This window comes from Ascaphus truei, chromosome 6, assembly GCF_040206685.1.
Source record: "Ascaphus truei isolate aAscTru1 chromosome 6, aAscTru1.hap1, whole genome shotgun sequence".
Taxonomy (NCBI): domain Eukaryota; kingdom Metazoa; phylum Chordata; class Amphibia; order Anura; family Ascaphidae; genus Ascaphus; species Ascaphus truei.
Window position 1 is genome coordinate 106,002,103 of NC_134488.1, and position 128,086 is coordinate 106,130,188.

General features: G+C 44.0%; 1 protein-coding gene, 2 long non-coding RNA genes and 29 other non-coding genes across 39 annotated transcripts; 19 read left to right on the forward strand and 13 right to left on the reverse strand.

Annotated features, from left to right (window-relative positions):
- Positions 1-65,643: 65,643 nt before the first annotated feature.
- Positions 65,644-73,933, reverse strand: LOC142497579 (uncharacterized). Of its 4 annotated transcripts, XR_012802277.1 has the most exons (14): positions 73,782-73,933; positions 72,478-72,550; positions 72,083-72,285; positions 71,023-71,150; positions 70,608-70,751; positions 69,601-69,652; positions 69,017-69,142; positions 68,661-68,757; positions 67,931-67,982; positions 67,372-67,452; positions 66,997-67,079; positions 66,237-66,290; positions 66,006-66,054; positions 65,644-65,719 (listed from the first exon to the last, which is right to left on the reverse strand). It is a non-coding gene; the product is annotated as an uncharacterized LOC142497579 (long non-coding RNA). The 4 variants fall into 4 exon arrangements; XR_012802278.1 differs by lacking the exon at positions 72,083-72,285 and having other exon boundaries at positions 70,626-70,751; XR_012802276.1 differs by lacking the exon at positions 72,083-72,285 and having other exon boundaries at positions 70,663-70,751; positions 73,782-73,932.
- Positions 65,891-65,959, reverse strand: LOC142498253 (small nucleolar RNA SNORD50). Its single transcript, XR_012802425.1, has one exon. It is a non-coding gene; the product is annotated as a small nucleolar RNA SNORD50 (small nucleolar RNA).
- LOC142498232 (small nucleolar RNA SNORD34) lies at positions 66,123-66,200 on the reverse strand. The gene has a single exon (XR_012802406.1). It is a non-coding gene; the product is annotated as a small nucleolar RNA SNORD34 (small nucleolar RNA).
- LOC142498193 (small nucleolar RNA SNORD50) lies at positions 66,400-66,468 on the reverse strand. The gene has a single exon (XR_012802377.1). It is a non-coding gene; the product is annotated as a small nucleolar RNA SNORD50 (small nucleolar RNA).
- Positions 67,145-67,229, reverse strand: LOC142498248 (small nucleolar RNA SNORD35). Its single transcript, XR_012802421.1, has one exon. It is a non-coding gene; the product is annotated as a small nucleolar RNA SNORD35 (small nucleolar RNA).
- On the reverse strand, positions 67,584-67,653 carry LOC142498186 (small nucleolar RNA SNORD50). Its single transcript, XR_012802371.1, has one exon. It is a non-coding gene; the product is annotated as a small nucleolar RNA SNORD50 (small nucleolar RNA).
- LOC142498195 (small nucleolar RNA SNORD50) lies at positions 68,090-68,158 on the reverse strand. Its single transcript, XR_012802379.1, has one exon. It is a non-coding gene; the product is annotated as a small nucleolar RNA SNORD50 (small nucleolar RNA).
- LOC142498245 (small nucleolar RNA SNORD35) lies at positions 68,820-68,906 on the reverse strand. The gene has a single exon (XR_012802418.1). It is a non-coding gene; the product is annotated as a small nucleolar RNA SNORD35 (small nucleolar RNA).
- On the reverse strand, positions 69,274-69,343 carry LOC142498254 (small nucleolar RNA SNORD50). Its single transcript, XR_012802426.1, has one exon. It is a non-coding gene; the product is annotated as a small nucleolar RNA SNORD50 (small nucleolar RNA).
- On the reverse strand, positions 69,763-69,831 carry LOC142498190 (small nucleolar RNA SNORD50). Its single transcript, XR_012802375.1, has one exon. It is a non-coding gene; the product is annotated as a small nucleolar RNA SNORD50 (small nucleolar RNA).
- Positions 70,824-70,910, reverse strand: LOC142498244 (small nucleolar RNA SNORD35). The gene has a single exon (XR_012802417.1). It is a non-coding gene; the product is annotated as a small nucleolar RNA SNORD35 (small nucleolar RNA).
- Positions 72,352-72,433, reverse strand: LOC142498226 (small nucleolar RNA Z195/SNORD33/SNORD32 family). The gene has a single exon (XR_012802402.1). It is a non-coding gene; the product is annotated as a small nucleolar RNA Z195/SNORD33/SNORD32 family (small nucleolar RNA).
- LOC142498231 (small nucleolar RNA Z195/SNORD33/SNORD32 family) lies at positions 72,629-72,710 on the reverse strand. The gene has a single exon (XR_012802405.1). It is a non-coding gene; the product is annotated as a small nucleolar RNA Z195/SNORD33/SNORD32 family (small nucleolar RNA).
- A 9,257-nt stretch (positions 73,934-83,190) lies between the features above and the next one.
- Positions 83,191-95,635, forward strand: LOC142497580 (uncharacterized). Of its 5 annotated transcripts, none has more exons than XR_012802279.1 (16): positions 83,191-83,288; positions 86,129-86,257; positions 86,526-86,676; positions 87,643-87,694; positions 88,149-88,274; positions 88,537-88,633; positions 89,311-89,362; positions 89,836-89,916; positions 90,214-90,312; positions 91,199-91,250; positions 91,431-91,479; positions 93,216-93,340; positions 93,598-93,698; positions 94,981-95,027; positions 95,213-95,261; positions 95,560-95,635. It is a non-coding gene; the product is annotated as an uncharacterized LOC142497580 (long non-coding RNA). The 5 variants fall into 5 exon arrangements; XR_012802280.1 differs by having other exon boundaries at positions 86,526-86,621; XR_012802283.1 differs by lacking the exon at positions 91,431-91,479.
- Positions 86,367-86,453, forward strand: LOC142498246 (small nucleolar RNA SNORD35). The gene has a single exon (XR_012802419.1). It is a non-coding gene; the product is annotated as a small nucleolar RNA SNORD35 (small nucleolar RNA).
- Positions 87,466-87,534, forward strand: LOC142498192 (small nucleolar RNA SNORD50). Its single transcript, XR_012802376.1, has one exon. It is a non-coding gene; the product is annotated as a small nucleolar RNA SNORD50 (small nucleolar RNA).
- LOC142498255 (small nucleolar RNA SNORD50) lies at positions 87,949-88,018 on the forward strand. Its single transcript, XR_012802427.1, has one exon. It is a non-coding gene; the product is annotated as a small nucleolar RNA SNORD50 (small nucleolar RNA).
- On the forward strand, positions 88,385-88,471 carry LOC142498243 (small nucleolar RNA SNORD35). Its single transcript, XR_012802416.1, has one exon. It is a non-coding gene; the product is annotated as a small nucleolar RNA SNORD35 (small nucleolar RNA).
- On the forward strand, positions 89,135-89,203 carry LOC142498196 (small nucleolar RNA SNORD50). Its single transcript, XR_012802380.1, has one exon. It is a non-coding gene; the product is annotated as a small nucleolar RNA SNORD50 (small nucleolar RNA).
- LOC142498187 (small nucleolar RNA SNORD50) lies at positions 89,635-89,704 on the forward strand. Its single transcript, XR_012802372.1, has one exon. It is a non-coding gene; the product is annotated as a small nucleolar RNA SNORD50 (small nucleolar RNA).
- On the forward strand, positions 90,059-90,145 carry LOC142498242 (small nucleolar RNA SNORD35). The gene has a single exon (XR_012802415.1). It is a non-coding gene; the product is annotated as a small nucleolar RNA SNORD35 (small nucleolar RNA).
- Positions 91,021-91,089, forward strand: LOC142498194 (small nucleolar RNA SNORD50). The gene has a single exon (XR_012802378.1). It is a non-coding gene; the product is annotated as a small nucleolar RNA SNORD50 (small nucleolar RNA).
- LOC142498233 (small nucleolar RNA SNORD34) lies at positions 91,287-91,365 on the forward strand. Its single transcript, XR_012802407.1, has one exon. It is a non-coding gene; the product is annotated as a small nucleolar RNA SNORD34 (small nucleolar RNA).
- LOC142498252 (small nucleolar RNA SNORD50) lies at positions 91,527-91,596 on the forward strand. The gene has a single exon (XR_012802424.1). It is a non-coding gene; the product is annotated as a small nucleolar RNA SNORD50 (small nucleolar RNA).
- On the forward strand, positions 93,443-93,529 carry LOC142498247 (small nucleolar RNA SNORD35). The gene has a single exon (XR_012802420.1). It is a non-coding gene; the product is annotated as a small nucleolar RNA SNORD35 (small nucleolar RNA).
- LOC142498197 (small nucleolar RNA SNORD50) lies at positions 94,794-94,862 on the forward strand. Its single transcript, XR_012802381.1, has one exon. It is a non-coding gene; the product is annotated as a small nucleolar RNA SNORD50 (small nucleolar RNA).
- Positions 95,064-95,141, forward strand: LOC142498234 (small nucleolar RNA SNORD34). The gene has a single exon (XR_012802408.1). It is a non-coding gene; the product is annotated as a small nucleolar RNA SNORD34 (small nucleolar RNA).
- LOC142498188 (small nucleolar RNA SNORD50) lies at positions 95,309-95,378 on the forward strand. The gene has a single exon (XR_012802373.1). It is a non-coding gene; the product is annotated as a small nucleolar RNA SNORD50 (small nucleolar RNA).
- A 9,671-nt stretch (positions 95,636-105,306) lies between the features above and the next one.
- RPL13A (ribosomal protein L13a) lies at positions 105,307-111,474 on the forward strand. Its single transcript, XM_075605584.1, has 9 exons — positions 105,307-105,462; positions 107,149-107,235; positions 108,679-108,751; positions 109,081-109,146; positions 109,445-109,546; positions 109,867-109,952; positions 110,095-110,154; positions 110,601-110,723; positions 111,347-111,474. The coding sequence occupies exons 1-9, from the start codon at positions 105,448-105,450 to the stop codon at positions 111,431-111,433; spliced, it is 699 nt and encodes a 232-aa protein (XP_075461699.1). The 5' UTR covers positions 105,307-105,447; the 3' UTR covers positions 111,434-111,474.
- On the forward strand, positions 108,516-108,596 carry LOC142498230 (small nucleolar RNA Z195/SNORD33/SNORD32 family). Its single transcript, XR_012802404.1, has one exon. It is a non-coding gene; the product is annotated as a small nucleolar RNA Z195/SNORD33/SNORD32 family (small nucleolar RNA).
- LOC142498228 (small nucleolar RNA Z195/SNORD33/SNORD32 family) lies at positions 108,796-108,877 on the forward strand. The gene has a single exon (XR_012802403.1). It is a non-coding gene; the product is annotated as a small nucleolar RNA Z195/SNORD33/SNORD32 family (small nucleolar RNA).
- On the forward strand, positions 110,215-110,285 carry LOC142498189 (small nucleolar RNA SNORD50). Its single transcript, XR_012802374.1, has one exon. It is a non-coding gene; the product is annotated as a small nucleolar RNA SNORD50 (small nucleolar RNA).
- Positions 111,475-128,086: the final 16,612 nt, after the last annotated feature.

The following is a 128,086-nucleotide window of genomic DNA, read 5'->3' on the forward strand; positions in this document are numbered from 1 at the left end:
GATTAGGTCACCTAGAGCAGGCCCGCGGGTTATTTGAGGTACATGGGGGGGGGGGTATTTGAGGTACAGGGGGGGGGGTTATTTGAGGTACATGGGGGGCTTGATGTGTGGTACAGGGGGCTTGATGTGTGGTGCAGGGGGCTTGATGTGAGGTGCAGGGGGGTTGATGTGAGGTGCAGGGGGGGTTGATGTGAGGTGCAGGGGGGGTTGATGTGAGGTGCAGGGGGGGTTGATGTGAGGTGCAGGGGGGGTTGATGTGAGGTGCAGGGGGGTTGATGTGAGGTACGGGGGGGTTTATGTGAGGTGCGGGGGGGTTGATGTGAGGTGCGGGGGGGAGAGGGATGTGTGGTGTGCAGGGGGGTATTGTGTGTTGTTTGTGGAGGGAGAGTATTGTGTGTGGGTGAGGGGGAGAGATGGGGGTATGAAATAGATGGGGAGTCTCGCAAAGGCTAATGATGAGCGGTGCTGGGGGAGATATATGAAGATGATGAGGGGTGCTGGGGGAGATATATGAAGATGATGATGAGGAGGGGTGCTGGGGAGATATATGAAGATGATGAGGGGTGCTGGAGGAGAGATGATGATGATGATGATGATGATGATGATGATGATGATGATGATGATGATGATGATGATGATGATGATTTTACCCATGCGGCCCAAATCTGTTTTCCTTTGAGCAATTCGGCCGTTCTCACTTAACGAGTTGTGCAGGCCTGACCTCGAGAGAGTGCGTACAGAGAAAAGAGGAGAGGTCCCTGGACAGAAGCCTGGGGTACCCCCACAGAGAGATCAATAGAGGAGGAGGTGTTAGCAGAAGAGACACTGAAAGTACGATGGGAGAGGTAAGAGGAGACCGAGGATAGAGCTTTGTTTATAATACCAAGAGTATGGAGAATGTAACGGAGGGGAGGGTGGTCCACAGTATCAAATGCTGAAGAGAGATCGAATAATATGAGCAGAGTGTAATAATCTCTGTCTTTGGCAGCATGGAGGTCATTAATTATTTTAGTGATGGCTGTTTTAGTGGAGCAGTGCGGAAGCCAGATTGTAGAGGGTCTAGGAGAGAATAGGTGGTGATAAAATATTGCAGGCGAGTAAATACAAGATGTTCAAAGAGTTTAGAGGCAAAAGGCAGCAGGGAGACAGACTGATAGTTAGAAAGACAGGTAGGGTCAAGCTGGCTGTTTTTGAGTAATGGTATGAATGTTGCATGTTTGAAGGAGGGAAAGATACCAGAGTAGAGGGAGGAGTTAAAAATCTGTGTGAGCATAGGGATTATAGCAGGAGCAAGAGGTTTTAGGAGATGGGAGGGAATCGGGTCAAGAGGGCAAGTGGTAGAGGGAGAACAGGAGATCAACAGTGACACATCCTCCTCTGTGATAGCGGAAAAAGAGTCAAGGAAGGCAGGAGGAGAGTTAGGAAGCGGTGTAGCGTGGGAGGTGGAAACATAGGGGATGTTCTGACGTATGGATTCCACCTTTTCCTTTAAATAGTCAGCAAAGTCCTGAGGTGAGATGGAGGAAGAAGAAGAGGCAGCTGAGGATGGTCTCTGAGTATGGAGTCAAAGACAGAGAAGAGTCGGCGTGGATTAGACTTGTGCATGTTGATTAGTGAAGAAAAGTATGTTTGTTTAGCCTGAGAGAGGGCATAATTGAAACAGGATAGCATAAATGTGTAGTGAAGGAAGTCTGCGGGAGTGTGACATTTCCTCCAGAGACGTTCAGAGGAACGAGTGCAGGAATGCAGAATGCGCGTGTGGGAATTTAGCCAGGGTTTGGGGTTATAAGGGCGAGAATGACAGAGAGAAAGAGGGGCATTTAGATCAAGAGATGAGGACAGGGCAGAATTGTAGTTCTTAACCAGGTTGTCAGGGTCTGGAGCAGAGCTGAGAGAGGAGAGGGAGGAGCGTAAAGTGGAATCAAAAGCTGGTAGGTTAATAGAGCACAGGTCTGTGCAGAAACGAGGTGTCAACACATTCAGTGCTATATAAGAATAAAGAATAACAACAACTAACCGCTGTAAAGCAAATATGAGAAAATGAACTAGAAAATAACATTAACACAAAGAAATATTGCACATCCAGTCTCAAATCTTTAAAACAACCACCAAGCCAAACAGACCTACTTTGAAGTTGAGCAAAGAAAAGGTTAATAACAGGACATGCCAATGTGAAATCATCTGTCTAAGAGATAAATCCTTTCCTGGAATAAAGTCAGCATGACAGGTGCCTATTGTTTCTTGTGTTATCTAGGGTCCAGGAAAGAAACAAGTTATGTTAATCCCTTTGCTGCCAGAGAGCACAGCAACACATTTCTCGTTGCTGTGCCCGGTGACGCCAAAACTGTCAAAAAACCATGAGGATTCTGTGAGCAGGGGTGCAAACATTTTTGTCTGTGCCCCCCTGCTCTCACCCCTGATCGCACCCCCCCCCCCCCCCCCATACCTTTTCTCCGGCGTCTGACGTAGCGGCTTTATGTGATGTCGCCAGAAGCCGCCAGAGACAATGTAAGGGATATACAGAGGCATTTAATTTAAGTGTTGTGGGGAAGAGCGTGAGGCCTCTGTAAGCGCCGCACACCCACGCGCCCCCCAGAAAAGGTTGCGCCCCCAAGTTTGCGCACCCCTGTTGTAGAGATTCATATAGTTCTTCATTTTTAAACTGAGATAATGACGGTATTCAATGATAAGGTATATGAGTGAATAAGGTAGCTGTAAGAGATGTGTGCAGAGGTACTTGGCTTTATTGAGCCTGTTCCTTTATCCAGGCAAAACATACAAAAACAACAAAATAACAAACCCCTATCCCTTTGTAATGGCTAGCTTACTTCCCCAAACCCTATCTGCAGGGCTGAAGGGATAGTCCTACTACCAGCTTATCACCACAAAGTCTCAGGAGGTACCTTAAGCAGGTGGCCCTCCATGTTAGTCTCTGGCAGGTTTCTGGGTGCTCTGTCTCCAGGAAATATAGGTCTCTGGGTGTCTTGATCTCAGCACAGCCTTTGTGCTCAAGACAGTGTCTATGTGCAGGCTTCTCTACTCTCCTTCTGTCAGCCCAAATGTGAGCTAATGAATCTCTCTTGTGTCTCACATGAGGCTTTTTAGAGAGCTCTCATTAGTCCAGGTGGAGACTAGTTAATTGAGTGGCTGCAATTAACTCTCTCTCTGCTGGATTCTCAGAGCTCTACGGCTGCTTTATTTAAACAGGGATATGTCCCTGTTACAGTAGAACAATGAGCTTATTGGGGTTGTGCATGTTTTGCAATTCTGTTCAGCTGGTCCTAGCTGATTTGGAGGGTGGCTCCTCCTTCCCAGGTTTGAAGCTCACTCCCTCCCACTTTTAAATGGTTAAAAGCTCACTCCTTTTCACCTCCACACTCATGGGAACCTGCATACAGTTTGATTGCGACAAATATAATACAGAGTGCTTTTCCTGGTATTATACAGGTTAATAAGAGCTTCAATCAGACTTAGAACTATGCAACTAATTTTGACAGATTTATTTTAAATCATTCTTCCTGGTAATGTACTGGTTATTAAGAATTTATTTAAGTGTTAGGACCCTTGAGATGTGGTCTGCCTTGGAGGGGCTCAAGGGCTTACGACACTTTGGCCAAAGAGTTAAACTAAAAGACCATTTTATTCAAACTATATCTGTATATATATATATATATATATATCTCTATATATCTATCTCTCTATCTATCTATATCTCTATATCTATCTATCTATATCTATCTATCTATATCTATCTATATCTATCTATATCTATCTATCTATATCTATCTATCTATATCTATCTATATCTATCTATATCTATCTATCTATATCTATCTATCTATATCTATCTATCTATATCTATCTATCTATATCTATCTATATCTATCTATATCTATCTATATCTATCTATCTATATCTATCTATATCTATCTATATCTATCTATATCTATATCTATCTATCTATCTATATCTATATCTATCTATCTATATCTATCTATCTATATCTATCTATCTATCTATCTATCTCTATCTATCTCTATCTATCTCTATCTATCTCTATCTATCTCTATCTATCTCTATCTATCCCTATCTATCTCTATCTATCTCTATCTATCTCTATCTATATCTATCTATCTCTATCTATCTATCTCTATCTATCTCTATCTATCTATCTCTATCTATCTCTATCTCTATCTATCTCTATCTATCTCTATCTATCTCTATCTATCTCTATCTATCTCTATCTATCTCTCTATCTCTCTATCTCTCTATCTATCTATCTCTCTATCTATCTATCTATCTATCTATATATCTATCTATATATCCATAGGCACTGTACCGTGTATCTGTGTTAATGGATGTAGCACTGAGCTCTGTCTGTGTTTCATGTTCTGTCTCTGGTTTTAAATACCTGTTACAGTAGGATATCATTTCCCCCTGCTTTGTGCATTACAGCCACAACATTTTGTTTCCTCAACTTTAGAAAACATATTTACGTTCTTGTCCTTCTGTCAGATGATGGTCCCTTTGAGCACCGAAACGTTGATGCGTTTAGTGATATTGCAATACATATTTTTCTAATTGTATGATTGTGGGCATTTGTTATTTTATTATGCTCTACTGCAGGGGTGGCCAACTCCAGTCCTCAAGGGCCACCAACAGGTCAGGGTTTAAGGATATCCCTGCTTCAGCACAGGTGGCTCAATCAGTGGCACAGTCAGTGACTCACCTGCCTTCTTTACTTCCTAACTATTTTTTTAATCTGGTCTGTAACTGTTAAATATGCCTATAACATATTATCTCTTACTGTGCATGGAATGTCTTGTATATAATGTATAACCCTGCTCACTTAATGTAAATATGTATTTGTAACCATGTATCTGTCATCATAACTCTGTGCCAAGGACATACAGTAGGGCCCCGCTTCTCGGCGATTCGCCAATACGGCGGTACTGCTTCCCGACTTCAGTCATTTTTTTCACACATGCACAGAAGGGAACACAGAGTCCACGCATGCGCAAAAGGGTCTTTCGAGTCCGCACATGCTCAGAACGCTGCATTCTGGGATGGCGCAGGAGGGAAGAGAGAAGGGAAATCGCCGGTGGACATAGCATTTGTGCGCTCTGCACACAAAAAAGCTATGTTCCGCTTTTTGGCGATTTCCGCTTTTCTGCGAGGGCCTGGAACCGAACCTGCCGAATGTGTGGTGCCCTACTGTACATGAAAACGAGAGGAAACTCTCAATGTATTACTTCCTGGTAAAACATTTTATAAATAAATAAAATGTCCTGTTCTCTTGTCAGACTTAGACCTTTTTCACAATGCCATGACATTGACATACTTACATTTTAATAGGATGGAAGGAGGCAACGCTTACTTCTTAAAGATGCATTATACCTGGAGAGGCTAAAATTCCATTCCCAACCGCAGAACACCATAGAAACAGACAAATCGTTCCAAACACTCCACATTAAGTAATCTTTAAACCTTCTTGAGCTGTATCTTGGCATAACATTAAAGCTCAGCTACTTCAATAATACACATGATAATATATTGGGCTGACATTTATTATGTAAGTGTCAACACTATAAAGTTCATTCACGAGGTAAAACTCAAATTGTGAATTGAAAGTAACCTTTAAAGATTGTGTAACCCTGTTTCCCCCACCCAATCTCACATAGGGTCTCCTGGGGGAAATGCTACTCCGGTTACATGGCTCTGTGTGGTGCATACCTGCTGGTAACAGGGGGCCCTGGGTCTTCCGCATGATGTTAAAGGGGAATAACAGGACAGGCTTCTGGGGTCTTGCCCAAATTCTACTCACAGGTGCAGCACCTCCCACTTGTGCAGCCCCCAGGTGTATGAGGTGAAGTCTCTGCAAAAGAACTCTCGTCCCCCTCCTCCCAATAGACTTCAGTCTCAGGCCAGGAAGGTATAAATAAAAGCACAGGATACTTTATTTGATCTCATTAATTCAGCAGCAGTCTCAGATCACAGCAGTTGAAGGTCTCCACCCTCAGGATGTCCCTGAACACACTCCCAGCCAAGGGCACCAAGAGTGGTTCTTGCTCTTCCCTTATCCCCTGGTGGGATAGGAGGTATGGTTAACCCATGCTCCCCGGAGGGAGGGCCTCAAGCCTGCCAGAGCCCTGACAGCTTGCTACGGGTAACATTGCCCCACTCACTGTAGAGGCGGACTGACTAAATCAGGAAGTGCCATGCATTAAGTACAGCTCCAGTAAGCACCACCCCTGTGTCTCAAATTGGACACAAGGCCTGATGACACTACCTTCACTGACTCACTGCACGTGTGGGGAAAACCCATGATTGCTCCTGGCAACCTGCCCTTAACAGGTATCACTGCCAGGAGGAGGGCAGAACTATAGCCTTAAAACTACCCAGGGCTACAATTGGATGTTTGAACATGGAGTTCTGGGATGCACTCATATTTTTGTGTGAGTACTAATATGTGCCGTCTACTTAACAAGAATATAGTATAAAAAATAAAAATAAAAACAGGGATAAAAGGGGTGGGTGAGAAAAGAGGGCTGTTGTTACAGTCTGGTATAATGTTGGTAAGGTGAGAAAGAAAATTGTGCGCGCTGTCCCTTGATATTCCTCCCTTTAATAACGGGTCCTCCCTGCTGCTCCCAGTCTACCGTGATCAGCGGGGCACACTCAGTCACAAAAAAAACACAAAAATAGGAGCGCATGGAAAGAGACAAAACCGAAATTAGTACACAAAATCTTTATATGTAAAAAAGACAGAACATACTGTATAACACCACATACAGGTAAAGATCACATAGATCTATTGGTCCGTGACATCCACAGAGGATAAGGAACTGCTAAACAGAACCTCACAATTAGAAATTCTAAGCTACCCCTAAGTATAGTAGCAGGGAAGGAGTCTGGGGCTAGATGATAGAAAGCACACCGACCTCAAGCTAATAGAGCTCCTGTCAGCGTCCTCGTGGAGACTCAGGACTGAAGCCTGGATGTCCGTCGTCACAGTAAGGTGCAGAAAAGAGCGTAATGAAAATAGAGATTGGATACTTGCAAAGACAAGAAATGAGCTCCTTTAAGGCAGCACGCAAATCAGATGATGGGTTGATTATGTGATTAAAACTTAACTTTTACTAACAAATCCCCTAATAGGAAGTGTGATGGACACGCAATGACATCGATACAACACACAACATAGAAGAATCATTCCACACACTAGTGCAGGGAGTGGGATGGTTCACTGTTCTGAACATGACACAGGTAACGTTTGGTTGGTTTAGAGCTGGTGTGTGGATAGATTCAGAAAGGGAATAATCCCTGATTGCTCTGATCTATATAATTTAAAACTGGGAGTAATGGAGATCATACATATCAAATATGAAAGGGATATTAGTGTCTCATAATATTAGTTTCTTTCCTCAGGTACTTAGAAGAGACATGGTTTGAGGCAGAGCTTATAGTGTGTGCAATGGTCCTTGCGCGCAGGGCCGCAGACAGATTTCCCGGGTCCCCCCCGAAAAAAAACTTCCCACCCCCAATGCAAAAAACTTCCAACCACCAAATACATACAAAAAAATCTCCAGCCCCGCAAATATATACAACATCCCCCCCCCCCAAATACTTACAAAAAACACACCTACCCAATACATATTTAAAAAAAAATACATATAACACCCCCATACATACATACATACATACATACATACATACATACATACATACATACATGATTTGGATAGTTGAGGCCACACAAGCAGTGTGTAGCTATACCATGACTAGAACTTATCTCCTATGTTGTATCTCTCAATATTACTTGGACCTCCGTTTTAAACCAGTCTGAATTTGGAACTCATTCCAGTCTTACTGGAAATTATATTTAACAGGTCATGTCAATAGCTGTTTCATGCAAAGGGCAAATTCTAAAAACAGCCTCAGTTCAGGATTGACAGATCGTGTTAGTGTCATTTAAGTGTAAATGGCACATTTTTCGCAGCCTCTCATTTAAAGAAGTGGCGAATCAGAGTTCAACTAATAGTTAGGAACAACAGATATTATCTGTGTTTACCCTTGTACTGTATCTGGCTAAATACAGAGTAGAGCTGCCAGGTGGCCATAGGAAGTAGATAAAATGCCATAAAATTTAGTCATTAATATACCAACCCCTGTACATAACCCTTAGCTGAACACATTGTTACAGTACCAGTCAATAAATAAATATATAGTTGTGTGAAAAAGAAAGTACACACTCTTTGAATTATATGGTTTTACATATCAGGACATAATAACAATCATCTGTCTTAAAATTAGGCAAATACAACCTCAGATAAACAACAACACATGACATATTACACTGTGTCATGATTTATTTAACAAAAATAAAGCCAAAATGGAGAAGCTGTGTGTGAAAAACAAAGTACACCCTTGATTAATGCCCTTGATTAATTGATCATCATCAAGTGTGACCACCTCTATAAAAGCCGAAGTTTTAGCAGTTTGCTGGTCTGGAGCATTCAGGTGTGTGTTAACACAATGCCAAGGAGGAAAGACATCAGCAATAATCTTAGAGAAGCAATTGTTGCTGCCCATCAATCTGGGAAGGGTTATAAGGCCATTCCCAAACAGTTTAAAGTCCATCAATCTACAGTGAGAAAGATTATTCAAAAGTGGAAAACATTCAAGACAATTGTCAATCTTCCCAGGAGTGGACGTCCCAGCAAATTCCCCCCCAAGGTCAGACCGTGCAATGCTCAGAGAAATTGCAAAGAACCCAAGAGTTACATCTCAGACTCTACAGGCCTCAGTTAGCATGTTAAATGTTAAAGTTCATGACAGTACAATTAGAAAAAGACTGAACAAGTATGGTTTGTTTGGAAGGGTTGCCAGGAGAAAGTCTCTTCTCTCTAAAAAGAACATGGCAGCACGGCTTAGGTTTGCAAAGTTGCATCTGAACAAACCACAAGACTACTTGAACAATGTCTTTGGACAGACAAGACCAAAGTGGAGATGTTTGGCCATAATGCACAGCGCCACGTTTGGCGAAAACCAAACACAGCATTTCAGCACAAACACCTCATACCAACTGTCAAGCACGGTGGTGGAGGGGTGATGATTTGGGCTTGTTTTGCAGCCAGAGGACCTGGGAATCTTGCAGTCATTGAGTCGACCATGAACTCCTCTGTATACCAAAGTATTCTAGAGTTAAATGTGAGTCCATCTGTCCGACGGCTAAAGCTTGGCCGAAATTGGGTCATGCAACAGGACAATGATCCCAAACACACCAGAAAATTTACAACAGAATGGCTGAAAAAGAAAAGAATCAAGGTGTTGCAATGGCCCAGTCAGTCCAGACCTCAACCCGATTGAAATGCTGTGGCGGGACCTTAAGAGAGCTGTGCATAAACAAATGCCCACAAACCTCAATGAACTGAAGCAACGTTGTAAAGAAGAGTGGGCCAAAATTCCTCTACAATGATGTGAGAGACTGATAGTCATACAGAAAACGATTGCTTCAAGTTATTGCTGCTAAAGGTGGTTCTACAAGCTATTGAATCATAAGGTATACTTAGTTTTTCACATATGGCTTCTCCATTTTCGCTTTATATTTGTTAAATAAATCATGACACGTGTAATATGTCATGTGTTGTTGTTCGTCTGAGGTTGTATTTACCTAATTTTAAAACCTGCTAATGAACAGATGATTTTTAATTATGTCCTGATATGTAAAACCATAGAATTCAAAGAGGGTGTACTTTCTTTTTCACACCACTGTGTGTGTATGTATATGTATATGTGTGTGTATGTATATGTGTGTGTATGTATGTATATGTGTGTGTATGTATATGTGTGTGTATGTATGTATATGTGTGTGTATGTATATGTATATATGTGTATATGTGTGTGTATATGTATATATGTGTATATGTGTGTGTATATGTATATATGTCTATATGTGTGTGTGGATATGTATATATGTGTGTATGTGTGTGTATATGTATATATGTGTGTATGTGTGTATATATAGATATATATATATATATACCCCCTTGAGAAAGGTCCTATTCCAGGACCGAAACGTCGGATTGGGTGACATATCTTTTCTATTCAGATGCCCAATACAGTTTTTCATGATTACTGAACCGAGTGCAGTCTTTCTTTACCGGACGAGAGAATGGTAATGTTGTTTTTCTATTATTTGAGACTAGCACCTGTCTATATGAACCAGTACATTGAGTGCAAGCTGTGATGTTTGTTTTTATATATATATATATATATACAGGTAAATCCCGTTATAACGTGACCCGTTATAACGCGATTCGGTTATAACGCGGTTTTCCCGTGGCTCCCGTTTTTTTTAAACTGCACACACTCTCACTGCACACACTGCACACACAGCACACACACTGCACACTGCTCACACTGCACACACTGCACACTGCACACACTCTCACTGCTCACACTGCACACAGCACACACTCTCACTGCTCACACTGCTCACACTGCTCACACTGCACACCGCACACACTCTCACTGCACAGACGGCTCACTGCTCACACTGCACACACTGCTCACTGCACACAGCACACACTCTCACTGCTCACACTGCACACTGCACACAGCACACACTCTCACTGCTCACACTGCTCACACTGCACACAGCACACACTCTCACTGCACACACTGCACACACTCACTGCACACACTGCTCACTGTACACACTCTCACTGCACACACTGCTCACACTGCTCACACTGCACACAGCACACACTGCACACACTCTCACTGCACACACTGCACACACTGCACACTGCACACACTCACTGCACACCCTGCTCACACTGCACACTGCACACAGCACACACTCTTACTGCACACACTGCACACTGCACACACTCTCACTACACAGCTCACAGCACACAGCTTTCACAGCACTCAGATGTCAGCAGCCCACGCCCCCCCCCCTCACATGTCAGCAGCCCACCCCCCCCCCCACATGTCAGCAGCCCACCCACCCCCTTCACATGTCAGCAGCCCACCCCCCTAACATGTCAGCAGCCCAACCCCCCCCTCACATGTCAGCAGCCCCCCCCCCCCGCACATGTCAGCAGCCCACCCCCCCCTCGCCATGGGAAGGCAGCATGAATATAATAGGATTATCTCACTTGTCATGCACAGCCCTGCCTGAGGCATCCCTTTAAACCCTTCTCCTGCCCAAGGGTACCTGCAGCTTACTGCCTGGCCTATTGCTGGTTAACCCTTTTGTTGCTGGATTTAACATCTTTTGTCCTTCAGCCGCCATTTTAACACCACACACACACACACACACACACACACACAGACACACAGACACACACACACACACACACCTACCTTTTAGATCAGCTCAGCACATCCTCTCTAAGCCCCGCCCCCTGCGTGCTCTGACCTCTCCGGCAGTCTGCTACCGCGCACCGCAAAACCTGGGGGCTGGGAGGGAGAGGGAGGGGGCTGGGAGGGAGAAGGATGAATCGCCGCCATTTTTTAAAACTTTTTTTTTATTTATTTATTTAATTAACTGGCGCCCGGCCAGAGTCATCGCGGGCCGCACAGTTAGGCCAGACCGGCCGCATGCGGCCCGCATGTTGTGCAGACCTCTTCCTTCCTTCCCTCCTCACTCCCTCCCGATCAGGCGCACGGCGGCCATTTTTTTTTTAAATTAGCGCGACCCCGTTACTAACGCGGTGGTCTCGGAGTGGATCCCGAGGACCGCGCTATAACGGGGTTTACCTGTATATATATATTACTTGTGAGCACATTCACATGTCTTAGACAGGTCTGCAACCCTGCTTTTCACCATTATCACCTAGCATACAGTGTTTCCACTGCAGCAAGGGATTCTGGGAAATGACATGCAAATGAGCACACAGTGCCACCTTTTGTCTCAAGTCCACATTACATGGAAAACCCTTAAGCCAATGCATGCTGCTTTAAACATAGCCTGGGATGAGAGAGATATTCCAATCGGGCAAACTAATCCACCAGTAATGGAATTGATATTAAAGAAGATGATTTTACAGTACCGACCACTTCCTTGCAGCTTGTGTTTCAAGTGGGTGCTCCGATCACACACTGAATATTCCAGAAGAATCTTCAAAAATTGATAAGCGCAAAGACACAGTGCACCAAAAGTGAATAGTAATATATGTATTGATAAACACACACAACATATACATGAACTTACATATAAAAAGGTAAAAATGAGTTATACTGGTCCAGGTGAGAGCTGAGAGTCCAAAAGTTATTATGCAATAGTAACTTGGTGAGCCAAGTCCTGGACTACCTGCTCGCAACACGCGCGGACCTCGGAGAACCCCACGAAAACACAGCTGATTCAGCTGTTCCTCTAAGGCAGGCCTGCACAACTCCAGTCCTCGAGGGCCGCAAACAGGCCAGGTTTTCAGGATATCCCTACTTCAGCACAGCTGGCTCAATTAGTGGCTCATTCATACTGAGCCACTAATTGAGTCAGCTGTGCTGAAGTAGGGATATCCTGGAAACCTGGCCTGTTTGTGGCTCTCGAGGACTGGAGTTGTGCAGGCCTGCTCTAAGGCAACCTCCCAGTCTTGCAATCGCACTGAGCTGCCAGCCCGGCGAGAAAAGAAACAAAGTATCCGCCTCGCTGCTTTCCTTCCTGCTGCCGCGTGTGGATGGATCCAATCGCAGCTGCGCATGCGCTAGCGCTCTGCTGCTCGCGAGCAGGGGAAAAATAGCTGATCAGCACTACAGCTGAGGGGAGCATCGCGTGATGATGTGTATGGACAACAGTGTTGACCTCTACGCGTTTCGCACTCCTGTATTTATACCCATCATATAATCAAGGATCAAAAGCTGTGACTAATAAAAGAAATAAAACACAAGCCTAAAACTAATCAGGCTTGACAGAAACATCATGATCGCATCTGTTTATAAATGGTATAGTATAACCATGTGGAAATAAATCAATTTAGCCATATAATATATATATATATATATATATATATATATATATATACATACACAGTATATACATACACAGTATATATATATATATATATATATATATATATATATATATATATATATATATATATATATACCCAGAAAATAGATATCCTCTGAACATGTTAATTTATAAAAATAAAATACTAATAAACAGATAAGATCAGGAAAAGAGATCCTTTATAATGGCCTAGGATTAACCAAGTGTGCATAATTAAGCAAAAAAGGAACAAAACATGTATTAAAATGCTACCACAATGCCATGCTAAAGCCACTATCTTAATCTCAAAAGTGTGTGAGCAATTCAAATCCTTATAACATATATATCAATAGGATCATTGCAACTATATATAATGCTAGAAATACACATATATCCATTCTTATACATATGCACATATAAAGGCATATGTATTAAACATACTGGTAACAATGTGTTGGGCTATGGGCCCTGTCCGGGGGCTGGTATATTAATTACTTAGGTTCTATGATATTATATGTACTTCCTATGCCACCTGGCAGCTCTACTCTGTGAACAGAATTGGCAGCGCGCCGGACCACGAACTTAGACAGTGCAAGAGGGTGAATAGAAAGTGATTTATTGCCAAAATAGGAAGAAGGAAACGCTCTTTCTACTCTGTGTTTAGCCACATACAAAGGTAAACACAGATAATATCTGTTGTTCCTAACTTTTAGTTAAACTCTGATTCGCCACTTCTTTAAATGAGAGGCTGCGAAAAATGTGTCATTTACACTTAAATGACACTAACACGATCTGTCAATCCTGAACTGAGGCTGTTTTTAGAATTTGCCCTTTGCATGAAACAGCTATTGACATGACCTGTTAAATATCATTTCCATAGAAGAAAAAAATGTGTGATGCTCTCAAGACAATTGTGTAGTTTAAAAAAATATATAATGAATTGGAAGACAACCTGTTGATATGTATATGTCCTATTGGATCAGGTAATCAGCTATCCCACAAGGCAATGAGGTAAGGATAGTTACCAGTTTATGATCCCTGGATATTGATTGAGGCAAAGCTGGAACGGACTCACTTGGGAAAGCAGATTCCACGATGAAAAGAAAGTCCTTGTAGATATCCAGCACCTCCAGGTTGAATGTGCCTCCGTTGTAGAAATCTTCACAGAAAGGGAGAGGGAAAAGAACGGAGCACTATCTCCAATGCTGTAAAAAACAGCTAATAAACCACAGGGTATGCGTTCCCAAAATAAAGCTATTTAATGGGTCAAAAATCAGTTACAAAGCACACCAACGCGTTTCAGACCTTAGTGGTCCTTTATCAAGGTGAATACACAATTTCTAAAAAGAGTGTGATTTATACTTACCCCAAAGCCGCGCGGACCAGTCGCGAAGACTTCCGGGTGCGTCACGTGTCTCGGGTGCTGACCCCGCGACCTGCGACGTCATCCCGTCGGTTGCTGCAGTGGGGGTGCATAGCCGCACCAGGCGCGCGACGTCACTACGCATAGGCTCGTGTGGGGGGAGCATGGCATCTGTGTAACTGTCCACAAGAACTGCCAGTGCTCCTCCTCCCTCCGCCTAGATGTTACAGTGCGTGTGACGTCACCACGTCGCGCGCGTGACGTAAGCACGTCACAATGCCTCCCATTGCTAGGCAACTAGGTCAACTCGGCTCTGGGGAGGCACAATTCAATAGAAACAACTTTATTAACATAGACAGTAACACTCTCCAATCAACAGTGAAAATAAAAACAAGAAAAGACAATAAAAAAATGATTAAAACATAATGGTAATTTTTTAAAAAACAACATATCATGAAGGCAATTGATCAATATATGATCAGTCCATGATTGAGTGACAACCTTGGAGAAAATAATTTCAATTCGATCTTAATGAATTTGTGTAATGTTTGTAGTGTAGGTGTCAGAAACTTTTATGGATAATAGTATGTCTTAGCATAAACAACTTAACATTACCATAATACAGGTAAGTTCTGAACCTATGAGAGAATGAGACTGAATTTAGGATTGCAAACCAGTTACATAGCGAATGATTATTTAAATACACATATAGAGATGAAATCTTTTACGGCTATATATTCTATATTGTATATGTAATTACGCTATCCAGGGTTTGTAACTAACTGAACTACATAATCTGTGCACGTGCTGCTGACAAAATTTCTAACACAAAATATGTTTGAAAGAGGGGTACTCCTCCAGTGGGCAAACAGAACTTAAGTATCGAATAGAAGAGAACCTATATCCCAGTCTGAATTTAGACCATACGGGATACGGGTTTGAAGGGTGAATATCCAGTAAAGCTCTCTTCTATTCAAAATACTTAATCTGTTGCCCCCTCTAATTGGGTTCGGCACATGCTCAATGCCCATGAAGGACATGTTGGTAGAATCGCCCATGCTACAATTACTAAAATGTTGGGATACAGGATGGTTAATATCTTTTTTTCATAATCAACCTTAAGTGTTCAAGGATACGAACTTTGAGATTTCTTATAGTCCTTCCTATATATTGTTTGCCGCACCCGCAGCTTAACAAATACACTACATAAGTGGTATCGCAATTAATAAATGAATTTATATGATATCTTTTACCTGTTTGTTTAGAACAAAAATCTGTCTTGCTATTCATATGTTTACATATCTTACATTTAGAGCAAACATAACTGCCCTTAGGTAATTTAACCGTTGGATTCGTGGTGGATACAAATAGGCTGCTAGAGACATGGTTGGCAATAGTTTTGGCCTTCCTGAACACTATTCGTGGTCCTTCCTCGTAAATGGATTGTAACATCGGATCTGCTGCTAAGACCCCCCAATGTTTCTTAACTATAGCTTTGATATTATTGGCTTGGTTATTGTGTTGTAGTACAAGAAACGGGGAGTTTGGATATATTTTTGATTTCTTGTGGACCCTGTCCAATAGATTGGACCTTTCCATGTTAACAACCTCTGTAAAGGCTTTGTTTAAATCCTTTAACTGGTAGCCCCTGGCTTCAAACCTCTGCATCAGATCCTGGGATTGTTTGATAAAATCATCGTGATTGGTACAAATTCTTCTCAGTCTAATAAGTTGACTTTTTGGTATGCTTTTAATCAACGTTTTTGGGTGGCAGCTGTCAGCACGCAAAAATGTGTTACGTGAATTTAATTTGCGATAAACCGTAGTGATAATATTTTTGTGCATATCAACAGAAAGTAATAAATCTAAAAAGTGAATGTGATAAAGATTGTGATTAGAGGTGAAATTTAAATTAAATTCATTTTTGTTGAGATAATCAATGAATAAAGTGAGAGAGTGCTCATCCCCATTCCAAATAAAAATCAGGTCGTCAATATAACGCCTGTAAAAAGTGATAAAGTGTCTAAAGGGATTTCTATCTCCAAACACATGGATCGCCTCCCACCAACCTAAAAATAGGTTCGCGTAGGAGGGGGCAAAACTTGTACCCATAGCGGTACCACGTGTTTGGAGATAGAAATCCCCATCAAACATAAAATAATTATGAGTGAGTAAAAATTGAATAGCATTAAGAATAAATGTGCTCTGTGCTGGTGAAAGATCTGATTGTTGTAAATAAAACCTGACAGCTGCCAACCCATGATCGTGTGCTATAACTGTGTAAAGGGACGTAATGTCCAAACTTACCCAGATGAAATTTGTTTCCCATCTGATGGAGTTGAGTTGAACCATGAGGTTCAAAGATATCATATAAATTCATTTATTAATTGCGATACCACTTATGTAGTGTATTTGTTAAGCTGCGGGTGCGGCAAACAATATATTAAGAAATCTCAAAGTTCGTATCCTTGAACACTTAAGGTTGATTATAAAAAAAGATATTAACCATCCTGTATCCCAACATTTTAGTAATTGTAGCATGGGCGATTCTACCAACATGTCCTTCATGGGCATTGAGCATGTGCCGAACCCAATTAGAGGGGGCAACAGATTAAGTATTTTGAATAGAAGAGAGCTTTACTGGATATTCACCCTTCAAACCCGTATCCCGTATGGTCTAAATTCAGACTGGGATATAGGTTCTCTTCTATTCGATACTTAAGTTCTGTTTGCCCACTGGAGGAGTACCCCTCTTTCAAACATATTTTGTGTTAGAAATTTTGTCAGCAGCACGTGCACAGATTATGTAGTTCAGTTAGTTACAAACCCTGGATAGCGTAATTACATATACAATATAGAATATATAGCCGTAAAAGATTTCATCTCTATATGTGTATTTAAATAATCATTCGCTATGTAACTGGTTTGCAATCCTAAATTCAGTCTCATTCTCTCATAGGTTCAGAACTTACCTGTATTATGGTAATGTTAAGTTGTTTATGCTAAGACATACTATTATCCATAAAAGTTTCTGACACCTACACTACAAACATTACACAAATTCATTAAGATCGAATTGAAATTATTTTCTCCAAGGTTGTCACTCAATCATGGACTGATCATATATTGATCAATTGCCTTCATGATATGTTGTTTTTTAAAAAATTACCATTATGTTTTAATCATTTTTTTATTGTCTTTTCTTGTTTTTATTTTCACTGTTGATTGGAGAGTGTTACTGTCTATGTTAATAAAGTTGTTTCTATTGAATTGTGCCTCCCCAGAGCCGAGTTGACCTAGTTGCCTAGCAATGGGAGGCATTGTGACGTGCTTACGTCACGCGCGCGACGTGGTGACGTCACACGCACTGTAACATCTAGGCGGAGGGAGGAGGAGCACTGGCAGTTCTTGTGGACAGTTACACAGACGCCATGCTCCCCCCACACGAGCCTATGCGTAGTGACGTCGCGCGCCTGGTGCGGCTATGCACCCCCACTGCAGCAACCGACGGGATGACGTCGCAGGTCGCGGGGTCAGCACCCGAGACACGTGACGCACCCGGAAGTCTTCGCGACTGGTCCGCGCGGCTTTGGGGTAAGTATAAATCACACTCTTTTTAGAAATTGTGTATTCACCTTGATAAAGGACCACTAAGGTCTGAAACGCGTTGGTGTGCTTTGTAACTGATTTTTGACCCATTAAATAGCTTTATTTTGGGAACGCATACCCTGTGGTTTATTGGCTGTTTTTTACAGCATTGGAGATAGTGCTCCGTTCTTTTCCCTCTCCCTTTCTGTGAAAATATCATTTCCAGTAAGACTGGAATGAGTTCCAAATTCAGACTGGTTTAAAACGGAGGTCCAAGTAATATTGAGAGATACAACATAGGAGATAAGTTCTAGTCATGGTATAGCTACACACTGCTTGTGTGGCCTCAACTATCCAAATCATGAAATTAGACAGCTAAAACCTGTCCTGTCTTTTCAATTACCTTAGGGAAGGCATGGATATGTTGAGACCCCAGTATCCCCTCTATACCTTGCGGATCTAAGTAACACTGGGAGATACAAAATAGGAGACAAGTTCTTCATATGGAATAGCTATAAACCGCTCCTGTTGTTTAAATAATTAAAATCATTAACCTAGGCATCTAAAACCTGTCATGTCTCTTCTAAGTACCTGAGGGAAGAAACTAATATTATGAGACACTAATATCCCTTTCATATTTGATATGTATGATCTCCATTACTCCCAGTTTTAAATTACATTGATCAGAGCTATCAGGGATTATTCCCTTTCTGAATCTATCCACACACCAGCTCTAAACCAACCAAACGTTACCTGTGTCAGGTGTTCAGAAGAGTGAACCATCCCACTCCCTGCACTAGTGTGTGGAACGATTCTTCTCTGTTGTGTGTTGTATAGATGTCATTGCGTGTCCATCACACTTCCTATTAGGGGATTTTTAGTACAAGTTAAGTTTTAGTCACGTAATCAACCCATCATCTGATTTGAGTGCTGCCTTAAAGGAGCTCATTTCTTGTCTTTGCAAGTATCCATTCTCTATTCAACAAGAAACCATTTTGCCATTGAATTGATGCCAAGAGCAGTATTTGGCATCCCTTTGCTGAGCAATTCTAGGAGTTAGCGAGGAGTTTTGTCACAAACACATAGGGCCTCATGCAGAGAGCATAGAATTTTCAAATTGGCGAATTTCATAAAAAGTAGCTTTTTTGGAGAGTTTTATTCTCCATATGCAGAAAGATGTGCAGAAAATGTGGAGAGTTTGAATGGGAAAGATGCGCGCTTCAGAAATGTGTAAAAAAAAAATCGCGGCTTTTTTTCCCCCTTTGCTATAGGCGGCGAGCGCCATCTTATTGCCAACTTTTCCTGGCGCGGCAGCCGCTACATGCCGTTCGTACCTCTCTGCATTCGGAGAGTTTTAAAAATGGCGAGATGGAAGTTCTCGCCAGCTGCGAGGCGAGTTTTAACAATAGAAAAAACCAAATGGCTGGTTTTTCGTAACTCGCCATTTTCTGCCGGTTTCTGCGCGAAATTGTACAAAAAATGGCGAATTTTGAAATAACGATGCTCTCTGCATGAGGCCCTAAATCTAATCAGAAAATATCATTATCAGTGTTGTAGACTTTTCTTAATTTTTGTTAGCAACAAAAAATTGGCCCGTCTTAGGCTGCGCTTATAGTGCCCGCGACGGCGAGGTGCGTCGTTCCGAAACAAATACATTGACTCCGTAGTAAGTGCTTATAGTAAGCGCGATGGCGACGTTGCAACCAAAAATTTTGAAGCCGGGGAAATTTGATTTTTTAGATACAGTCGCCACATGTGACTGTCTCTCAACCAATCAGATTGCGCTGCCCACCCCCTCAGTGACGTCACTGGCCTTGTCGCCAGCGAAGTCGCTAAAAACCTCATTACAACTTTCACTAATGGCGACGGCGACAGGTGACGTCATCGACCACATTGCCGTCGCCAGCACTATAGCCGGGGCATAAGGCAGTGGAAACCTCTAGATGTGTCAAATGAAGGAAAGTTATCAGTTTTCTGAAATGTTGATGCTGCAGCAGAAATAAAGAAGGGGAGATGTATGAAGGCAAATTTGGAGCAAAATGTACGCAAATCGCATCATTTCCATCTTGCATTTCTGTGTATTAACATCTTTCCCCATGTGCCTCCGCTTGCGATTTGGTGAGTGTCAGTAGGAGGAGTTAGGGAGCAGGTGCATGATAAACACATTATAATGAGATGTCTCACATTCTGCTTCTTCGTGCCCATTCTTTTATTTTGTATTTGCGTTAAAAAAAAAAATTCACCAGACTCGAGGTGATGTAAACTATTGTGGCTAATAAATTGCATCATATGTAAGAAACATTTTCTTACAGTACATGTTACAAGTGGAGCTAAGATAACTGTCTCCGGTGATGCTGCCATCCTGCGGTGGTCACGGCAAAAGAGGATTAACACTGCAGGGTGTCCCCGTAGGAAGCATGAACACCCCTGTAGGGCGATCGCAGCAGACACTGGTCCTTATTCTGTAAGTTGTGATAAGCGCAGGGATATACATAAACCCTTGCCTGTTTTTAACCATGGAGGACCAAGTTTGAGCACCGCTAACCTGACCTGTTGGTAGTGTAAGCCAGGGGTGCACACTTTTTCCCCTGCACCCCCCCCCCCTGCCTGCACTCTCCACCACCTAATCGCACCCCCCACTCCATACCTTGTCTCCGGCTTTCTGAGGTCACGAAGTCTCAATGCCATGACAGCGTGACGTCCTGTGACCCCGCGGCCTAATTTGATGCCACGTTACCATGGCGATGCATCACCAAAAGCCACCGGAGACACGGTAAGTGACCTTACAGATGAGGTCTTGCGTGCGATCCCCGGCTTTTAATTTAAATGCTTTGAGGAAGAGCGCAGGGCCTCTGTAAACGATGCTCCCTCCCCCCCCCCCCCAGAAAATTGTGCGCCCCCCAGTTTGCACACCCCTGCTGTAAGCCCTTGTGGACTGAGTTTCAGAAACAGTGATTTATCTATAAAACGGAATGTGGCAATCATGGTTTTTTTTTTTTTAAAGAAGCAAGAACCTGCCGCTAAAAAAAAGAGTTCCAAAGAAACGTCATTTTTATTTAATAACTTTGTGTCATCACTATCAGGTTGCTAAAATTGTTGCCTTTGCCCTGAGGGAGACGGGGAGGGGGTGCTGAACAGGGTGCCTTTGCCCTGAGGGGGACAGGGGAGGGGGTGTTTCCTTAATATGTCATTTTTCTCTGGAATTCAATCTTACGCAATTCTGCTCCGGAAACGCCTGCTTCCCTCCTGCAGCATTAAAAAGTACATTAAATGAAAGACACAGGAACGCAGAATGTTGGTAAACCAGATGCAGCAATACTGAACTTAGTCTTCTCCCTCCGCCTTCAATCACACACTCACTCGCCAGGCACTGCAGCTTCAGGTAGCGTGAGAATGCTCCTCCTCTGCCTGTGTAATAGAAGGTTTCAGTACTTTCTTGCAATACACTGAATACATGCATTGTACAGCATCATTATCACTCCGTCTTACCTCTGCGTGCTGATTGAGTTTAATAGTAACATGGCTGAGTACTGGACCATTTACACCATAGTCTCTCTGCCTGTCGTTTCTTACAAACATTGCAAATCTGAATATGCCATTCACACCCCATCAGTAGTACACCCTGGTCAGTTGTTCCTGAAGAGAATGGAAAACAGTAAATTTTTATGACAATTATAACTGACACTGTAATAATTTTCTATCCATTGAATTACTACTATTATTTCCCTGATGCCACCCGTTTCTTTTTATAACCGCTGGCAACACATTTTGTATATGGTTGATTGTAGTTGTTGCATGTTTCCCAGACCAAGGGAGCGCAAACTTTTGCTGCTGCGCCCCCCTGTCTTGGCTGCCCTAGTGCTCGCACCCCCCCCCCCCCTTTGTCTTGGAGCTTCGTCAAATAACGCTGAAGGGTCATGTCACATGACCCGCTGTGTCATTTGATACCGCGGTGCCATGGCGACGCGTCACAGAGCGTCTGAATCACGGTAAGTTCAGAGTTGCAGAGGCCTCGCGGCATTTAACAAACGCTGTGCCTCCCCCCCAGAAAAATCTCCCGCCCCTCTCCCCCCCCAGTTTCCGCACCCCTGTCTTAGACAGTCATTCCAGTATTTTTTTTTATACCCTTCACTAGTTCATCTTTGTTAGCAGGCCTCACGTACTTGGGAAGATGAAGCTTTAATGCATGCCAGACACAGTAGGAAAAAATTCTTGGCGCTCCATAACCCTTAAACTCTCAGTTGGGGTACTCACATAAGTCCAAAATCCCAAACATTAGGGGGTTCCACCATATGGCTCATGGCGTTCGCACTGGTCCTGGTGTCTGAGGCTTCCCACAGCCCATGAATCAAAAGATAAAAACGTGATGATGTAACACAGGGAGGCAAACTTGAAAATCGACACACATGAAATCCCATAGCGAAAGTTTAAATATTTAAACTTTATTGATGACCATCTATTAAAATAGTGTAAATGGATCCCACACTAGAGAGAGCCTGACGCATTTCACGCTGCTCAGTGCCCTTTTTTCCATTGTCTTCCTCTAACTTTCATTATTACATCTTTCTAAACAATCATTGTCTTTGCAAAGAAAGTGTTTTCCTCGGAATTGAATATTAGAATATCCAGGAGTCTCCAATAATAGGCAGTAATCAATTATTTATTAAGGTTTTTCAATGTCTTTAAACAGAGTTCAGATAATAAATGTACTTGTCCTATTATTTTGCCCTAATATATTTAGTTATATTCCTCTAGCTATATACATTCATTTTGTCTAATATTCTGTGATTTTCAATATGGATATTATTTTCATTTTATAAATATTATACTTCAAGTGGAGTTTCTTTTACGAATGACCCCCCTCCTTTTTTCTAATTCCAATTGTATTGAATAGGTACAACCTATCATGTCTTCAATGTATTATATGTATATCATGTCCTTAGATTTAAAGTATTCGATACCGAGTATTAGGTCTGTATGGGATGTAGTTAGTATATGCAATGGGGATGTTTAGTATTTCATTGACGTCATGTTAATCACTGTCCCAGATATGTTCTGATCTAATGTCTTTATCATAGTCATTGTTCTCATCATATGTATCATGTGTTTTTCTCTGTTCATTTGCACTTTTTGGATTATTGTCTATTACGTGACACTGTCACTTTAATGATCGAGAGTATTTAAACTTTGTTTTCCCCTCCACCATTATGGAGCCTCTGATGAAGCGTTGTGGGCTACGTGAAATGTTTTAGGCTATCTATCTGTAGTGTGGGATCCATGTACTGTACACTATTTTAATAGATGTTCGTCAAAAAAAGTTTCACTATTTCAACTTTCGCTCTGCGACTTCATATATGGTAAATTTCAAGTTTGCCTCCCTGCATGGAGTGCTACATCATCACGTTTGTGTCTTGTAATGCATCCCAGACCAATTCAATGGGGTGCAAATCAGTTGATCTATATGTATAGAGACAAATACAATACAATTATTGCCATGAATAATACAAACACACAGCACATAAAGTACAGTTTTATACAATAAATACTGTCCTACTGTACAATACAGTAACTTACTTTGGAGGTGCTTTGGCCCAATTGATTTCACTGTTCTTAATGAATGTCGCAGCTGCAATGTGTTTTGGGTCATTACCTTGGAAGAACTGGTGACCAGACGAGAAGTATTCAGAGATGTAAGATCCTGTCGCCTGAGCTATAATGATCTCCTGGTAGTAGGCTTTATCCATGATACCGGGTGATACAATAAAAAATGGTTCACTGTTACAGTAGCTGGGAAAAGGGAAAAAGGTCACAATAAGATACAATCACTGGTCACAACACTGAAGCGGGAGTGGTTTTACCTTCAAATATAACTATACAGTATGCCCTGGGCAGAGTCTAGAGATTGTTCCCCACACATGAACCTTAAGTGGATGCTTTGATCTAGGTTTTAGCGATGAACAATTTTTATTTCTGAATGCCATAGCGGAAATCCATTCCAGGGCGACAGATGTTTCATCAGCATATATGACGTCCTCAAACTTTTCTCCCTTGTCAATCCATGCATGTGCTTGGTCAACTCTTTTAAGTTTGTCAGCATCCTTTATGGGATGTGCTCTGCAATAATAAACAAAAAAGTGGTTAGGTTGGAACTATGGTGCAATGCTCATGCATACAGTATCACTTGGCATGTGCAGAAACAAACTGTACAGCACAGCACGTTACCTCACACGTCCAAAGTTCCAGCTCAAACCGCGTCTCATCAGTCTGATACTGGACTCAAACACTGGAATATCATGCTGGTGATGCAGGATTTTCTTAACCTCTGCAGCAGAATGTTTACCATTTACCATGCTGATCTCATCCACCAGCTGAATAGCTTCACTGTGAAAAGTCAAAATTAGGAAGATGAATAAGAGTACCGCGGCATATGGTAAACTACACACTGTATGAAAAGCACCTGAGAGGAGCAACAGTGCTCTGTATACAGTAGTGTACTTACTCGGTTCTGACCCTGTAGACCACCCTATGAACGTTTGTCTTCCCTAGAGCATGACACCTAATGCACCTGGATGCCCCTTACTGAAGCTACTGTTGTATTCTCGTCGTTGTGAATCCCCTGTTGTGCATTATTTTAATATTGTTTTCTTTGTTCATTTTTTTGGTCATAGTTGCTATTTCGAATGTACTATTTAGTGTTTAATGTGGCTTCGTAATATAGGTTTTATACCATTGTAAGAGTGCTGTAGCAGTGAAGTTCTACTTTTGACACCTTGTCACAATAAACATCCAATCACCAGCTCAGCCCCACCCAACATTGACACCTTGTTACATAGTTACATAGTAGATATGGTTGAAAAAGACATACGTCCATCAAATTCAACCTATGCTAGATTTAGAAGACATATACTATATCCGTACTTACAGTATATAGATCCAGGAAAAGGAAAACATAAAAAAAAACAGTGAAACATCATCTAATGATATCTGATAAGGGGAAAAATAAATTCCTTCGTGACTCCAAGAATTGACAATCAGATTACTCCCTGGATCAATATTCTTCCCATGTTTACTTATTTGGTATATCCCTGTAAACCTTTCCCATCTAAAAAGATGTCCAACCTTTTTTTGAACAAATCTATTGTATCTGCCATCACAGTCTCCATGGGTAATGAATTCCACATTTTAACTGCACTTACTGAACATAATCCTTCCTTTGTTCCTGGTGAAATTTGCTTTCCTCCAACCTTAAGGTATAACCCCATGTCGTTTGTACTGCCCTTGGGATGAATAGCTCTTTTGATAGCTCCTTGTACTGTCCCTGAATATATTTGTACATAGTTATCATATCCCTTCTTAGACGCCTCTTTTCTAATGTAAACAAATCTAATTCAGCTAGCCTCTCCTCACAAACTAGATTATCCATCCCCTTTATTCATTTTGTGGCTCTTCTCTACATTTTCTCTAGTTCCATAATGTCTTTTTTATGGAATGGTTCCCAAAATTATACTTCATATTCAAGGTGTGGTCTTACTAATGCTTTATAAAGGGGCATAATTATGTTTACTTCCCTTCCATCCATTGCCCGTTTATTGCAAGATAACATTTTTGCCTTTGCGGCGACCAACTTTTACACCTTAACACAATAGACTTCCGATCAGTGGTGTCATTTCAGTCAGATTGGTTGTTGTAGACCATGTGACTCCTTTTGTATGATGTCACATCCTTTCCCAAAAAACTCTGTCACATGGTCTACTACAACCAATCAGATTGGTGATATAGTTCCCACAATCTTATTGTCTGAAGTACCATGTGATGGCAGCCATGTTGCTTTTGGTGACGTCCTGTTAAAGAGAAAGGAAACACAGGCATTCTGATTGGCTGGCTTCATTTCCTTTACATGATGTCACCAAAAAAATGTAAAAAATAAAAGACACATGGTTTTCACAGCCAATCAGAGGCGTGTGAATAATTTGCACTCAAATGTGACATCACAGGCCTATAAAAACCTGTGCAGCCTCATTTGCCGGCAAGAAGACGAGGAGGAAGGACCTCCTCCTCCAATAGGATTACAAAGGCGTGCCTGCTGAAGATAGATGAAGAAGAAGATACAGAAGATACAGAAGATACAGAAGAAAAAGATAAAAGACCCCGAAAGAGCCAAAATTGGATTACAATTTACAGATGAAGAAAAAGAAAGAAGAAAAGGACTTTGTATTTTTTTTTACCTGTGGCCCGTTGCGGTTTGGGATCCTGGATTGGTTCGAGAGCTTGCGGTGACCACGAGAATCGGAGGGTGAAGACATATAAAAGGTAAGGAAAATTATTGAAAGTATATTATTTTTCTTTAACAGATTTTTTAAATCTTATTTTTAATGTGGTTGCATTTGTTTTTTTTTTACACATTAATTGCAAATGTAGTTGTGTATGGCCCTTTAGGGCTATACATACATACAGTAAGAAACAATGGTTGTTTTGGTAAATGCTTGCTTATATGTATTAAATGTATGTTGGTTCTTTGTTTTTAAATTTGTATGCCATTTATATTGCATATTCATGTAGTGTTCTGGAATTTTTGGCGGTGTTTTAAATTGTTTTTTTCTGGCTTTTGATTGGTGTTTGCTTTTTAATGTTGGATTATTTTTTGACTTTTGATTTTGAATGATGCAATTTATTTGGATATTTAATTTATTAATTCGTGGTTTTGTTTTGGTGTTTTTAACTGTTTATTCTGGTCTTTATTTTGGATTTGATTAATTGATTGGTGGTAATTTTGTTCTGCTTACTTCTTTATTTACTGTTTTTATTTTGAGATTGTTTTGAATGCATTGGATCTTGTTTGTGATTGTTTTGTTTAGGTTGACCATTGACTGGCATAGTGTTAAATCATGCCCATATTATATGAGAATGATGTACCCACTGTGCCATTCAATTGTTTTCTTGCCATTAGTAATGTGTTGATTTTGCAATGTAATGTGTTTTTTTGGGGCCTGTTTTTTTATTCCTACAACATTTCTTGCTATAGTGGTAAATCATGCCCATATTATATAAACATGATGTACCCACGGTACCAATGAATGGGTGAAGGGTGGTGTGGTGGTAGTTGCCTGGGGAGGGCGGTTAGGTTTCCTGGGTGAGCAGTGGGAGACGGTCGGTTAACCCCTTAATTAATATAGCAGTTAATAACTGCTAAGGTAATTAAGGGGTTAGGGGACATTGGATTGTATTTTTGATTGTACTGTATTGTTTGTGACAACAGATGACATGTACGGTGATGAGGATGAGGACGGCCTTCATCGTGGCAGCCGGGCAGGGGTGAGTGCAAGTTTTATTTAATTTATTTCTGCAGCTTAATGTTTTATTTTAAATGGGCAAATGCACTATTATCCATATCTGAATAATAGTAATAATAGTAATAGTAGTAATTTTGCCCATTACTGTACTGTATCTGTTATGGGGAAGGAGGATGGATTTATTTCATGTTTTTTTTTTAAAGCATAGAATTGGTACTGCAGGCCAGAGGGGACCCCCGGACACCTCTGGGGACCACCCAAGGTCCCCCGGACACCTGTGGGGGACCACCCGCGGACACCCACTGTCCTATAGTAACATTCCTATGCTTTAAAAATAAAAAATAAATGTAATGTCAGTTAGGGGGGCATAAGGGTTGTTGGGGGCACAGGGGGTGGGTGGGTAGCACATAGTGCAAGGTTTATTGGGGGCAATTGGCACCAATAAAGCTGCTATTGGGCCTTAACCCCTTCATTGCCTTAGCGGCTAGCCGCTAAGGTAATGAAGCTGCTTTAATGTATTTTTTTTATAGTGTCTCAGGGGGTCTCCTGAGCTGAACCGCTTTGATTTCTGGTTCAGGGACCCCTGCTTCCTGAGTTACAGGCCCTGGTTTGAGGCATCGAATGCCAGTGTCGCTGCCATTTTTAAATCGTCTGCTTCACATGACGCGGGACATTTAAATAATGGAGGAGATACCAGCACCCCATATCTGGGCCTGTAACTCGGGAAGGTAATGGGATACTGGGGAGAGCAGGTGTATATAGAAGAGAACAAACACAAGCATATAGTGCAAATATGTCTGTTCAGGTGGTGAATTATTTAGATCAATGTAGCCCAATGAGATTTGTACTTACAAATTTCTCAGAGGACACGTGTATGTAAAGGTATCTTTGTTAATTCGTAGTTAACATCCAAATCACACATAGATATATGTGGTGGGACCTTAGCAGGATGAAACAAAAACACAGAACATAACGCAGACTGTTCAGACTTTATCTATTAAAATCAATGTAAAAAATGCACTCACATTTTGCAAATACAATCAAGCAGATTAAGATAATGTTATCCCCGCCAACTGTGTGTCCACTTCCGCAACTCGAATGGTGTGCGACGCCCGTCTTAGTGCGGCTGAAATTGGATCCCTCTGAGTAGCTGGAAAAGACGACGTCAGTCACCTGATGGCTTAATGTGTGTCCTCCACTTGCATCTCTCGGGGCCCTTGCGTCTCGCGTCTCTCATCTATCGTCTCTACCAACTCTGTGGCAGTAACGGAAGCGGAAAGGTGGTCAGGCTGGAGTCCTCCAGTATATCCCTCTGCTGACTGTAGTGAACTGACACTCTACGCGTTTCACCACGAGGGTTTCATCAGGAGTCCTTGTGAGCTGGGGTGGGGGGAGATTGGCGGCTTGTGTGCTGGGGAGATGGGGAGATCGGTGGCTTGTGAGCTAGAATGGGGGGGAGGAACTATGGCGGCTTGTGAGCTGGCTCGTGGGGAGATCCGTGGTGGCGGCGGCGGCTTGTGAGCTGGGGCGGGGGTGATGTGAGATGCAGGGGGGATGATGTGAGATGCAGGGGGGTGATATATGATAATGATGGGTGCTGGGGGAGATACATGAGGATGATGATGATGAGGGGTGCTCGGGGGAGATATGAGGATGATGAGGGGTGCTGGGGGGAGATTTATGAGGATATGGGGTGCTGGGGGAGATATGAGGATGATGAGGGGTGCTGGGCGAGATGTATGAGGATGATGATGAGGGGTGCTGGGGGTATATATGAGGATGATGAGGGGTGCTGTTCGAGATATATGAGGATGATGATGAGGGGTGCTGGGAGGAGGTATATGAGGATGATGAGGGGTGCTGGGGGAGATATATGAGGATGATGATGAGGGGTGCAGGGGGGAGATATGAGCATGATGAGGGGTGCTGGGGGAGATATATGAGGATGATGAGGGGTGCTGGGGGGAGATATATGAGGATGATGAGGGGTGCTGGGGAAGAATGAGGATGATGATCAGGGGTACTGGGGGAGATATGAGGATGATGAGGGGTGCTGGGGGAGATATGAGGATGATGAGGAGTACTGGGGGAGATGATGATGAGGAGGTGTGCTGGGGGAGATATATGAGGATAATGATGATGATGATGATGAGGGGTGCTGGGGGAGATACATTACCTTACAAAATATATACACAGTGTTTATTCAAAAGTATGAGTTAATTATTATTTATTAACCCTACTGCTTTACACGTCTATTTTGTAATTTACCCCTGTCGAACATGTGTCATCCAAATAGGGGTTCCTCGAAATTTTACGAAATACTTCAAGGGTTCCTCCAAACAAAAAAGGTTGGGAATCACTGCTCTAGGAGGTGATGAGAGTGGATTAGCAGCCATAGTAATTTAGGTTTTGGGCTCATGTGTTAGGTTTAAAATGTTTTAGTATTATGAAAAAAATCTTTAAAAAAAGGGAACTGCTCTTTAACCCTTTTAGTGCCGGGGGGGGTCACGGCACCTGAGTGCCACGACCCCTCTGGCATGGTGCGGTCATGTGACCACTTTCAATAGGCATTTTGCAGGACGGAAAAGGAGGAGACCCGATCTAAGTGACAAAGAAAAACCTTCCATTGGACATGATGTAGTCACTGTCTCATGGGACCTCCGGAGAGGCAATACCCATGATGTACTGATTGCGTCCTTGGGCTCCCAAAGGGTTCAATAAATAACTCCCCGGGGTGTGAGTAAGATACACATGTAACAGCAGGTGAGTCACAATGTCCCATTTCCAAGTGACAAAGGCGCTTCAGCACTGAATCCATAAGATGTATATATCCATAACACAGGACTGGATAAAGATATAGATAACTGCTTGAAGATAGTAAAGTCCCCAGATAGGCCAAAATACCCTGAAGAGTAAGGTGTGAGGCTAAAAAAACCCCATCAAACCCTCATTGGGATGGTCCCTGGACTCACATTGAGCAATCATGAATAAGAAAGTACTCACAGAAATCTCTGAATCCTGAAGTCCTGGTAGGCATGCAGCCAGGAGTGGAGAGGTAAACATGAAGAACAAGATGATTCTGGCGCAGCAGCCAAAGAGTGGGTCCCAAACAATTGATGTTAAAAATAATTCTATATTGATCCATCTAAAAAAATGGAGGCACTAACCCTCCTATGCGTTTCGTGTTCCAAAAAAACACTTTATCAAGAAGTACTCCTTGATAAAGTGTTTTTTTGGAAGACGAAACGCGTAGGAGGGTTAGTGCCTCCACTTTTTTAGATGGATCAATAAAGAATTATTTTTAACATTCATTGTTTGGGACCCACTCTTTGGCTGCTGCGCCAGAATCATCTTGTTCTTCGAGTCACAATGTCCAGTTCTCTGCCCCACGGCTGGGCTACAGAAAGAATCCTACTGGACATGTTTATCTTGTTATAGGTCAGAAAGATAACGATGAGGAATGTGTTAAGTAAGAGTGACATTGGGGCAGCATTGTCAATGCAACTCCACATCATTTAGGGATTGTAATTCACTCTGGGTGCTCTGATTCTCAGTTAGAAGTAATTCCGAGTTACTATCTCACAGGTCATTTATTTCACATCATTATCTATGTTGCTCTTATGCAGCACGTTTGGCAAATCATCTGATGGAAATTCATTACTTAAACCTATCACTTTAATCAGATGTAAATTAGTTACAGTACATAGATAAACACAGAGCAATGAAAAAAACATAGAAGCAAATTACATGTTTTTTATACCCTACAAAATAATCAGCGGTGCGCAAACTGTGGGGCGCGACCCCCAGGGGGGGCGCGACACTGCCAACGGGGGGCGCGGGGTTTACAGAGGCCCCGCGCGCTTCCCGAAGGCACTTAAATTAAGTGCCGGGGGAGCTGCAGGGCCTCTGTAAACCTAACTTACCATGGCTCCGGCGGCTTCCTCCCTGCGTCGCCATGGCAACGCGGCGTCAAAATGACGCTGCGAGGTCATGTGACGTCACGTTGCTATGGCAACGTGACGTCATTACGCCGGAGCGCGGGTAAGTTGGGGTTGGGGGGGGCGCGGGAGTGAGGGGACAGCCGGCAGGGGGGCACAGGGAAAAAAGTTTGCGCCCCCCTGCCCTACATTATGGTATGTCTGTGATGGTCATTTATCACTAACTCATAAAAAGCTAATTTATTGCAGATATGAAAGATAAATATGGCTTTGTAAAAATAGCTCCAAATTAAAACTAAAATACTACTACGCATGTTGAACACACTTTGATCAAATTAGTAGGTAATACACATCAAGCATGAGGATAAAAAGAGGTTTCCCGTCAGTTCCTATCTTGCCCCTTTTTGAATAGTATGTAAATACTTCATTTGGTGAGATTTCCTCAATATCAGGGGCGAAGCAGGGGGGTTTATGCGCCCGGAGCGGGCCAGCTACGCTCCCCCACCCCCCAATTTATGGAGCCAGGTAAAAACAATTCCCATGTCTTGTGACTGGGGGCGTGGGGATCCTTCAGGCACCCACTTGCCTCTTGCGGGGTATTTGAATAGGGTTGGGAACAATTGTGCGGCAGCAGGTTTCTTCTGGGTTCCAGCCAAGCACTGGGCATGCAGGATTGTAGCGCTGTCCATTGTGGTGCTGGCGTTCTTGGGCAGTGCCACATTGGCGAGTTCATGCGGAGGTTGAGAGTTTCTCTGATCTGCGCCCTGGGCGGCTGCTCGGCTCACCCAGCCTCAGTTCTGCCTCTGCTCACTAGCATACAATATATACATCTCGCATAGACTGTGTTGAATGTCAGACAAAATCGCTACATAAAATGACACTTTGTGGATGGGTTGAAAATGTAACAACCGTTTAGTTAATATGGCGAGATGTGTTTCCGTGCAATCGGATCCGTTTTGCACGGAAATGCCATTCTCGCACTTTATTGCATAGGCCACATAACTTCTGATTGACTACAAACGTAGATTAACATTACTACTAAGTGCAATCCTTCTCCAACGTTATATTTCCTGACATTGTCAGAGAGCACCGGGTTCTATACGTACAATACAATACAAATATAGGGTTTGTCAAGGGAAACCAACTCATAAGGTCTTATTTACTTAGTAACAATGACATTACATGTATTCTTTAAGTGCTGTGCACAGCAATTTCACCTGTAGCATGTACAGTATTTGGTAAATGCAGGTAATTGCTTTCGCACAGAACTGCCCTAAGCTGCAGAGTGGATTCCAAACCCATTTCGCAGCCTACAGCTAATTTCCACAGTGACTGCGCAGAAATATAGTAAATACAAATTATACTTAACCCCTGCCAGGGTGAAAGCTAATAGCGCTTTCGCCCATTTGTGTGGAATCAGTATAATTATGCATTAAATTAAATGTGCTTTAGGATACACACTAGACAATAAACACATTGAGTATCAATGTGGGGACCTACTGTACTGTATACCACCCTTTCAACATCCATCATTTAATGTACAGTAGTGTGTACACACTGGCACCAAGTCACATACACACACCCCTAGCTGCAGGCATCATGTAACACAGCGGTGCGCAAAGTGGGGGGCGCGAGATTACCGGCGGGGGGGCGCGGGGTTTACAGAGACTTTGCGCGCTTCCCAAAGGCACTTAAATTAAGTGCTGGAGGAGCTGCAGGGCCTCTGTAAACAATACTTACCTTGATTCAGCCGGCATCTGGAGATGCGTCACCACGGCAACGCGGCGTCAAATGATGCCGCGGGGTCATGTGACGTCACGTTGCTATGAAAACGTGACGTCATGATGCCCAGACACTGGGAATCAAGGTAAGAAGACAGAGGGGGGCGCCCTGAGAGGAGGACATGTGGCAGGGGGGTGCAGGGGAAAAGTTTGCGCCCCCCTGATGTAACATACACATACAGTGAGGGTCACACACCCCTAGCTGCTGGCTGGCATCATGTCACATACTGTACACAGGTCCAGGGTAGGAAGGGAGCGATGGTTTCTGTACACACACAGTGTCACAACCCCCCAGCTGCTGGCATCATGTAATATACATATACAGTGTGTCACACACCCCCAGCTGCTGGCTGGCATCATGTCACATACTGTACACACACAGTGTCAAAAAACCCCAGCTGCTGGCATCATGTAACATACATACAGTATACAGTGTGTCACACACCCCCAGCTGCTGGCATCATGTCACATTCTGTACACATACTGTACACATACTGTACATATGGGTTTCCACAGTGACACACGTGTGTTTCAACCGTACAGATACTGTACTAAACATCTGTGTGATATCAGATCGTGCACACATATTAATATATATATATTGTGGTGCCATCACTGTCCTCTAGGGGCTGAATAGGGCAGCTATAGGACTTTTGCAGCACAGAGAGTTAATCCTCCTTGGAATGGCTGTTCAGGTGCTAACTAATGAAGCTAATCAGCCTGCTCTGAATAGTCAGGAAGTGCTTTAAAAGGCTGGAATCTGAAAGGCACATAGAGACAGTTTTTTCCCAAAGAAGGAGGGGGGAGAGGGAGAGAGACAGAGACAGAGACACAGAGACAGAGACAGAGACAGAGACACAGAGACAGAGACACAGACACAGACACAGACACAGACAGAGACACAGACAGAGACACAGACACAGACACAGACAGAGACACAGACACAGACACAGACACAGACACAGACACAGACACAGACACAGAGACAGAGACAGAGACAGAGACAGAGACAGAGACACATAGACAGAGACACAGAGACAGAGACACAGAGACAGAGACACAGACACAGACACAGACACAGACACAGACACAGACACAGACACAGACACAGAGACAGAGACAGACACAGACACAGACACAGACACAGACACAGAGGAGCTCCCCAGCTAATGGAAGCTGGTTAAAGAAGCTGGTAGAGAGTGAGAGACACTGCTGAGAGAGCTGTGCTGAAGCAGTGACTTCTGGTTACAGAGGATCTACAGGAGTTTCTCTGAGCTCCCGTGGGGCTGAATCCCTGAGAGAAGGAGGAAGGACGACAGACTGTGCTGAAGCAGTGATGTCTGCGCCAACACCTGGATTTACAGATAAGCCAAACCCTTATTTGCTGTATACAGAGACTTTATATGCTCAGCAATAATAATATCTGTTTGGGGTGGAATGAGCTTAGCTATCCACCCGGGTTAGTAAGGGTTGGAGCTGAAAGTGTAGTTAGATCCCTGAAAGGGATAGGATTTTATTTTATTATTTGGTTTTCTTAATGGGACGGTGGGCCCATTGTTTCATTTAATCCCTGTAAATAAACCCCTGCTTAGAAAATACAGTGTTTCTGGACTTAACTTGGGACAAAAGAGACTGCAACGTGGTGTGAGCATCACTATATATATATATATATATATATATATATATATATATATATATATATATATATATATATATATATATATATATATAATTCTTAAAGGAATATCAAGCAGTATCAATGAGCAATTGCTACCTCTGAGCCGGTAAAGAAAATGTTCAAGTTTAGTACTGCTATATAATACAAATATGGTGGAATCATTTAAGAATCCCTAGGTGGGCCCGGCAGTAAAGAAGGGAACAATACACCTTGCAATATTAAAGCTGCATGTACTGGAATAATTAACAATGTCTAATGTGTCCCCGAAAAGCAGAAAGCCTTCAGTTTGTGAATACTTTTAAATCTTTCAAGAAGGGAAACCAAGCAAAAGCGAATGTTCAGCCTCCATCCATCTCACAACCCAACTTGGGCTCAGAATCAGAAATAGAAACAAAGAACATGTTTGTAGGGATGTGTTATAAACCACCAAATATCTGTGAGATTGAGGAAGCCAAAATACTGTGCAAATGGAGAAGGCATAAAAACTAGGTCATGTTTTGCATAATGGGTGTTCTTGACTATCCGTACATAGACTGGAGCAATGAGATTAGCATTACAACAAAAGGAAACAGGTGTTAACAAAAGTTATTGAGGAACCAACCATGGGAGGAGCAAGATTTGGTAATATCAAACAATGTAGAAGTAAAAACAAATATTACAGTCCGGAAATATTTGGTAAACAGTGATCATAACATGCTCTAATTTGAAATAAATGCTCAAAAAAACATATTATACCGGTTCAACAAAGACTTTAAACTTTAGAAAGGCTGATTTTACTAAATTGAGGAATCATCTACAAGGAATAAATTGGGATTACGTTTTTGCTGGGAAAAATGTGGAAGATAAATGGGCAGTCTTTAAAAGATTGTTAGAAAAGCACACTCATCAGTGTATAATACCCTTGGGTAATATATATAAAAGAAAGTCTAAATCAATGTGGCTAATAAACAGGTAGGGAACGAAATGGAAAAGAAGAGGAAGGCGTTTAGATCCTTGAAGTCAGAAGGGACGGAGGCATCGTATCATAATTATACAGAATGTAACAAAAATTGCAAAAGGGGAATCAAATTAGCAAAAATTGAAAATGAAAAAATAATTGCAACAGAATGTAAGATCAACCCTGAAAAGTTATTTAAGCACATTAATAACAAAAAGATTAGAAAAATATATATAGGACCCTTTCAGTGTGAGATGGGCAGGCAAATTATTGGAGATAAGGAAAAAGCAGAGGTATTAAACAAATTATTTGCCTTGTACTTATCATGGGGGAATCAATTGCAAAAATAGTGCCACAGGAAGAAGCCACAACCTCTATATTAACGAACAATGGGTTAACTGGGAAAGAAGTTCATAGGTGGCTTGATAAAATTAAAATAAACAAAGCACATGGCCCCGATGTCATACATTCAAGAGTTTTTTTAAGAATCTAAGTTCAGTAATAACTAAACCATTACATTTAATATTCAAGGACTCAATTTCCACAGGCTCAGTACCACAACATTGGCGTAAAGCAGACGTTGTGCCTATATTTAAAAAGATAGCTAGATCACAACTGGGGAATTACAGACCTATAAGCCTGACATCAATAGTGGGAAAGCTACTTGAAGGTATAGTTTAGGATCATTTTCAGGAATACCTAATAACACAATGATTAGTATTTGTCTGCATGGATTTATGAAGTATAGGTTGTGCCAAATTAACCATCTTAGTTTCTTTGAGGAGTTAAGTAGGAATTTAGACCAGGGTAATGCAGTTGATGTGATCTACTTAGATTTTGCAAAGGCTTTTTATATGCCTGACAAGAGGTTAGTGTAGAAAATAAGGGAAATTGAACACTGTAATATTTGCACCTGGATGGAAAACTGGCTGAAGGATAGATAACAGAGAGGTTTCATAAATTGAACCTTTTCAGGTGGGGCTAAAGTTGTGAGTGGAGTACCTCAAGGATCGGTACTGAGACTCCTGCTTTTTATCTTGTTTATGAATGACCTTGAGGTTGGGATCGAGAGCAAAGTCTCCATCTTTGCTGATGACTCTAAATTGTGTAAGGTAAAAGAATCAGAGCAGGATGTCATTTCTCTCCAGAAGGACTTGGAGAGACTGGAAACGTGGGTGGGTAAATGGCAGATGAGGTGTAATACAGACAAATAAGGTAAGTAAGGTTATGCATTTGAAACAAGAATAAACAGGCGACTTACAAATGAAATGGAGCAAAAGTAGGTGAATTGTTGATGGAGAAGGATTTAGGAGCGCTTGTAGACAGCAGGCTTAGCAATAGTGCCCAAAGTCATGCAGTAGCTGCAAAGGCAAATAAGATCTTATCTTTCATTAAACGGGGAATGGATGGAAGCGAAGTAAGCATAATTATGCTCCTCTATAAAGCATTAGTAAGATCATACCTTGAATATGGGGTACAGTTTTGGGCACAACTCCTTAGAAAAGACATTATGGATCTAGAAAAAGTAGTGAAAAGTCACCAAATTAATAAAGGGGATGGATAATCTGATTGATGAGGAGAGGCTAGCTAATTTAGATTTGTTTACATTAGAAAAAAGGCATCTAAGAGGGGATATAATAACTATATACAAATATATACGGGACAATACAACAAGCTTTCAAGAGAACTATTCATCTCAATGGCAGTACAAATGTCATCCCTTATGGTTGGAGGAAAGGATATTTCACCAGCAACAAAGGAAAGGGTTCTTTACTGTAAGGGCAGTTAAAATGTGGCATTCATTACCCATGGAGACTGTGATGGCAGATACACTTGATTTGTTAAAAAAAACATTGGACATCTTTTTAGAAAGAAAAGGTATACAGGGATATACCAAATAAGTAAACATGGGAAGGACGTTGATCCAGGGAGAAATCTCATTGCCATTATTTGAAGATGGGAAGGAATTTAATTGTCCCCCATTATGAGACATCATTAGATAATGTGTCACTGGGGCTTTTTGTTTGTCTTCCTCTGGATCTATATACTATAAGTACAAACATAGGATAAGTATCTGTCATCTAAATTTAGCATAGGTTTAACTTGATGGACATATGTCTTCTTTCAACCTCATCTGCTATGTAACTATGTAACCTTGAACCTTGATGAGGCAGGTCATGCAGCTTAAAGGCTTAAAGTTCTGATTCTTCTTTGAAAAGTACAATCAACCCAAAATATTTGAGATAACACATTTTTACGTAGGAAGAAAAAAGGTCACAGCTTTATTTTTAAACAGCATATGTTAAAAACATAGCAGCCCTACAACGTTAAGGCCCATTACCTTACATGCTCGTCAATTAGGGGAGCTCCATGACAGCCTGCTATTGGCTCCACTCCCTCCGCCGCTGTAATAAAGGGGGTAAATCCTTTCCAGACCGCTATTGGCTGTGCTCCCTGCCCCATCTGCTGCTCATGATGCTATAGCTTTTCATCCCCCCAGTGGCAGCATAGACCCAAGCATACAGTGGGCGCCCTGCTTTCTCACGTGTTGATTGGGTATAGCAGGCCTGATAGCACAGCTGACCTCCAGCCTGTTAATCGGTTCTTGGGTCTCTACCCAGGCCCACTCATAGAGTCGGCGCCCCCATCTTTACTCTTTCTCAGCATCACTGAGCTTGGCTGGCGCTGCAGTTCTGCTACCCAAAGGACCTATTACCGGGGATCAGTTATCCTGGGGTGACACACCTAACCTAAACTGTGACTGTGCCTAATTTTTTAAGACCCCTTTGATGTCTTTTAGGAATACATCTAAGGCTGAGCTTACTGAGCGGGCGGCGCTTGGCGCGGTTACTTGTGTGTGTGTATATATATATATATATGTGTGTATGTATATGTAGCCTGGAGCTCCCGTGGCTCCTGGAGACCCCCCTCCCCTTGAGCAGCTCGGTCGCGGGTGCCGACAGACCCGACGGCTGCTTCCAAGGGTGGGGGCTGGAGCAGGGAGCAGCGCGGCTTCTCCTGCCTGCGGCCGGTTGCCGGGGACGCGATCGGGCGGTTGCTAAGGCCGCGATCGCGTCTCTAAGGTCCCGGAGGCCGGACAAGCAGGGCGCCGCCATTGAAGACAGCGTTGCGCATGCGCAGGGACGCGTAGGCGCAGGGACAGCCCCCGAGACAGGGATAGCTCGCGCGAGAGCAGGGAGAGCTGAGGGAAGGTCGAGGCAGCCCGGGAAAGCTTGCGCAAGCGCAGTGAAGGTAGGGAAAAGCCCGCGAACCCCTAGCCTACCAGGGAAGGCTCTGAGCTGGGACTATATATCCCAAGAGCCTTTGCGAGCCCCATGTGACCCCAGGGAGCCAATAGGGCTTAGGAGACCCCTGGGAAAAGAGATACTTTTGGCGGGCTTGGAGCACGTTAGATCAGTCAGAGACCGGAGCAGCCCAGGGAAGGAGGTAGGGTACAGGAGTCAGGGACTCCCTGTACTAGGCCAGCACCCCCAGGGCTCGAGATAGCTCAGCTCCCCAGTAAGGTGAGTGTTGCCAGGGGCAGCCCTCGGGTTAGGGACCCTGCCACTTACATTAGTGGGAGCTGGGAAAGGAAGGTTACAGAGAGTTGGAGTCAGGGAGCTGTGAGGGAAGCAAGGTGCGGGGAGCGAGAGCAGCTCCTGCACCCCATAGGTACCCACACCCCAGGTAGGCCCCAACTCCCCACTAGGTTAGTGGGTAATTGCTGAGGGAGGCCCAAGATAGGGACGCTGCCCTTAGTGTAGTGCTGCATTGTCAGAGTCACGGCTGTCAGTGCTGTGAGGTCTGACAGGCAGGCACCTTGTTGCGCAGCACGTTGGCTGCAGTCAAAAGTGAGCTACAGCTTGCTGCGGTAGGCGCTGGGACTAGTCAGAGAGTAGTGGGTCTGGAGAAGGGCTATAGCTGTTCTAGTCACCTTGAGGTAGCGCTAGGGGTAGGATGCCTGAAGGGATAAACTGGTAACTGAGAGCAGGAATTCTGGAGAGGATCTGCACTAGGCTAGCCAACAGTAGGTAGACGCCCAAGTACTGCATGGAAGAGTACTCTAGTCCATTCCAGATCACTTACCGAAGGGACTTGGGTAGTTGGGGGAGTGGGACAGGTCATTACCCCTGCAGGCCCTAGGAGTTCCCCAAGCCACTACAGGTTGCTGTACTACAGGGACAGGCCCTAGGTTAGGGTTCCTGTCACGTTAGTACCATTTAGATTAGACAGGGACACAGCAGACGCTGCGGTTCCTGTGAAGCGGTTCGGACCCACGTCGGGGTCCGCACGTGCAAGGAGTTCAGTTGGATCAGACGGATTCATCACACGTCTGACCCTTTGAGAAGTTTGTTGCTGACCCGAGCACCGGAGTGCTCGGCAGGTATTATACCATCACATGTGCACCAACAGGCCTAGAGGTTCTTAGTGACTGCGCAGTCACCCATTGACTATCTCTGTAGGAGTACGGGACATTGGGTGGGGTTCTTGGGACACTGGGTGGGATCACCTAGTGTTTGGGAATCGTCCTGCGAGACGTCACTGTTAGTGTCTCACCGTGAGAGAGACACAGGTTATCATTATTATTCGTTAGTAAAGTCCTTCGTTATATAAAGCACTGTGTATGGTATTATTGATTGTCCTGCGAGGAACCACTCCCCCTCTGGTGGGAGCCATCGCAGGTGGAGGCGCTGTACCGAGAAGATGTTGTAAGTGATCACCCCTAGTATAATTACCCCAGGTTCCCCGTGGCGGAAGCTCAGCCCTCCTGTGAGCCAACAGGTAATGCACCACACCTGAGTAACAATATATGTTTCCTGCACTCACACAGTAGAATCTGCGATTGGGTGGGGGAATACCCGTTACATTTGGAGGCGCTGCTGAGATAGACCTGGGGTGCCCGGTATATTTTTTTTCTAAATTGTGCTATTTTTGTTCGCCATGAAGAAGTCACGTGCTGATTTCCCGCTCGCGCGGGAAAATGTTGCAAACTGTCCGAGCTTGGCGGGAAACCCTAAGCCCCGCCCCCGCCAACTGAATAACTCTGTGCCGAGCCAGAGTCACTTAATGAAAGAGTGTGCTGCCCCTCCTTCAGATTCCACCAGGGGGAGCAAGCACTGTGAGCCTTCATCCGTAACTGCTGTCTCCATCAAAGAAAGTACTGGGGGCAAAGAAAATTGCTCGCCGTCATATGGACTCTGGCCGACGAAGGCCGGGGCCGTATCCTTTTTGTTGTGTCCGTGTATGATAGAATCGTTGAGTCCGTTGGGTAGTATGAACTTTGCGATTTTGGCGTGCCTGATAAGAGGGCAGCTGGAAGACGCAAACGAGGATGGGTGCCGGGAATGTTTCTGTAACCACGGTGACTGCTCCTTTTGTAAATTGGCCTGGGGACGCATGTGTGGCTGCTGCAGAATACCGACTCTGCAACCCGTGCCGTTGGCGGTTACAGGACAGCCCGAGGAAGAGGGCACTGTGGCCGACATAAATGAAATAGACTCTGGGTTTTCTGATGATAGTGATACAGAGGAGACAGGGGAATCACAGGGTAAGGTGTCCCCCCTAGAAGAAAGCTGTCCAGCCGTGCGAGAGGACCAGTATCTACCACCTACCGTTCAGTTGAAGAGAACAGTCAGCTCTGTCGTGGTGTCAGGTGAAGCACCGCAGATACCTGACAGTGTTCCACAAGAAGAGAAAACCATTGCAAGCCAGCAGAGTGGTAAGGAACCCCCTTGCCCCCCACAGGCTCCGATGGAGGTGGCCGTGAAAAAGGCCAGAGTTACGGCTCCTGAACCGAGTGTGAGCCCGTGCGCTCCGACTCAGATGGTCCCAGGACTGGGATCCAACGCTCCCGAGTTTCAAGCCAGTAAGTGGACTGTCCCAGAAGTGCCGGGGGCAGGTCCCAAGACAGCCGAGGTGGGAACTGACAGTGTCCCCGAGGACCTGTTGGCTACCGTGAATCACCACAGTGGTAAGGTATCTACCCTTTACCCCCTGCCAGGTGAAACAGAGACTTTGAGGAAAGAGACATTGTCCATTGCTCGCTTCCCAGCGGAAGCCTCGCAAGTACGTAGGGACAAGGACTGTGTGGCAAGGGATTTAGTAAAAATTGCCTCCCTTGAGCCCAAAAAGGAGCGTGCCATTCGCCAAGTAGTGGACCGCGGAAAAGGTCCTGGCCTCCTGGTCTACCGCATCCATGCCGCGGGTGACCGGGTAAAGGTCTGCTTCAGAGACATGGTACTACTCCTTCCACCAGGGGGAGGAAGTAGCGAGGAACCAGTGACTGTTGCCCTCCGGTGTGCTCTTCAAGAAATTTTTCTGGGGGAGGCTCACGGACGCAACAGTGAGGTACCCCCACTTGATCAGTTAGGGGCACCCCACGAATGGTCTCAGCAAACAGCTGACGCTCAGCTGGCCTCGGGTATGGTATGTGAACTGTATTGTAACCTGATGTCTAAAGTCACCAGTGATAGGTTGTACATATGCCATGCATTTTCATTGTATAACTGTGTACCAGGTTATGTCTGCCATCCAAGCGAGGTCGTTGGAGTTTCACCAGGGGGAGAGTGTAGCCTGGAGCTCCCGTGGCTCCTGGAGACCCCCCTCCCCTTGAGCAGCTCGGTCGCGGGTGCCGACAGACCCGACGGCTGCTTCCAAGGGTGGGGGCTGGAGCAGGGAGCAGCGCGGCTTCTCCTGCCTGCGGCCGGTTGCCGGGGACGCGATCGGGCGGTTGCTAAGGCCGCGATCGCGTCTCTAAGGTCCCGGAGGCCGGACAAGCAGGGCGCCGCCATTGAAGACAGCGTTGCGCATGCGCAGGGACGCGTAGGCGCAGGGACAGCCCCCGAGACAGGGATAGCTCGCGCGAGAGCAGGGAGAGCTGAGGGAAGGTCGAGGCAGCCCGGGAAAGCTTGCGCAAGCGCAGTGAAGGTAGGGAAAAGCCCGCGAACCCCTAGCCTACCAGGGAAGGCTCTGAGCTGGGACTATATATCCCAAGAGCCTTTGCGAGCCCCATGTGACCCCAGGGAGCCAATAGGGCTTAGGAGACCCCTGGGAAAAGAGATACTTTTGGCGGGCTTGGAGCACGTTAGATCAGTCAGAGACCGGAGCAGCCCAGGGAAGGAGGTAGGGTACAGGAGTCAGGGACTCCCTGTACTAGGCCAGCACCCCCAGGGCTCGAGATAGCTCAGCTCCCCAGTAAGGTGAGTGTTGCCAGGGGCAGCCCTCGGGTTAGGGACCCTGCCACTTACATTAGTGGGAGCTGGGAAAGGAAGGTTACAGAGAGTTGGAGTCAGGGAGCTGTGAGGGAAGCAAGGTGCGGGGAGCGAGAGCAGCTCCTGCACCCCATAGGTACCCACACCCCAGGTAGGCCCCAACTCCCCACTAGGTTAGTGGGTAATTGCTGAGGGAGGCCCAAGATAGGGACGCTGCCCTTAGTGTAGTGCTGCATTGTCAGAGTCACGGCTGTCAGTGCTGTGAGGTCTGACAGGCAGGCACCTTGTTGCGCAGCACGTTGGCTGCAGTCAAAAGTGAGCTACAGCTTGCTGCGGTAGGCGCTGGGACTAGTCAGAGAGTAGTGGGTCTGGAGAAGGGCTATAGCTGTTCTAGTCACCTTGAGGTAGCGCTAGGGGTAGGATGCCTGAAGGGATAAACTGGTAACTGAGAGCAGGAATTCTGGAGAGGATCTGCACTAGGCTAGCCAACAGTAGGTAGACGCCCAAGTACTGCATGGAAGAGTACTCTAGTCCATTCCAGATCACTTACCGAAGGGACTTGGGTAGTTGGGGGAGTGGGACAGGTCATTACCCCTGCAGGCCCTAGGAGTTCCCCAAGCCACTACAGGTTGCTGTACTACAGGGACAGGCCCTAGGTTAGGGTTCCTGTCACGTTAGTACCATTTAGATTAGACAGGGACACAGCAGACGCTGCGGTTCCTGTGAAGCGGTTCGGACCCACGTCGGGGTCCGCACGTGCAAGGAGTTCAGTTGGATCAGACGGATTCATCACACGTCTGACCCTTTGAGAAGTTTGTTGCTGACCCGAGCACCGGAGTGCTCGGCAGGTATTATACCATCACATGTGCACCAACAGGCCTAGAGGTTCTTAGTGACTGCGCAGTCACCCATTGACTATCTCTGTAGGAGTACGGGACATTGGGTGGGGTTCTTGGGACACTGGGTGGGATCACCTAGTGTTTGGGAATCGTCCTGCGAGACGTCACTGTTAGTGTCTCACCGTGAGAGAGACACAGGTTATCATTATTATTCGTTAGTAAAGTCCTTCGTTATATAAAGCACTGTGTATGGTATTATTGATTGTCCTGCGAGGAACCACTCCCCCTCTGGTGGGAGCCATCGCAGGTGGAGGCGCTGTACCGAGAAGATGTTGTAAGTGATCACCCCTAGTATAATTACCCCAGGTTCCCCGTGGCGGAAGCTCAGCCCTCCTGTGAGCCAACAGGTAATGCACCACACCTGAGTAACAATATATGTTTCCTGCACTCACACAGTAGAATCTGCGATTGGGTGGGGGAATACCCGTTACATATATATGTATATATATATATAAGTTCCCGCTTACGCGATGCACACGCATGCGCGGGCACACACACTCGGCGCTTTTGTAAATAATATTTTTAAACTTTCCCGCTTGCTCAGATAGCCCGCAATTGCGCCTCCTCCTCCCCCCTGCGCACGCAAGTTGCAGGACACCCGGCGCCAGCGGTGACTCAGCCTAAGCCTTTGTCCGATAAGTACATTTATCTCACCGTGTTTAAGTACCGTCACTCCACGAGAGGATAAATCTGCCCATCGCTGTGTTAACTTTTTTCCTGGCTTTCTCCATGCTCGCCCAACTTCTAGCCCCTTCCATGTCATCCTTGGAATAATCTCTAACCTTTAAGTGGGCACAGTCTGGTTGCAGCTAATAGATTAGCTCTATGGATTTTTCAGATCATTCCCTCCCGGATGCAGCAGTACGACATCACGTTTTACCTTAAAATTGGCTAGCACTTTTGCCAGTACTGGTAGCAGATCATTACAGCATAAACCTCTGTCCCCCAGCCATCACACATTTATCCTCTCTTTCCCGAGGCACAGTTGTGTGCCGGGTCCCTGCTCCCTTGCCCTCGCATGTGCCCAATTAATGAATGAGTGGCCCACTATTCACACATCCTGGGTTTTAATGCTTATACCTGTTGGAAGACAAAAAAAGAATGTTAGACATTATGCATTCATACATTGCCTCACCCCATGACTCTAATGTAAGTCCCAATACACATTGGACTTCCACCTCCACAACTTTTGAATTTGCTTGGTCGTAGAACCCCCTTCCACCGCTGCCATTGCAGTGCCAATCCGAAATGAGTACACCCCAAATACCTTGGGGTCCATACCCCCTGACGCCAGGCACCGTTTTAGGATGCTGTAAATCTGGTATCTCGTGAGCGTGTCATGTCTTGGTGGATGAAGAAATGACCCCCGACTTTGGGCCTGTGCTTTGCGTAAATATTTGAAAGAACTTCTTATTGCTATTGTTTGTGTGAACCCATGTTCCCTTCCCGCCCAATTTGTTTTTTGACCCGTGAACTTGCAGGCAACCGTCTTTTTGTTAATGACGTTGTTTGCATGCAGCAACCCTGAGTTACTACTTGCTTTTGATGCAGCCAGCAGCCTGCCGGCCCTGAAGGTGCCAAGGATGTAAACGCTACCTTAAACAGTTCCCTCTCTGCCACATTTGCACATACTTGTTGGTTAGCACTGACAAGCACCTCAAGCTTGTCTAGTATTGGCGTCCTCCTGTTTTGTTTTTTTGTTTCGCCTCTGTCCCAGCTTATGAGGCTCTCCTCACAATGACTTTTTCGTTATGTCTTTGCGGTTATGGAGTTTTTGGAAAAAAGGCTAAACCAGTTGGCATGGATCTCGTTGTAGCGTGTGTTATTTCCGCTTGTTTCTGGGCTTGCAGAAAACAAAAGTGAGCATGCTGCTGCCCCACACCCTCAGCTCTAGAGGCTTTTTTGAAAGCGAGCCATGAGCCCCACATGCAAAGGTAGGCTTTCTAAGTGCGAGGGGCTAGTGACCTCGGAACCAGATTCATTAGTCTGATATCCGTATCTGCCAAAGGTGACAAAGGCATATTTTATTGTATTGTATTGTATGTCTTTATTTATATAGCGCCATTGATGTACATAGCGCTTCACAGTAGTAATACATGTGGTAATCGAATAAATAACAGATAATATAAATAACAGATCATGGGAATAAGTGCTTTAGACAAACATAACATTAAGGAAGAGGAGTCCCTGCCCTGAGGAGCTTACAATCTAATTGGTAGGTAGGGAGAACGTACAGAGACAGTAGGAGGGAGTTCTGGTAAGTGCGTCTGCAGGGGGCTAAGCTGTATGTATCATGTGTTCAGAATGTTCACAGTGCTATTCGTATGCTTCTTTAAGCAAGTGTGTCTGAAGGTGGGTCTTAAAGGTGGATACAGAGGGTGCTAGTCGGGTACTGAGGGGAAGGGCATTCCAGAGGTGTGGGGCAGTCAGTGAGAAAGGTTTAAGGCGGGAGAGGGCTTTAGATACAAAGGGGGTAGAAAGAAGACATCCTTGAGCAGAACGCAAGAGTCGGGGTGGTGCATAGCGAGAAATTAGGGCTGAGATGTAAGGAGGGGCAGAAGAGTGTAAAGCTTTAAAAGTGAGGAGAAGAATGGAGTGTGAGATGCGGGATTTGATTGGAAGCCAGGAGAGGGATTTCAGGAGGGGAGATGCTGAGACAGATCTAGGAAAGAGTAGAGTGATTCTGGCAGCAGCATTTAGGATAGATTGTAGGGGAGACAGGTGAGAGGCAGGAAGCCGGACAGCAGGAGGTTACAGTAATAATATTAAACCATATTAAATAATAATATTATAATATTATAATAATATTAAAGCATATTAAACCTGTCCGCAATTCCTTGTGATCGCACAAAGCAAAAGGGGGGCAGGAGGGGGGGTAAAAGGGGCCTGGAGGGGGACATGCTGCCAATCATGCTTGCAGGGGCATAGCTGCTTCTGTGTGGTCTGCTGATAATACTCTTTTGACCAAACTGCAAGCCTCAAGTATAGGCCAAATAACTTGCTCTGACCATGCTCCAGTAATAATTTTGCTTACATTTCTAGTATCAAATTCCTGTGGGCCTTACTGGAGATTAAGCAAATTACTGCTATCAGATCAAGCAATAAGGAAAAAATATCTTAGAATAGCCTGTTTTTTTTCAAATTAATATGACAAATTATTTATATATATATATATATATATATATATATATATATATATATATATATATATATATATATATATACAGTATATATAATTTTTTTTTATTTATTTTTTTTAATAAGTATTGCGCCCCACAAGAAAAAAGTCAAAACTGAACGTGAGACCCTCCATAAAATGAACCCCGATTCTAATATTCTTCATCAATTGATTAAAATAAGGGATGAGTTAAATTTGCTACTTAATGAGAAAGCATTAAAGTGGGAAAAAAAACCTAAAGTATTATGAAAAAGGACTTAATGCTTGTGAGGAAACTTAGATCCCAGAGCACCTCACGAAATGTTCATTCCCTCCGTACTCATTCTGGTTTACTAACTTATGAGCATTCGAAATTCCGTGAAGAATTTGTTGATTACTGCTCAAAACTATATAATCACACAAAATTATATAATCACAAAAGCAAGAGTTCTCCATCTTCCCTAACATTGTAAAATGTATTGAAAAGAGCATATTGCTCAAGTTCACCACTGAGGGTAAATCACTTTAAAATGAACAAATATCAATTGGCAAAATTCTTCTAGCTATTAAAGTATTTAAATATGGAAAGTCCTGTGATGCGGATGGTTAGACAAACCTATACAATAAAAAAATGTGTTTGAATGTTGGTCCATCTTTTATCTGGTCTCTTTTATGTTTCCTGAAAGGCACACCAATTCCATGAGGAGGGTAAAAATTATTCCAAAGGAGGGTAAAAGTCCCACTGCATGTAGGAGCTACAGGCTAATCTCACTACTAGATACAGATATAAAGATCCACGCATATATATTAGCCACCAGTCTAAATCCATTCATGACCAAATTAGTCTATGCGGATCAGGTATGTTTTATTCCTGGAAGTAAGGCTCCAAGTAACACTAGGCGATTAGTAGACTTGCAACTTAAAGCAAGAACTCTAAATAAGATGTATTAATATAGCCATGTACGTTGAAAAAGTTTTCAATGGGCTAACATGGTCTTCCCTCTTCGAAGTCCGGCAAAGCTTTGCTTTAGGCAATACCTTTATCACTTGAGTTAACGCCATATATTTATTCCCAAAAGCTAGGGTAAAAACTGGAGGAATGCTGTTTAAATCTTTTGCAATATCTAATGGTATGAGGTAGGGGTGCCCACTATCACCCCTACTTTTTGCACTAGCTATGGAGCCATTGCGTGGCTTAAGATATTACAACTGGGCATGTCTCTAGGTATTTGAGGGCTTGGGTGGCCCATACAAATTATTTCACGATCCCTGAAATGGAAAAAAAATAATATGAATAACTTGATTCCAGCAGTTTTAGTCCACGCAGAGAAGAAAATGATCCCAAAACATCTAAGCAACGAGAATCCATTCAAGAGCCCCTGCTCACAAACAGGAGTTGATTGATAAATTCATGCAATCCTGACTATAGGAGACAGGGGGTGCCCAATGCTACATCCCATTGACAAAACATATATGATGAAAAGTATAAAGTAAAATACTTCAATAATAATAATAATATTAAATACTTGTGTAGCCATGCATAATAATGACTGCGTACATCTTCCCTGTTGGCAGTAAGTCCTGGTAAGTACAGGTCTGCCAACAGTAGTTATGGAGGTTTTCCCTCACACCCTGGTGTGGTGCCCTGTGTAAGGAAGGGAGTGGCTGTATGCTCTGAGTCCCTGGATAGTGACATCAGAGATGCGCCTGCCCCCTGAGGTATAAAGGGCACAACACTGTCAGTTAGTGTTGTTGCAAGGTTGGCAGAGAAGCATCTGGTAGAATGTGTCTTCCTGCATAAGGGATTGGAGGAATACTTTTGTGACCCTAGTGCTGTAACTAGCGGTAGCAGAGTGACCAATCAAGTCTGTCTAAGCCACACTGTGTCCAGGGACCTGGCGCAGTGGTGATCTCCCTAGGAGAAAGGGAATCCCACTTCAATACGGGAGGGCGTACCTGGCAAAGGGACAGCACGGAAAGATGTGCGGCTAGAGCCGGCAGCTGCATAGGGCAGTCTGCTACATCCAAGTCTATAATAAAGATGCCTTGTTCAAAGAAACCCCCACTGTGTGAGTGTGAGATTACTCTGCAGTGGCGGTCACCACCGAAAAGGAGTTCCTCACCAGGACCATCTCCCTGCGGAAGCATAGATCCTGATGAGGTGGAGGCGCTGCACGTGAAGTAAGTTGGACTCGTACCCATTACCTCAGCTACCTGTCCTGATGATATCCTCTTATAACACCAAGCGGGAGACTCAGGAGTCCTGTTACTTGCAGGTGCACCACCACACACGACCTTGTAATGGGGACCGGTTAGACCACACGGGCCAATGTGAGATTGGGTGGGTCAGACAAGGGGGGTCCAGCCGTTACACTTGGTTATTTGGTTAACCCTTTGGCCAAAGCGTCATAAGCCTGCATACCAACGTCAAGGTATAACCAAATTAATGCAGGTCCTACACTACACTACAATGTGAACCCTTCCTTTTACCTCTGTAAGAGGGGAAGAACCATTATAGGTCTTGTTCCTGCAGCAAATGAAATGACCTCCCAAGTTAAAAAGGGGAAGGAGGAGTGAGCTCTGGGGGGAGGTGCCACAGCCTCCAATTGACTGCTACCAGTCACACATAGATTAACACACATTCCCAGCTAGCTCAAATTCCCACACCCACCACATGATGAATATATATTTATGTCAACCAGAGAGCTACTGAGCGTGGCAATTGCATACAACAAGAGACAGGGGGTGCCCAATGCTACATCCCATTGACAATCAACACTATAGACCATGGTACTGTGTAAAGCCAAAATGCTGCAGCAATACAATAAGGGAGGGTAGCAGGAAGAGTACGGGGTAGGTTGAAGGTGTTCCCTATAGAGAATTTTACACTAATACCTTACAGTCCCTGGAACTGAGCCTGCTGACTTAAACACGGGATAGAGTACTGAAGATTGCGAACAATACACTTTTCTTCACAGGAGGAAGGACTGGCTGTATTTCAGATAAGGATGTTTATTCTTCATCACTTGTTCCCTACTACCGTATACATGCACTTTAAATGAATTTGGTGTCCATTGATATGGTGGTTCATGTCAGCACAGAGCAATATTCTGTAGTTTGATTCATATGTTGTCTCTTTATATATTATGATGTTAGCAGTTATCGTGTTTATAGTGCCGCTCATATGCATGTAATTAGTGTTCAATTAGACATACTTAAAATACTACTTTATGTTGTTTAATACACTTGACCTTACTTGCCTAATATTTGTACCCGGGTACTATACCGGTTGTAGTGATGCTCACAGAATTCACTATAACGGGGGGCCTATCATGCTGTTACTTGAATTACAAGCATACCCCGCATTAACGTACGCAATGGGTCCAGAGCATGTATGTAAAGCGAAAATGTACTTAAAGTGAAGCGCTACCTTTTCTCCACTTATCGATGCATGTACTGTACTGCAATCGTCATATACGTGCATAACTGATGTAAATAACGCATTTGTAACAGGCTCTATAGTCTCCCCGCTTGCGCACAGCTTCGGTACAGGTAGGGAGCCGGTATTGCTGTTCAGGACGTGCTGACAGGCGCATGCGCGAGCTGCCGTTTGCCTATTGGGTGATATGTCCTTACTCGCGAGTGTACTTAAAGTGAGTGTCCTTAAACCGGGGTATGCCTGTATTAGACAATAATGTTATTAGGATGCCGTGCTTACACTAGGAAATGATATATAATTAGCAAAAATATATATATTTCAAGTTGCTGTGGGCCGGATACAATATTGTGGGGGGCCAGTAATTTGGAGACCCCTGATTTATAGAAATGTAGAGTTGTACAATCATGGGTTTTTTGTTTTTGTTTTTTACAATATTCACCCCAAAATACACATCTTTTATTAATTCAGAGCCTTTCCATAAATTGCTGATTAATGTCTACGAGGCAATGAAAGTCAAGTGATCAATGAAGGAGTCAAGTGAAGTCTCAATTAGGGAGGGGAAAGAAAGAGAAGAAAAAATACATATTAGTACATCGGTAGGTGCAATGCAGCTCTCATAATAAAGGTTAAACCCAGCCATTGCCCCTATCCATTTGGATGGGTACCCCAGTTTCAGCAGAGGTATCCACCTTATTGTGGCTCATCTGGCCCAAAACCGTATGGTGTAATGTATTTGTAAACCTTTATTCTGTGTAATATTCTGATGCATGTATTTCTGTGGTTCCTTGATGTGCGAGGCTGGTAATACTCTTACCCAGCCTGCACACCAGGGAAGCCGGACAGCCAACAATGAGAACCGTTGCTGGGTATGAGCCTCGTAGACGCTGTTCCCATTGGCTGATTTGAAATCCCTGCTTTCCTTAAGCCCACCCCTGTGGGCTGTCCTAGCTGGTCCGTCACTGCCCCCGGCCCGGATTGGTCCATCGCAGGCGAGCCTTCACGAGCATCCGTGCGGTGATTGGTCGCTGCTCCATTCCCCTGGCTTTTCTATGTATGAAGAGAGGCATACTATGTAAAGGGGAGCCGATCTGAGCTCCTCGATATTCTCTGAAGTTAGCGTGTAAGCTAACTAAGTGGTGTGCTCCGAGCGTTTGCCGAGACACCCCAGAATTAGGCTCGGTGCCGATCTGAGAGGAAAAATTGAACTTGAGTTTCTTTAAATAGGTTCCACGAGGTCTTGAAAGACCAGAACCCCTGCGGATGTGGAAGTAATCTTGGGTAAGCCTACTGAAGCAGCAGCCAGCACCTAGCTAGCTAGGATTCTCCCGTAAGCCCTGTTTTGGTGAGTTTTAGCTCATTTCTGTGACTGTGTTGTGCGTGTTGGCCCCGGCTGAAATAAATACACTTTATTGAACGCCTTCATCCTGTCTGGTGCCTTGATCCCGGTGAATTGTCCTGGTCTCACGTGACAACTAGTAAATCACATAATAAAATTAAATACATGTAAGATAACCCCCATATAGGATACACCAAGGCTAGAACAAACAGGCTAACCACTAACAATAGTTGCTAGTCACTCTTGGGTGTATAGAATGCAGGGATAGAAAATCATATAAAGTCTCCAGAATCCCCGATATGTGAAGTATTTTTAGAGGCACATATCCATTCTCAATGCATGTAATATTCATAAAAATATACATAGATGAAAGATAGTCCTGTGTCTGAGATGCCTCCAAAGATATTGTAATAATATATACATACTGTATTTGAAAATATTAGAGATATTCTAAACACACTGACTATATTAAAATTAAAGATATTAAAAATATATATTAGAAATATATGTATGGGTTAGAGTTTTTCTGATCATCGGATAATATTAATATCACTATAGTAGTAAAATCTAACGTTCTATTCATTCAGGAAACAATTGAAATATATCTCCATGTTGAGACCGTGAGGGTTCAACGTTTTTATTTAAAATCCGCAGGGTCTCTCTCTCTGTGAGAGGTTTCTCATCCCATCCCCTCTTCTTTTATTAGCCTCCACGTGATCGATACCCATATATGTTAACTCCTTAGGGTCCGAATTATGTTTCAATTTAAAATGTCAGGATACATTATGGTATTCAAATCCTAGACCGATGTTGCGTATGTGCTCCAGTATCCTCATCCTCAGGGGTCCGACCTACATACTGGTGGTTACAAGGGCAGTGGAGTACATACACAACATAGTCCTGTGTGCAAGTGATAAAGTATGCAACATTGAATAGTTCACTTGTTTGATTGGATCTAAATTGTGCCCCCTTGTGGACAAATGTACAGGCTTTGCCACTTGTGTAATTAAAGAATCCTTAGGGTTTGTGTTAAGCCAACTATTGCTCGTCTCTGATGTACATCTTAGCTCACCAGGGACCAGCTTCATTTTCAAATGTGTTGCCCTGGTGAATAATATTTCTGGATTTTGAGGTATCAGTGTTCCAATAATGTCATCCTGTTGTAACACACCCCAATGTTTTTTTAAGAGTCTTTCTAATATTAAATTAGTCACGGTTGTATTCGGTCACAAATGGATCAAAGAAATCCGTTTTTCTAGTCTCTTTATGCAACGGTTTAATCGTAATTGCGCTCTCACCAGTATTCCTACCCTATTAATGACAATTTGTATCTCCTCTGGTTTATAATTCCTATGTAGGCTTGATTCACCTACAATCTGTTTGATGTAAATTAATACATATTGCGCTATATACATGTTCTTTTTCGTCTTTACATATTTGGAGACTGTTTGCATACTAGAGATCCTAGAATATGCACAGATAACATCAAAACACTGAGTACTAGAAGTATTTATTCTCATTGTATTGATTGAAATGTTATTGTCTTTCTATATCACTGCATATTGCATACATTTTAGACACATACCATATACTTAAGGTTGTAGAACCCATCTTCCCATTTCCTTGAGATTTTTGCACCCTTAGTGGGTTTGGTAAGACAGTTGGGAAGTGTTTTCTGTGCAGCTGCAGAATTCACAAAAATTGTAAATACCTTCACTGCGGAACTTATTTGATTGAAGTGAAGTCCCCTGCGCTGAGTGTTCTATTGTACACGTTTTAAGCACATTCAATTAACGCTGAGTCCGGAAAGTTTGAGCCCTGTAGTTAACTTAAACTCTTAAGGGATGAGATCAGTGGCAGAGCAGGGAGGGCCTTTATCAGGTCTTTTGCGACGTGGCTGTACCCTGTTTAAATGACAAAAAGAACAAAGTGCACCACAGATTACTTATAAAATAATGTTTAATACAATAAATATAGGCCAAATAGACCACAAAACAAAAAGCATATAGATCATAAATGTACACAGTAAATAAAGATAAAAGTAATAATACAAAAAAAATTATGATAAATGTAGCCCCCTGTAAACAGCACAGGCTATACCTATCTTCCTTCTACTGTGATAAGCCCTGTTAAGATCAGGTGCCAGTAATAATCATGGGTTTTCCCCCTTCATAGCCCTAACCTTAGTGGTAGACGCAGGCCTGGACTCTGCTGCAGGCGTGAGCAAGAGGGGAGGTTCTGCTGACACCATGAGGGGAGGGGCTAGCTCTATATTTAGCAGCCAATCTCCGGTGAGTGGCGGGGCTTTTTGTCTTGTTCTTCTTTTTTGATGGTTCTTCGGAAGAGAGAGTAGCTTAGGAAGAGTTCGAGTGAACAGTGATATCGAGAGTCTAGAATTGCTGGTTATTATGCCGTGAGCCACGAATCCTGCGGAACGGTCCGAGGAGTATCAGGAGGCTGCGGGCTCCCCGGCGCAGCGTGCCGGAAGAGAGAGAGAGGAACTGAAACGATCAGCGTCTATAAGTAGAGCTGATAGAATTATATACTGGTGGACCAATGCCCTCACCCCACTGCCAGGGGTGATGGGGGGAGAATTAAAGACCCACCGCGAGGCTAACCTCGGCGGTGGGCCACGGGGTATTGACGTCCTAGCTCAGACCATCCTGTCGGAAGAGTGACTTGGAGGGAAGGAGAGGAGGAAGCTTTTGGGCGGAGGTGAGCTGTGTATACCCCGTCCTGGCGATTGTTTTGTGGCTGCTGGAAGCCTTATCGTTGGGATATTGTTGCTCTGTCAAATAAAGAGACTGTTCTGCATCCGTAAAGACTGTGTGTGATTTGGAGAGTATAACCCTGGGACCCGAGGGGTTCTTCTATACCGGTCCTGTCCCATTACCATGGGAGTATAGAAGATGGAGGCGCTGCACCACTAAGAGAGCATGGAGGCTATCACCCCAGAAGCCCGGTCCTGGCTCCCCCACAACATCGCGGGAAGCTCAGGCCCTCCTGTTCCTCACAGGTACGCACCACACCGCATGTAATCAGCCCCCATGTACCCTAGACACCACCGTAGAGTCTGGGGGGGGTGGGGAAGCAGGGTTACATAAATAAAATACAAAACAGTACAATCCCACACACCTGGGAAAACCCACATAAGTGGGGGGAAAAAAACCAGAGTTCTAATAAAGAACAAATCCTTATATGGCACACAGATGCCAGAAAGCGCATAAAACTACCGTATTGCAAAATATTATAGGGGCCTTTTGAGGAGTGACCCCACACGTGTAGCTGCAAACGAATTACGTCACCATATTGATTGACAGCACGAGCACAGAAACCTTTTCTACTTGTTTCCTGTTTAAATGAAGCTTTAAACTTAAGAAAAAAACAAATATAAAATGAAAACATTTAATTTGCTTATACAGCAAAAAAAAGTCTGTAAAATGATTACTATATATGTAAATGCTCTGACATTGAAAAACATTACAGTATGTGCTCTACACAGAACAACATTGTTTTAAGTGCAACTCTAGTACCATCTAGTGGTTTCCGAGTAAAATACACAATACTGTAATAATATGTTCTTGTATTTCTTTATTTATTTATAAAATGTTTTACCAGGAAGTAATACATTGAGTTACCTCTCGTTTTCAAGTATGTCCTGGGCACAGAGTTAAGACAAATAATACATGGTTACAAATACAGTAACATAAGTGAACAGGGTAAACATTATATACAAGACATTGCATGCACAGTTAAAGATAATATATATTATAGGCGTATGTAACAGTTACAGACCAGGTTAAAATGTGAGACAGCCTTAGATTTGAAAGAACTTAAACTGGTGGTGGACGTGAGAGTCTCTGGTAGGTTCTTCCAGTTTTGTGGTTCACAGTAAGAGGAGGAGGAACGGCCAGATACTTTGTTGAGCTTTGGGACCATGAACGGTCTTTTGGAGTCAGACCTCAGATGATAAGTGCTGCATGTGGTAGGGGTGAGGAGCTTGTTCAGGTAGCTGGGTAGCTTGCCCAGAAAGTATTTGAAGGCAAGACAGGAAAGGTGAACTTTGCGCCTAGACTCAAGTGATGACCAATCTAGTTCTTTGAGCATTTCGCAATGATGTGTGTTGTAGTTGCATTGGAGAACAAAACAGCATATTGAATTGTAGAGGGTGTCAAGTTTGTTAAGGTGGGTTTCGGGTGCCGAGCCATACACTATATCTCCAGTCGATAATTGGCATTAGCATCTGCTGTGCGATACGCTTTCTGACCAGCAGGCTTAGGGAGGATTTGTTCCTATAAAGTACACCTAGTTTGGCATAGGTTTGGATGTCAGGGTATCAATGTGCATCCTGAATGTTAAGTGGGAGTCAAACCATATGACCAGGTATTTAAAACTAGTGACTGGTGTTAGGGTGGTGTTAGCGTTGGTTCTGATCTGGAGCTTAGTCACTGGAAGCTTTAAAAATTTGGCCTTGGTCCCAAATACCATTGTTACAGTGTTTAAAAACAGTTTGTTTTGGGAAATCCTGCTTTCGAGTCTCAAAAAGTCAGACTGAAGTATGTGTTAAGGGCGGAGAGGCTATGGCTGTGTGCATATAGGATTGTGTCATCTGCATACATGTATATTGAAACTTCCTTACAAGTTGTGGGAAGATCATTGATGAATACTGAGAAGAGTAGGGGCCCCAGAACAGAGCCTTGCGGGACACCACAGGTGATATCCAGGGGGTTGGAGTTAGAGCCTGAGATGGACACATGTTGGGATCTACCTAATAGTTAGGACTGAAACCAGTTTAAAGCATGCTTCCTTATTCCAGAGCTCTGGAGTTTAAGCAGGATAGCATGATCAACAGTATCAAAAGCCTTTGCAAAATCTAGGAATACTGCACCAGTGAGTTGTCCCCGTTCCATTCCACACTGTATTTCATTGCAAACTTTTAGCAGGGTAGTTACAGTGGAGTGTTTGGGGCAAAAGCCAGATTGGAATTGGCTAGGGAAATTTGTCTTGGTATAGTAATTGCTTAATTGGGTGTGGACACATTTTTCCATGACTTTGGATAGTATTGGGAAAAGAGAGATTGGCCTGTAGTTTGAGACAGTGTTTTTGTCCCCACTTTTGAAGATTGGGACAACTCTGGCAGTTTTCCAGATCTTAGGGATATGGCCTGCAGACAGAATAGAGTTGACTATGGAAGCAATTGGTTTGGCAATGGCTGGGGCACCAAGTCTTAGGAACTTAGATTGTAGTAAGTCAGGTCACATTGGTTGCTTTGTTTTAATTTGAGGAGCGCTTGTGTAATCTCCTCTTCGGATACTGGGCCAAATTGAAAATTGTGGGCAGTGTTGGGAGAGGGTGAGGCTATAGGGGTACTCCCAGGGTGAGATTCATGTTTGTGGTTTGGGTTGTGTTTCGCTAATAAGTTGTGCGCACCCCACAAAGTAATCATTGCATGCATTTGCAATGTAAGTGGGGTTTGTCAGAGTAATATTCCCCTTAATGATATTACTTGGTTGTTGTGGTTAGAAGGCTGGAATATATTGTTGATAACCTTCCAGAAGTTAGCTGGGTTTGATGTTTTCTGGAGGAGATTGTCAGAGTAATATTGTGCTTTTGCATACCTTGTTTGCCTTGTGCACATGTTCCGCAGGCATCTGTAGTGATTGAGATCCTTGCTAGTGCCAGTTTTTTTGTAGCTTTTTCACAAGGCATCCCTGAAATTGTATACTGCATGCGTGCAGGGGTGCCCAGAGACTTTGTTTCGTTCTGTGGACATTTGATTTTGTTTCCCCATGACAGTAAGTGTTTTATTGACTGTACAGTGGAAGGAATGGGAGCCTCACACCCCCTAGTGGTGCTTCTCAGTGCAGGCCAAAGTAATAGCAGTGTCAATGTAAGGTTCCTAAATCGCAAACAAACATCAGTGCCCAACGAATAGAAAATATTCCACGTAGCCACAGATATCACCGATAAAACCAGAGACAGAACATGAAACACAGACAGAGCTCAGTGCACATCCAGTGAAACTTATACACGGTACAGTGCCTAAATATATATGTATAGATATCTATTAAATAAAATGGTCTTTTAGTTTAACATTTTGGCCAAAGTGTTGGAAGCCCCTGAGCCACTACATGGCAGACCACATCTCAAGGGTCCCTAAAACTAATATAAATTCTTAATAACCTGTGCATTACAAGGAAGAATGATTTATAATAAATCTGTCAAAATTAGTTGCATAGTTCTAAGTCTGATTGAAGCTTTTATTAACCTGTACATTACCAGGAAAAGCACTCTGTAATAGATTTGTCACAATCATACTGCAAGCAAGCAAGTTCCCCTGGGAGTGGGAGATGCTATGGAGTGAGCTTTTAACCACTTAAATGTGGGAGGGGGTGAGCTTCAACAAGATAGGAAGAGCCACCCTCCAATCAGCTAAGACCAGCTGAACAGGAATTGTAAAACATACAGGACACCTGCAAGCTCATATTGAACCCCCAAAATAACCACAACATATATATAAGCATATAAGTGTCACAGAGGAGTACTACTGCGCATGGCAATATACATTTAAAACCAGAGACAGAACATGAAACACGGATATCACAGTGCTACGGTCCCCCCAATAGCCTCTGGTGTGAGGAAGATCTTGTATGGGTGGGACCGGATGAATGAAAGTAACTCACTGTGCGGCGATGGGACGCTGATGGCATCGGCGTGCTCCTACCAGAGAGAGTAGCAAAGGATCTCTTTGACAAAGCACGTTGTACGTGCGAAACGCGTCAGAGTGGCTCTGTTGGCTGTCGGGTGTCAATAAAGCCTTTGCACTTGAGTGAATCTGATCCTGGTCTGACTCCTTTCCGCGCGGAAGTTTTATTGACTAATTGTGAATATTGTGTGTGTGTCTTAAAAGGAAATACATTACAATTTATTTTGCCCATCTTGTGTGCTCAATCCAGAATCCCGGTATAAATGTGTTGGTAAGACCTGGTCTACCGTGACAGGCTTATTTACTGTATAGCGCTGCTAGTTTTACGTAGCACTTTACAGAGACATTTTGCCAAGTGGGTCCCTGCCCCGTAGAGCTTACAATCTATGTTTTTGGTGCCTGAGGCACAGGGAGATAAAGTGACTTGCCCAAGGTCACAAGGAGCCGACACCGAGAATTGAACCAGGCTCCCCTGCTTCAAACTCAGTGCCAGTTAGTGTCTTTACTCACTGAGCCACTCCTTCTCATAAGTAAGATTGCTCATTTTAATTATTCATTTTAGTCGGTGCTAAAATGACTTGTCGTGAAAGGCTGTTCCTACTTAGGCTGCATGAGTTGCAAAATAATGAAGTGACCACTTAATGATTACACATTATCATACTTTTCAACTAAATCCGGGTCAAGAGAACTATGATCATGATGCAGTCCTCATTTTACATTTGGTTTTACTGCATAGTGCACATGGAGTGTACTGTATGTACATTTGTCAATTATATCAGATGTTAGAAGCTTACCACCAGCCAACATCACGGCATGGAGAGGGAATCAAGGAGTTAGTGTCAACTGAGTGACATAGGAGTCCCTATTTCACATGTACTTATCACATTGCTCCCATACACTGTTCTATTTACAGCTGCTGACGCTGTGTATCCTCAAAAAGCATTAGCAGCCAACACAAAAACGCTATTGAAATGTTACTGGCCACTGGCTTAAATAGGTGATAAATAAGCAACTAGCAAAATACCAACTTTGATTCCTGATCACAGGGAATGTAAATATATTTAAGAGGTGAAATAAAGAAAATAAATATAACCGCTTATTATGAATACAAAATTCTCCTCCCCTTTTTTTTTTTTTTTCAACTTCAATTTTTTATTGATGTTTACAAACATACATTATATCACAGCCCATTGTAGGGTACATCAATTCTTTTCTTAATAAAACAAGGAATACCACATTAAACATGACTATACACTCTTCTGCCCCTCCTTATATGTCAGCCCTATTTTCATGCTATACACCTGCCCGACTCTCACGTTGTGCTCAAGCATGTCTTCCGTCTAGCGCTTTTGTATCTAAAGTCCTCTCCCTCCTAAAAACTTTCTCACTCACTGCCCCACACCTAAGTACCATCAAGAAAGATCACAGTATGAGAGAGAGCGTAGAGAAGGGGCCTGGAATAGAAACCAAAGGGACCATTATGGAAGAAACCCAAGAGAGGAAATGAGATATAGAGACCAGGAGAGCTATTGGAGACACGATCAGAGAGAAAGAGAGGACAGAGCACCTAGAAGAGGGTGGGATGACATACAATGGAATCAACAAGATAGATCTAGACTGAGAAACAAAAAGAGCCCTCCAATCAGGAGTCCAACTTGGGAAAAAGCAGGGAGAAGTGGCACTGCGGTGACTTTTTTTTAGACCATACCCTGAAATCCCCATTGCCCACACACACAATCAATACTCCAGTCTAGAGGTCCCAGAGGCATTAGAGAGAAGAGATCCAAAAGGGACAAAAACAGAAAGAGGACAGAGAGTAAGAAGAAAGCCTAAGATCAAAGAGACAAATGTACTAAAAGGGTTTTTTTAACATAAGTCAAAAAAAAAATTAACAAATGATCAAAATAAACTTTTAGTGAAGGACCTTAACTTTGCACCCTCAGTTGGACCAAGCGGGTTCAATTTGTTCTTAGACGCCAATAAGTTCATCAGAAAATTGACGATAAAAAGATTCTTTCTGAGTAAGGATACGGCAAGCAGGAAGGAGATTATGTCTACTAATTCTGGGAATTAGCTAGGTCCAGAAAAATTACCTGCAGATAACTTTTTACATTCTAATCTAAGAGAAAAATTTACATTTTATCCGAGCGGAAGATTTCGAGACACTGACCAAAACTAAAAGGAAATTTAATGACAACCTTACCAAACAAGAGAAGCTTGCTTTGGAGGAATTAAAAAAAGACAGGGCATTACAATCAAACCAGCTGACAAAGGGAGAGGGATCGTAGTTATGGACACAGACTATTTATTACCTTACAGAAGCGGACCGTATTTTAGGAGATACAGTACCATACTGTTCAAGGCAGAGGAAACTATGCTTAATAAAGGGAAACATCTCTGGGTTTTAAAGGAGAAGGAATATGGGTATTTTATGAGGGAAAAACCAATCATGGCAATTTTTAATTTTTACCACCAAAAAAAACATAAGAATCTGCAAAATCCGCCCGGGAGGCCAATCATCTCCGGTATTGGTTCTCCTACACAAAACGTATCAGAGTATATCGATTTTTATCTACAAAAATGTGTTTGAGTCCAGATCTCATTTTAAAGATACTACTCAGATTTTAAATATACTATATACTATTAAATGGCAAAAGGACTATTGGCTGGTCACATGCGATGTCTCTTCGCTTTACACCTGCATCAAACATGATGACGGGTGTGAAGCGTTGAAAACAATTATTGAGAAGGACCCTTCAATTCAGAGTGAGCACAGAAAATTCTTGCTAGAAGGGATTACATTTGTTTTAAAACACAATATATTCTGGTTTAACGATGTATACTACTTAAAGAAATGCGGACGGCGATGGGTACCAGGTTCGCACATAGCTATGCCAATTTTTTTATGACAAACTGGGAATCAGACGTTTGGTCTGGAACGTCACCCTTTGGTGTGAACCTGGTCCTCTGGAAGAGATATATAGACGATTATCTTTTTGTCTGGAATGGCAACGAGCTGGACCTGAATGCATTTTTTCTACACATTAATAGCAATAAACGTAAACTTAGTGTTCACATCAAAGAGTAGAGAATAAATTGACTTTCTGGATCTCACTATATATATATATATATATATATATATATATATATATATATATATATATATATATATATAAATAAATAAATAAAACACGCTAAAAACAAAAACATTTTTTTTTAAAGTGGAAGCCAATAATTATAACCTAAATTCTAGCTTCCACCACAAGTGGATTAACAATATTCCGGTGGACAATTCAGGCAAATACGAAGGAATTGTTCTGATGATATTGTGTTTAAAAGTCAAACAGAAATTTTAAAAGACAGATTTTTAGAAAGAAATTATAAACAGGACTTAATTGAAAATGCAGTGGCAAGGACGAATCTTTTAAAACGAGAAGATCTTTTGCGACCAAAAGAAAGTGACAACTTAAAAAATTTACACTTCTTTACGCAATACAATCGGGAGGCCACCAGGATCAAAAAGATTATAGGGAGACACTGGCACCTGCTACAGAATGACCCAGTGCTACGAGGCCATATTCCAGATTGCCCTATGGTTATTTTAAAAAAGGCGACAAAATTGGCTCCCAGTGTTTTTAGAAAGCAAGAAGCAGACAAACCCCAACACTGGTTACCAAGGCCTATTGGCTTTTTTTAAACTGTTTTAAATGTAAAGCGCATACACAAACTACGAAGGAACGCATTACCTTTTCATCACGTTACAGGAGAGAATTTTTTTTTAAATCGAGCATTTTATCAATTGTCGAACGCCATTCATGGTATATCTTCTAGAGTGCTCATGTTGACTCTAGTATGTGGGACGCACCTCTCCACCATTGAGGGTCCGCATACTGGAGCACATGGGCAACATCAAGAAAAAACTCCAGACCCACAGCGTATCGAGACATTTTATTCAGGTCCATGCAGGCAACCCAACAGGATTAGAATATAGAGGGGTTGAAGTTGTCCCTGAGGGCTGGAGAGGAGGGGATCGACTCCAGAGACTTTGTCAAAAAGAGACATATGGGATTAATAAATTAAAAGCATTAGTCCCACACGGACTGAATATTGACATTGATATCGGGGCATTTATCTAACAACTCTAGCGTATCACCTTATTTAAATAAGGACAAATATTGTTATTAATATTTTAAATCATTACCTTAACTTAGGTTATCAAAATCAATTTTTAACAGGTGTTTATGACTGTAAATAAAAAATATGATCATTCATTAAATGTATTTGGACTGATATTTATTCTCTCATAGATCATGACCACCAAAGATGAATACCAGAACATTACGCTTTCGTTGACAATATGATATTTAGATTAATATATTTTATATGCGGTGATGGATAGGATATAAAGGCATGTTCATATATGTGGGTTTAGTCTTAGTTAGGGGTGAACATGCTTCTTAAAATGTATCCAGTTAAGAATATGGCTGGTATTTTTATTCCATATTAACACTTTCTCTCAGAGATTAAGGAAGAATGTTTTAGTCTAGTTGGGTTAGTATCTGAGACACATGTACTGTTAACCTAATATATTTCTAATACCCTGGCTACATTTAGCCTTCAGTTTGGGTATGTGTGGCGGTTCCATGAAGACAGTAGTATGTACTGTATGTCTGATATCATTTGATGCTTATAAGCAGGTTTCACCAGCACAATATATATTTTTTTATTTGGCAAAATTAGAGGTTATTACTGTGAATTCTCTACCCAGCTCATCTTTTAAGAACTAATATCTGTTTGGGGCTACATATATATATACACACAAAAGCCCAGTGGTAATTTTGCCAGCATGATGTCCAATTACTCTCTACAATTCAATATGCTGTTTTGTTCTCTAATGCAACTACCACACACATCACTGCGAAATGCTTAAAGAACTAGATTGGTCATCACTTGAATCTAGGGGAAAAGTTCATCTCTCCTGTCTTGCCTTCAAATACTTTCTGGGCAAGCTACCCGTCTACCTGAACAAACTCCTCACCCCTACCACATGAAACACTTATCCGAGATCTGACTCCAAAAGACTGTTCATGGTTCCAAGGTTCCACTAAGTATCCGGCTGCTGCTCCTCTTAACTTGCAACCCAAAACTGGAACAATCTACCACTCTCACAGTCACCACTAGTCTGTTATTTCTAAACTACAGTTGTCTCACATTTTAATCTGGTCTGTAACTGTTAAATACACCTATAATATATATTATCTTTAACTGGGCATGCAATGTCTTGTATATAATGTATACCCCCTTCACTTATGTAACTATGTATTTTGTCATCATAATTCTATGCCCAGGACATACTTGAAAACGAGAGGTAACCCTCAATGTATTACTTCCTGCTAAAACATTTTATAAATACTCTTTACATATCTACTCTAAGCGCTTTACATTATTCACTCACTGCTTACATTTCAACTACATTTTCTTCTCCCCTCTGCATCCCTGACAGCTCCCAATTGTTTAATAAATCAGTTCTGTACTATGAGAACATACTAGGTAGCATTAAAAAATATATATATTTTAAAGACTTTTTCATGTGTCTAATGTAGGAAGCATTTCCAAAGTGACAGCCCCCTTCCCCTTCTGATAGGCTCTGGCAGTGAACCAATTGTATCTAGTACCTGCCTAATCAATCATTTCAGGAACTACATTGCCCAGAATGCTGTGCAAGAGCTGAATTAAATTGCCCTGAGCAAGCGATTGATTACAGGAGAACAGATCGATCTGCACCTTAGCTAATCACTTGTCAGTGTGCAGATTTTATTAATGCACATATTATATGTAGGGTGGGGGGGGGGGGGGAGAGAGAATATATATGTATTTTTTAAACGGCAGCTTGAACAGCATGTAACTGCCTGGGATCCATAAAACTATGTTTGGTAGGACACCAATTAGAATGGCAGTTACCAGATCATGATGTGGTTCTTACTATGATCAATCCTGGCCTACAGAGGTTGCATGGTGACTGGACGTGGACCGTTCACTGGCCACACCCAGATGTTATTCTGCAGCCGATATTAGTAACCAAGGATTCCTAGTTTACCAATGTAAAAATGTTGTGAAGATTAGGTTTTAAGAGACATAACATATTGTCCACATGTAATAATGACATCTGATACAGTCATGGCAATTCTTGGTGTGTTGCATGAGGAAGCAGTACAGTTGCTTGTCTGTCCTTTGTCGTCAAGAAGGGTCTGGAACCCTGCCTGCCTTTCCTTTCCTTTCCCTCCCTCCCTATCGCTTGACAGTGCTTTCACTGCAGCCACGGCTTCTGTGCTGAAACTGCTGTATAGCACAGCAGGCATAAGATTATAATGGTCCATGTTAAAATGGCAGTAAAGAGTGACAGCTAGTCTGCATGTGGATGTCATTACCCAGAACCCCTAGCTGCAGTGGGAGCACTATCCCAAGCGATAATGGGGAAAGACATGGAAGTGCAACCATAAGTGGTATTTTATTTCATGTATGGTGGAGGGTTTGTCACGTTACTCACCTTAACTGTCTTAATGTTTACAGTAACAAATGTAAGTCTCAGTGGTTGAGGATAATGCTGCACACCCCAAAATAAATTCAAAGGGTTGATACAAATACCGGTGCTCCTGGTTCAGGAATCTCTGTATGGTACCCCCAGTTTCATGTATAAGAACCTAAGCACTACAGATTTCTGCTATAAAATGTGATTTAATGAAAGCCAGTGGTTGACATTTCAACCTCAAGGGCCTCTCAAAAGCAAGTGGCATAAATCCTTCAGTGTGCCATGTTCTAGCTAAGGAAGAAAGAGTTTTCTCCTGACTTCGTGTACACCTCCTTTCTGAAGCGTTGCAGGTTCAATATAAGGACAAGGTGCACTTCTTGCAGCATCTTTCTTACAAATACTATGGTACACAAGGGATATAGAATTGTTTGATAGACTTCCAAGTGGGAATACATGTTATGAAGTCACCCTGCCCTAGTGCTAGAGAAGGTCACCCTGCCCTAGTGCTAGAGAAAGTCACCCTGCCCTAGTGCTAGAGAGCGAGGCTTCAATTAAATGAAGATGACAATGCTTCTATTCAGAGAAGCTATTTCACAGTACACCAAGTAAGGGACCTAATAGATACCAGACAAAGCTTTTTGAGAAGGGGGAAATCACAGTGCAATCCTGCATAAACTTTATCAGGCTGTGATTCAATACTGTGTAAGTATCCAAGTTGAATGAAATTCTGTAATGGTTAATATATTTTTTTAATTAAAAAAAATAAAAATAAAACACACAACCCCTACAAATACATACAATTTTGTTTTATTTTACAGGCTTATATTAGATGATGTATTCTTTTGACTGAAGCAGCAAGTCTGGTTCCTACAGAAAAAAAAATATATATATATTTAATTGACAATTTGAGAGTTCGTCTTGATGTTTAGACATAGTGCAAGCTTTTTGTACAGCACATTGCACAGTTAAGATAATTAAACCATTACCAAGTAGAGAATCACTGGTAACATGAAGACTTATTTTGCTTGCATTTACACAAACTCAGCAGTCAGATCCATATAGTTTTGTCATCAGACAATCAGGTTCGGGATAGACTCATCACTGTTTAGTATTTGCAGCTAATGGTACAGCAAGAGTATGTCACTGGTAATACCTTGTATGCCAATGGTCATCTGCAGGATTAAAGAGCGACTATCTTCTGGCTGAAACAAAAAGAGGGAATTAAACCTCTATATTTACAAGTTATGTTTACGCTACGTGAAATATATATATATGTCTCAGTGCATGAAGATTTTATCATTTAGAAAATCAAACAATGTAGGTAAAATGTGCATCATCATTGACAGCAGTAACCAGGCAGACCCCAGCAGGTCCCACAACTCACCATGTATATCAGGAGTACAATTATTCATTGGTCCAGAATCTGTACACCTAGGAACTGTAATTAAAATACATATGTTAGTGCTGGGCACAGAGATCATGTCATGTATTTAACTGAACAAAACACTAGCCGGTTTCCTGCCAACACACAAGTTACAGAGCAACTGAACTCAGCAGTCAGATCCATAAGAAAGTGTCATCACAATGTCAGGTTCGGGATAGACTCATCACAGTTCAGGCTACCTGAAATAGTAGAAGTTCTTCATACTGAGGAACATCCCCTTTTTTCTATGCAGGGTGGAAACCAAGGGCCCACCTGAGCCAGATGTTACTATTTTCAGCTTCGTGGACATCTACAAGAAACTAAACACTAAAGTCACTTTAAATCCCTTGGGGGAGGGGGTGGAGGGGGGACGGGGGACGGGGTTGGATTTCACCTCAGGTCATTTAAGGTATTACTGATTTCAGGGCATAATATCACAACTGTATATTGAACAGTTGCAGTAGTGTTTTAAGTGTTAAAATGTTGTTCATTGGTGCCATTGGAGAATAGAATTTTAGAACACCCAGGTATAAAAATTTGTAAACAGAGATAAAGTGCATTAAATGTACTTATCAGGTGCCTTGGTACACACCCTTCCCAGCCTGTCCCCTCTATTCAATGGGGTAAATTAGTATTAGATTTATTAAACCAACTTTCACTTTAATGGACACCAATGCATAATACAGACTAAGGACCTTTATGTAAATAAAGCGGATTTTACCAGGATGAAGGAATTATCCCCATTACACAAGCTGGTTAGTGCAGCAGAGAAGTTGATTGCAAATGTCATCCCTGTACGTCAACCTGTGTAAGAAACAAATATTTAGGTCTAGAAACAAACATTTTACAAACAGAAATAATCACACACTTGTTTAGCATCAGCAAAGCCACTTGGCATTATCGTCAGAGCCTCTGAGACTTGGAAGACCATCGTGAGAATGAACATCATTTGCAGTGCATGTATCACAGAACAAATCCCAACCCCTTTTACAGCAACTTCCACATTATACAACGTTCCATGGACTGTTAACAGTCTGCAAACCTGTCATACAAGTCCACATACCTCACTTGGGCACATTGTTTATAACATGCCTACCTTGTTAGCAATCTTCCAGGAGGACTGGCTGTTCCAGGACATGGCACATGCGCCTCCAGAGGTCCGATTCTTCAAGAATCCCTGTAGAGGAAATGGGATTAGGGGCAAACATTAATTATCTGGGAATTTATTATCAGGTTATGCAGCCACCAATCTAAAGGCAGCAACTGCCAAAGAATCTTCACCTTTTCAGACTTAAATTGCAATACCCAAACTCAGCAGTCAGATCCATAAAACGTTTGTCATCAAGCAATCAGGTTCGGGATAGACTCATCACAGTTTAGTGTTTGCAATGGTAACTAACGCAAGGTATATAAATAGTAATATCTTGTGCCAATTTGAATCTTCAGGATCAAAGTAGAACGATGATGCTCTCCTGGCTGTTAGAACAAATACATTCTACCACTATATTTATGAGTAATGTTAATACTTTAAGGTTTGTGCATGACGATTTTATTATGGGGGGGGGGGGGGAGAACACACAAATAAAAAAATCAAACAATGTAGGTGTAATGTGCAGCGGTACTAAGAGCAGATATCAGCAGGTCATGCAACTCACCAAATAGCATTTAGATTTAATCTGCATATTCCATCTTCTGTATACCAAGGAACTGTAATTAAAAGAGCTGTTAGTGCTGGGCACCTAGATCATGTTATGTATACAACTGAATGTAATGCTAGCATGTTTGCAACCAACACACAAGTTACAGAGCAACTGAACTCAGCAGTCAGATCCATAAGAAAGTGTCATCACAACATCAGGTTCGGGATAGACTCATCACAGTTCCTCATACTCTGAAATGCCCATTTTTCTATACAGGGTTGGAACAAGGGTTCACCTGAGCCAAATGGTTCTATTTCCAGATCCAGGACACCCATATTCACAAGATACTTACTGGTGGAGTCACCATTTAAATCCCCAAATGGGGAAATAAAATGGCTGCCAAATCTAAAGCACAATAGGAAGCTGCATCAGTTGTGACTTCATATAGTGTGGACATTTAAAGCCCCTTTGAAAACCAGTAAGTAATATTGGTAACTTCACCAGGAATTATTTCCAAACTGAGTTTCCAGATTTGAAAATAATTTTAATTCTGTAAAATAATTGGGGGGGGTTTTCTCGGTGGATTGCGCAGCAGTCATATATAAAAAGGTATTACTGACATCAAGCTGCAATATCACAACTGAAATTTTCCATAAACTTGTTTAATTTGGTACATTAGGTCACATCCTCTGCAGATATTTAGGTAGTCGCACCACAAGCCATCTGATGGGAAATCACTGCATACCCAAGTTATATAGCAGGAACTTCATGCTGAGCATCTGAGGCCAATCTGGTTGGTGCAGCACAGAAGTTGATTGCAGATGTTATCTCTGTACGTCAACCTGTGCAACAAATATTTAGGTCTATAAAACCATTCTTTTACGAACAGAAATAACCACACACTTGTTTAGCATCAGCAAAGCCACTTGGCATTATCGTCAGAGCCTCTTTGAGACTTGGAAGACCATCGTGAGAATGAACATCATTTGCAGTGCATGGATCACAGAACAAATCCCAACCCTTCTTACAGCAACCTCCCCATTATACAACGTTCCATGGACAGTTTACAGTCTGCTAACCCTGTCATACAAGTCCACATACCTCACTTGGACACATTGATTAACAATGGAAGCATGTTAAACAAAGCAGAGATCTTCCAGAAGGACTGGCTGCTCCAGAAGGACATGGCACATGCACCTCCAGAGAAGTCTGATTATTCAAGAATCCCTGCACAGAAAATGGAATTAGGAGCAAACATTATCAGAATTTATTCTCAGGTTATGCAGCTAACATTAATCTAAATGCAGCAAATGTCAAAGCATCTTCACAGTTTAAAAATTAAATTGCAATAATAACCAAACTCAGCAGTCAGATCCATAAAAAGTTTGTCATCAAGCAATCAGGTTCGGGATAGACTCATCACAGTTTAGTGTTTGCAATGGTAACCAACGCAGGACAATCAACACTAATACCTTGTGCCAATTTTAATCTTCAGAGGGTCAAAGTAGAACGAGGATGCTCTCCTAGCCGTTGGAACTAAAATTCTACCACTATATTTACAAGTAATGTTAACACTACTTCAGAAAGGTCTGTGCATAAAGATGTTATCATTTAGGAAAATCAAACAATGTATGTGAAATGTGCATCAGTAGTAAGAGCAGATATCAGCAGGTCATGCAACTCACCAAATAGCATGTAGATTTAATCTGCATATTCCAGCTTCTGAACACCAAGGAACTGTAATTCAAATACAGATGTTAGTGCTGGGCAGAGAACATGAAATGTATTGAGCTGAACAAAACACTAGTAGGTTTCCTGCTAACACAAGTTACAGAGCACAGAAACTGAACTCAGCAGTCAGATCCATAAGAAAGTGTCATCACGTGGTCAGGTTCGGGATAGACTCATCATAGTTCAGGTTACCTGAAGTCACATGCAAGGAAGTACTGACTTAAGAGCCACAATATCACAAAACTGTAAACTCCATTAGTTGAGTTATGTTCGTTCCCCAACCACTAGCAATGAACAAGACTGGAGTGCAAGCAAACTAAGGCCGCGTCCATGGATAGTGCTTGAGAGCGGAGGCGCGCTTCCGCTCGGCACTGAGCCCCTAAAGCCGCAATGAGAGCGGCTTTAGTAGGGGCTCGCTTACGCAAGCGCGCTGAAGCGTAGGTCTTAGGAAAATGTTAAATCTTCACGTTTGCCAGAGTGCAGGGCCGGTCACGTGAGCGGTTCGCCCAATGAGGGCGAACCAGCTCCGTGAAGTCACTGGCCCGTCCGCCGACACGCCCCCGGACGGCGTGCTGTCTAAGGCCAGGGAAAGCACCCGCTTTCCCTCAGCCTCGGCGCGCCTCCGTCCGCCAGCAATAACCATGGCCGAGGCCTAAGATTGCATTGCAGTCAGAATTTGTCATTAAGAATTGGTTTCTTAGAGTTACTCATCTGGTGCTTTGCCACACACATCCTTTCCAATCTATTAATTTGGGGCAATGCACACCTGAAACCAACATCTTATTAACACAAATACATCAGTCTTGTCATAATATACACAAGAGACCATGGACGGGGAAAGAAATAAGGGGGGGGGGGAGTGAGAATGTTACTCAGATGAAGGAATACCCCACTAGCTAAACATTTTTTTTCAATTGAAATTACAAGTTTCAATTTCATTTAATTCAGTAAATTCTGTCACCTGCATATATTTACGTACTGTCCCACAACTCATTTGATGGGAAATCACCGCATACCCAAGTTATATATCAGTAACTTCATGCTGAGCGTCTGAGCCTGATCTGGTTGGTGCAGCAGAGATATTGATTGCCATCTGTATGTAAACCTGTGTAACAAACAAATATTTAGGCCTATAAACAAACTGTTTTACTTTTAGGAACAGAAATGCCCCCGCACTTGTGTAGCATCAGCAAAGCCACTTGGCATTATCGTCAGAGCCTCTCTGAGACTTGGAAGACCATCGTGAGAATAAACATCATTTGCAGTGCATGGATCACAGAACAAATCCCAACCCTTTTTACAGCAACCTCCCCATTATAAAAAACATTACATGGACTATTTACAGTCTGCAAACCCTGTCATACAAGTCCACATACCTCACTTGGGCACATTGTTTAACATGCTTCCATTGTTAAATCAAAGCAGAGATTCTCTTCCAGAAGGACTGGCTTTTCCAGAAGGACATGGCACATGCGTTTCCAGAGGTCTGATTATTCAAGAATCCCTGCAGAGAAAATGGAATTGGGAGCAACAAACAAAATAAATCTACACGTTTATCTCAGGTTATGCATCCAACATCAGTAGAGGCAGCAATCAGCAAAACCATTAGACAGTATTGCAAAAGCCTCACCACCAGTTACGCTTGGAAGAGCATTGTGAGGATTGCATGTGCAGTTCATTACTTTATACTCAGCACACCCAATAGAGGTCTATATAGCTACTTAACCATTTAAAATATCATGATATCTAATGTGCATTCACAATGAATTAATGTGCCCAGCTCTTTAAAAATAGACCTATACCCATTTATTGAAGTAAATAAAGGGAAGTAATTTCTCAACCTCATGAAGTTAGACCTTTATGTTTAACCCTCTAATCGCCAGAGGGGTCATGTGACCGAAGTGCCAGGCCCCCAGAGCCGTCACGGGATTGCCGCTGCCATTGGAGGAAACCAAAGAGGGATCCTCAGTTTCCTCAATGGGCAAAATCGCATCCTACGCTCCCACTGACTACGCCATGGAAACACGACGTGATCAAATCCGAAACGAAAACAGACCCTTTGGAGGGAGTGTCACTATGTCCTGGGGCACTCAATGTTAATGTATCAAGTTAGTCTACAGATACTTTAAAAACCTGTCATGCATTAAAAGGGTTAAAACAAATTAAGTCTTGTGCCATACGATAAGGGGAATATATATTAATATACAAAACCAGGCGCCACACACACACACACCATAGTGTGTCAATACAAATATCCTTGTATTTACTTTCCCATAATATTAAACAGCATACGACTAAGTGAGCTGGGAGAGCACCGAGGTGCTGGGAGCAGCAGAGGATCACGACTGATGCCGGACACATGCATCCCTCTGCCAAATTAAAGTCTAACCTCTCCCCTCAAATCGTGCAGGTAAAACCGCCATTTATAGTCAATACCTCCCCAAGTAAAATCGCAACAAGGTGCGAAACCGAGAGCGGCATCCTGGCCTTGCAGAACAGGACCCGAGCCCCCCCTTGCACGCCATCGTACAAGTCTTCATCTCCAGTCAACGCGCGAGATCCCCCTTGACCAGGCTTCATTAAGAAGAACCGGAAGTCCAAGTACTTGCTGAACCGTTACATCACATAAAAGGGAAGAGCTAGAGGAAGTAAAACCCCTTACAAGTCTGCATTTCTGTACCGCATACAAGCAAAGAAAACACAAGGAGGTCTCAGATGGTAGTGCATGTAAAGTAGTCTCATTGTGGTAAAACTCGAACAAGAAACTTTAGCATCATCACTGACCGCTGATTCAAGTAAAAAAAGGAATGGGCAAATATGAGGATACTTACAAAGCAAGACCTGCTTAGCAACAATGGCTGCAAGACGACCACGGAGATGGCCTCTGCCATCAATGACCAGAACCTAAGATGGTAGGAACAAAACAAAAGACAATGAATAAAGAGGATTTGGGATTGTCACAGGGGTGCCTACTCTAAACAGTATGTCTCAGATGGTAGTGCATGTAATAGTTTCATGGTAATAAAACTCAAAGAAAAACAAATTTGAATTCATCATTGACATACTGAGTGTCTTCTCCATTTTTTGGAAGGTTTGCATGTACTGATCTGAGGCGATATATACACAGATCATTTATTCTCTGGCCTGGAATATCTGATCAAAGTTTTAAAAGTAAAAACAAAAATGCCCAGAGCAACAACCAGTGACACCACATATAGTAAAGTTTTAAAAGTCACACTCTATGCAACATATTGCTGCTGCAAAAGCATGGCAAGATTTCAGATGTAAAAATGCCAGTTTTTACAATTAAACAGGTTTACCATCTCTTAATAAAAATACATGTACAATAGAGTCCAATGGAGTTGAAGTATCATCATCACAAGGTGTTATTTCTAACTGGATAACAATTTATTGGATACTACGTTTAGCATGAGTACAATGAATACTACACAGCAGCTGTTCACCATTGACTCAAGGTAGGGCAAGATTTAAGTGTAGAACAGACAGGGCATTATCCAAAATACACCAGTATTGCCAAGCTACCCAATTATGGTAATGTAGTCAAGTCCTGTTATTCTAACTAGAAATGCAGTTAAGAACAAGTGTGCAGAGATCAAAATGTGTCAAGGACTGAATTAAACATGATATGGAGTGACTGGCTATACAGTATTTAATGTGTGGCAGTGGTGGTGCCAGCACTTAGTGGTCTGACTGGGACTGCAGTGGGCAGAAAAGGTCTGAGCTTGCTGCTGGGCATTCCCTGTGCTACACAAGTCCAATCCTTCTCCCACATGGTGCCTTCCTTCTCAGCGAGAAAGAGAGACGCATGGGAAGTTTCAGCAGCTCTCCCTGCAACAAAGGAGCCTGTTTATATTCCCTCCCGGGTAGAGATGTGACGGGAGCCGGGCAGCCTGGGGAACTGCTCAGCAGGGCCCGGAGAGGGACAGCCACGTGACACGTCCCGCCCGCCCTGGTCTCTACTGACGCATCTCTTTATACCAGTCTCCTCTCTCCACTCAAGGCAACCCCGTGACCAGAACCCCGACATCTCCTTGTCCACTCTCTACTCTCGTCTTCCTTGCCCCAAAGGCGGACCGACCACGTGATTCCCCGCGTGCCGCCGCGAGCCGCTCACCTCAGCATCAGCCATCTTTGCCTCTCGGCGGAAGAAGAGACTTAAATTTTGGCCACCAGGTCCATTTATAGCAAGAAAGCAGGGGAGGGGGGTCGGAAGTGACGCCAAAGGACGTGTAAAGGCAGTCGGAGGAAGCGTCAACTTTGGGGCATTACCGGAAGTGACGTTTCCCATAGACATTGACACCCTGTCTTTTCTTCGAATTATAATAGTGTCATTATTTATTTTTATTTCTATAGCTCCATCCTTCTACGCACAGACTTTCCAGAAATAATATACGAGACATAATACAGGAAGAATAATACAAATAAGTGTGTAATACATACAAGTAAACATTCGAGGATGAATCCTTGCCGAAGAGCTCACGATCTAATCATATTTTAAGAGTGCAGTGGTTTTTTTATTTGATGTTGATTTGAATACTTAATATTTAACAATATATTGTTAATAATATTGACTATTTTCAAAGCGTCAGGGGAGTTCGTCTCGAAGTCATAGAATAGAAAAACATATCATAGTGCAAAAATGTTTAAACAGTGAAAAAGGTGAAAATTCATCCAAAATGACTACTCACATTTTAAGTAATCAAATTGGACAGTCATCCAACTTAAGGGGTGGACTGTCCAATTTGATTACTTAAAATGTGAGTAGTCATTTTGGATGAATTTTCACCTTTTTCACTGTTTAAACATTTTTGCACTATGATATGTTTTTCTGTTCTATGACTTCGAGACAACTCCCCTGACGCTTTGAAAATTATCCACGAGAAGACAAGTGAAACAGTCTTTTTTTCAAGGGTTGTAGTTTATTTTGAGGTTTTTTTCACCCTACATATGCACTTTAAATAGGCACGTGCACTATCACTGTTTTTTTGCATTGTCACTGATTGTATTAATCACAATACCACTGTCACAATAGTGGTCGTTATTATTATATTTTAGGTTTGTTTTGAGCGCTATTGTTATTGTTTTCCTCTAATAATATTGACTACTATAAATTCAGAATATAACGTTTATAAGCTGCAATCTTGACACTCTCATTTACTTACCGGTAATAAAGGGGGTTTGCTCTATTCCTAGAGCTAATTTCTCTCTTTTAATATGTATATATTTTTACACACCTAAACTTGCGGTCCCCAGGAGCTGATCCGTGGTGCCCCGACCTGCAGGTACCACCAGTTTCCCAACCTACAAGTAGTCTAGTCCAGGGGTGCGCAAACTGGGGGACGCAAGATTTTTTTAAGGGGGCGCAGGGCCGGTGCAGCATGGGGGGTGGCAATACATGGTGTGCGCAAGTGGCAGAGCATGCTGTGCGCAGGCAGGCGGCTGAACATGATGGGGCGGGCGGCGGAACATGATGGTGTGCGCGGGCGGCGGAAAATGATGGAGTGGGCGGGCGGCGGACATGATGGGGATTTGGGGATGTCGGCAGAGGTACGGTGGCTGCAGAGGGAACCTGAAAGCTGACGGATCGGAATAAGAGGCTAGAACGCAGGTGGACGGCAGGGGAGGAGCACGCACCAGCGGTGTGACGTGGAACGTCCCTGCCCTGCAACAGAGCTCTGCTCCTGCTCTGGCACCCTGCTTCGCCGCGATCCTCTTCAGCCACACACAACAGGAGGCACAGCTGATAACTGAAAAAAAGGGTAGGCTGCTGCTATGTGAATGTTACTCATAATGTACTAGTCTAATATTAATAAAACACAAGGAAAAACACCCCACAACAGTAAAAAAAGTGAGGGTGAACCAGCTCCGTGATGTCATGGCCGCGCCCCCGACATGCCCCGTGCGCGCGCACCTAGCCGGCCACAGACTGCCCGGCCAAGCAGAGTGCATTACATCACGCGCACGAGCGCCAGCACATTCGCTCCCTGCCTGGCCGCAGCCTGAGATATGTTTTTTTGGGGATTTTTTCCATGTGATTTTGATTACATCAGGCAGGGAGGCCCGACAAATATCATGGATGAAAAGCGGGTCTCGGCATAAAAAGTTTGCTCACCCCTGGTCTAGTCCACCAGGCAAATAAAATGGATGCTGGGTCTGGTGGCCAATAGATATTTGACGTTGCAACTCTATATTCGTGACCCCGCGGACGTATTTGTAGCTTTTTTGTGCTAAACACAGACAACATCCTACACATATATCTGGAACTTGGGGGGCCCCAGATAAGGTAAAAAAAAAAGCTGTGTGTGCTGTGCACGCGCATAGTAAGTGAAACTTCTTAGACTTTTGTCACAGAAATTGTATTTGTGTTGGTGTTGGTGATGTTTTAATTAAAAATCAAAATACAATCTCAATGACAAAACGCAAATAAATTTGACTTAGAATGCGCGTGCTCGGCACACATCCCCTGTATTAGCTATTTGCACTAAGTGTGAATTCCGCGTGTGACGGTGTGCGTGTGACTGAGAGTGTGCGTGTGACTGAGAGTGTGCGTGTGACTGAGAGTGTGCGTGTGACTGAGAGTGTGCGTGTGACTGAGAGTGTGCGTGTGACTGAGAGTGTGCGTGTGACTCAGAGTGTGCGTGTGACTGAGAGTGTGCGTGTGACTGAGAGTGTGCGTGTGACTGAGAGTGTGCGTGTGACTGAAAGTGTGCGTGTGACTGAGAGTGTGCGTGTGACTGAGAGTGTGCGTGTGACTGAGCGTGTGCGTGTGACTGTGCGTGTTACTATGCGTGTGCGTGTGACTGTGCGTGTGCGTCTGACAGTGAGTGTGACTGAGTGTGCGTCTGACTGTGAGTGTGACTGAGTGTGCGTCTGACTGTGAGTGTGACTGAGTGTGCATGTGACTGAGTGTGACTGAGTGTGACTGAGTGTGCGTGTGACTGAGTGTGTGTGACTGAGTGTGCGTGTGACTGTGTGTGGGGGTCTGGGGGGGTCAGTGTGTGGGGGTCTGGGGGGGTCAGTCAGTGTGTGTGGGGGTCTGGGGGGGTCAGGCAGTGTGTGGGGGGGTCAGGCAGTGTGTGTGGGGGTCTGGGGGGGTCAGGCAGTGTCTGGGGGGGTCAGGCAGTGTGTGTGGGGGTCTGGGGGGGTCAGGCAGTGTGTGTGGGGGTCTGTCAGTGTGTGTGGGGGTCTGGGGGGTTCAGTCAGTGTGTGTGGGGGTCTGGGGGGTTCAGTCAGTGTGTGGGGGTCTCTGGGGGGTCAGTTAGTGTGTGTGGGGGTCTGGGGTGGTCAGTTAGTGTGTGTGGGGGTCTGGGGGGGTCAGTCAGTGTGTGTGGGGGTCTGGGGGGGTCAGTCAGTGTGTGTGGGGGTCTGGGGGGGTCAGTCAGTGTGTGTGGGGGTCTGGGGGGGTCAGTCAGTGTGTGTGGGTCTCTGGGGGGTTCAGTCAGTGTGTGTGGGTCTCTGGGGGGTCAGTCAGTGTGTGTGGGGGTCTGGGGTGGTCAGTCAGTGTGTTTGGGGGTCTGGGGGGGGTCAGTCAGTGTGTGTGGGGGTCTGGGGGGGTCAGTCAGTTTGTGTGGGGGTCTGGGGGGGGTCAGTTAGTGTGTGTGGGTCTCTGGGGGGTCAGTCAGTGTGTGTGGGGGTGTGGGGTGGTCAGTCAGTATGTGTGGGGGTCTGGGGGGGTCAGTCAGTGTGTGTGGGTCTCTGGGGGGTCAGTCAGTGTGTGTGGGGGTGTGGGGTGGTCAGTCAGTATGTGTGGGAGTCTGGGGGGGGTCAGTCAGTGTGTGTGGGGGTCTGGGGGGGTCAGTCAGTGTGTGTGTGGGGGTCTGTCAGTGTGTGTGTGGGGGTCTGGGGGGGTCTGTCAGTGTGTGGGGGGGTCCGGGGGGTCAGTCAGTGTGTGGGGGGGTCCGTCAGTGTGTGGGGGGTCCGGGGGGGGGTCCGCGCGGGTTGCGCCCGGGTTTTTGTACCACCGCTTCCTGGGGGCCCCGCAAACGCCCGCGTCACTGGAGGGCTGAATGGCGCCGTTGCCAGCCGCTTCTGCGCATGCGCGGCATGGCAGCAGTAGTGGAAGTTAGGCGGGCCCATGTGTGGGCTGGGAGGGAGGTCCCATTCGGGTTAGGAAAGGGTGGGGGGGGCTGTCCCGGTCGGGCGGTCTCTGCTGTCCCGGGCAGCAGACGGGGAATGGCAACACATGTCAACAGCCGTGGCAGCGGGCGGGGAACGGCGCCGCTGCCAACCGCTTCTGCGCATGCGTGGCTTTCCTCCAGTCCCCATGATTACTGAGCATGCGCGGCTTGGCAGCGGATGTGCGGGGGGAGTGGCGACCGTTAGGAGCGGCGCCGGCGGCTTTCGCCGCCGCATATGTCATCAGCCATGTGGGGGGAGCAGCGGCCGTTAGGAGCGGCTATCGCCGCCGCATCTGATTTGTGGAGCGGGTGTGATGTCAGTGTTGGGGTCGGGCTGAGCCAGAACACAGCCCGGCCTCAACTGCCAGCACTGACGTCACATCCGTTTCATTTCTGTCTCCACAATTCTTTTTTGCCCCATTACGAATGAGGCGCCACTAAGGAAGTTTCACTTCAAAAAACACAAACTTATCTTGGGGGGGACTGCTGCTTTCAGGTACACATCCTCCCCCATAGATCTCAACTGGGGTCAAGCTATCAGGCTGTTATAAAAAAAAAACTGGTCAAGCTATCAGAGAATATTTAGAAACTCATTTTACTGTATCTTCTTAGCTGAAAATTTGATGTACCTTTACTCGCCTCCAAGCAAATATATTAATATGGTGGAATTTTACTGTAGAATTGTTTATAGTAAGGCAAAAAGCACCCAGAAACATATCGCATGATGTGCTGTTTTAAATAAATTATAGGGAATAATTCTCCCATTCTCACTGTAGATGTGATGTATCCATCATACTGAAGGGGAAAAAAGAAAGTAGCCTACAGCCGGCTGCGTCCATACTGGTTCCGACGGCCAAATCGAAACCAATGCAGGCCAATGCGCATGTGCATAGTGCGCACGTGCATGAGAGCGGCGAGGGGACTGATGCGTGGCGAGACAAACTTGTTTGTCTTTGCCGCGCGACGGCAGGCCCTCACCACGCCCCCCATTGCTCAACACAGATTTCGGCTAGTACAGGCGCGCACTCGGTCATGCGAGCTCCTGTACTGTGTCCGAGGCAATACGCATAGTCACTATAAGGCCTCGCTCACACAGGCCACGTTGCGACTTGCGCACGCACTCTTTCAGTCCAGTGGATGACAGTTGTCACACTAGAAACTGCTTGTGGCAGCAAATTACTGCACTGACGCTGCAACATTTTGCCGCCACAACCCAAATTGAAATTTGGGGCTGCAGTCGCATCACATGAGCTGGTTCAGCCAATAAAGGCAAACCAGCTCTGTGACAGGTTTGTTACGCCCCCCCTGCCACTCCCCCAAACGCCGCGACCCAACTCCTGCAGTTTGAGCGCAGATTGCTGGGCTGCAGGAGCACGTGGCGGAAGCGCGCACGCAAGCGTGTGGAAATAGCAGCCTGTCTGAGCGAGGCCTAACACTCTCTGCCCCCTTATCATCTCCACCATTCTCTCATTCCTCCCCATTCCACCACCCTCTCGCTCACCCCCATTCCTCCCCCCTTCAATTCTATCTCCCTCTCCTCTATCCATCCTCTCCCTGATTTTTGTATATAATTGAGCCAAATTATTTTTAGCTCTGGTTTCCCGATATACTTTGAGTTTATGGTGACGGTGCAGTTCCTGGATCTTCAAAGATGGCACTCGCAGCCATCCAATAGTTAATTGCAATGTCACCCATGGTTGCTTCATCTTGGCTTGTGGTCTTTTGTGGATGTGGACATTTTGAATCACCAAGAAGGGAGAAGAAACACCAGCACCTACAACTTTTAAGTTTCTTGTGAACCTGGAGCTGTAAATAATGTGGTTCAGCTCTGGGGGAACCCCCACTGCAACCCATTTGTATGAAAAGAAAACAAAAACTATGTAACGGGTATTCCCCCCCCCCCCCAATCGCAGATCTGATGTGGGTGCAAGGAACATACGGTATTACCATAGGTGTGGTGCATTACCTGTTGGCTCAAAGGAGGGCTGACCGTCGGCACAGGGGGAACCTGGGGCAATTATACTAGGGGTAACCACTTACTCAATTCAGCGCCTCCACCTGCGATGGCTCCCACCAGAGGGGGAGTGATTCCTCGCAGGACAATCAATAATAACATACACGGTGAGGTATAATAACTAAGGACTTTACTAACATGCAAACAACATATATCACTACCATACAATAATATAACCTGTGTCCCTCTCTAGAGGAGACACTAACCGTGACGTCTCGCAGGACGATTCCCCAACACCAAGTGATCCCACCCAGTGTCCAAAGATCCCCACCCAATGTCCCGTACTCCTACAGAGAGTCAATGGGTGACTGCGCAGTCACTAATTACGCTAAGGGCCCGGTGGTGCACTTATGTATTAGATACCTGCCGAGCACTCCGGTGCTCGGGTCAGCAATCTTCACAAAGGGTCAGACGTGTGATGAATCCGTCTGATCCTCCAACCGAACTCCGGCACGTGCGGACCGCCAAGGCGGTCCCACTCTGGAATCGTCTCTGTGGACCCCAACGTGGGTTCAACCGCTTCCACAGGAACAGCAGCAGCCGCTGTGTCCCTATCTATCTAAGTGGTACTAACGTGACAGGAACCCTAGCCTAGGGCCTGTCCCTGTAGTACAGCAACCTGTAGTGGCTTGGGGAACTCCTATGGGCCTGCAGGGGTTATGACCTGTCCCACTCCCCTAACTACCCAAGTCCCTTCAGCCTCACTAAATGCTTGCAGCCAACGTGCTGCGCAACAAGGTGCCTGCCTGTCAGACCTCACCGCCCTAACTGCCGTGACTCTGACAAGGCAGCACTCTACACTAAGGGCAACGTCCCTATCTTGGGCCTCCCTCAGCAATTACCCACTAATAACTGACTGAATTGAGTGACAGGGTCCTTTACTCTAGGGCAGTCCCTGGCAACACTCCTATCATAGTGTAACTCAGAGCTATCTTGGGCCAAGGGGGTGCTGGCCTAGTACAGGGGATCCCTCTCTCCTGCACCCTACCTCCTTCCCTTGTCTGCTCCTTGCTCTGACTGACACGTAGCTGCCAGCCCGCCAAATGTATCCACTTCTCCTGGCAGTCCTGCAGCCCTATTGGCTCCTATGAGGCACCTGGGGTGCGTGGCCCTAAGCCTCATGGGAGTTGTAGTCCCGAGGCACCTGCAATAACATTGGGGCCTCGTGCGCGCCTTCCCTCTGCCTGCACTAACCCCTAATGGCCGCCGCAGCATCTAACTACCTATCCCTACTCTCGCGCGACTCTCCTGGCCTGCTCCTACACTCGCGCAATGCCTACCTAACTCGCGGGGCTCCCTTGCGCATGCGCGATCACTGCGCATGCGCGAATGGCGGGGTAATGGCGGCGCCCTCTTCGCCGGCCGCCGGGACCTCAGAGACGCGACCGCGGCCTTAGCGACGGCCCGATCGCGTCCCCGGCAACCGACCCGCTCGTGGAGACAGAGCACCGCTCCCTGCAACAGCCCCCACCCTTGGGATGGCCGTCGGGTCTGCCGCTGGCCTCCGGCAGTACCCGGCATCTCTCCTGGCCACGGAGGCTCCCTGGGTGGTCGCAGGGGGAAAAAGGTGACCTGGCTACAACTATATAATATGTCAAAAAATAAATAAAACGACCAACAGGCACTGCTGCTTTAAAGTCTTTAAAACAGTTCTGTGCTGCCCATTGGAGTGAATAAACAGCAGGACCTGCCACCGAGAACAATACGTGGCTTTGAGCCTTTTAACAGTAAAATAACGATAGAAACCGCTACGGAAAAAAATAAAGATAGTAATCGGTTTTAAAGGACATAAGACACAGAGCTCACTTTAATAAAAGGGCATATTTGGGGTTACTGCATCGTACTGGATTACAAAGTGAGTCCTGTTTAGTTCCGGTGACATTGGGACATGTTATATAACTGTAGTCAGGCTGAGCATGTCCCACAAACGGATATAAAAATAAACTTTATTGAAACAAATTATATTGTACTAGCTGAGGCACCCGGCGTTGCCCGGGTTTAAAATTTCCCGCTCACTCCTCTCCACTCCCCCTGTCTGTTTCTCCGCTCCCCCCTCTCTCTCCGCTCCTCCCCCCTCTATCTCCGCTCCTCCCCCCACCCATGCGCAGCTCCGGTCCCCACCCTAGTGTCCCACACACACAGTGTCCCACACACACAGTGTCACACACACAGTGAGACACACACACACAGTGTGTCACACACACACGCACTCTCCCATACACACACACAGTGGACATGAGGAGGGGGGGTAGGGAGAGTGGAAGTCCGGCGATCCGAACAGGCGGCTCCCCACCTCCCGCCAGCCGTGACTGCGCACCACCACCCCACCCCCCACGCCCATCTCCCTCCCCACGCAGGGCAAGCAAGGGAGCGCCGTGGGGAAGGGGACCAGAGGGAAGGGCATGTCCCGCGCGGCCGACACTGCCCTGTTCCCCCCCCCCCCCCCCCGCTGGCATGTCCCGCAGCGTGCGGCGGGTCACTGCGGGGGGGGGGGCTTGTTGTCGCGCTCACCTCGGTCCCCATCCTGCATGACCCCCTGACGGTGTGCTGTATGGGTCTCCCTGTACCCCGCCTCCCATACCTGCAGGACCCCCTGATGCTGTGCTGTGAGGGAGACAGCACAGACACTACCCGCATGCTGCTGCTGGCCGGGGCTCGGGTGAGCCTGGTGGATTCCCTGGGGCACGACGCTTTGCACTACAGCAAAGCCACGGGGAACAGCCATGTGCATCGCGTCCTGCAGAGCGTTGCACAGCCAGGGGAGGTGAGTTGCGGATGGGGTGGGGGTGATGGGGAGGTGATAGGGGGGGAGCCGGCGGTCCGGGCCGCTGGGTGAAGAGGACAGTGGCCGGGTGGTTGTGCGTGTGTGTGTGGCAGTTGGGTGAGGCCGAGGGGGAAGGTGAGCTGCAGGTGAGGAGGAGAAGAGAATGGCAGTTGGGTGACGTCAAAGAGCCACGCAGGCCAATGAGAGGCGGGCGGGGGTAGGGATACGGACCAATCTGATTGGCCAGAGGCTGAGTGACAGACCCACGGACCAATCAGATTCACCACATCTAGTAACAATGTCACAAAATTCAATTATATATATATATAGATTAATTTGGTACGAGAATTAATAACACAATTGAATTATGATAACTCAATAAATATTTTAGAATACAAGAACCTATTCCTGTTCATTTCTAACTGCCCCTATTAAAAAAAATGTGTATTTCCTGTAATGACACACAGCTCTTTGGGATACATAACTTCCAGTCATACCCCACACTGAAGCTTCACCTTCGCAGATAAAGACCAGATACTATGCCAGCCCAGTCCTCTGACTTAACGTCCGGTCATGTCCCACACCGAAGCAGATGTTACAGTATATCAGATACTTCGTCTGCCCGTCCTCTGACTTCACTTCCGCCCCTGCTCTCGCTTGACGTTGACCCCGTAGCTAACAGAGAGCCTCTTTTTCAGCCGAGAGGCAAAGATGGCGGATGCCAAGGTGAGGGTCTCGCGCTGGTATGCGGGGAATCGCACGTTCTGCCCGCCTTCTGATCCGGGAGACACTGCCCGGGAGTGGAGAGAGGATCAGGGGGCCTGCGGGTTGGAGGAGGCGGTCCCCGAGACTAGGGAGGGGGGAAACAGGGAGGTGGCGGAGCCCGGCCACGGGGAACCCCACGCGTCCTTACCGGAGGGGGAGACTGGTCTGGGGCGGGTATATGAGATAGAGACCGATGCGTGAGGAGCGGGCCCTGTGGAGAACTTCTCCTGTTCCCCGGGCTGCCCCTCTATTGGCCCTGCTTAGCACTTCTGTTCCCCGGGCTGCCCATCTCCGGCTCTCGTCACAACCCGGGCGGGAATGTAAACAGGCCCCTTTGTAGCAGGAAGAGCTGCAGAAACTTCCCATGCGGCCACCTGCAGCCATGATCCCCCGCTCTGCTCCCAACACCTCAGGCCTGTCCCTGCTCACTCATTTAGCTGCATACTGTGTGATATGATGGGGAAGGAGAAATAATGGGGACATTCTTGTTCAGTTTTGTGCTCGGAGCATGTCCAGTGATAAGTAATTATTAATAGAATAATTGTACTTGGGCTGATATCTAATATGCAATTCTGAGAATAATGAATAGATCTAATATCTACTGATTGTTTAAGATGTAAAGTTAACCAATAGTTGGTATAACCATGTGTAGCTGATATCAATAAAACAATGCCTGTGATAAAAAAAATATTAAATCTAGATATTATAAACCATATATTTAAAAGTATTATGAAATAGAAAAACAATAGTGGGTGTGTGTTATATAAAAAAAAAATAATAAAAACAAGTCCAAGATTTAAAAAAAAAAAAACATACGCTTTTGAGTCCACTGATTAAATAGTACCAATTGTTTGGTGCATAGAACACGATACTGGCAGCCTTCTTTGTGGGCACAACGACCTCCACTCACAAACCTGCATAGAACAAAGAAAAAGCGCCCGATCCTAGTGCATTATTTCTAAAATATGAATTTAATACATTCCAAAGCTCACAAACAGAAATAGTATATAGGCGTTTTATGAGATAAATACTCCTGCCCCAATCCGATCACTGGAACTCCACACCTCCGACTGTCTGTCACGAGCCTCCGTGCAACAGAAACTTGAAATGACAGCAGCCGACAGATCCATCCTCCAGGAACAAACTTCTGATGTCTTTAGTTCCGGGCAGGGAGCGAATTAAATGGTAAAGCAGATATCCCTAGTACTTCAATGTAGGTGAACCGCACATAAAAACGCCTTGACATCAACAGCACGTGACCCTGCGCGTTTCCTCATGAGTTTATCTGTAAACGGAGGCTTTAGGATATAGGATCTGTTGTCTAAGTTTAGCATAGGTTGAACTTGATGGACGTACGTCTTTTTTCAACCTCATCTACTATAACTATGTAACACCGTTTCTCCCTCCTTTTTTTATTTATTTTTTTTATCGCATTTCTTCAAAACCTTGAATTTTTATGTATATTTAGAAAACATGACTGGATTTTTTTATTTATTTATAAAATGTTTTACCAAGAAGTAATACATTGAGTTACCTCGTTTTCAACTCTGTCCTTGGGCACAGAGTAAGGCCTCGTTCAGGGTGCTGGCTTCGGAGGGAGGGCGTGCTGCCGTGAGAAACAAAGTATTCAATTTGAATACTGGTTGTCAGGGTAGCAACCGCGCTGTCTCCGAGGCCAGGAGTTGAAGCTGACTACAGTTTCAATAAACGAAAATTTCGTTTTTTGGAGCTGCAGCAGCGTCACAGGGACCTAGGCAGCCAATGAAATCATTCTTCAGAATGATTTCATGACTGCAACTTGGATACTTACCCTGCCGTGTGTAACCCCGCCCCCTCCCCAACGCTGAAAAGTCTGCTGGGGGATAAACACAGATCGCCCAGCAAACTGCCGCACTGCCTCCCTCCGAGTCCTGCAGCTGGCACCCTGAATAAGGCCTCGGGCATGAAGCGCTGACCCGTGCTGAGGCGCGCTGCTGCTCTGCAGTGAGCCCCTGCAGCCGCAATGAGAGCGGCTATAGCAGGGGCTCGCTTCCGCAAGCGTGCGTAAGTCTTATATGTGTGTGTTACCATAATGAGAGCTTGGCAATAGTGGTGTATACAGGATAAGGGACCTCAGTGCCTGTTCTTCATTTGTGCTTAAATCTCCCACTTCATGAGTCAATGCAAATGTGTTAATGCTAAACATATCCAATAAACTATTATACAGTTAGAAATAACATCTTGTGTGATTTGAATACTTGAGCTCCATAAGTTATCTTTCGGTCCTTGATTGCCACAATCTATAGTGGGCAGGCTGCGATCAATGTGTGCAACTTTGTGAATTTCCCAAACATGATATTTGTTCTATCGTGCGTCATTGTTGGTCCTTGACATTTTGCAATATTAAACGGGTTTTTTGCAGCGCAATGTTCATGTGGGTTTTTCTAAAAACTGTTCTAAGCACCTAATATATCATGTAATTTTTTTTTTTTTAAAGTCTGCATCCAACATACAAAGCATAAAAACATTTTTTTTTTTTTTATGTATTTGTTTTTTTTAGAGATGGTAAACCTGCTTATATGTAAACTAGTATTTTCAGGTCTGCATTTTAATGCTTTTTAAACGGCAATATGTTGCTTAGTGAAATTGTATCTTTTACTTACAAATTGATCCAATATTTAAGGCCAGAGACTCGCATGTTCTGTGGTATACATCGCCTTTCACTTCAGTACATGCAAACCTTCAAAGAGGGTCTTTTTTTTCCCTTTCTATTACCGTGAAACTATTACTAATGTTTGCTCATAATTCCATTTTCTCTGCAGGGATTCTTGAATAATCAGATTTCTCTGGAGGCGCATGTGCCATGTCCTTCTGGATCAGCCAGTCCTTCTGGAAGAGAATCTCTGCTTTGATTAACAATGGAAGCATGTTAAACAATGTGCCCAAGTGAGGTATGTGGACTTGTATGACAGGGTTAGCAGACTGTAAACAGTCCATGTAACGTTTTATAATGTGGAAGTTGCTGTAAGAAGGGTAGGGTTTGTTCATTGATCCATGTACTGCAAATTATGTTTATTCTCACGATGGTCTTCAAAGTCTCATAGAGGCTCTGACGATAATGCCAAGTGGCTTTGCTGATGCTACACAAACGTGCGGGGGCATTTCTGATCCTAAAAGTAAAACAGTTTGTTTATAGGCCTAAATATGTTTGTTACACAGGTTGGCATACAGATGACAATCTGCAATCAATATCTCTGCTGCACCAACCAGATCGGGCTCAGACGCTCAGCATGAAGTTACTGCTATATAACTCGGGTATGCGGTGATTTCCCATCAAATGAGTTGTGGGACAGTACCTAAATATATGCAGGTGACAGAATTGACTAAATTAAATTGAAACTTGTACTTTCAATCGAAATTCACTCTGATTTTTAAATGTTTAGCTTGTGGGTTATTCCTTCATCTGAGTAACATTCTCTCTCTTTCCCCCCCCCCACCCCCCTTTTTTATTTTACTTTATTTCCCCCTCCATGGTCTCTTGTCTGTATTATGGCAAGATTGGTGTTAATAAGTTGGTTTCAGGTGTGCATTGCCCCAAATGAAGATTGGAAAGGATGTGTGTGGCAAAGCACCAGATGAGTAAATCTAAGAAACCAATTCTTAATGACAAATTCTGACCAATGCAATCTTAGGCCTCGGCCATGGTTATGGGTGGCGGGCGGAGGCGCGCTGAGGGAAAGCGGGTGCTTTCCCTGGCCTTAGACAGCACGCCGTCCGGGGGCGTGTCGGTGGGCGGGCCAGTGACTTCACGGAGCTGGTTCGCCCTCATTGGGCGAACCGCTCACGTGACCGGCCCTGCGCTCTGGCAAACGCGAAGCTTTAACATTTTCCTAAGACCTACGCTTCCGCGCGCTTGCGGAAGCGTAGGCGAGCCCCTACTAAAGCCGCTCTCATTGCGGCTTTAGGGGCTCAGTGCCGAGCGGAAGCGCGCCTCCGCTCGCAAGCACTATCCATGGACGCGGCCTTAGTTTGCTTGCACTCCAGTCTTGTTCATTGCTAGTGGTTGGGGAACGAACATAACTCAACTAATGGAGTTTACAGTTTTGTGATATTGTGGCTCTTAAGTCAGTACTTCCTTGCATGTGACTTCAGGTAACCTGAACTATGATGAGTCTATCCCGAACCTGACCACGTGATGACACTTTCTTATGGATCTGACTGCTGAGTTCAGTTTCTGTGCTCTGTAACTTGTTAGCAGGAAACCTACTAGTGTTTTGTTCAGCTCAATACATTTCATGATCTCTGCCCAGCACTAACATCTGTATTTGAATTACAGTTCCTTGGTGTTCAGAAGCTGGAATATGCAGATTTAATCTACATGCTATTTGGTGAGTTGCATGACCTGCTGATATCTGCTCTTACTACTGATGCACATTTCACATACATTGTTTGATTTTCCTAAATGATAACATCTTTATGCACAGACCTTTCTGAAGTAGTGTTAACATTACTTGTAAATATAGTGGTAGAATTTTAGTTCCAACGGCTAGGAGAGCATCATCGTTCTACTTTGACCCTCTGAAGATTAAAATTGGGACAACATATTACTGTTTGTCTTGCGTTGGTTACCATTGCAAACACTAAACTGTGATGAGTCTATCCCGAACCTGATTGCTTGATGACAAACTTTTTATGGATCTGACTGCTGAGTTTGGTTATTATTGCAATTTAATTTTTAAACTGAAGATGCTTTGACAATTGCTGCATTTAGATTAATGTTGGCTGCATAACCTGAGAATAAATTCAGATAATTGTTTGCTCCTAATTCCATTTTCTCTGCAGGGATTCTTGAATAATCAGACTTCTCTGGAGGTGCATGTGCCATGTCCTTCTGGAGCAGCCAGTCCTTCTGGAAGATCTCTGCTTTGTTTAACATGCTTCCATTGTTAATCAATGTGTCCAAGTGAGGTATGTGGACTTGTATGACAGGGTTAGCAGACTGTAAACCGTCCATGGAACGTTGTATAATGGGGAAGTTGCTGTAAGAAGGGTTGGGATTTGTTCTGTGATCCATGCACTGCAAATGATGTTCATTCTCACGATGGTCTTCCAAGTCTCATAGAGGCTCTGACGATAATGCCAAGTGGCTTTGCTGATGCTAAACAAGTGTGTGGTTATTTCTGTTCGTAAAAGAATGGTTGTTTTATAGCCCTAAATATTTGTTGCACAGGTTGACGTACAGAGATAACATCTGCAATCAACTTCTGTGCTGCACCAACCAGATTGGCCTCAGGCGCTCAGCATGAAGTTCCTGCTATATAACTTGGGTATGCAGTGATTTCCCATCAGATGGCTTGTGGTGCGACTACCTAAATATCTGCAGAGGATGTGACCTAATGTACCAAATTAAACACGTTTATGGAAAATTTCAGTTGTGATATTGCAGCTTGATGTCAGTAATACCTTTTTATATATGACTGCTGCGCAATCCACCGAGAAAAAAACCCCAATTATTTTACAGAATTAAAATTATTTTCAAATCTAGAAACTCAGTTTGGAAATAATTCCTGGTGAAGTTACCAATATTACTTACTGGTTTTCAGAGGGGCTTTAAATGTCCACACTATAGGAAGTCACAACTGATGCAGCTTCCTATTGGCAGTCATTTTATTTCACCATTTGGTGACTCCACCAGTAAATATCTTGTGAATCTGGGTGTCTTGGATCTGGAAATAGAACCATTTGGCTCAGGTGAACCCTTGTTCCCACCCTGTATAGAAAAATGGGCATTTCAGAGTATGAGTAACTGCTCATATTTCAGGTAGCCTGAACTGTGATGAGTCTATCCCGAACCTGATGTTGTGATGACACTTTCTTATGGATCTGACTGCTGAGTTCAGTTGCTCTGTAACTTGTGTGTTGGTTGCAAACATGCTAGCATTACGTTCAGTTGTATACATAACATGATCTAGGTGCCCAGCACTAACAGCTCTTTTAATTACAGTTCCTTGGTATACAGAAGATGGAATATGCAGATTAAATCTATATGCTATTTGGTGAGTTGCATGACCTGCTGGTATCTGCTCTTGCTACTGCTGCACATTACACCTACATTGTTTGATTTTTTTATTTGTCCCCCCCCCCCCCCCCATAATAAAATCGTTATGCACAAACCTTAAAGTATTAACATTACTCATAAATATAGTGGTAGAATGTATTTGTTCTAACAGCCAGGAGAGCATAATCGTTCTACTTTGATCCTGAAGATTAAAATTGGCACAAGATATTACTATTTATATACCTTGCGTTAGTTACCATTGCAAACACTAAACAGTGATGAGTCTATCCCGAACCTGATTGCTTGATGACAAACGTTTTATGGATCTGACTGCTGAGTTTGGGTATTGCAATTTAAGTCTTAAAAGGTGAAGATTCTTTGACAGTTGCTGCCTTTAGATTAGTGGCTGCATAACCTGATAATAAATTCCCAGATAATGAATGTTTGCCCCTAATCCCATTTCATCTTCAGGGATTCTTGAAGAATCAGACCCCTGGAGGCGCATGTGCCATGTCCTTCTGGAACAGCCAGTCCTGGAAGATTGCTAACAAGGTACGCATGTTATAAACAATGTGCCCAAGTGAGGTATGTGGACTTGTATGACAGGTTTGCAGACTGTAAACAGTCCATGTAACGTAGTATAATGTGTAAGTTGCTGTAAGAGGGGTTGGGATTTGTTCTGTGATCCATGCACTGCAAATGATGTTCATTCTCACGATGGTCTTCCAAGTCTCAGAGAGGCTCTGACGATAATGCCAAGTGGCTTTGCTGATGCTAAAAAAAAGTGCGGGGGCATTTCTATTCGTAAAAATGTTTGTTTATAGACCTAAATATTTGTTTGTTACACAGGTTGGCGTACAGAGGTGACATCTGCAATCAACTTCTCTGCTGCACCAACCAGATTGGACTCTGAGACGCTTGGCATGAAGTTACTGCTATATAACTTGGGTATGCAATGATTTCCCATCAGATGGCTTGTGGTGCGACAGTGCCTAAATATCCTCTGCAGATGTGACCTAATGTACAAAAATGATTACACTTGTCGGTCTGATTTTAGGTTTTACATTTTTCAGCTTGTGTAATGGGGATAATTCCTTCATCCTGGTAAAATCCGCTTTTATTTACGAGAAGGTCTCTAGTCCGTATTATGCATTGGTGTCCATTAAAGTGAAAGTTGGTTTAATAAACCTAATACTAATTTACCCCATTGAATAGAGGGGACAGGCTGGGAAGGGTGTGTAACAAGGCACCAGATAAGTACATTTAATGCACTTTCTCTCTGTGTTTACAAATTTATACCTGGGTAATATGCAGTTGTGATATTACAATATGCCTTGAAATCAGTAATACCTTAAATGACTGAGGTGCAATCCACCCAAACTAACAAGTTATTTTACACAATTGGCCCTGAGGGTCCTCTGTCACAACTGATGTTGCAGCTTCCTATTGGCATATTTGGCAGCCATTTTTTTATTTCCCCCCCCCCAGTCCCCTTCCCCAGAGGGATTAAAAATGACTTCAGCATTGAGTATCTTGTGGATGTCCACGGAACTGAAAATAGTAACATCTGGCTCGGGTGGGCCCTTGGTTTCCACCCTGCATAGAAAAAAGGGTATGTTGCACAGTATGAGGAACTGCTAATATTTTAGGTAGCCTGAACTGTGATGAGTCTATCCCGAACCTGACATTGTGATGACACTTTCTTATGGATCTGACTGCTGAGTTCAGTTGCTCTGTAACTTGTGTGTTGGCAGGAAACCGGCTAGTGTTTTGTTCAGTTAAATACATGACATGATCTCTGTGCCCAGCACTAACATATGTATTTTAATTACAGTTCCTAGGTGTACAGATTCTGGACCAATGAATAATTCTACTTCTGATCTATGGTGAGTTGTAGGAACTGCTGAGATCTGCCTGGTTACTGCTGTCAATGATGATGCACATTTTACCTACATTGTTTGATTTTTCTCAATGATAAAATCTTCATGCACTGAGACATATATATATATTTCACGTAGCGTAAACATAACTTGTAAATATAGAGGTTTCATTCTTTTTTGTTTCAGCCAGAAGATAGTCGCTCTTTAATCCTGCAGATGACCATTGGCATACAAGGTATTACCAGTGACATACTCCTTGCTGTACCATTAGCTGCAAATACTAAACAGTGATGAGTCTATCCCGAACCTGATTGTCTGATGACAAACCTTTTATGGATCTGACTGCTGAGTTTGTGTATTGCTGCAATTTAAGTTTAGCTTAAAGGGACATGTCTCCTTTGACCAAAGTGAACAAATGCCACGACATGTTGAACAGGGTCTCAGCTGGGTAAATTGAGATTGGTGTTTTATCCAAACTTGACAAATGTTCATTTTAAATTGGAAGCGGTTTGATTTCTTCTGGCTACTCCCTCTTGTGGGATCTCGCCATTCAGCAAGTACTTTTACAGCCAGCCTTTCTAATTGAAGTATCCCCTTTGAGTTGCCACATTGAGGGTCTTGCTCCGACACATGGAATTGTGCATTCTGGCCGCTGTGCGAAAGAGGAGGCAACCCCAAGACTAGAGGGAGGCAGTTTGACCTGTTCATGAGGGTATCACCTCTGGTCACATTGTGTGGAAAGACTTGTATAGGGAGGCAATAGAAGGCTAGACTGGTGCAAGGGAATAGCAGGTCCTGCTGAGGATGTGTCTTGTTCCCTGCAGGCCCAGGATGCCCCTCTTGGGATCACACCGTGTTGCAATTCTACTTGGGGATATTGAATATAAATAGTGGATTGAACTGTGAAATTTAGGGGGGGAAGAGGTTGGACTTTATTTGGCTGCATGTGGCCAACTGCAATGATGCTCAGAGCTGCTCCCAGGAAATGCAGAGCTCTCCCAGCTCATTAGTTTGTAATATGGGGAAGGCGCAGAACTGGGAAGATTAAATAAAATAATTGTATTGATACTTTAGGGAAGGAGACCCTAGCTTGTAAATGAATGTCTTTGTTCCCCTTATTATCGTATGGCATATACACAAGACTGCTGACTTCTATACTGAAAGTGTTATTTGACACTTGTAATGTATGGAAAGGCTTGGCAGTATCCTTGCATTAACTTGGTACATTAACACAGAGTGCGCCAGGACATAGTGACTGTCAAAATAAAAGGGTGACCCTTAGAGAATATTTTTTTTTACTTCAATAAATAGGTGAATTGGGTTATTTTTAAAGATCTGGACACCTATCACCTGTATGATACAATTGTAACAATTAATTGTAAAAGCACATTGAATACCAAGATATGTCAAATGCTAGATGTATATATACTCAAAGAGCATTTAAGATCGTTCTTCTTTCCTTGCTGTGCACACAATGGTTAAGTAGTAATGTAGACTAATCTATATTAGGTGTGTGCTGAATATAAAGTAACAAGCTGCACACACAATCCTCACAATGCTCTTCTAAGCTTAACTGGTGTTGAGGCTTTGGCAATACTCTGGGACAAGAGCAGTCCCTCAATGGGGCCAGGCCCACTGCAAGGGGTTCCTGCAGGCAGGAAAATTGTGATCAATACTAGCAACTGAGTGCTAGGCCACGCTCCCCCAGAAGTTCAGTTAATGAGGGCGAACCTGCTTGGTGGTGACATGGCCGTGCCCCTGTCACGCCACTCCCCCCTGTCTTTCCCCCTGCATCTCGCTGCAGACCGGGGGGCTCTGCTGCACGCACCGCCAGTTTGGCAGGCGTGCAGGTAGCGGGGCCGTAGCCTTATGGTTTTGCTGAGTGCTGCCTCTATTGATGTTTGCTGCATAACCTGAGATGAATTCTCTGTGTAGATTTGTTCATTGCTCCTAATCCCATTTTCTCTGCAGGAATTCTTGAAGAATCAGACCTTTTGGAGGCGCATGTGCCATGTCCTGGAAGAGACAGTCCTTGTGGAAAAGCAACTCTACTTTGCTAACAATGGAGGCATATTGTAAAACAGTGCACACGTGAGGTATGTTGGCCTGTATGACGGGGTTAGCAGACTAAACAGTCCATGCAACGGTTTATTGGAAGTTGCTGTAAGGGGTTGGGATTTGTTCTGTGATCCATGCACTGCAGATGATGTTCATTCTCACGATGGTCTTCCAAGTCTCAATGAGTCTTTGACGATAATGCCAAGTGGCTTTGCTGATGCTAAACAAGTGCGTAGTATTTATATTCCTAAAAGCAAAGAATGTTTATTTATAGACCTAAATATTTGTTACACAGGTTGGCAAACAAAGGTGACTAATCTGCAATCAACTTCTCTGCTGCACCAACCAGATGGGCCTCTGAGAAGCTCTGCATGAAGTTACTGCTATATAACTTGGGTATGCAGTGATTTGCCATCAGATGGCTTGTGGTGCGACAGTGCCTAAAGATCCTTTGCAGATGTGACTTAATGTACCAAATTAAACAAAATAATAAACATGTCAGTCATTCAGGTTTTAAATGTGTAGTTTGGGAGATGGGGATAATTCCTTCACACTGGTAAAATCCCCCTAGTCCGTATTGTGCATTGGTGTCCATGGAAGTACAAGTCTACATCTGTGTTACGCCTTTACCCTATTGCAGCGGTGCGCAATCTGGGGGGCGCGACACTGCCGACGGGGGGCGCGGGGTTTACAGAGGCCCCGCGCGCTTCCCGAAGGCACTTAAATTAAGTGCCGGGGGAGCTGCAGGGCCTCTGTAAACCTAACTTACCGTGGCTCCGGCGGCTTCCTCCCTGTGTCGCCATGGCAACGCGGCGTCAAAATGACGCTGTGAGGTCATGTGACGTCACGTTGCTATGGCCATGTGACGTCATTACGCCGGCGCGCGGGTAAGTTGGGGTTGGGAGGGGGGCGCGGGAGTGAGGGGACAGCCGGCAGGGGGGCGCAGGGAAAAAAGTTTGCGCCCCCCTGCACTATTGAATAGATGAGTACATTTAAGGAAATTTGTCTTAATTTTGTAAACATCTAATTAAGACATATTCTAAAATCCTTGTGCTTATTTTTTTCAGTGGCAACAATGAACAACATTTTAACACCTAAAACACTACTGTCAATAGTTATATATAAAGTTGTGATATAGCAGCTTGACATCTGTAAAACCTGAAGTATGACTGACATTATTTTACAGAATGGGAACGGTTTTCACGCCTCGTTTCTGAACATTGCTGGTGACGTTACCAATATTACTTATGCATGGTCATCCTTTAGGAAGTCGCAACTGATGCAGCTTCCTATTGGGCATGAGATTTGGCAGCCATTTTATTTCCCCAGATGGAGATTTAAAATGACTGCACCAGTAAGTATCTTGTAAATCTGGGGGTCCTGGAGCTGGAAAAAGTAACATTTGGCTCAGGTGGACCCTTCGTTCCGAACCAGTATAGAAAAAAAGGGGCGTTTCAGAGTATCTGGAACTGCTACTATTTCAGGTAGCCTGAACTGTGATGAGTCTATCCCGAACCTGACGACGTGATGACACTTTCTTATGGATCTGACTGCTGAGTTCAGTTGCTCTGTAACTTGTGTGTTGGCAGGAAACCGGCTAGTGTTTTGTGTTCAGTTAAATACATGACATGATCTCTGTGCCCAGCACTAACATCTGTATTTTAATTACAATTCCTAGGTGTACAGAATCTGGACCAATGAATAATTCTACTCCTGATATACATGGTGAGTTGTGGGACCTGCTGGGGTCTGCCTGGTTACTGCTGTCAATGATGATGCACATTTTACCTACATTGTTTGATTTTTCTAAATGATAAATCTTCATGCACTGAGACATATATATATATTTCAAGTAGCGTAAACATAACTTGTAAATATAGAGGTTTAATTCCTTTTTTTTTTTTTTTCAGCCAGATGATCGTCACTCTCTAATCCTGCAGATGACCATTGGCATACAAGGTATTACCAGTGACATACTCCTTGCTGTACCATTAGCTGCAAATACTAAACAGTGATGAGTCTATCCCGAACCTGATTGTCTGATGACACAACTTTTATGGATCTGACTGCTGAGTTTGTGTAAATGCAAGCAAAATAAGTCTTCGTGTTACCAGTGATTCTCTGCTTGGAAATAGTTTAATCATCATCTCAACTTTGTAATGTGGTGTACAAAAAGCTTGCACTTAATTTGTCTAAACACAATTTAAGATGTACTCACAAATATTTTGTCAATTAAACTTTGTTTTTTTATTTGTAGGAAACAGACTTGATGCTTCAGTCAAAAGAATACTTCATCTCATATAAGACTGTTAAATAAAGCAAAGTTGTATAAATTTGTGGGGGGTTTTTTTTGGCCATTTCAGAGGTTCACTAGACTTCAATATTTTCAATACCGGGTATCACAGCCTGATCATGTGTATGTAGGATTGCACTGTGATCCCACTTCCCAAAATGCTTAGTCTGGGATCCATTAGGTCCCTTACTGGGTGTGCTGTGTAACAGCATCTCTAAGTTGACGAATTGTCACCTTCATTTAATTGAAGCTTCACTCTCCAGCACAAGGGCAGGGTGACTTCATAACATGTATTCCCACTTTGATAGACTTCCACCAATTCTATATCCCTTGTGTACCATAGTATTTGTAAGAAAGTCACTGCAAGAAGTGCACCTTGTCCTTTATTTTGAATGTGCACACCTCCATAGTGTAGTGTTACAGGAATTCAGGAGAAAATCCTTGCTACTTTAGCTAGAACAACATGGCAGATTGAATGAGCTTACATTTGTTAATCTAGACATTAAGACCGTTAAGGTGAGTAAAAAGTTACGAACCCACCACCATACAGTGTACAGGAAAAAAAAATACCACTTGTGGTTGCACTTCCAGGTCTCACAAGTCTGCAACTGTCTTTCCCCATTATCGCTTGGGCTAGTGCGCCCATTGCAGCGAGGGGTTCTGGGTAATGACATGTACATGAGCACTAGGTGTCACTCTTTCGCATCTATTTTAACATGGACCCTTCTAAGCTTATACCTGCTGTATTACACTGCTTTTCAGCACAGACTCTGGCTGCAGTGGAAGCACTGTATACCAAGCGATAAGGAGGAAAGGCAGGCAGGGTCCCAGACCTGTCTGAGAAGACCGTGGATGCTGGCAGAATAAAAGTAACCATACATATTTCTATCCCTCCCCCCCCTCCCCCCACAATGGTGAACTAGAAATACTTGGTTACTGATATCAACTGGAGAATAACATCTGGGTGTGGCACACAAGTGGCCAGTGAACTCTCCATGTCCAGTCACCATGCAACCTCTAGGCCAGGATTGATCATGGATATGGGGTATCTTACCATCATCTGGTAGCTCATTCTAATTGATGTCCTACCCCATACTAGGGTTTGATGCATTACAGCCAGAGCAACGAGTTAAATGCTGTCGCCTTTCATACATCTCCAGGCCACACTGGTCTTTCACTAAACAAGGTAAAACACAGGTCTAATGTGTTGGAAGCCGAGGGGATTCCGGTCTGCTTGTCTCATCTGACACAATCTTGGAGTATCACTGACCCTTTAACATACAGTATTAGGCATGATGTAAGACATTTAATATTAGGGTTTTTATGATTGCCTGCGGCAGCGAACAGTCCTGGAGATGAAATGGCTGTGGGTCACATCGGGCAGCTCCTAAAATGGTGATCTCCAGCTGTGCCTCTGCTGTAATTCCCTCCGTGCCCCACTCTCAAACCATGTCAGGGACACAGTGAGGGGGGAATAGTTTAAATAGCGTAAATAAGAATATGTAGTTAAAATATAAGCAAGGATGGCCACTACCTAAAAAAATTTTAAACCTATTTTGGACCCACTCCTGGCTGTGCGCTACATCTCTCTGGACTTTCTACTAGTAGCAGCACGCTTCATGACAAGCATAGGATGGGGACACTCCAAAGATGTGAGTAGAAATCGTCATTCAATATTACATTATCTTTGTGGTTTAATAGAGATCCAGGGATCATCCCAATGAGGTCCTGAGAATTGGGTTTTTACCCCCCTTACGCCATTCCTTCAGGGAATATTGGCCCCTTTAAGGATTCCATACCACTTGACAATTGTCTCAAGATTACTCTAACCCATTAACCTGTGCTGTGGAGTAATTCTGGTGATTATAATCATGTACTATACGGATCCGGCGCTAGAGCGCATGTACCACATAAACATTTTCTTATATAAAATAATTGATGACCTCCATGCTGCCAAAGACAGAGGTCATTATACTCTGCTCATATTGCTCGACCTCTCTGCAGCATTTGACACCGCGGACCCCCCCTCTTCTTCACATTCGCTATACTCTTGGTAATTCGTAACCAAGTTCTATCCTGGATCTCCTCTTACCTCTCCCATTGTACTTTCAGTGTCTCTTCTGCTAACACCTCCTCGATCTCTGTGGGGGTACCCCAGGGTTCTGTCCTGGACCTCTTCTCTTTTCTCTGTACACACTTTCTCTAGGTGACCTAATCACATCCCTTGGGTTTAAATATTACCTCTATGCTGACGACACAAATGTACTTTTCAACCCCTGACCTTACACCTGCTGTACAGACCAACATTTCTGAATATCTCTGCAATATCATCCTGGATGGCCCTCCACCGACTTAAACTTGCCATGGCAAAATCAGAGCTCCTCATATTTCATCCCAAACCTGGTCCTACTACCTCCTTCCACATTAGTGTTGGAAGTACCATCATTCACCCAGTAGCCCAAGCACGCTGCCTAGGGGTCACACTCGATGCCTCACATTCTCTCACATTCAAAACGTTTTTAAAACCTGTCGCTTTATCCTCCGCAAAATTACAAAGATACGCCTTTTCCTCTGTTGCTCGACTGCTAAAACTCTGACTCAGGCCCTCATTCTCTCCCGTCTCGATTACTGTAACCTGCTGTCTGGCCTTCCTGCTTCTCACCTGTCTCCCCTACAATCTATCCTAAACGCTGCTGCCAGAATCACTCGCTCTCCTAAATCTGTCTCAGCGTCTCCCCTGCTGAAATCACTCTCCTGGCTTCTGATCAAATCCCGCATCTCGCACTCAATTCTCCGCCTCACTTTTAAAGCTTTACACTCCTCTGCCCCTCCTTACATCTCAGCCCTAATTTCTCGCTATGCACCATCCCGACTCTTGCGTTCTGCTCAAGGATATCTTCTCTCTACCCCCTTTGTATCTAAAGCCCTCTCCCGCCTTTCTCACCGACTGCCCCACACCTCTGGAATGCCCTCCCCCTCAACACCCGACTAGCACCCTCTCTACCCACCTTAAGAAACTCTTGCTTAAAGAAGCTTATGAGTACCACCGTGGCTAATACTAAACACGTGATACATCAAGCTTGGCCCCCTGCAGACGCACTTACCAGAATGCCCACCCACGGTCTCTGTACGTTCTACCTACCTACCAATTAGATTGTAAGCTCCTCAGAGCAGGGACTCCTCTTTCTAAATGTTACTTTTATATCTGAAGCACTTATTTTCATGACCTGTTATTTGTTATTTATATGATTACCACGTGTATTACGTGCTGTAAAGCACTATGTACATTAATGGCGCTATATAAATAAAGACATACAATAAGCAGTATGAGTGAATAAAGTAAAGCACTTATTAGACTAGATATGTAAAGGGAAGTATAGTACAAAGTCGTGACAGCAGAAAATACAAAGCTAATGTAAAGAGCAGAATGTTTCCTGTGCCTGAGGAGAGAAAATGACCAGGATTTCAGCCATTCACCTCTGTGTTTTTTGTTTGTTTGTTTTTTTTGTTTGTTTTTTAAATACTTGTTTAAAAATGATCACCTATTTCACAAATGTAACATTTGAGGAGAAATAAGTTATTCTATTTTAAAATATTTTACTGACATCTACTTATGTAATAATAAGTAAGCTCTTCCAGCAGCAGCAGGAAAAATCGTGGAGCACAACCGAGGAAACGAAGCAGGGTAGACGTGGTGTGGTAACTTCAAAGAATTATGTAATAATAAAGTTATTTATTCACGTACCTAATTAAATTTATTGCTTCAATAAAGTTTATTTTATATATCCGTTTCTTTTTATAGTGTGTTGGGACATGCTCAGTCGGACCGGTTATCTCATCACAATGTCACTTTGTCACTGGACCTACGCAGGACTCGCCTTTTAATCCATTAAGGGGCCGTTCCCCCCAAATATGCCCCCTTTTGAAAAACTTTATTTTTTTTCCCTAGCAGTTTCTAATTTTATTTTAATAAGACCCAAAGCCACGTATTTTCCACGTGGCAGGTCCTGCTGTTTATTCGCATCTCTACTCCAATGGGCAGCACATAACTGTTTTCTATGAAGACTTTAGGGCAGGAAGGAACCCAGCGCTTGTTTATTTTGTATAAGGGTGGGGTTTTAAAGCCAGGCTTAAAAATAATGCATTTCCCCCTGTTTGGGGAGCGTTTGCTTTCAGTGAAAAATAATTTTTTTTATCCTAATTACAGAAGAAGTTCTTTTGAGGTCTATGAATGTTACTAAGTTAGCTGCCACATTCATTTCGGTTCCGAGATCATGGGGGGAAAAAGGGAAAACTTGAGGTGAAAACAGCCTACTTACAGTACTGTGAAGAAATCCACAATAAATAAATATGCAGGGGAACTCGACCCTTTAAATATCATTGTTACTATACGTTTTGTCTTATGTTGAACTGACCCTTTAAAGCAGCAAAACGTGAAATCTTATATTTTTTAAATAAATCAGTGCTGTAGTATTAGATGATTGTGACTGTTTTTTAAATGAGTTTTAAAGCATTCTTTGCAGGTTTTATAGCAGGTTTTAACCCACCTCCCAAGTAGTGCAAGATCTTTGCAACACTTTCTTGTTTGTGATAATTTCTTGCCAATGTTCCCAGCAGTTTGAGCTGCAAACTGTAACAATAGATAATGTTACCTTAGTACGATATTACTAAGTAATATTGTATATACATCGTTGCTGTAGAGTTACACTGACTGAAGGATTGATTGAAATGGAGAGACTGACATGTTAGGCACACAGCTGCGACTCTCCAACGAGTGAAAAAAAACCGGTGCACAGCAACAAAGGTAAGCAAGGCTGGATAATGTGACTGTTGATCCTTTATTAAAAGAGCATGACAGTAGAGATCTGGCGGATCCTCTAACGCGTTTCACGACAAAGCGCTTCGTTGTGAAACGCGTTAGAGGATCCGCCAGGTCTCTACTGTCATGCTCTTTTAATAAAGGATCTACAGTCACATTATCCAGCCTTGCTTACCTTTGTTGCTGTGCACCGGTTTTTTTTCACTCGTTGGAGAGTCGCCGCTGGTTACGTCATCGGGAGCACGACAGGCTGCTGTATCAGCAGCTAAAGTTGCAGTGTCTGCTGGATGCAGACTACCGACGGGGAATGAGGAGCTTTTCATGGCCCGTGGAGTGCCTTCGTTGACGGAGGTTCTTCGTGACACAGAGGACCCTCTCGTAGAGAAGAAACATTAATCGTGAGTTTATGTACAACTTTCCTAGTGCTTATTGTCTAAGCCAGTTGTCAAGGACCATTGAGACTCTCTACTTACTGTTACTCACCCATGTGTGACGTCCACGGACTCCTCTCCCCACTCCCTCCCCTCTCCCACCTCTGTATATGGGATATAGGGAGGCTAACAGAGATATGCAGCATACAGCACCTCACATTGTTCTGAGCACCAGATTGGTTAACTATCTTCATAGTTCACCACATAAACATGTTAGGCACACAGTCCGAATTTTTGCAGATTTATAACAGCACCAAACGATTCCCAGTTTAGGTAAAAATGTAGAATAATATAAAATGGAAGAGAGTAGTATTGCTGTTTTATTCCAACTTTTCTCACCCTTTCGGTGTTGCGGTGACAGTGGAAGGGTGAAAGATTATTCATTCTGTTCTGAACATGTTAAACTTCAGATAACGGTGGGACATCCAGGAGGAGATTGCCGATAGACAGTTGCTGACATGGGACGAGAGAGGGGGAGGATTGGTCAGGGGAGGAGAGGTAGATTTGGGTGTCGTCAGCATAGAGATGATACTGAAAGCCAAGGGATTGTATTAGTTCACAGAGAGAACAGGGTCAAGGACAGAGCCTTGTGTGACCCCAACAGAAAGGGAGTGAGGAGGAGGAGACGCCAGAGAAGGAAACACTAAAAGGGGTTGGATAGGTAGGATTTGAACCAGGAGAGGGTTGCATCACACAGGCCAATGGATTGTAGGGTGTGCAGGGGAAGAGGGTGATCATCAGTGTAAAGGCAGCAGAGAAATCTAGGAGAGTTAGGCCCGTAATATAGTGGGCGCGCTTGCTCCGCCGTGTGCGCACGGCACTTATAATTGGCTGTGGTTAGCCAGCCGTTCTATACTAGGGCCGCGCGCTCGGCAGTGAGCGTGGAGCTGACCGATCGGGGGAAAGACTGAAAAGTATGTTTTTGCGCTGCTAGCCGTTGCGCGTGTGTGTGTGTATATATACACACACTGTATAAAACACAAAATCCATCTCTTATCCCTGACAGGTTTTTTTTTTTTTTTTTTTTAATATTAAAAGCGCAGTAAAATCCAGCGTTTTTTAATGTGTGTGTGAGTGCAGGGAGAGGGGGTGGCCACGCCTACCTGTGCGCATCATAGCCGCGCCCATCCGTCGCTCAGAGCACTGGTCTATACACACAAAAAGTGCTTCACGTGCACGAGCATTCGCGCATGCGCGCCAACTATAAAACAAGCCTGAGTAAGGAGAAATTACCCATAGCTGTGAGAAGGTCATTGGCCACTTTCGTTAGTGGAGTGTGGAGGGTGGAAACCAAATTGCAAAGAGTCAGGCAGGAAGTTGGAGGAAAGAAAGCGAGTCAATCAGTTGTATACAAGCTGCTCAAGTAGCTTGGAGGCAAAGTGAAGAACAGGCTGAGTCAAGTGAGGGGGTGACTGCATGTTTGAAGGAACGTGGGAATGTGCCAGAGATATGAGAGGTTAAAAAGGTGAGTTACGGTGGGGCTTAGTGTGCTAGAGAGGGAGCGGTGGAGATGTGAGGGAATTGGATCAAGGGGGCAGGTTTTAGGGTGGGATGACAAGAGCGTGGAGACCTCTTGAGTTACAGAGGGAAATGAGCTGAGGGTACATTTAGGTGTGCAAAGAGAGGTAGATGTTACATTTGGAGCACGACCTGAAGAGATGTCATGTTTGATGGACTCCATCTTATCTGTGAAATAGGTGGCAAGGTCTTTGGGCCATGGAAGGGGTTGATGGTGCAATTGGGCAGAGAAGGACGATAAATGTGGTAACCAGGCATTGAAGGTTAGAGGACAGGGTTAGAAAAAAGGGGGAGGTGGGAGAGACGGACAGCGTGGACTTCCAAGGATGAGGAGAGGGAGAGATAGGGGGGTATAACATGAAATGTGCAGCATGGGGAAAGTAGTATGATAACTCCTCCATCCTGTCTATTTCCTCTTCTGGGGGTGTTGCTGAACTAGAAAAAACCATAGGAGATTGCAGCAGGAGAGCCAGGATTCAGTAATAGCTACAATCAGGCACCAGAATCATAGATTGTAAACCCATCTGGGCAGGGATTGGGTCTCTAAAAATGCCTGTGTGCTAAGTACCACGCCCAATATTGTAATTGTGAATCGCTTTCAGTCCCATTGGGAGAAAAGTGTTATATGAAAATAAAGTTGTTATTATTATTAGAGCAGCGGTATCAAACTCATTTCATATAAGGGCCTGATTAGATTTAATTGTACTTCATACATTTTTAAAATACGCATATATAAAACATAGTAGCACGGCTGTATGCAAGATGTCGGCATTAAGCTAACTTCCCCGCACCCCCTTCTCTCTCACTTACCCGCCTTTTCTCTTTCTCTCCCTTCTCATCCCCCCTCCAAACTCTTAATACCACCCCCACCCCTCTTCACATATCCCCCCCACACACTCTTAGGCCGCGGGCTTAGTAAAAAATAGCGTGCTGAGCCACGCTGAGCCAGCACACTTACCTCCTGCATCTTGTATGCGGGTGGCTTCAGCGGGCTCGTGCGGGGGCGGGCTGAATTGCAGCCAACATATTAAATTAAGTTTTCATGCTTTCCGGAGCAGAGGGCTGGTCACGTGACCGCAAACATCCAATGGGAACGAGGGACTAGCCCCGCTTCCCGCCACGCCTTCGCCACGCCTCCGCCCCCAAAGCGCGCTCACTGCCTCGCCTGCCAGGACGCAAAAAAGCACCAGCTTAAGCAGGTGAGGCTGAGCAGGAGCGCTGCTCAGCACGGCCCGAGGCACCATGCCTCGTCCAGGCTGAGAGAGAGCGCGCACTGGCGATCGAGCACCGCGATGTCAGGCGCTCATGTTGCCCGGGCAATTCCTGGCCAGCTAGTTGCGCATGTGGGCGGGCGTGCGTGCCAGGGGGCGTGTCCGTGACGTCACGTGAGCGGTTCGCCCTCATTGGTTGAACCGCGCACGTGACCAGAACAAGCGCGACAAATAAAAAAAACATTTGTCTCGGCAAGCAACGCACCGCCCCACACTCAAGTACACGCACGCGCGCAGTATTAACCCTACAATTTACTTTCTGATCGCGAGCGACCAAGCTCTCGCCCTGGACGAGGCCTTACCAGGTGAAGCGGGATCCAGACTGAGGCAGGCAGATTACAGAACCGGGTGAGGCAGCATGGGGAGAGCTGATGTGGGGGAGGAGCCTTTGCTGGTGTGGGGGCGGAGCCTTGCTGGTGAGGGGCAGGGGCCTGTGTTGTTGTGGGGGAGGGACCCATGCTGTGGAGGGGCCTGTGTTGCTGTGGGGGAGGGGCCTGTGCTGCTTCTTCCATGCTGCTCCCGCACATGACTGCACCAGGATGCCACGCTAAGTCTAACCGGGCACTCCTATTGGCCCGGCAAGCCTCGCGAGAGTTCCTGCTACAGTCAAGAGCGGGAGCAGCATGGAAGAGGCAGCACATCTTTTTCCCCTGCTCCCCCCCCCCCCCTGCCGGCTGTCCTGCTCTCACCGTGGTCGCCAACGTCTGGGCGTCATGTCACGTTGCCATAGCAACGCGACGTCACATGACCCCACGGTGTAATTTGGTGCCACATTGCCATGGTGATGCGTCTCCAGATGCTGGCTGAACCACGGTAAGGTTCACAGAGGCCTAGCCGCTTCCCTGGCACATAATTTAAGTGCCTTCGGGGAAACGTGCAGGGCCTCTGTAAACCCCGCGCCCCCCCGAATATAATCTCGCCCCCCAGTTTGCACACCGCTGCAATAGGGCACAGGAAAAGGGAAGGAAGAGGTGGAATTGGGATGGGGTTGTCATGATTGGCAATGCGTGGTGAAGAGATTGGTATGTGGATAGGGCCAGGATAGTCAGGGGAGGAAGGTGTGATGAATGTGTGCGAACCTAAGTGTACTTTAGCTAATCCGCGGCCCCCCATTCTCTGGGAACCCCCAGTTCCTAAAATAATTGTAGGATTATGTCTGTGTTTGACACAAAAAAAGCTACAAATATGTCCACGGGAGTAGAGCAAAAGCTCTTTATTATGTAAAAAAAATACATTAAAAAAAAAAAGGCATGACTGCTGCTTATAAACTTTATAATCTGAATATATAGTATCAATATTACTGAGATTATATTGTTAAATATTTAGTATTAAAATTATTAAAATCAACACAAAATAAAAAAAACTTCATAACGTTAAAAAAATTATTACATCATAAGCTCTTCGACAAGGATTCATCCTCCAATGTTTACTTTGATGTATTATAATAATAATAATAATAAAATAACTACTATATACTTATTTGCATTATTTTTCCTGTAATATGTCTTGTATATTGTTTCTCTAAAGTTCTGCGTACAAGGCTGGAGCTATATCAATTTAAAAAAATACGTATAATACCAATACGAAGAAAAGATTGGTTGTAAATATCTTTAAAAAAAAATGTATTTCCTGTAAAGACACGCAGATCTTTGGGTTACGTAACTTCCGGTCATGCCCCACACTGAAGCATATATGTTAGATAAAATACTCCGTCTGCCCGTCCTCTGACTTCATTTCCGCCACTCCTCCCTGCTCTTGCTTGAAGTCGACCCCGTAGCTAAGAGCGAGCCTCTTTTTCAGCCGTGAGGCAAAGATGGCGGATGCCAAGGTGAGGATCTCGCGCCTGCACGCGGGGAACCGCACGTTATGCCCGCCTTGTTATCTGGGATACACTGCCCGGGAGTGGAGAGAGGATCCGGGGGCCTGCGGGTGGGAGGAGAAACGGAGGTGGCGGGGCCCGGTCACGGGGAACCCCACGCGACCTGACCGGAGGGGGAGACTGGTCTGGGGAGGGGATATGTGAGCTAGATACCGGTGCGGAAGGAGCGGGTCCTGCTGAGAACTTCTCCTGTTCCCCGGGCTGCCCCTTTCAGGGCCCTGCTGAGCGCGTTCCCCGGGCTGCCCCTTTCCGGGCCCTGCTGAGCGCGTTCCCCGGGCTGCCCCTTTCCGGGCCCTGCTGAGCGCGTTCCCCGGGCTGCCCCTTTCCGGGCCCTGCTGAGCGCGTTCCCCGGGCTGACCCTTTCCGGGCCCTGCTGAGCGCGTTCCCCGGACTGCCCCTCTTCGGGCCCTGCTGAGCACTTCCCCCTGTTCTCCGGGCCCTGCTGAGCACTTCCCCCTGTTCTCCGGGCCCTGCTGAGCACTTCCCCCTGTTCTCCGGGCCCTGCTGAGCACTTCCCCCTGTTCTCCGGGCCCTGCTGAGCACTTCCCCCTGTTCTCCGGGCCCTGCTGAGCACTTCCCCCTGTTCCCCGGGCTGCCCATCTCCGGCTCCTGTCACAGCTCTACCCGGGCGGGAATATAAACAGGCCCCTTTAAGCATGAAGAGCTACAGCAACTTCCCATGCGGCCACCTGCAGCCTTGATCCCCCGCTCTGCTCCCAACACCTCAGGCCTGTCCCGGCTCACTCATTTAGCTGCATACTGTGTGATATGATGGGGAAGGAGAAATAATGGGGGCATTTCTTGTTCAGTCTTGTGTTAGTAGAGGCTGGTTTATAATTGAGTATATATGGTTTCCCCTTATGACATGTCTATGCTGACGTGTTTAGCACACACTGCATGGAAAGTTTAAACGCATCCAGTTCTAGCATGGCACATTAAACATGAAGGTCTAATTTCGGGGTAAGGTTGAGAAATGTATCCCTTTTTTTAAGTCATTACGTATTTTGCCCAGAAAGAGTGTAAAAACGGGCCAACTGTCACTTATCTCTAATACATGAAACGGATGTAGTAAATAAAGTATGAAGAGTTGAGGCACAGCTATCAATATAAAAGTGCTGTGTATACTGAAAGTGCAATCAAGACTTAAGTAATGGTCTTGTGCTGTGCGTAATTTTTTTTAAATGTGCTTTGAAGCTGCCAACTTAGGCCTCTAACATATTTGTGTCATGGCTCACCATTCTTTCGGTAAACACTTGGTCAGTATGTTAAGCCCCCACACAGTAGAAGCATTCAACCCAATTCCAGAGTAGGGCTAAGGAAAACACATTTGCCATATTAAAATATGCCCTTGCCGCTATCCTTCTATATCTGATATGGGTTAAAAAGGGAAAATCGAACCTGTGCCTGATCTGTAGCTTTATTGAAAGGTGGAGCATAAAGATTTACATTGGAATCTGCTGTCTGAATCTGGGGCATCAAACTACATGTCACTAGCTGTCCATAAAATGTAATGGACGTCTGTAGCTGAGTGGAAATGCCACAATAAATAAAACTTTTCCAATATCTACTTATTGGCACTCTTCATTATTGAGATATTACAATTTCAAATGTATATATTGCCCAATTCTTTTCCAGAGTAAGAAGCTTCTGGGTGATGCTGGCAAGGTAGCACTTCCCTGTTACTACAAGAACGTTGGGATGGGACACAAGTCTGCAAGACAGGTACTGTATGCTGCAATAACATCAATATAAAATGGCCGTTGTACTCGTATTAACTAATTGTTACTGCAATGCCATGTTCTCTTCAGGTGAGTCTAAAAGATATGTGCATTAGTGGTTTCAGATCTCTAAGATTTGCGCTCACTTGGTGTATTCTGCCGAGTTGCCATTAATTGCAGCCTCCCTTGACAATTCACTTCCAGTAATCTTTTAACATGGAACACGTATGTCTCTTCTCCCCTCCCTGACATCACATCCGATAGTGCCCCTGCCTCATAGCATAATTACTTGCCCATGCCCTCTTCCTGCCCCTACATTCAAGCTTAGAACGAAGGCACACCATGTGGGAGAAGGAATGGTGTGTAGTCCTGGGAATCCCCAGCCGCAAACTCTGCTCGGACGTTTTCTGCCCACTGCAGTCCCATTGAGTACTATGTACCGGGCACCATCACTGCCACACAGTAAATAATGACTCCAGTCTCACTCCATATAAGTCTTGAGTTCAGTTCTTGTCCTTAACCCCTTTTGATATGTTCTTCATAACCTTGGGTTTCTATGTATATTTAGAAAACCATTACTGGACTACGTTACCATAATGAGGTAGTTTGGCAATAGTGGTGTATACTGGATAAAGCCCAGTGTGCCTGTTCTACACTTGTGCTTAAATCTTCAACTATGAGTCAATGCTAATGTACTAATGCTAAACGTATCCGATAAACTTATACAGGTAGACATTACATCCTGTGTGATTTGAATACTTTGGCTCCATAGGTTGATATCTTTTGGTCCTTGTTTGCCACAATCTATAGTGTGCAGGCTGCGATCAATGTGTGAGACTTTGTGAATTTCCCAAACATTATATAAACTGCCTTTGTTCTATCGTGCTTCATTGTTGGTCCTTGATATTTTGGAATATTCGCTAAAAGTTTTTTTTTTTTTGTGGCACAATGTTTTTTTTTGTTTTTGTTTTTTTTTTCTTCTTCAAAAAACTGGGTTCTAAGTGCCTTACAATATATCGTGATTTGTTAAAGTCCCTGCATCCAACATACCAAGCATAAAACATTATTTTTTAATAGAGATGGTACACCTGCTTAATTGTAACCTAGTATTTTAAGATCAGAATTGTAATGCTTTTGAAATGGCAATACTGTATGTTGCTTAGGAAATTGTATCTTTTCATTCAGACCATTGCTCTGATATTCCAGGCCAGAGACAGACAAGTTATGGGGTATATATCTCCTTTCACTTCAGTACATGCAAACCTTCAAAAATGGTTGATACAGTATGTCAGTGATGAACTCAATTTGTTTTTCTTTGAGTTTTATTACCATGAAACTATTACATGCACTACCATCTGAGACATACTGTTTAGAGTAGACACCCCTGTTATAATCCCAAATCTCTTGATTCATGATTATGTTTTTTTTTTTGTTCCTACCATCTTAGGTTCTGGTCATTGATGGCAGAGGCCATCTCCTTGGTCGTCTTGCAGCCATTGTTGCTAAGCAGGTCTTGCTTGGTAAGTATCCTCATATTTGCCCATTCCTTTTTTTACTTGAATCAGCGGTCAGTGATGATGCTAAAGTTTCTTGTTCTAGTTTTACCACAATGAGACTACTTTACATGCACTACCATCTGAGACCTCCTTGTGTTTTTTGCTTGTATGCGGTACAGAGATGCTGCCTAATCAAAAAGTATGTTTTCCCACAAAATATTAGGCAGTGTACACTTTAGTCAATATCAGAATCTGACACTTTCCGTTGCAGCATCGGTCTACTGTAAAACATTTAGGATGGTAGACTGATATGTTTTACATCAATGTTTTAACAAATACCCTTTTAATTATAGGCCGCAAAGTGGTTATTGTGAGATGTGAGGGCATCAACATTTCTGGCAACTTCTACCGCAACAAACGTAAGTGCTACAAAGATCTCTAATCCTGAAAGGTACATTGACTTGAGTTTTTTTTTTATTTTTTAAGGTTGACCCATGGTATTTTTTCCTAACCCTTTGGTTTAAAGGAATACTTTTTTTTTTCGTTCATAAAAATATATCTATTCCTCCACGGCTGTCCTTGGTCCCGTCACATAATAGAAATGGGCAGCCTACTGGAATAGAACCACTGCTTTCAGAAATATTGAGATGAGAATCCCCACAGCAGAGCTTAGTGTATGTGCGACGGCAGTAATGTAGCACACTTTTTTTTTTGCAGTGAAATACCTTGCATTCCTGCGCAAACGTATGAACACCAACCCATCCCGGGGGCCTTACCACTTCAGGGCACCCAGTCGTATCTTCTGGAGGACTGTGCGGGGTAAGTTCAGTTCCTTTATAAGAGATCAATATTCTGTCTTTTGATATGTGCATAAGGATCTGGCTGCAGAGTTTGGCTTCTCTTTATACTGGGCACACAATCAGGATTTTTACAGATTTATGAGCACCAACGATTGCCATCTTGGGTAAGAATGTAAAATTACAGTCACATGCTTTACATATAAAAAAAAAAGAAAGTGGGATTTAGTATTGCTGCTTTAACTTCTGATGGGCATCTTAACAAATATGTCCAGGCAATGGCAACATCTAATACTATTCTGTACTATTTGTAAATGGTAATAATTCTCTTCTCCATTGTAGGCATGCTGCCACACAAGACCAAGCGAGGACAAGCTGCTTTGGAGAGATTGAAGGTTTTTGACGGTGTTCCACCTCCCTATGACAAGGTATGATGACTGTTAGGCCAAAAATTAAGCAATATTATACTATCAATGCTTCATGTTGTTGGACTACTGAAATAGGGGGAACAGACAAACCAAATGTAGTCCTTTTCATTAGACTGGTTTCTAAGCTTTTCTTCTCCAACAGAGGAAGCGCATGGTGGTTCCTGCTGCCCTGAAGATTGTGCGTCTGAAGCCAACACGTAAGGTACGCGATGAGTATACCCTTTATTTTACCCTGCTACTATTCAGACGTTGATAGGTTTCCGAACAGTGATGAGTCTATCCCGAACCTGAGTCTGTGATGACAAATCTAATTATGGATCTGACTGCTGAGTTTGGTACCTTGGTTGTGTTCAACACAGATTGTAATGGTGACATCCCACAATGTTTTTATAGTACAGTATTCGGCATATTGTTTAAGATTTTTAAAAAATAGATCTTATAAACAGAGCTACAGATACAAAAATTACTGATTGATTGTTATATAGAGGAAATATTGTGTTTTTCCATACATCCAATGTATTGCATGTTTCAGAGGGCATTTCAAAAGTGCCTCCTAGCCATAGTCTCATTTACTGTCCAGTTAAATGTAAATATAGTGAAAACTAAAGCAAATGGCAAAATTAATCACTTGGTCCTTCTGTTGTATAGTTTGCTTTCCTTGGCCGTCTTGCCCATGAAGTTGGCTGGAAATACCAAGCAGTGACAGCTACCCTGGAAGAGAAGAGGAAGGAAAAGGCTAAGATGCACTATGAGAAAAAGAAGCTGGTCATGGTTAGTATTGGGTATATGCACCATGCAGATCTGGGCATTGCAGAAAGGTTCATTACACTTTGATGGGCTGTATCAAGGGGTAATAACTTTATTTCATAGTGCCTTTCTCCTGGTGGGACTGTCACAATTACAGTATAGCATACAGTAGAAGTACAACAGATTTGTACACAGTCCTTGCCCAGATGAATTTACAATCTATGATTTTGGTGCCTGATGCACAGGGAGATAGTGACTTACTCAAGGTGCTGAGACAAGGAATTGAACCAGGTTCCACTGCTTCAAACTCGGTCACACTTTAGTCACTGAGCCACTCCTCAACACCCCCCCCCCCCCTCCCTCCCAAAAAAATACATTTAAGAAGTCCTTGATGCTCTAAAGATTCTGGCTTTTTGTAAGACATTGGAATAGTGTTTCACGTTGGCCATTTGTGACCAAGCCTGCTTAATTTTGGAGAGAAGAGGTAGAAAAGAGAACACATTGTGGGAACAAGCTTCATGTGATGTTACACATTCTTTAGTACAACATCAGTATTGTTTGTGGATTATGAAAAAATAGAGCTTTGGTTTTGTAGGAAGTGTTAATTTCCCCTTTAACACCTCCCCTTGTTTCTTGCCTAATTTCAGAAATTGAAGAGGCAGGCAGAGAAAAACGTTGAAAGCAAAATCTCCAAGTACACAGATGTCCTGAAGCAGTACGGTATCCTTGTTTAAATCCGCAAACTGTTCTTGGAATAAATATGCAGAACTCCTTTTTTTTTTGTCACTTGTATTATTTTTTATAACAATTTTTTTGTTGGACACGTTCACATACAGGTGTACATACAGAAATGTCAGGGGCCCACAACATTTCAACTCGATACAATCGGGTAGTGACCAATAACATTTTCCTGTTTTCCAGGGGGGGGGGGGGAAGAGAGATATGGGGGGGAGGAAAGAAACAAACAAGTGTGGGGGGAGGCGGGGGGGGGGGTTTCACCCAGCGGCTTCCTTGATACTCTCTCCTGCAGTCTGGGGGATACTAAAGGTCCAAAAGGTTGGCCTTTTTAGGGTTTATCTCTCTAACCATGGGTCCTGTGTGTCCAGAACTGAGGCATCTTCTTTTGGAGCATAGCTGTGAGCTTCTCCATATTCATGACCTCATTGATTCTTCTGACTTCTGTAGTTCTTGAGGGGGCCTTAGTCTGTTTCCAGGCGGCCGCTATAGAGCATATGGCCGTGATCAGCCTTAACATTGGCGGAGGGAGGTCATCGATGGGTTTGCTCAGCACCAGGGTCAAAGGATCCAGGGGAAGGGGGGGGGGGGGGGGGGGGAGAGAGTCCTGTGGTCTCATAGATAAGCGTCTGGATCATGGTCCAGTACCTCTGAATCTCCGGACATGACCACCAAATGTGGGCCATGTCCCCATTTTGACCACATCCCTGCCAGCACAGGTCCAGTGTGCCGGGGTAGACCTGGCTCAGCCTAGCCGGGGTCAGGTACCACTGAAATATAATTTTATAGATGTTTTCTTTTATTATTGTGCAAATTGATGTTTTAGCAGCTTGCTCCCAAATCTCCCAGTCTTCCCAAGTCTAAGAGGCCCAGTTCCATTTTTGCATGTAGCGGTGATTTGGTGGGCTAGATGTCGGCTCCAATCCCTTATATATATCTCGGAAATCAGACCTCTCTGGTAGTTGTTTTGATGCATGAAGATTCAAATCTGGTCAACGGGGGGAACTTGGAGGTTGGGGACAGTGATAATAGAAAGTGCCGAACTTGTAAATACTTAAACAGGTGAAGGCCCTGGATCAGGTATTTATCCTTTAGCGCCTGATAAGTTAAGATCTCCTTCTGCAGCAGATCGGCAACCATCCTAATATTGTGACCCTGGAATTGGTCAAATTTTCTTGGGGAACACCCTGGTAGGAAATTGGGGTTCCCAAAGATTGGAGTGAGCTGGGAGGGGGAAGCTAACAGACCATACTTCCCTTTGCTTTTAAGCCATGCGTCCCACGTGCATCTCATTGCTCCCAGGTCGAACCTCTGTGGTCCAGCCCCCCTACCACCTGTGGTCCATAATGCCACTTGGAGGGAATGGGGACGTGCGTAATGTGACTATTGCGAGCCAACAGGCTGAGGCCGGGTCGCAATTCCAAACTACAGCCTGCTTCAGTTGTGCTGCGAGATAATACCTGACTAAGTCGGGGGCCCCCATACCTCTTGCTCTTGAGGAGAGCATCACTGATCTTGGGACCCTTGGTCTCTTATCATTCCATATGAATTGGAGCAGTAGTGATTGGATGTTCTTCAGGGCTGCTTGCGTCACCGCAATAGGGAGGGTTTGGAAATTATACAGTAACCTTGGGAGAACATTAATTTTTACTGAAACTATTCTCCCGAACCAGGAAATTTGGTGTTTTTTCCCATGCTTTCAGGTCTTTTTTAATCTGGTCGAATAGGGGGGGGGGGGGGGGGTAGTTATATTGGAAGAGGGTATTGTAGGAGTTTGACATTTTAAACCCAAGATATTTAATATAGGTGGAACTCCACTTGTATTTATAGTTAGATTGAATGAGTTTCCACGTCTGGGCTGGGAGGGATATATTTAGGGCTTCTGACTTGTCCATGTTAACTTTATAGTCAGAGACTGACCCAGAATCAGTAGCCTTTGAAGGTTGGGGAGGGAGGTATGGGGGTCAGCGAGGGTCAGAATCACATTGTCAGCGAATAGGGACATTTTGTATTCTCTTTCCGCAATTTGGATCCCCTTAATACTTTCTTCTCTAATTTTGGCCGCTAGGGGCTCAATAGTTAAGGCGAATAGTAGGGGGGAAAGCGGGCAACCTTGTCTGGTCCCGTTCCTAATTTTTATTGGGTCAGAGAAGCCGCCTGATAATTTAACATACGCTGTTGGATTTTGGTAGAGGGCTCTCACCCCCTCCAGGAAAGGGCCACAGAAGCCAAACCTCAGCATTGTTTGGTCTAGAAAGGCCCACTTGATTCTGTCGAACGCCTTTTCGGCGTCGAGGCTCAGAATCATTGCTTTGGATCCGGTGAGATGCACGTGGTCAATTATATCCACAATTTTGCAGGTATTGTCGGAGGCCTGTCTTCCAGACACAAAGCCTACTTGTTCTACATGTATGAGTCTAGGGAGAATTGCGTTTAGCCTGTTTGCCAGGATCTTTCTGTAGATTTTGAGATCGGTATTTAACAGGGCAATTGGCCTGTAGTTACCGCAAATGAGCGGGTCCCTACCCTCCTTTATGGATTATAGCCAAATTTGCTGCTGTGATCGTGGCGGGAATCGGCTCCCCTTGAAGGAAGGAATTGTACATGTCTAGTAGGTAGGGGGAGAGAGTCGGCATGAACATCTTGTAGTAAGAGTTCGAAAAACCGCCTGGGCCCGGAGTTTTGGCTAACTTGAGTGAGCTAATGGCTTTAGATAGTTCCTCTTGGGAAATGTTTTTGTTCAAACTCTACCTCCTCCAGGGATAGGGATGGAAGGTTACATTGCTCTAGGTATTGTGTGATTGTATTGAGGCTGACCGGGTCTTGGTTTGGGGGTTGGAGGTTGTATAAGTCCGAATAAAAATCTGCGAATTCCTGTGCTATCTCTTTTTCTATGTATGAGACCTGTCCTTTTCTTGTCTGAATGCGGGCTATCTGGGATTTAACTCTGGCGCCCCTGAGCTTTGAGGCCAAGTGCCCATCTGCTTTATTTCCTTTGTCAAAATATTTTTGTTTTGACCACCTCAGTGCTTTCTCTACCTCTTCGAGTTGGGTCTGTTTCAGGGCAGATCTAGCTAGATTTAATTGTTTTAGCGTTTTTTTAGACGCCGTGATTTTATGTTGCTGTTCCAGCTGAGTGATCTTATCTGTGATGTCTTTTTGGAGCTTAAGTTTCGTTTTCTTTTTATAAGAGGCGATTGAGATCAGGTCTCCTCTGATAGAGGCTTTATGAGCCTCCCAGAGCATAGCTGGGTCTGAGACGGAGCCTGCATTAATTTGAAAGAACATCGATAGTTTGACGTATTGTTATTTCCGTGTCAGGACAGTTTAGCATAGAATCGTTTAATTTCCATTTATACTGGGTGTTTTTCACAAAGGGTAGGGATAGAGTGAGGTCGATCGGTGCGTGGTCGGACCAGGTAATTGAACCTATGATTGACTGGGAGGATGCTTGGAAGACATTACTCATACCCAGAAAATAATCGATCCTCGAATAGGACTGATGAGGGGTGGAGAAAAAGGTATAATCCCTTTGACCCTGGTGCTGAGCCCTCCAAATGTCCACTAGTGAATATTCCTCAATGATGTCTCTAAATTTCTTGGCTTTCTTTTGGGACTGGGTGGCATATGGAGAGGGAGTGGGATGGTAGGAGGGTGGGGGCGGGGTTTGATTTGTCTTGTGCATGGGAGGCCACCATATTAAAGTCTCCGCAGATAATCGGGGATGAGAGGGATTGCTGCTCCAATGATTCGAGGAGATTTCTTAGGAAGGGGAGTTGGTTGTCATTGGGGGCGTATACATTAACAAGTGTAATTGGCGTGCCTGATAGAGTGCCCTGGATTACCAAAAATCGACCATCTGGGTCTGGAAGTGACTTGGCTAGAACAAAAGGGACCCCGTTTCTGATGAGGATGGCGGCTACTCTTTTTTTTTTTTTTTTGCTTGGCGACGATGCGAAATATACCTGGGAAATACGCTTTTGAATGTATAGTGGGGGGCGTCTGGGAATTAAAGTGGGTCTCTTGAATGAGGACAATGTCACCCTTTGATTTTTTTTTTAAGGTCCTGGAGGACTAGCTTCCTCTTTTTTACTGAGTTGAGGCCTTTGACATTAAGCGAGATTAATTTGATGGAAGACATTATACTATGAGAGACATTCTCAGAGCTCCAGGCTCTGATGAGCTTGTATTTCCCATGTCAAGAGCACCATTTTGGGTTATAGAACGTAGATCCAGAGACGATATGGAGGAAAATAAAGTGGATGCCTCAGGGCAGGGGGGGGGAGGGGAGGATGGACACAGTAGGGAAGGAGAGAGCAGACGGACCTTTGCGAGACCCGAGAAAAATAACCTTAGGCTAAGGCCCCGCTCCCAGAGTCGGTGCGCTGACATACACAGACCGCGATATGCGGTCTGTAGGGAGGTGGGCGGGAGTGGGATGCTTGACAGGGAGGGGGGCGTGGCTTGAGCGGAGGGACCCGCTACTCTCCCTCCCTCCACGGACTCGGGCTGGAGCTGCTGATGGTAAGCAACACACACACGCGCACCCAGGCGCGCGCGCGCACACACACACACACACACGCAGGCACTCATACACACACACGCAGGCACTCATACACAGACAGACAGACAGACGCAGGCACTCAGGCACACACACAGAGACAGGCACGCTGCTTTCACTCCACACTCCTCCCCGCTCCCCGAAGCCTCCCCTCCCCATTGGCTCACAGCCACACCACGTGACGTGTCAACGCTAGGGATCACCATTTTCTTGTGTCCCATAGCGGCTGACGCGCCACAGCGTGTAGTGCGCTGTGCCGCCAGGGGGGACCGGCTCGGGAGGATTCCCCTGCTGGTGGGGAACTCGCGTGTGGCCGCCCGCGCCAACGAGCGCAGCGGGACCGAGGCCTTAGTCACGAGAGTGAGAAACACCCCTGGAGAACCTTCCAGGACAACAAGCCTGGTGTGGGGCAGGGTACAGGGCCCGAGACCCTCCCTGCGGTAGAACTTAAACCACCTGTAACAGTTTGGTGGTGGGGAAACTTTCACTGTTCTTAACTATGCTATGGAACTTGTACTTGCGTTGTTCGAGTACTTTGGTGGGGGGAGATTCACCCCTTTGTGACATTTTCCTTTTAATACTTTTTGGACATAATTAAATTTGGCATATGCGTATTAACATCTTTATAACATTTTCACATTGAGCTTTGTGCTCCTAATCATGAGTTCCAACATTTATAAAGGGGGGGGGGCAGGGAGCTTGTTTTCATGCAGATGAGTAGTGCTAGGGAGGGGGGAGTGGGGAGGGGGGGGGTGGAGGAGGTATGAGGGGGGGGGGCACACCTTTGTTGCATTTTTACACTTTTATAACATATTCACATTTGACGTATGCGTATTTACACCTTTATAACATATTCCCATTGGACTTTGTGCGTCTAGCCGTAGGTTCTAACTCCTGAGTCCCCACCTCTATAGTAGTTAGCCGGGACAGAGGGGGTATAGGAGGGGGATGGGGGAGGCAAGGAGCTTGTTTTCCCTTATGTTGATCGTCAATGGGTACATTTATAGCTTTAGCTTTACTTCTGAAGGATCAATATTCAGCTGAGTAGTTTTAGGGAGGTAAGGGGCGGGAAGGGGAGAATTGATTATGGAAAACATCCTAGAACAGGGTCCCTAGAAACTTTTGGGCACACAATCAGTGATAACTTTTTACAAGCATGAAGTGTAGGACCATATTCCAAAACCCTATATTCGGGTAGGTCATCAGGAAGTGCAAAAAATATGTGAAAACAGAACAGAAAAATGATGGTGCAATATTGTGAGACAACAGTGACAGTAAATATAGTGTCAGGTCTATCAAAAAGTACTCACAAACGTGAGAAAATGTGGAGCATGTAAAGGTATCTTTGGGTGCTGTATAGCCACAGAGCGGTCAGGAAATCAATCTTCACCATATGGATGCAGACTTCAAAGGACCTTGATGTAAATAAAACTGGACATAGTGCAGACTGTATACAAATTTATAAAAGGTAAGTGAAATACAATGCACTCACATGATTCAAGGTTTAAAAAAAGCATTCAGATCACACGCAGTGGATCTCAGCAGCCGGATGAGTGATGTCTCTGGTATCCCTCTGGTGTAGCGTGCGTGTCACGGATGCGTCTCACCGAAGACCGGACGTGACGTCATCCGCTCCCAGGGGTTCCGGCCAGCTGTGTGTTAACCCTTGTCCCGTATGCAACTCATGTGCTCACAGGTGTGCTGCACGTGACATGACATATAAAGCGCTGCACGGACTGGGCACCAAGTTTTTGCCTTACTCCCCAAACGGCTGGTCTATATACTCTGAGCCCAATCAGCTGAGGTCAGAAAGATCAGCCTGACTGTTCTCCCCACTGATTTACCATCCAACCTTGGGAGGTCGAGCCTGTTTGAGTGTAGCCCCTGGACTCTGGAACTCCTTACCACCAGATGTCCGGAATGCACCGTGTTTGGCTCACTTTGGAACCCAGTGCAAGACTCACTTTTTTTCCGTCCCTAATGTGTTATCCTATTTTGTTTACAATGTATTTTTCTGTTTTGTTTATTTTTTTTAACCTGGTGTAAGGGCCCAGCGATGCCCCCTTTGGAGGGAGCGAGTCCCTGTTTAGTGGAGGAGCAGTGAATAAAGAAATTATGATGACGATGATGGTGATGATGATTCTGTAGACAAAACTATTTTTTATAATATGAAAATGTTATGAAGTACAAAAACATTTAGTAAAAGCAACTCTGTATTAATACTATGGAAGAAAAGTTTACTTTACGTACACACCAATGTTGACATTTTATTTTTTATTGCCACTGTAGTCAAACCTAGAGTAGATGGGTACCAACATCTGGCTGCAAAACTGGTGCACAAAGAAACACAGCGTAGTTATATTTTACATTTACAGCAATTTAAACAAGGATTTTGCTCATATTTTAAAAATGTAAATAATGGTATTTTTGCTGGGAAAGGTTAATTCCTAAACCAAAAAAATTCTAGTCGTAAAAATCTCTCTTAATCACTAAATAACTACGGCTTACTGCCTTAGATCTTATAGCTGAATTTCTGATAGTTCAGTATGTGTTTGATAAAATATCTGTAATAAGTGTAAGTGCAGGATCTGTGCAGACACATGTCTGTGAGAGGTAGGAGGCTGAAACATCTTCTGCTGCTTTATTACACTTGTAGCTTCTTGTCAGAGTTCAGCTGTGCAGAATCCGCCTTTCTGTCTGTCTGTCTCTGTTGCTTCTCAGCTCCCGGTACTTTTATATTCACTAAAGTTCTGGTGAGTTCCTGAGATTTCCATGTGCACAGTGTGGAAGGGAGAATATTATGTGTACAATGAATGATGAACAACTTCTGTGGTCTGCCTCGGGTATTTCGTTTTGTTGCATGGACACCGTGTTCTGCATGTGGCGGCATAAATGTTACAAGTAGTTTGTTAAAACGTAGCCAAGGAAATTCATGCCACCTCAGACCAGGCAGAGGTTTTTTTGCCACTAGTAAAATGTGAAAAATGATACACATGGACAGAGATTTGAACATGAGCCACTATAATGTGTGCCATGGAACTCTTCATTTTAACATTCCCCAAATGTTGGCCTGTCAGAGAGGCCGTTTAGATGATCTTTATTGCCAAGAAAATCAAATAATCTATTATGTGGTATCTGGCCTTTGTATAAATCTCCTCAATCATGCCTTAGGCCTCGGTCCCGCTGCGCTCGTTGGCGCGGGCGGCGGGTCGCGAGTTCCCCACCAGCAGGGGAATCCTCGCGAGCCGGTCCCGGTCCCCACTGGCTGCACAGCTGACTACACGCTGTAGCGCGTCAGCCGCTGGAGACACCAGAGAATGGTGTTTCCTAGCGTTGACGCGTGACGTGTGTGGCTGTGAGCCAATGGGGAGGGGAGGCTTCGGGAGGAGGAGAGGCTTCGGGGAGCGGGGAGGAGTGTGGAGTGAAAGCAGGTGAGTGCCTTTCTCTGTGTGTGTGTCTGAGTGCGTGCCTGTCTGTGTGTGTATGTGTCTGAGTGCGTGAGTGCCTGTCTGTGTGTGTGTGTGCCCGAGTGCGTGAGTGCCTGCCTCTGTCTGTGTGTGTGTATGAGTGCGTGAGTGCCTGCCTGTGTGTGCGTGTGTGTATGAGTGCGTGAGTGCCTGCCTGTGTGTGCGTGTGTGTATGAGTGCGTGAGTGCCTGCCTGTGTGCGCGCGTGTGTGTGTATATGAGTGCGTGAGTGCCTGCCTGTGTGTGCGCGCGTGTGTGTGTATGAGTGCGTGAGTGCCTGCCTGTGTGTGCGTGTGCGCGTGTATGAATGAGTGCCTGCGTGTGTGTGTTTAAACTTACCTTCCAGCTCCAGCCCGAGTCCGTGGAGGGAGGGGGGGGAGAGTAGCGGGTCCCTCCGCTCAAGCCACGCCCCCCCTCCCTGTCAAACCGCCCACCTCCCGCCCACCTCCCGATCAAACCTCCCACCTCCCGCTCTGGCTCCCGCTCCCTACAGACCGCAGATCGCGGTCTGTGTATCTCAGCGCACCGCCTGTCAGCAGCGCAGGTGCGCTGACTCTGGGAGCGGGGCCGTAGCCTTAGGCCGCACTTATAGTGCTGGCGACGCAACCAATGACGTCACCCGTCACCTTCGCCACTAGCGAAAGTTATAATTTCGTTTTCAGCGACGTCGTTGGCGACAAGGCCAGTGACGTCATGAACGGGGCGCGGCCAGCGTTCTCTGATTGGTTTAGAGGCAGTCACATGTGGCGACTGTCTCTAAAAAATCTAATATACCCGGCTTCAACATTTTTGGTCGCTCCGTCGCCGTCTCGTTTACTATAAGCGCTTGCGACGGAGTCAATGAATTTGTTTTGGCGCAACGTTGCCAGGCACTATAAGCGTAGCCTTATTTATGTGCATCTAAATGTGGGCAAGTTATGTGTCGGAGTCATTTCCGATTAATTTGCAATTTAATCACTGACTGCAAAACACCAAAAATGTCAATATTTGGGCAACTCTAGTTAAAACAACATGCTAAGTTGCATATTCTCATCATACCTTCCAACTTACTTTATGTCACCACCAGTATGATAATGGTTGTGTATTTATATTTGGAGTCTGTTGAAACGATGCTATAATTGATAGAGATCGGAGAACAGTCTGGATCATCGTCACATGTCTGAACCTGACGCTTGCTGTCTCATGCGCAATGAAGAAAGTGCAGTGAATTGTTATATTAAAGCAGGAATATTACGTTACAACTTTTTAAAATGTATTTTATATGTAAAGCGTGTGACAATGTATAATTCTGCATTCTTACCTAAGCAGCCAATTAAGTGGTGCTCCTGTTATAAATCTCTTAAAATCCTGATTGTGTGCCTAACATAATGGCTGCTTCAGTCGGTGTAACTCAGCAGCTACAATGTATCCTTAAGGTAACATTATTTATTGTTACAGTTTACAGCTCAAACTGTTGAGAACATTTGCAATATGAAACTTTAAAACTCATTAAAAATGCCATTGAGTGTAAAATAAAAACAAATAAAACAGTCGCTATTATCGAATACCACAGAACTGATTATTAAAAAAAAAAAACAACAACAAAAAACATGATTTCACGTTTTCTGCTTTAAAGGAAAATATTTTAGAATGGGTAAAGATTAAATAGTTAAAATCTGGTGCCTTCCTGACCGAAAGTGAGAACAACAACACAGAGGTTTGTACCTGCAGCAGGGAGAAATGCTCACACAGAAAACAACGCTGAATTTATCCAAGAACAAAATACCATTGCTGAGATGTAACACTGAATTTAGTGAGTAGGACAGAGGACAGTAAAGAAGAAAGTCTGGGAGAGAATGGGCTTGCAGCGAGAATAAAGGGAGAGAAGAAGGGAATTGGATACGTGGGCCCTGAGGAGACATGAGCGGAAGAAGAGAGCAAACAGGTGTAAAGGGAATGATGACAATGGGGGAAAAGCCATTATAGAAGTTACAAACAATAGAAAATTGTGGACATTGGAAAGAATACATAGATACTATAGATGTGCTGCACTTTGAAAGCAAAATGGGGCTTGCATCACATGTAAAAAAGAGTTTTCCCCATTTGATAACGTGTGTTAGCAATGAAGTTTCTCTTCCTCAGATTTTGTAATCCTACTAAAAGGTGAAAAATGATAATCTCTGGTACAGAATGTGATACAATCCATTCTATGTGTGTCATGTGATTCTTTTGACATTCCGCAAATCAGCTGCTGAAGTGCGAAAAGCAAAGTTAGAAATGGCCTTGGTATTGAACATTGACACAAAACTATGACAATGCAGCTAGTGTTTTGTGTACGTTTAGCACAATGCCTGGAATCGCTTGTCTGTAGTACTGTCCCAGGAATAGGCTTGTTCTCTCTCCATTTGACACTTAACGCTGGCCCTCCAGTTTAGGCTGCTTCCCATACAGCTCCTATTGTGACTGTAACAATGATGTCAGTAATACAGACCAGTCACATAACATGCTTTTCTTACACAAGCCCTAAAGTAAGGCCTAAACTATCAGAAAATCTTCTAATCAGCGGCAATCCACACAGGGAAAAAAATCATAACATGTAAAAGAACCCCAAGACAGGGTTGACCACCCATAGCCAACGGTTCAGGAAAGGTTTGGCATTGCCATTATCACTTGTTCTGTAGGTTGCAGCTGTCATCCACCTGCCTATCACATATATCACACATCTGCATTTATAGCAAAACGAGTTCTAAACCAGAAAAGAACAATAGAGAGACACACTGACAGTGGAAAGAGACCGCGTAGTCAAGGGAGCATACGAGAGAGACAATTTGTGGGTCATTGCTTTGTGGTCACACAGATTGTTACATCTTGATCAGGGAAAGGGCATCACCAAGTCAAGGGATTGCCTGATCCAATAAGGTTGCCCCAAGCCAGAAAAGATAACTATTCAATCTCACATTTCAATGTACTTATATGATCCAAGTGATGGCAAAATACATGTATGTCCCAAACCTTGCATCCCCAGCACCTTCACTCAATACCTCATCTTTACCTTTTATGCCCTACACTGCCTAGGTCACAGAGAGGAGAGGGGAGCAGTGAGAGTTGGGTGTGTAGGTGATGAGCCCAGATGATGCTAACAACTGGTTAACTAGAGGGAAAGTGAGGCACATCACGTAAAGGCGTGAAACAAGGAAAAAGTAAGTGTGCTACAGAATCACTCTGAGAAACGGGACGGAAAACAGCAGATAAGTTGCGGACGTGCATGATGCATGCTGGGAAAACACCAAGGATGGGGGGGATTTTCCCTGGTGTTTTGGTTGTAAAAAATGTAATGTTTTGGTTTTGAACATTTTTAAGGATTTTGGCTTTCTATTTGTTTTTGGAATGTAAGGTTCTGGTAGATTCTAATTTCCCACGCCTGGTTTTGCCAGTCCCTAGAAAACACGAGCAAACCCGCTCACTCACCTTAACCATGCTCACTGATGTAATAATGCTCATGATTTTTCAGTTTTCCCTATATATAGTACAATAATACGCTGTGGCAGCCAGCACTAGAGACCAAGGAGACATCTTGCCACTGAAACATCTTGATAAAAGTAAACATCAGCACCGGTACTATCTCATATGCTCCACAAAACATCTGATTTGACACCCAAGATTTAGTCTCGAATTTCAATGTTCAGTACTTGTAGGATCCACACGTTGGAAAATCACATGTATGTCCAAAAACTTGCCGTTTATGTTCTACAAACTACAGGGTGTCCACCCAAAATGTAATTCACACTGTTCTTTTGCATGATATGGTTACATCACATAAATGTGCATAGCGGTGCTGGCATTTTCATCAAGAGAGCTTTCTCAACGTGTTATAGTAGGAGAGTTCCTAGATCTACTTCAGGTGGAGGGCAAAGAAGTTTGTCTTTTTGGGCCATGTTTTTCAATGTAATTAACTTCTAGATCTCCCCTGTTATTTTCACAAACGTTATCCTGTTGCTGTAGCCTTGAATGTTAGAAGTGTTTCTTGGGCCAAGAAACCCAGACTAAGTATATTTAGATGGAAGATAGAACTAACTATTGTGACAACCTATCCATGTCCACTCTAACTCACCTTCTAATAGGACTTCAAGTTTTGGATTTACTAAATGGGACATTGAAGTAGAAGGGATCAGTGGCTTATAGGCCCAATTGTCTGAGATAGCTTTCACAAAGACCACCTTCCAGTGGTCACAGTAATGAATGAAATGTTGTGGTCCCCACTAATGTGTGCTGCTACAGTCATAATTTGAGGGTACAGAGAAGTCATATGAATATACTGAATGATCTACAGAAATAGTATCAAAGCTGCTATCAGCAGCCTTACCATTGCCCACAACTGAAAACAAGTCACATTCTGGGTGATATAACTCAAGATATTCCATAAAATAACATTATACTCCTTTATGGTGTGGTATTGTAAATTGCAGAATTGTTTCCATTTTCTGCAAATTACATTTTCATGTCTAGGTTTAAAGAACTTGTAAGTGCCAATATCATTTGTAAAAGTTGTTAAACGTGTCTGGCTCACTTTTAAAGTGTTAAGCTTGTAATTATTTGCTGTAGTTCATTACACAGCATCGCAGAACTTGCATTTATTGGCAAACATGCCTATTTTCACACACAAATGCATCTTGCCGTATTGATTAAGCAGGTATCGCATGTCTAAGCTTTTTAGGATGCAATTTCTTTCCAGCTGTGCAATATCGTTTGAAATAGTTATATGAGAGAGAGAGAGCGAGAAAGAGCGAGAGAGAGACTGATTGAGCCACCTGTGCTGAAGCAGGGGATATCCTTAAAACCTGACCTCCATTGAGGACTGCAGTTGGATAATATAGGTGATACTGCAGTACCCAACAGGATCCGTTGTAGTTTTTTTTACAGTAGATGAGAAACATTTACTGGATGTAAAATATATGAGTGCAAATGAAAGGACATAAGTTTGTATCTGAGTCTCATACTGTCTTAAACCTGCCAGTGTAGGTTGTTCCGTGTTCACAGACCATTCACTGTACAGTAACTCATCTTACCATTCTTGTTCCCAACATTGTCCTAGCAATGAGCATCCCATTCAGCAATTCTGCCCAACGGTTGTCATATGAGAAAGAACTACAAATGTTCCCACCAGAAATGGGGGAATTGCAGAGGCACCTAATAAATGGGGAATATGATATGTTCAAGTTTGCACCAATATATGAGAGCAACTTTGTCCAGGTAATATACATTGTTAATGTGGAAAAGCCTCTCACGGCATCACACTGCTCTTCTGATACGCGACTTTGGGGATAGAGAAACTCAGCAGCACCGAGTTACAGTTAGTTACATACAGTAGTTACATAGGTTGAAAAAAGACATCTGTCCATGAAGTTGAACCTATGTTAAATTTAGTCGATTGAGATACTCATCCTATATTTGTATATATATTGATCCAGACTTAAGGCAAACTAAAAAGTCTAGTGAAACATAAGTCACTTATGTCTCATTAGAGGAAGCATACATTCCTTCCGGACTCTAATAAAGGCAATCAGATTTCTTATGTTTAACTTATTTGGTGTATACGTGTAGATGTATACCTTTTCTTTCTAAAAAAAAATATGTCTAACCTTTTGTTAATTATATCTATTGTATCTGCCATCACAGTCTCAATCAGTAGTCAATTCCACACTTTAACTGCCCTTACGGTGAAGAACCATTCCCGTTGCTGCTGGTGAAATCTCTTTCCCAGCAATCTCAAGGTATCACCGTGTCATTTGTACTTTCAATGGGATGAGAAATTCACTTGACTGTTCCTTGTATTGACCTTGAATATATTTGTAACCGGCAATAAGGTAGTAAATTCATATGGTTTATTATGTACTAGTATTAATACATTATGTCAATTATGTATCACATTTGAGCAGACAAATTCTAAAACATTATTATAAATCCAAGTATCAACTTGTGTTTAGCAGTGATATTAGCACACTTGCATTCTGAGATGACACTATTGTGATCTCAGAACAATTCACTTTGATGTGTGTCCAGGAAAAGATATCACTATTTGAACACATTTTCTAAGAGATGGTCTAATATAGTTCATAAACTTGCCTGCTATCTTATCCAGCACACGGATATTGCACAAACAGACCCACTTCCCCCAATAGGCACAGCATTGTGAAGGAGCGGTATAATTATAGCCTGCACTGATTTTGCTTTACCATTATTTACAGTTGTTTTGACTGAAGATGAATGAAACATCCAGTCATAGTAGCACACGTACATTCTGAGAAGATGCTATTGTGATCTCAAAACAATTCACGTTCATGTGTTTCTGACATTACACATGAAGAAGAGAGTGATGTTTGAGGTTTCGAAATTGTATTTTAATATGATCTAAGAACGTAGTAGGCAACTTGATACACCTCAAGGGCCGCACATTACTATATATATATATATATATATATATATATATATATATATATATATAGATAGATAAAGATAACAGCAGGCACTTCAAAGGCTCCAAAGAAATAGGTGCTTGTTCAACAAAAATAACAGGAAACCAGGTGTCCCACCAAGGAGACAAAAAACAGCACTCAAGGTATATTGCAAAAGTGTATTTGAAAAAAAGCAGGCACATATAAATCCAACGTTTCGGTCCTGTATAGGACCTTCCTCAGGGGCGTGCTGGAGAACACTGCCCAAGGAAAACATATATACCCATCAGCCACCTGTGTGCATAATCAAGAACCAGCTGATTGTAATTGTGTTACAATCAGCTGGTTCTTGATTATGCACACAGGTGGCTGAAGGGTATATATGTTTTCCTTGGGCAGTGTTCTCCAGCACGCCCCTGAGGAAGGTCCTATACAGGACCGAAACGTTGGATTTATATGTGCCTGGTTTTTTCAAATACACTTTTGCAATATACCTTGAGTGCTGTTTTTTGTCTCCTTGGTGGGACACCTGGTTTCCTATATATATATATATATATATATATATATATATATATATATATATATATATATATATATATATATATATATATAATGCACAGACAGGGACATTGCAGCCAAGGGTAGAAGCTACTCCCTGCTCCCCCCATTCAGCGTCCTAATAGCAGCATGCTGATGAACACTGTCCCCACTTCTCCTCACACTGGGAAACTAGTAGCGGGACAGTACAGTATTTATCATCACACTGTCAATAAGCACTAGGACTGAGCTACTAATCCACACAGCTACAATCACATCCTCAGCAACTCGGAACTGGCAGCGCTGTTCCTGAGGCGCGGTCTGCTGTGGGGGCCGCAGTTAAGCCCTCTACCGGTCGCATGCAGTCCCCTGACCGCCTGTTTCCCATCAATGATCTAAGAGGAATTGACATGTTGATAAATTAACATGTATTAAAACCTAGAACAAATGTATCCTTTTCAAGGACCAAAACTACTACCAGATTTTTGAACTACATTACAGAGCTTCACTTTGGTAAAATCCTTAACCTGTCTGCTGTAATGTTTCATGATCAAAAAATCCTAAACAGCAATAGGTTCCCCTACCAGCTCAGTTAGCAGCCCCAATACCTTTCTTTAACCAGAGTGCTGGCATTCTATCGCATATGATGACATCACAAAATGCCAATCATGACATCATCACTAGAGAAAATTATATTAAACATGACCAACTAATTTATAAGGTCATAAAAAATCCTGGGGCCCATATTTACTAAGTGGTGCTATTCCATAAGACACTTTCCAGAAGCATTAAACACCTTCTGGCCCATTCTAGTGAATTGGTTGTAAGGTGTACTCCGGCACCGGAAGACTTAGTAAATATGGCCCTGTGTACAGGGTCGGTGCAAGGTTATTCGGTGCCCTAGGCGAACCTTCAGCCTTGCACACACACACTTCCCTCCACCTCCTCCCCCCGCCCCCTCGACTTCCACAACCCACAATTAACTTTTGGAAAAAAATATTTTTACCTGCCACGATGCCACGTTAACGGAAAAATATAAATTTATAACTAATAGAATTTTTCTAACTTTCTGTGTATGAAACTTCAAATATGTACGAGTAACGTATATATCTTGTGTTGCTCCCCCAATTGCCCCCCCAATTTATAGAACCAAGCCAAAATGATCCTTTAATTTTATCTGTATTTATGAATATTTAGCATGTTGGTGCCCTGATCCGACACAATCCCCCCTCTCTCCCCCACACACAGTCTAACCTCACTCCCCCATTTTCTGGCTCCCCCATTCTCTCCCACCCTCAACCCATTCTCTCACCCACCTCCTCTCTCTCCACAATCCCTACCCCTCTCTCTCTCCTTTTTCCCTCCCCTCTCTCTCCCTCTCCTCTCTCCTTCCCCCTGTCTCTCTCTTCCTCCCCCATTCTCTCTCTCCCACCGCCTCTTTATTGCTCTCTCTCCCCCCCATTCTCCCTCCCTTGATTCTCTCTCCCTCCCCCCATTATCTCCCCCTCCCCCTTTCTCTCTCCACCCCTCTCCCTGCCTTCATTCTTTCTCTTTTCCTCCCCCATTCTCTCTCTCCTACCGCCTCTTTCTCGCTCTCTCCCACCATTATCTCCCCTCCCCCCATTTTCTGTCTCCTTCACCCCCTCATTCTTTTTTC

Excerpts from the sequence above, each read along its gene's own strand:
- RPL13A (XM_075605584.1), top strand. Across the intron at positions 109,147-109,444 it reads CAACTTCTACCGCAACAAAC|TGAAATACCTTGCATTCCTG; the intron begins GTAAGTGCTACA and ends TTTTTTTTGCAG. Across the intron at positions 109,953-110,094 it reads TTCCACCTCCCTATGACAAG|AGGAAGCGCATGGTGGTTCC; the intron begins GTATGATGACTG and ends CTTCTCCAACAG.